This window comes from Lagenorhynchus albirostris, chromosome X (genome assembly GCF_949774975.1).
Source record: "Lagenorhynchus albirostris chromosome X, mLagAlb1.1, whole genome shotgun sequence".
Lineage (NCBI taxonomy): Eukaryota > Metazoa > Chordata > Mammalia > Artiodactyla > Delphinidae > Lagenorhynchus > Lagenorhynchus albirostris.
In genome coordinates, this window is record NC_083116.1 from 86,216,308 (window position 1) to 86,360,486 (window position 144,179).

The 144,179-nt window shown below is 44.1% G+C and overlaps 3 protein-coding genes and 2 long non-coding RNA genes across 20 annotated transcripts; 1 reads left to right on the top strand and 4 right to left on the bottom strand.

The window, feature by feature from the left end:
- The first annotated feature begins 6,242 nt into the window (after nucleotides 1-6,242).
- Nucleotides 6,243-38,697, top strand: KDM5C (lysine demethylase 5C). Of its 12 annotated transcripts, none has more exons than XM_060138806.1 (26): nucleotides 6,244-6,718; nucleotides 11,043-11,120; nucleotides 13,374-13,496; nucleotides 13,790-13,960; nucleotides 14,340-14,471; nucleotides 15,219-15,342; nucleotides 15,451-15,632; nucleotides 16,669-16,827; nucleotides 18,601-18,720; nucleotides 18,847-19,005; nucleotides 19,866-20,047; nucleotides 20,145-20,307; nucleotides 27,023-27,142; nucleotides 27,252-27,446; nucleotides 31,733-31,914; nucleotides 32,004-32,128; nucleotides 32,257-32,404; nucleotides 33,024-33,129; nucleotides 33,851-34,209; nucleotides 34,823-34,961; nucleotides 35,458-35,637; nucleotides 35,793-35,930; nucleotides 36,117-36,715; nucleotides 36,992-37,074; nucleotides 37,201-37,400; nucleotides 37,509-38,697. In XM_060138806.1, the coding sequence occupies exons 1-26, from the start codon at nucleotides 6,569-6,571 to the stop codon at nucleotides 37,866-37,868; spliced, it is 4,677 nt and encodes a 1,558-aa protein (XP_059994789.1). In that variant the 5' UTR covers nucleotides 6,244-6,568; the 3' UTR covers nucleotides 37,869-38,697. The 12 variants fall into 12 exon arrangements, with proteins under 12 accessions (XP_059994799.1, XP_059994789.1, XP_059994788.1 ...); XM_060138805.1 differs by having other exon boundaries at nucleotides 6,245-6,718; nucleotides 14,337-14,471; nucleotides 36,117-36,716; nucleotides 36,996-37,074; XM_060138810.1 differs by having other exon boundaries at nucleotides 6,245-6,718; nucleotides 14,337-14,471; nucleotides 36,117-36,716; nucleotides 36,996-37,065.
- On the bottom strand, nucleotides 38,626-74,384 carry LOC132514095 (uncharacterized). 2 transcript variants are annotated; one of them, XR_009538617.1, is made up of 3 exons: nucleotides 74,204-74,384; nucleotides 74,016-74,090; nucleotides 38,626-39,063 (listed from the first exon to the last, which is right to left on the bottom strand). It is a non-coding gene; the product is annotated as an uncharacterized LOC132514095 (long non-coding RNA). The 2 variants fall into 2 exon arrangements; XR_009538616.1 differs by lacking the exon at nucleotides 38,626-39,063 and adding an exon at nucleotides 52,989-53,131.
- A 4,593-nt stretch (nucleotides 74,385-78,977) lies between these two features.
- Nucleotides 78,978-86,163, bottom strand: TSPYL2 (TSPY like 2). 4 transcript variants are annotated; one of them, XM_060137777.1, is made up of 7 exons: nucleotides 85,205-86,163; nucleotides 83,862-83,939; nucleotides 83,623-83,680; nucleotides 83,390-83,535; nucleotides 83,166-83,263; nucleotides 81,999-82,849; nucleotides 78,978-79,688 (listed from the first exon to the last, which is right to left on the bottom strand). In XM_060137777.1, the coding sequence occupies exons 1-7, from the start codon at nucleotides 86,024-86,026 to the stop codon at nucleotides 79,519-79,521; spliced, it is 2,223 nt and encodes a 740-aa protein (XP_059993760.1). In that variant the 5' UTR covers nucleotides 86,027-86,163; the 3' UTR covers nucleotides 78,978-79,518. The 4 variants fall into 4 exon arrangements, with proteins under 4 accessions (XP_059993760.1, XP_059993758.1, XP_059993759.1 ...); XM_060137775.1 differs by having other exon boundaries at nucleotides 83,623-83,734; XM_060137776.1 differs by having other exon boundaries at nucleotides 81,999-82,837; nucleotides 83,623-83,734; nucleotides 85,205-86,162.
- Nucleotides 86,164-88,582: 2,419 nt separating this feature from the next.
- Nucleotides 88,583-91,339, bottom strand: GPR173 (G protein-coupled receptor 173). Its single transcript, XM_060138518.1, has one exon. The coding sequence runs from the start codon at nucleotides 91,336-91,338 to the stop codon at nucleotides 90,217-90,219; it is 1,122 nt and encodes a 373-aa protein (XP_059994501.1). The 5' UTR covers nucleotide 91,339; the 3' UTR covers nucleotides 88,583-90,216.
- Nucleotides 91,339-109,113, bottom strand: LOC132513894 (uncharacterized). The gene is made up of 3 exons (XR_009538567.1): nucleotides 108,984-109,113; nucleotides 108,408-108,564; nucleotides 91,339-91,435 (listed from the first exon to the last, which is right to left on the bottom strand). It is a non-coding gene; the product is annotated as an uncharacterized LOC132513894 (long non-coding RNA).
- Nucleotides 109,114-144,179: the final 35,066 nt, after the last annotated feature.

The following is a 144,179-nucleotide window of genomic DNA, read 5'->3' on the forward strand; positions in this document are numbered from 1 at the left end:
ACTGGCTCTTGGTTAGGGTCAGCAGGGTCCCCAGAAGCAGCAGTCAGTAAATATTTGGAGGGCCTTCTTAGAGTGTGGAATGGCCTCCAAGAGGGAGCAGTTTGGATGGCCCCACTCTTAAGCAGCTGGGATCAATGTCTTTGTTTTCTTCCTCATACGCACATTTAAGCAAAAGCAGCAGTTGGGGCCATCTAAGCATTTGGTCCAGAATCAAGTCCAGTCAGCAGTTTTTTTGTTTCTTCCCTGGTGGACCAAGCTGGACTGCCTTTGGTTGTTCCCACTTCTCCCACCTTCAGCTTGATGCTCGTTTTGTCTTCCCAAAGCTCAGCTTTTAGTACTCAGTCAGACTTGACTGTTGCCTTTGGCAAGTCACCTTCTCAGAGCCTGGTCTTTCACCTGTAGCATACGGATAATAGTCTTACAGGGCAGTTGTTAATAGATGGATGTGAAATGCCTACCTCCTGCCAGACACACAGTCAGCTGTTCTCGGCCACCTACAGAAACAAGTACAAACTCCTTTGCCTTGACGTTGGAAGTCCTCCACCACATGGCCCTGGCCAATCTCTGTAATCCTCTCATTTCTCGCCTACACTTTGGCCATCCACTCACCACTCCCTGAAAAGATCTGTGTGTAATTTCCAAACTCAGTATTTTACCTGTGCCTTCCCCGCTGCCAGATGTACTCCCCTAACATCCCTGATGAAGGTTTTCTCACTCTTATGAGCTGGCCTTAAAGGACCCATCCCTCACAAAGTGCCCTTGATCACATTCTCTGAGATCCCTCACATCATTATCTATCTTCCCCACTAGGCCATAGCTGGCACAGATATGACACTGGTCTGAATCACCTCTGTCCAGAGTATTGCCCAGCACAGTGCTTGGCACAGCACAGATGACACTAAAATGTTTGTTGATTTGAATGAATGAATAGTTCTTTCTAAGCTAAATCTTAAAGTATCTTGGCATTGGTTGATTTATTGATTGATGCAAGCTTTCAGGCCCCTCTGGAACCCCCTCATGCTTCTCTCAGCTCTCTCCTACCTTCTCCTCCTCCTCCCTTCCTTACTGCAGTCCCAGCACTGGGCCATCCCTGCTCGACCCTCCCCCTCTCCCTGGAGGCTCACCATCCAGGCTGTGGAGGGGTGTTGGGCTCCTCACCTCCCCATTTCCCTGAGGACCTGAAGACAAGGAGTTCACTGGCTGTCCTCAAACGTTCTACTGCCAATCTCTTTGGCAATGTGGATGAGGAGGGATGACACACAAGAAAGGACAAAGGTCCTAGAATCTCACGGAGTTCTTATCTTTATCTAGACCAGTGCTGTCCTGTTATAAGTCTTTCTGTGAATATGGAAATGTCCTATACCTGTGCTGTCCAGTATGGTAACCCCTAGCCACATGTGACTATTGAGCACTTGAAATGTGGCTGGTTGCAACTGAACTGAGGAACTGAATTTTTAAATTTAAATTTAAATAGCCACATGTGGGTACTGGCTACCATATTGGACAATGCAGGACAAGACTTTCAGAAGTAGACAGCCTAGGGGGATGATGTCAATACAATATAGTAATAAGTGCAGTCCCAGAAGGAAGCACAGCATGTGTGGGAGCACAAAGAAAGGGAAAACCCAACTTGGGGCAGGGGTCAGGTAAGCGTTTCTGGAACCGCTCCTTTAGCTGAGTCTTGAAGGGTGAGTAGGAATTAGCCCAGTAAAGGAGGGCATTTGTCAAAGGGAGCAGCATGTGCAAAAGCCTGGAGGTGTGCGAGTATGTAATGTTAGCAGAATAATGAGAAAGGAATGCGAGAGGGCAGCCCAGGTGGTGGGCATGGCACATCCCAAAGCAGAGGTGAGCAGCCCCCATATCCTCATTCCTCTGTTGCCAGCAGGTTTTCTCACCCAGGCTTCGCGCCTCCAGGGTCTCCATAGAAGCTGAAGAAAGACCAGGTGACACGTTGGGCTACGTAGTGTCTCTGTTGTAAAGCTATTATTTTTCCCTCCGTAATTAATGAGTATCTTGAGGGGAGATGCATTGGCATTATGTAACTGTCTTGTTACTCCTCAAACTTTCACTCACTAGTTTTAGCATTTACTGATGATTCTTGAGGTTGCCAAATGGTGACTGTCCAATGCCATCATTCTTTTGACATGGATTAGTTGGCTCTCCAGTGTAAAGGAGAGCTTTCCCTTCTCCTATGTTTATGTATTTATATTCTCATGGACCATGCTTGTCTATCATTTTCAGTGAGTTATAACACATTAATGTCATTCTTTATTTTGATGTTCAAAATGTCCCAGATTTGGCCAGCAAGAGGCCCTCCAAGCTGGCTCCTGTGTCCTTTTGGCAGGTCTCCATCTTTCCTTGAGCACTTCCTTGTTTTCTGGCACCACAAGATGCTCCAGTCTCATCTTGTACTTTCCCTGCCCCAGCCCTGGAGTCAACCATTTTTTCCAAGGAGACCTGGAAATGCCTGGTTGACAGTGGCATCTAGGAACCAAGATTTGGGCACTAAGTGTTATAAGCTACGTTTTCAGGGTTTGCTTTTTTATTTGGAAAAAGTTTGAGCATCTATTGATGATTTTCTAACTCCATCATTCTTTGAAGGAAGAGCTTTCCCTTTTCCCTCATTTTATTTATTTCTATCAGTGTGGAGTCACGGATTCTTATTTTAATGAGTTATAATCCACTACTATCATAATTCATTTGGAATTATCATTATTTTGAATATATCATTTTATTGTCATGCATATGTATTAAGCACATAATATGCATCCCTCTCTCTCTCTCTCTCTCTCTCTCTTTCTATGTATATATATATATATATTTATCTCCATAAATTCACATAGAGACCTTGATATCTTGAGGAGGCTCTTTTAATAATCTTGGCTAGAGTTAGTAAATGGCTCTCATGGGGAGCAGAAGATTAGAAAAAGGCATGGGGAGGAGGGGGTAAATTTCAGAGCTATTTAGGAGTTAGAACTCACAGCTCATACCTACTTCAGAATTGGAAGGGACCCTATTTTACAAATCAAGAAAGTGAGGCACAAAGTCACTGTACAGTTCATCCAGAAAACGTGGATGGATTGAGTGTGGTCGAGAGCACAGCTGAGCATTCCAATCACTGCTCCGTACCAGTTCCATGCCAGACCCTCTCTTCCAGGTGGGTGGGTGAGGCCAACCGAACCCCCAGTCCAGGGTGAGCTCCCTGGTGCGTCCCAGTTTTTAACCCTGCAGTGCCCAGACTCAGGCAGGTCTCCAGCAAGATCCAAGGATTGAGAAAGGATTCCATTTCCTGAGCACCTGTGGTTTGGAGGGGGGAGGGGGCACCATCTGAGATTTTTACAGGCAGAATTGTACAGCAGTCAGACAGACTTGGGTTTGAACTCTGCCACTTACTAGCCATGTGACTTGCTTAAGTTTATACTTCTCTGAACTTCGGTCTCCTCATCTGTAAAACAGGGATACCAATACCTATTTCATAGCACCTGGCCTTTGATGAATGGTAGTTATCATGATCTCTAATCTTCATAATTACCCTGTGAGGAAGGGTTTACATAGTCTCATTGGATAAATGAGAAAATCAAGGTTCATGGAGGTGAGGTACTTGGTAGATCTCAGTAGGTGAATGTCAGCTGCAAGAAAGCAGGGACCATGTCTGTCTTGGTCACCATTATATTCCCAGGGCCCAGAAGAGTGCCTGGTGCATAGTAGGAATTTGATAAATGTTTATGAATGAATGAATTGGATCTGACTGGCTTCAAAGACTCTATGCAATTTCCATTTGCCCTTCCAGGATGGTGCGGGTGGTGTCCCAGCTAAGGACCTCAGAGAAGGCTTTGGGAAGGCTAGGCTGAGCTGAGACCCCAAACCTGGTCTCCTGACTCCTAATTCATGCTCTTTGCCCTTCACTGAGCTGCCTCAAGATGGAAAGGCCAAACTTCCTTCAACCTAGGATTTGGCATATTCTTTTATCTTCTTTGTTCTCCTCACCCTTCTCCTGCCTAGTTCTATCACTGGTAGGAGCAAATGACAGGAAGGGCATTTGACCCCGAGGCAGCAACTTCCCGTGTAACAGTGGGCAAGTTGTTTAATCTGTCTGGAACTTGGTTCCTCATCTACAGAATGGGTAAATTGACCTACATCTTTCCCAAGACTGTTGCAAAGATTAAGGGAGATAATTGGTATGAAAGAGCTATGTGGGCTGTTAAATGCTTACACATGTGAGAGACTAGTGATTTTTTTTTTTTTTTTACTGTTATTAGCATCACCTCACCTAGCTTTCTGTTTCCTGTCCAGACAGTTGTTCAGTTGGGTCATTCACCTGTGTTTCAGGTGGAGAAGGGTTGAGGTTTCCCCTGACACCTAGAAAACTAGAAAGGAGTTGTCACTTACTATATGTATCACTTGGGACAAGTTTCCTCACAAGACAAGTAGGGATAAAGTTTCCAAACATTCAAGGCAATCTAAGGGTTCAGGTGGTAAAAAAGAAATCTGAAATCACTAGGCACAATGCCTGACACAAAGGAGATTCTTAATGGGTTTTGACACATTGTTTGTTGACTCTCAGAAGTAAAAATAACAGTTAACAGATACTGAGGGCCTTCTATATGCCAGGTACTGTACAACAATCCTGCAAGGTAGGGATTATCATCTCCATACAACATCATTCAGTTACATAAGTTGGGACTTACCCAAGGGCACATAATTAGAAAATGGCAGAGCTGGTGGGACTAGAAATCAGGACTCTCTGACTCCAGGGTGTGAGCTCCTACCAGTGTTCCCCACTCCCTCAGAGCGGATGCCCTTAGCTCAGTCGTGAAGTAGGCAGAATGATATACCTAACTGGGACATGGTATGTGATTAGAAAGTTAACTGAATGGAGGAATGACACTCTCCATCACCTTCAAACATATTCAAGCTTACAGCAGATGCTTAATATATCCAGGAAATGTTTGCAAAGAGTATGTATTATTTTTAGTCAATATATACTAAGGCTGCTCAAAAATATTCATTTTTCTTTTGTTTACTCAACATTAATGTACTGCTTACCATGCCAAGTGCTAAGGATGTATAAGGTCACAAGGTCCCTGCCCTTAAGGAATTCACAGTCTGATGGGGGAACACAAAATAAGCACGTTATCAGCATGTATGTAACTAATATGTGCACAGTAGGTGTTCAAACTACATGTGGTAGGCCCACAACTGATGAATAACTTAGAGCTCCTCAAATGCAGTAGACGTCTGACATATGGGCAAAGTACTGGTTTGATACTCAAAGTAGATGCAATAAACCTATTCAGAAACTGCTCACAAACATGCACACAATAGGAGCAGATGTACACATAGTAGGTACTCAAATGCAAGACAGGCTATACACAATAAATACAATCCATGTACACAAATATTTGATAAGTACACTGTAGGCTCACAAATGGGCAAACAGTAGGTGCTTCAAACGGTGGGCACTGGTAGGATACACTCAGGCTTATTTTGTAGGTGTACATGCCACAAATGTGGACACGATAAAAGTGCACACATAACAGGTGAAAGTGTTCATTCAAATGCTGACTGACAATGACTCTTTGGGGTTAAGAATGGAAGCCCCATCTCTGAGAGGTCTCTACACGCAAACTTGGACAAAATAAATATTTTCTTCCTCTCCTCGGGACCCAGGATTCAAAAAATCCGCAATCCCCGGGGAGGGAGCAGCATCCCGACTTCCTTCGTTCAAAGCCCCAGAGGTATCAGCGCCTAGAGCTGGGAGCTGTGTACTACTCTCCTAATCTGCGGGCCTGCAGAAGGGTGCCTTGCAATCAGGCACCCGAAGCCGCCTTCTGTGGCCCACACCGGAAAGACCCGGGAGAAAGAGAGCGTGTTGGGGCGGGGCTCGCGCCAGGGCTGAGGTCATCGAGGGGGTGCCAGTTCGGACCCACCACCCACCAACGCCAACTCCTCTTCCGGTCTGTCTCCATAACGCGCATGCGCAGCACTGGCCTTTAAACGTGCACCGCCGGTCCACCGGAAAGAGGATCCGGCAGTTAATTACACTTTGTTCCTCCGCCGCTGAGGCGGACTATTTGCTCTCAGTCTGGGAAGCACTTTTGAGTTTCTGCTTCCTGATAGGGAACCCACGCCTGCCGATTCAGCTCAGTCTCCACGGGATGAAGGCTCCCTAGGGCTTGGCCTCACGCACGTTATACGAGGCTCGGAGGGACACCCTGCGGAGGGATCTGGTTTGTTGTGGTGAAGGGAGGGGGGAGACGCTGACAAACCAAGATGGCGGCGGCGGCGATGAAGGCCGCGGTGGTTGGGAGGTAACTGTGGTGTTGAAGGCTGCGGTAGTTCCGAGGCAGCGGCAGAGTTTGGAAGGAACGGAGCAGGACGAAGAGGTGGTAGCAGTAACGTCAGCCTGAGCCTCTCAGAGCGCGGCAGCTACACGCCCCCTGGGCCCTCGGCGGGCGGCGGCCGCCCCGCTTAGGGCCTAGTCTCCGAGCAGTGCCTCGGCTTCGTACAGCGGCGTCCGCCATGAGTCCTTAAGGGCCGTCCGAGCCCTCCAGTCCTAGGGCCCACCATGGAGCCGGGGTCTGACGACTTCCTACCGCCGCCGGAGTGCCCGGTGTTCGAGCCTAGCTGGGCAGAGTTCCGAGACCCTCTCGGCTACATTGCGAAAATCAGGCCCATCGCCGAGAAGTCGGGCATTTGCAAGATCCGCCCACCCGCGGTAAGGCCCTGGGCTGGTGGTCGCCGGCGACCAGGCCGGGGATGATGAACTAGGGTAGCGGGCGGAGAAGTCTGGAGCGGAGGGCAGCTCGAGCTGTGGGGAGATGGGGTGGCTGGGACCGTTGTGGATGCGACGCGGGTCGGAGAAAGGGTGCTGGGGCCAGGGGTCCTTTCGTGGTGTGAGGGCCCTAAGTCGGAGACCCACCCCCACCCCCCAACTCCCACCCCGCCCTTCAGAACTACTCCTAGTAAGGTTCAAGACAGGGATGCCTAGTGGCCCCGGGGAGAGTTCCCAGAGAGGCACCCCGCACATCTCTTGGTTACCCCAAACCACCTAGGTCAAGGCTGCTCTAAATAAGGCTTTTCTCCCATTTACTGGCATCATTTCTCTTCAGGCAGGCAGTGTGGTGTAATGGAAAGATCACAGCTCTGAAGGGAGATAGATCTTAGTTCAGAACTCCACTCTGCAGCTTACCAGCTTTGTGACCTTGGACAAGTAACGTAATCTCTCTGAGCCTGTGAAATGGGTCCCATGAATGGTTATTTCGAGAATTGGATTAAACTAGGTAGCGTCTGTGTGTAGTAGGCACTAGATAAGTGGTAATTATTGTGACTGCAAAGGTGTTTGATGTGGTCATTGGTTTGCTCCTATGTGGGTTGACTCATATTTACTCACACCCTGCCAGGCCAGTCCATTTATGATAATATTCTGGGCTGGTAAGCCAGTCAGGAAATCAGTCTCACAGGCTCTATTTGGCTCCCCTGAGATGGGTTCAGGGAATTGTTCCCTTCTTTTCCTAGTCGAAGGCAATATCTGGGCCTTTCCTGCACATCACCGCCCAGGCTTGACTTCTGTGGAGAGTCTTGGACCAGTCAGTTTGGAGTGGGGTATATGAGTCCTTCCCAGAAGATTTCTACTCTGACCTGTCCCAGGATGTAGGAGGTCCCAGAGAATAGGATATTCTTGGACTCCCAGAAACAGAATGGACGGATGGAAGTCTGCCTCCTTTGGAACCCTTGATTCCCAGATGTCAGTGACAAAGGGCATATCTTTGCTCCTAGGCCTGGCTTCAGGCCAGGAGAAGTCCCCCAAGGGCTAGGATAGGCTGCCACCTTGCTAGCATGGAGGGGAAATGATGATATGCGTTGTTCAGTCACCACTTGGGATTCCAAGGGCAGGAATTGAGTTTGTCTGCAACAGGGTATTTTTGAGTAGGTGTCTCCTGGCTGAAACCAAATGGGAAACCCTGCTGCCACCTGAGGAGGGCACCATAGGCCTCCTTATTCAACTTGGTGCTTTCTGGTGTTCAGCCATACATCTAGGCTGGTTTCAGATGGATCCTCTGAGAGGTGTTGGGTAAGCTGATTTCTTCCTTGTTGGAGCTTGGCCACAGATCTCTGAGGTTTCCTTGTCCATGGTGAGGAAGTGGCAGTGGGTAGTGAGAGGTCGGGAAGGCCAGCAGAAAGGAGAGGCTGGAGTCCTGGACAGCATCAAGGAGGCACTCCCTGAAGTGGCCCGGCAGGCCTGTGGGAAAGAGGCATATCTGCCATAAGGGGTAGTTGAGGCTTGAATTTTCTATCCCATTTTTCTATCTTGGACTTCTTGGGGCAGCCTGGCCTTGTGTGGGTATTGTTACCCTTCTTTGGGGGACCAGGGGTGGGATAGGTGACATGTCCCTGGTGTGTGTGTGTGTGTGTGTGTGTGTGTGTGTGTGTGTGTGTGTGTCCTGCAGGGGGCCGTCCTTTGTTATGCTTCTCTTCTCTACCCCAACACTGTACTTCCCTCTAATCCAGGAGACCTGGCTCTCTCTGGTTTTTGTTCTGTTTTCCCCTCCTGTAGGGCTGCTCCTAGGCCTCCTTTAGGCAGCCAGGACTTCTGGCTGGAATTTAAAGCACTCACCCAAGTGGTGCTTGGGCCCAGAGTGAGAACCTTTGTATGGGTGGGTGCTTGGAAATTGAAGGTTTGCCTGAAGGGCCATTTGGATTCTGAATTGCTAGGCAGGTGACTGCTACTCTTGGGGAAGATGGGTGAGAGGAGAGTGTTGGTATACTGGAGTAGACGCAGGGGAGCTTGGAAGGGTCTTGCTTCCTGCATCAGGTAGCCAACCTTTTTATCACCATCATGACGTAGTGAGTATTTGGCACATGGGAGTATGGGACTGAAGGCAGGATGAGGGAGCTTGTAGGTCCCAGGGAGAGCCAGGCAGGGAGATTTGTTGAACCTCTCCCAGCTATCTGTTGCATGCACAGCTCCTGCTCTAGGATTTCAGTTCTGCCATTTCCTGTCAGGTTGCTTGATGTTGCGCTTATTCTTATCTAGAACTTGATTCAGCAGGAAAGAAAGGTGCCTGGAGTTTGGGGTTTGAGCACCTTTCTGCCTGGATTACCTGCGCTGAGGGGAGTGCCCTACTGATGGGAGGCAAGAGGGCATGGGGAGCTTGTCTGGATTGAGCCATATCATTTTAGTTTGAGGGTTTTTTGTCGTTGTTGGGCTTGTTTGTTTGTTTTTGCCCCAGCTTCACTGAGTCCCATGTGTTTGCTACCTGCTTTGGCGGGGGGAATATGTGTGCATGCAAGTATGAGTCCTCTGGCCCCTTTCTGTTTTTTTCTTTTTTAAAAAAAATTAATTATTTTATTTTTGACTGCATTGGGTCTTCGTTGCTACTCACGGGCTTTCTCTAGTTGTGGCAAGCAGGGGCTACTCTTCATTCCAGTGCACGGACTTCTTATTGCAGTGGCTTCTCTTGTTGCGGAGCATGGGCTCTAGGGCACGCGGGCTTCAGTAGTTGTGGCACGCGGGCTCAGTAGTTGTGGCTCGTGGGCTGTAGAGCACAGGCTCAGTAGTTGTGGTGCACGGTCTTAGTTGCGCTGCAGCATGTGGGATTTTCCCGGACCAGGGCTCTCGAACCCATTCCCCTGCATTGACAGGTGGATTCTTAACCACTGCGCCATCAGGGAAGTCCCGGGCCCCTTTTCTCAAAGTGTGTGTACAGAAGAGGCCAACAGCTTTTTTTCTCTTTTACCATCCTCCTCCCCCGCTTCCATATGTATGCACATGTGCGTGAACAGTCGTAGCCTGGTGTAGTGCAAAGAGCCTTGGACTGGAGGTCAGAAGACAGGGGTTCTAGTCTTGGCTCTACCACTAACTCAGCATGTGATTCTGGAGAAATCATATTTCTTCTCTGGGCCTCACTTTCTCCATTCATTAAATGAGGGCACTGGTCTAGGTTACTCGAGGTTCTTTTCACCACCCAAGCAGGAGCCAGGGTTCTGAGGAGGAAAGGACTGCGTGGGGTGTGGCGGGGGCGGGGGGGCAGGCGGGCATTGGGAAGAAGGCTTTTCACAGCTGCCCTTTGGGCAGGACACAACAAGCTCTGACTTGGCAGGACAGAGTCTCCCCCACTTTCATTATCTTTCCCTGACTTCCCTCCTTCTCCCCAAATCCTCCCAATTCTTTGCTACCACAGTCAGTGGTGCATCCCAGCACTTAGGACACCCCTCCCCGCTTCCTCCCCTGCCTCTTCCTGTACTGGGCAGGTGTTTGAGAGTGGACCCACAGGAAGCCTTTCTGACCAGGTGAGTATTGCAAATTCTTGCTCCTTGTTCCTTGCTCTTCCCTGCAGTGTCTATCTCAGGCCTTTTAAACTGAGAGAACAGACACTAAAGGCCCAAACCTTTAAATCCTGCCCAAATTGGAGATGAGCTACCCTGCATATGTATTGGGTAGTGAGGTCAGCCTTAGATGTCAAGTCTTAATGATGATTCTTTTGAATAACATTTTCATTTGAAAACCAGTTTAATTTTCATATCAGTCTTACGAGGAAGCCAGGGCAGGAGTTCATATTCCCACCTTACAGTTGAGAAAACAGGTTCAGAAAGGTAAAATCCCTTAGCTAGTAAGTAGTGGAGCTAAAACATGAACCCAGGTTTTCTGACTCCAGATCCTGTGTGCTTTCCAGTACTTCCAGACTGTGTGTCCTATGCCTAGGGGATGAGGAGTTAATATGGGCATAGGGAGAGTTTGAAGTCAGCTGTTTTGGGCCCCATCTCTCTATTTCTTAAAATCCTAGCACTGTACTGTTGCAGGGACTCTGAAGACATTTCCTAGGGTATGTGCACGGGGTATTGGATGTGGACTTGAGGGGCTTCTAAAGCCCTGTAGTGAGTTGTGTGTGTATGGGTTGGGTGTTTGCCAGGTTAAAAGGTCTGACGTGGCTAGAGGTCTGGGAAGGCATGAATGGGGTGCTGAGCTGCTTTTGGTGCCCCTCTGGTCTTGCACTATACTGGAATAACCCAACTCCCTTTTTTCCTCTGTACCCACTCAGGACTGGCAGCCACCCTTTGCTGTAGAAGTGGACAACTTCAGGTTTACTCCCCGAATCCAGAGGCTGAATGAACTAGAGGTAAGATGACTAGCAACTGGTGGTGGGGTTGGGAGAATGGATACCTGAGCTCTGATCCCACTTCCCTCCTACCTTCTCTGTCTAAGGTACTTTACCTAACTAGGCCTTTGTTCTCTCTTCTGTGAAATTGCCTGGAGGGCATGGAGGAAGCTTTAGAGCTCTGAATGTAACCTAGAGCAGGAGCATTTAGCATCCCAAATCTGATAGCCCCAAGGCTGGGGGTGGCCCTTTCCCACAAAGGTTTGCTACTTCTGAAGCTCCCCTGTCAACTAACCTACCCTGCTTGGGTCAACAAAAGAGAAACATGGGGCTGGTTGAGACCCTTTCTTGCTTGGCCAGCTGAATGTGTCCTCATCTATCCAATTCATCTACAACCCTGTGCTTCCTACCTTTCTTCCATGGTGCTTGGTAAGGTGGGAGGTGAGGTGGATGGGCAGGAACAACACAAGAACTAGTCTGTGAGGAAGCTGGAATGGTTACAAACTTGGACAGAGAGTCAGGCAGGTAGGCTTTTCCCTCTCCTTTATGTTCCATACAGGAAATCTAGGCCCTTTGCATGGGTAAGATGAGGTTCTCCACTAAGGACTTGAGAATGCCCCAGGGCAATGAGAGTAGATGCCCTCAAGCCAGTTCCAGAGGTAAAGTTCTGGAGTTTCCCATGGAAGGTGTAGGGTAGAGGTATGCTACCACTCCTCTCCCTCATTATTATGTATCCTCAAGCCTTACTAGATGTCTGGGGGTGTGGGGGTGACTATTAGGCCCAACCGAATACCCGTTACCTAAAAGCGTACTTGTCTTCTAGACCACAGTTCCTCAACCTTGGCACTATTGACATTTTGGGCCAGGTAATTTTTTGTCGTGGAGGGCTGTCCTGTGCATTGTAGGATGTCTGTCAGCATCCCTGGCCTCTACCCACATAGTACCCTCTCCCGGTTATGGCAACCAAAAATGTCTCTAGGCATTACTTAAATGTCCCCTGGAGGGCAAAATTGCCCCTCATTGAGAATCACTGTTCTAGAGTCGGTCTAGGTGCTGTGCTGGTCAGGGCAAAAATCATCTCTTGTATGGGGTACAAGGTCCTTAGAGAAATGGATCTGACCAGGTCTGCTGGGGTATAGCTAGGACAAGGTGTAGCCTACCATGGGACAGGGGCAGGTTTTCTAGAGAGATAGTGCTGGCTAATGAGGGGGAGGGACAGGGATGGGCCAAGGTTGGAAAGCTAAGGGGTTGAGGTGGAGGGAGTAGGGTTCCTGGCCCCTTAGGGATTCTCATAGCAAAGGAGCCATAGGATGTTCCTTTCCACAAATAGACCTTACTTTTCCTCATCTGTGAAAGAACTGTCCCTGTTTCCCCCAATGGGATCAGAGCAAGGTAATGAATGATAATGACTCACCCAGTTCTCCCTAGAACTAGGCCTTCTGATTAGGGTGAGGTGGTTATAGACTTGGGGCCTTGGGGAGCCCTTCTTGGGTCACTGAGATTTCGGGAAAGCATGGTACATGCCTTGTTCCTAGAATCTTTGGCCCACATTGGTTCCTGGGTAGGCCAGGTGGCAGTGCTGCTTTGGTACACCATCTCAGTTCTTTAGGCCATTCTATCTTTAGCATACACTCTCACCCTTCAGCTACCATGGAACAAATTTCATGGTGCATGTGAAGAGGTGAATGTTTTCTTTTGGAGCCTTCATTCTCTGAAACATGCCTAGAGCTTAGATTTAATTCCAAAGTTCCAGAGGGCATTCACTGTTCCTCTCATAAGTCTACCCTTCTGGGGTGAGTGGACTGGGCAGTTTTTTATTTCCCTCATAATCAGAAAACGGGTCCAGAGAATAGAACTGACTTACTCAAGACTATACAGCAGATTATTAGCAGAGGAAAAGCAAATACGTACGTTATTTGACACTCAGATCTCTTGGTACCTGCTGTGTGACTTGAGGAAGCAGGGACTCTCTGTAAAAGAAATGACAATACTTCTACAGCCCTGTCAGGGAGATTGAGAAAGAGTATATGTAAAGTTTTGGCTGTTATGACTCTACCTGCTCTGTTTTGGGACCTTGGGCTTCTCCTGTTGCCTGGAAGGTGGCAAAGATAAGAGAGGTGGGCGAGGTGCTACCTAGAGTTGGGGATCCAGTTCACTGGGAGAGGCCCTGGGTAGTGGGCTGCTCTGCATCCCTTCTCCTCCCCTAAGATTAGGCCAGAAGATAGGGGTCAGGTAGAGGGGGAGGCCGGCCTCTCTGAGCCATTTTTTCTCCAGGCCCAGACGAGAGTGAAACTGAACTACTTGGATCAGATTGCCAAATTCTGGGAAATCCAGGGCTCCTCCTTAAAGATTCCCAATGTAGAACGGCGGATCTTGGACCTCTACAGCCTCAGCAAAGTAAGAACAGGTTTTTCTCAAACCCCTCCCCACCCCACACCTTAATATCCTTGGTACTCTGGGGGCCACCTTGGTTTGGATATTGGATCTCTAGGCTACAGTGGAAGGGGCACAGCCTGGTAGCACACAAGCTGTCATCAGAACTTCTTGGCATCTCTTGGCTGCAATTTGAGTCTGAGTGGTGGAGGTAGGAGGGGGTAGCCTCCAGTGAAGTGAGGGGCTGGAGTTGTCCTCATTGTCCTTTCTGTACATACATACAGCACATCCACGTCCCTTTCTGCTTGTCCTTACAGATCGTGGTGGAGGAAGGTGGCTATGAAGCCATCTGCAAGGACCGTCGATGGGCTCGGGTGGCCCAACGCCTCAACTACCCACCAGGCAAAAACATTGGCTCCCTGCTACGCTCCCACTATGAACGCATCGTTTACCCCTATGAGATGTACCAGTCTGGAGCCAACCTGGTGGTAAGGATGCCAAGCCGGGGTGGGAGTAGGCTTTCCCCTGCCAGATGCAAATTTCCACACTTGTTCTTAATGGAACTGGTTCAGTGGAGTGGACTGGAGACCTGGAGAGGTCTGGGAAGAGATGGAGTTTGGTTTAGTTGGGGAGATGGTTGCGGGGAGGTGGTTGGAAGGAGGGATGGCATAAGCAGAGGCATGAGAAGAATTCCCAAAGTGTGTGCTGGTGTCAGTGGCCAGTTGAGCAGGGCCTGTTGGGTGGGTGGGTGGCGGGCGGTGTGAAACCACGGCTTTGGTTGCTATTGGGTGAGGGTAAAGGGAGGTCCTTGCTGTTGGGAGCTGGGGCCCCATGCCCTGACCCTTACCCCTCACCTGTCCCCAGCAGTGCAACACACGTCCATTTGATAATGAGGAGAAGGACAAGGAATACAAACCCCACAGTATCCCCCTTCGACAGTCTGTGCAGCCCTCCAAGTTCAACAGCTATGGCCGGCGAGCCAAGAGACTACAGCCTGATGTGAGTACTTCCCTTCTTCTAACTTGGAGCTTTGGTGGTGAAGAGTCCTCTCCCTTCCCTCTGACCAAGGTTCTCTTCCCTGTTCCACTCTCCCTTCTCTTGGTTCTCTGAGTTCTGAGCAGTAGTGTGCCTCTTTCTGGCTTCACTCTTGCTCTTCCTCTACTCTCAGCTGAGCTTCTGAGCTGGGTTTTGATCTGTTTGTATAATATCTTTCCTATGTCTGGTGTTCTTGCCTGCCTTGTTCCTTTCCTGACTCACTCTGCTCATAGGGGAAGAACTCTTCTTTTTCTCCTTATAACTATATCTTAGCCTCAGGAAGAAGCTTATGTGCCGGCATTCTTCTGGGCATTGGGGATACAACAGAGAACAAGATACACACTGTCCCTGGGCTCACCGAAGCATGTAATTTACCAGATCATATTAGTCACTGCCATTTATTGGTAGATTCAAATACTTAGATTTCTTTATATATGTTTTCCTCAAACCCCTTGTAACTGTGAGATAGGAGTTAATATTCTCATTTTACAGTTGGAAAAACTGAGATCCCATCTTAATTCCATTCCAAGAGAGGAATGAGGAGGGAGTTCACTTACCCTCAGTCTCCAAAAAGCAATCTGAATTCTTGCCTGGGCCCACCTATGCCTCCACCCTGGCATGAACTCATGTGGTAGAGTCCAGGCTGTTGTTCTTTTAGGATGGGGCAGTCTGCCCAAGATAGTCTTGATTCATTTCCTTCTTTCCTTCTAGCCGGAACCCACAGAGGAAGACATTGAAAAGAATCCTGAGCTGAAGAAGCTTCAGATCTATGGGGCAGGCCCCAAGATGATGGGCCTGGGCCTCATGGCCAAGGATAAGACTCTGCGGAAAAAAGGTGAGGCCTGACAGGCTGGGGCAGTGTGAAGAATGGCCTCACCAGGGGAGAGGAGCCTGGGCCGCGACTTTCAGACTTGTACTTTAGAGCCATTCTCCTCTCTCCCAGATAAGGAAGGGCCCGAGTGCCCCCCCACCATAGTGGTGAAGGAGGAGTCAGGCGGGGACGTGAAGGTGGAGTCACCCTCACCCAAGACCTTCCTGGAGAGCAAGGAGGAGCTGAGTCACAGCCCAGAGCCCTGCACCAAGATGACCATGAGGCTGCGGAGGAACCACAGCAATGCCCAGTTTGTAAGGACCTAGCCCTGCCTTCCTAATGCTCTGCTTCTCATCCCTTCAACGAGCATTTCCCCAGCATGGCACTGGACCAGGTGGCATTAAGCAGAAAAGTGGGCCTGGTGGGCCCTGCCCTCAGGTAGCTCACTTAATTGGGGAAACAAGGCCAACTCACATGGAACAAAGAACAAGAAAGGGTGATCAAGTGCTGTCAACATGAAGTGCTGGAAGGGTGCAGAGGAGGAGACTCCCTCTCCATTGCTTCAGGATAAAGGCTAAGCTCCTCATTACAATGCATGATCCAGTCCCTGCAGACCTCTAGCCTCATTCCCCAGCACTGCCCACCTTACTCCTTCTGCTATAGCCACACTGAACTACTTGTAGGTATGTTTGTTTTTTTCCTGAGATGTGCCATGCTTTCTTTCCCCATCCTTTGTACATGCTGTTTCTTCTGCCTGGAAGAGTTTTCGCCTGTGCTCTGCCCCATTGCCAAATTCCAGTTTGCCTTCAGGTCTCAGTTTCAAGTGTCACCGTTTCAGTGAAGTTCTTCTCAAGGCTGTTCCTCCTTATCTCCAGCTGATTCGAGTGCTTCCTCCTTTAGGTTTCCATAGTACCCTTTTATGGGCTGCTGTTGGCAGTTTCCACACTGCCCTTTAATTTTTATGAACTTGTGCCTCTGGAGTACTGTATGCCTTTAGAAGGCAGATGCCATGTCTCATTTATCGCTGTACTGAAGAGTCCAGCGTAATGTTGAACACATAAGTGTTCAGTAAGTATTGAATGAATAAAAATGGGGGATTCAGGACTGAATGATAAAGACTCTGCTGTCACAGCTCTACAGTTAGTTTATTTGGGGAGGTGGTACGTGCATGCAGTTAAATTCCAGGCCTAGCATGACTAACCTGTACAGGGCCATGAATGATCCAGCCAGCAGGCAAGGTGGGTTTCTAATGGAGATCTTTGTGGACTAGGGTGCAGTCTGGAGGAGTCTGATGTTTGAAAGGCTGGACAGGGCTTAGGTTGATGAACTGTTGCCTCCCTCCCCTGGCAGATTGAGTCATATGTATGCCGAATGTGTTCCCGAGGGGATGAGGACGACAAGCTCCTGCTGTGTGATGGCTGTGATGACAACTACCACATCTTCTGCTTGCTGCCTCCTTTGCCTGAGATTCCCAAGGGTGTCTGGCGGTGCCCAAAGTGTGTCATGGCGGTAAGGACTTCCCAGCCCCAGTCTATGTCTGCCTCATAGGCTATCCTTGCCTTCCTTCATCCGGTCTTATTGAAAGCAGCCTTCTAGCTCAGCCACAGTCTTATGTTTTGGGTCCCTGGGGTGGGGCTAGGTTGGGCAGAACTTTGGGAGAAAGAAAAGGAGGACACTCAGCCTGTGTTCTCTGGGAGCTCTCGGACCACCCCGGGAGGTGAGAGTCATGATTAGACAGATCATATGTGATGACATATAATCAAATGTTAAATTGTGTGTTAGAAATTCAGATGTAGAAGTTCAGAGGACAGGAAAGTGACTAAGGGTAGTAATCAGGGAAGGTGTCAGCAATGAGATTTGGAGGACAGGAATATGAAAAAAAATGTTCTTTTGATTTCCAAGTTTTTTATTCTTTGTTTCTTTTAGAAAGCTTGGAAAATAGACAAATTACCTATCATCTCACCACCTAGAGACAACCATTGTTAATAGTCTGGTATATTTTCTTCTCATCTTTTCGTTGTTGCCTATATATAACTATCTTTAACAAGTTTGGGATCTTACTGTATATTTTCATTTGTTACTTTATAATCATTTTTCTATATTATTAAATTTATTCATGGGTATGATTTTTTTTTTCCTTGTAGGGGGTCCATCATGTGGGTATAATATTTATTTAGGTATTTTCCTTCTGTTGTGATAATTAGATTGGTTTGCAGTGTTGTAGATTTTAACTACAAGAGGTGGGCAGGCTTTCTAGACTGGGGGATGGAGGAGTGCAGGAGTAAGGATACATGGGGATAGTGTACCTAGTGCAAGAGAGGCAGTGAGGAGAGCAGCTGTAGCAGCAGTGAGGGCTAAGAGGCCTGGGAAGTCTTTCAGTTCCATTTCATGAGCCTCCTACCTTGATCCAAATTCCGGGTGCTTGTCTACATCTCTCCCTCGGTTTCTGGAGAGTAGACGCTGACAGTTTCTTGCCCTGTCAACTGTGGTCACAGAGACCAGGTGTGCACGTGCACACACACTAGACACACACAAATGAGGAAAGAGACCAGGGCAGTGCATAATTGCCTTGGTAGTGGTGGGGATTCCTTTAGGGAGGAGTTTGGATACCAAAAGTATCATAGACAACAGACTGTCAGGTCTACTTGGCTCTCTTCTCTAAGTGGTTGTGGGCCAGTGGACCAGATTGACTTTTAGTTTTCAGACATGAGCAGAAGGTGTGTCTGACTGGGGTACATACATCTCTCATCTAAAACCACGAACATAGATACAAAGTGAGTTAGACACACGTCCTGTCTTCTGAGACAGGGTAAAGAACAGGAATAGTGTGGGGTTTGACACTAGGAGTTGGTGCCTTCGTTTCCCATCCTCCAAGCTACTAGAATATTCAGTGTCATTTTCCCAGGTCTGTAGTTCCAGTCTGGGCATAAAACTTCTCTAAGCATCCTGTATAAAGTCACATTTTATCTTGAGAGAAAAAATACTGGCAGAAGAGCATGGGGTAGCATATTTAAGTCAGAGCCCATGGTTTAGATAGTAAAGTCCTAAAGGAAGAGAAGAGCAAGAGCATGGTAGAAGTGCATGTGGGGAATGAAGAGACTAACTGTGCTCAAGTGCTAGGAGGAAAAGGTAGAGCTATGACGTGAGACCTGCCTCAGGGGCCTTCAGTACAGACCTAGGGCTGTTCTCCTTCTGACTCCTACCCCATATTCCAGCTCCGCTTTTGAGGATTCTCCACCTCTTTGCCTCTGCCTTGGTGACGTGTTCTCCTTTGGGTTTCAGGAGTGTAAGCGCCCCCCCGAAGCCTTTGGCTTTGAGCAGGCTACCCGGGAATACACTCTGCAGAGCTTTGGCGAGATGGCTGACTCCTTTAAAGCCGATTACTTCAACATGCCCGTACACGTAGGTGATGGAGGGCTGGGGTAGTGTCAGGGCTAGGGTCATAGGTGCCTGATGGTCAATAGCTCTCCTGGGTCAGTGGGGCCAGGATATGATGGGCCATGGTCATCTGCTACCCCTGTTCCTTAGATGGTGCCCACAGAACTCGTGGAGAAGGAATTCTGGCGGCTGGTGAATAGCATTGAGGAAGATGTGACTGTTGAGTATGGGGCTGACATCCATTCCAAAGAATTTGGTAGCGGTTTCCCCGTCAGTGACAGTAAGCGGCACCTAACCCCTGAGGAGGAGGTGAGTAGGTGATTCATGGTTATGTCAGCTGTGTGACTTAAGCAAGTCATTTAGTATCTGAAAGACTCAGTATCTCTATAGGATGGGGACTATTATGCCTACCTTATATGGTTGCTGTGAGATGTAGATGGGATGATATGTGTAAAGAACACAGCCTAATATCTGGCATGGCATCTCCAGCCATGATATTGGCTGTTTATTTTGTCTGTAGAATGGGGATAGTATCCATTTTACAAATTTTATAAGAATTAAATGAGAGGGCTTCCCTGGTGGCGCAGTGGTTGGGAGTCTGCCTGCCGATGCGGGGGACACGGGTTCGTGCCCCGGTCTGGGAGGATCCCACATGCTGCAGAGCGGCTGGGCCCGTGAGCCATGGCCGCTGGGCCTGTGCGTCCGGAGCCTGTGCTCCGCAACGGGAGAGGCCGCAGCGGTGAGAGGCCCACGTACCGCAAAAAAAAAAAAAAAAAAAAGACTTAAATGAGAAGGTATATGAAGTACCTGGCAGGGTGCCTGGCTCATTCATAAGAAGTGTTCAGGGACTGGGATTGTAAGTTCAGGAAATAATGAGGCCCTAGGCCTGTATCAAGGGAAGGGTGCATTTTGGTCCAGAGCAGGGGCTTTTAACTTGCAGATATTTTGGTGGGTGGGCACATCTATAAACCTCCCTAAAATTGAAGTAAAGTGAAGTGGATTGAAATTTTGTGTGTATGCATTTGACGGAGGCAGGGGGAAGAACACCTATATTATTTCTTAGATGTTTCAGAAAGGTCTATGACCTCGAAATTAAGGTTCCCTGGGCTAAAGATCTCCACTCCTTAGCAAAACTCTCATCCCTTTTCCACAAATACCTGACCTGACAGGAGTATGCTACTAGTGGTTGGAACCTGAATGTGATGCCGGTGCTGGAGCAGTCCGTACTGTGCCACATCAATGCAGATATCTCCGGCATGAAGGTGCCCTGGCTCTACGTGGGCATGGTCTTCTCAGCTTTTTGCTGGCATATTGAGGATCACTGGAGTTACTCCATTAACTACCTCCACTGGTGAGTGGGGTCCTGTTGAGCCAGGGAAGCAGTCAGGGTGGGCTCCTTCAGTACCATAGGTGTGTCCACTCTACATGTCTCCTTTCTGCTTGGCCAGGGGTGAGCCGAAGACCTGGTATGGGGTACCCTCACTTGCAGCAGAACATTTGGAAGAGGTGATGAAGAAGCTGACACCTGAGCTCTTTGATAGCCAGCCTGACCTTCTGCACCAACTTGTCACCCTCATGAATCCCAATACCCTCATGTCCCATGGTGTGCCGGTGAGTGTCCAGGAAATAGGGCAAGGTGTAGGAATGAGTTAGTGGTGTCCTTTGTGGTGGTGGTGGTGGTGGTGGTGGTCATTGTCTGGAATCTACCCCTGCCCCTTTCTCATTCCTATTCTGTCTTAATCAGGCTATAGGTTTGACAGAAATAATAGTGATTAGAGATACAATGTGATGGTGAGCCCTCTGGGCCTGATGTTTGAGGGCAACACCTTAGGGATGGCTTCCACCAGTGGAAAAGGGAAATAGAGGAAGGACTGGGCAAGACAAGTCTCCTTACTCTTAAGGGCACACATCATTTCCATTCACCTCTGGTTAGTCACAGCTTAGTCACATGGCCACATCTAGCTGTGAGGAAAACTGGACAATCTGATTTTTATTAAGGATGGTCATGTACCAGCTACAAATTGGAGGTCATGCTATTAAGAAAGAGGGTGAGAATGAATATAAGGGGACAACTAGCAGTCTCTGCTATCCTTTCCATATTGTGACCCTTCTTGGAGCAGTGGGTAGGTCTGTTTATTTATTTAACAGGTCAGAGTTCTATGGTGGTAATTAGTTTGCAATATATAAGTGTACCAAATCCACATGTTGTACACCAACATGTTATATGTCAACTATATCTCAGTAAAGCTGGGACAGGGTGGGGGGAAGTAACCTAAAAAAAAAAAAGGTGCCAATATCTTTCAGCATTTAAAAAAAAAAGCTGAACCCAGAGTCCTGACTTGTCCTGTTCTCCTTCTCTGTGGACTTCTCTCCCACTGTGGGTATACATCCTGGCTTACCTATAAGGGGCTTTATATTCCTGGGAATTTCTGACGTTGAATAGTGTCGGCCAGTTTTCTGGTGTGGATCTTAAAATAACCTGATCAACAGTCCTGTAGAAACAGGAATGAGTACATCTTCCACCTCTGCTTTCAGTCTTATTCATTCTGTGCTGCTACTCCTCCCCACTCCCTTCAACCCCATGCCCCCAAAACCATCCTTGGCTACCTTACTGCTTAGTCTAGTGCGTGGGACAGTAAGCAGTCAGTACATATTGAATTAATATCTCCTTGAAATCCCTGGTCATCTGTACAGTAGGTCAGTGGTTCTTGCCTGAATTTCTTCTTGCCTTCAGCTTGTTTTGCTATACTATATAACCTATGAGTAATACTTTTTATTATGCATTTTAGTGATACTTAACCAAGGTTTGAGATATCTAGGGAATTAGAGGAAACGCATTCCTTTTCCCTCTCTGCATCACCTCATTTAAGAATTACTGGGGAAAAAAAAAAAAGAATTACTGGACTCAAGATGTAGCAATGACCAAGGGCCCTTCAAGTTATGCTCTTCACAAGTAGACATTGGGTCTGACGTTTCCTCAGACTCCTTTCTTCCTGACCCACAGCATCAGTTCTTTCCCACAGTGTCAAGGAGAATTATAAGAGTAGAAGAGGATTCTCCTTAAGGATTCAGACAGCTAAGATTCATACATACATACATACATATATATACACACATATATATATTCATTCAATTCTAATCTCTTTTTATTTATTTATTTTTGCGGTACGCGGGCCTCTCACTGTTGTGGCCTCTCCCGTTGAGGAGCACAGGCTCTGGACGCGCAGGCTCAGCGGCCATGGCTCACGGGCCCAGCCGCTCCGCAGCATGTGGGATCTTCCCGGACTGGGGCACGAACCTGTGTCCCCTGCATCGGCAGGCGGACTCTCAACCACTGCACCACCAGGGAAGCCCTAATCTCTTCTTAAAAAACTTTTATCACAGACTTTTTTGCTTCCACCTTCACAGCATTTCTCCTGCTCATAGCTCCCCAGCTTCTCTGGCCAGCTGCTGTTTCACCACCCCACCCTCTGTCTGCCAGGCCCTTCCTATAGGTAGTTCCCAGCATCTCCAGGCTCTTTGGACTTGGCAGTATCCCCTCAATCCAGGACATCTGATTTTCATATTCACATGTCGGCAGGCTGCAGTTTAGCCAGCTGGAGGTCCCTCAGAGCTATCTTTGGCCGCACTCCCCCCCCCACCTCACCCATCTTCCCCTTTGGTGAGAGAGGGCCATTTCTTTTTATAGAGATATATAGTATAAGTATTTTTATTATAAAAGAAACATCCCCCCTTTCCAAAAAATGGCAGTAGAGAGGTCATCTCTATATCCTCCACATTTTGTTACATTTCCATCTTTTTTATGTAAGTTTTGACATGACAGTAATCAGTGTATGGATTTTATAATCTCTTTTGTTAAGTTTGATCATCTAGAATGGCATTGTCCAATTTGGTAGCCACTAGCCACATGTGGCTATTGAGCACTTGAAACATGGCTAGTCCCAGCTGAAATGTACTGAAAGTATAAAACATATGTTGGATTTCAAGACATTGTATGAAACAGAGAATGAGAAATATCTCAGTAGTACTTTTGTATACCAATTACACATTAAAATGATAATATTGTGGATATATTAAATAAAATACATTGAAGTTAATTTCACCTGTTTCTTTTTACTTTTTTAATGTGGCTACTGGAGAATTTAAAAAGTACATATGTGGCTGGCATTATATTACTATTGGACAATGCTGGTCTAGAATAATTTTTTACTTCCTCACCATGAACTATTTATAACCATCTTTTTTGAAAAACGGCTTTATTGCAGTATAATTTACATACCATAAAAATCACGCATTTTAAATGCACCATTCAGTGAATTTACAGGGTTGTGCTACCATCACCACAATCCAGTTTTAGAACATTTCCATCACCCCAAAAGGATCCCTTGTGCCCTTTTGCAGTCGCTCTTCATTCCAACCCCTAGTCCCAGGCAACCACTGATCTGCTAACTCTAAAAATTTGCTTTTTCTAGACAGTTCATATAAATGGAATAATATGTGGTCTTTTTTGTCTGGCTTTTCACTTAGCATAATATTTTTGAGGTTCATCTATGTTATAGCTTGCTTCAGAACTTCATTCCCTTTTGTGATGGAATAATATTATATTGTATGGATATACTACATTTTGTTTGTCCATTCACCAGTTGATGGACTTTTGGGTCATTTTTTAATAGCTGCAGAATGTGAGGAGAGCTTTCTAAAAAAAACTGCATAGGAAACAGTAAAGTGACATTGCCAAAATGAGGGTGCATTAGGTTCTATTTCTGGCTCTGCTACTTGAGGCTTCTGTGGGACTCAGTTTTCACATCTGTAAAATTAAGGCTGGGACTAGATCATTCAGCAAATACTGCTAGAACTCCCTCTGTGTGCAGGACCTCTGGTCAGCACCCTGAAAGCAAATAAACTAATCCCTGCCTTTAGTCATGTGCAGTTGAGTAGAGGACAAAGGTGAGTAAACAACTGGAATAAAATATTAGAGGTGCTACAAAAGGACAACAGACTGGGTCATTAGGAAGTAGGGGCGGCGGGGGGAGGTCAGGAAAGCATTTGTAGAAGTGGTGAAGGAAGAGTAAGAGTTTGCCTATTGGGGCCGTGGCTTTATCATGTAGTTATGGGGATTCAAGTGAGGGGTTCTCAACAGGGACATTACATAATCAGGTTTGCATTTTGGTTGGGGAAGACAATTCTAGTGGTTGGTAATGGGGGCCAGTGCAGTAGTACAAGCAGTAAATACTGATGTTGCCTCTAAGTAGGGAAAGATTTGAGAAGAAAATGTACTGGAGGTGGGAACTGATACATGGCCTGAATAAATGTGCAGATTCAGTATTGTTAGGATGCTGATTCTCTCCTCATTAGTCTAGTACCCTAGCAGATGAATTGTTGGGTTGAAGGCTATAAACATTTTAGGTTTTTGGTTATGTGTCAGCGATTTTGCTTTCCAGAGAGAAGTTATTGGTCCCCATAACAGCACTGTACTTATTTCACTGTGTCTTCATCAGCATGGAATGTTCATTTTAAAAAACTTTGCAAGACTTCTTGGTAAAGACAGCTAATTAAACGTACACATGGCTACTTCCATTCCTTACTGAAACTTCACAAAATGCCACAAAGTGATTTTTTTTTTAAGGTTAAAAAAAAAATCACAGAGATGGGGAAAACAAGAAAAGAGACAATGATAAACAAAATTCTTGAAACTAGGAAACAAATAAGAAAACTGAATCTTAAGCCAGTTCTGGAATATCTGAGAACCAATCTGATTTATACCTCAGTACCCCCCAAGGGTTCAGTAGTTGGTTGCAGCAGACATTCCAGGGAGTAAAGACCAGGGAGTAAAGACAAATGGGGTAAAAATAAAGATTGGTTCATATTTATATAAGAAGCTATGGGAGGGACTTCCCTGGTGGCACAGTGGTTAAGAATCCACCTGCCAGTGCAGGGGACATGGGTTCAAGCCCTGGTCTGGGAAGATCCCACATGCTGCGGAGCAACTAAGCCCGTGTGCCACAACTGCTGAGCCCGTGTGCCACAACTACTGAGCCCGCATGCCACAACTACTGAAGCCTACGCCCCTAAAGCCTGTGCTCCACAACAAGAGAAGCCACCGCAATAAGAAGCCCAAGCACCGCAACAAAGAGTAGCCCACGCGCAGCAACGAAGACCCAAAGCAGCCAAAAATAAATAAATAAATAAATAAATATTTTTAAAAAGCAGCAGCTATGGGATCCTCACCCACACTGGGCAGCTGGAAACGTGACCCTCCCTCACTCTAGCAAAAGACTGTGAGATTTACTTTCAAAGAGGTTGAAATAGATCTCTGGATTGAGGTCTTCTAGGTACAGTTGAGAGTAGAAGTATAGTGAAACTAGTAGGATTCACTGTATACCTACTGAATGCTGAGGTTCCCAGCCATCTTCCTCCACTTGGCTCTTAGAACAATAGCAAGCCAGACCTTTTTCCTTCAGGCAAAAAAATAGGAGTTTTCTCTGGGGAATCTGACTGGCCCAAAAGGAAAGACCTAGAGTTTCCCAAACTAAGTGGTTTCACTCTACAGTGGCTCACAGTTGACAAACTTCACCTCTGTACTCAGAACTTTCATTTAGCCTTTTCATTTCTTACTCTTGAATATAACTAGATAGCCACAGATTAACAGACAACTGAGAAAATTCTAGAATAAACAAAGTAGAACCAAATAGTAAAAAAGCAGCTTGGACAAACAGAGGCTAGGCAGGGAGAAGTAAACTTCAAAAAGAAAAGGAAAAGAAACCTTATTAATACCTTCAGAGATGAGCATATATTGCAAACATAAAATAAGAACAGGATGCTATTTTAAAAGAACATGCTGAGAACGAAAATTAAGATAGCAAAAGTGGAAGACGAAAAAAAAATAAAAAGCTTAGAAGATAAACAGTTAAGGAGATCTCCCAGAAAATAGAATAGAAAGATAAAGATGGAAAAAGGTAGAAAAAGTTAGAGAATTTGTTCTGGGGGTTCAATATTCAAATAATTCTCTCTGAAAAGAGAATAAATGAAAACTGAAAGGATCAAATTGTTAAGAAATTGTTCAAGAAAATTTCCCTGAACTGAATGACAGTTTCCAGAATCAGAGGGCCTACCCAGTACATGAATGCAAATAGATCCACACCAAGGTATACCTGGTGAATTTTCATATCAAACAGTGGGACCAGAAGACTCCTACAAGCTTTCTGAGAGAGAAAACAGGTTTCATTCAAAACATTAGGAGTCAGAACAGCTTTAGACTTCAAAAGCAACACTGGAATCTAGAAGACTAGAGCCATGCCTTCAAAATTGTTTTCTTTTTTTTTTTTTCCGAAATGATTTTCAACTTAGAATTTTATGGGCAGTCAGATTATCAAGGTTGAGAGTAGAATAGAGGCATTTTTTTAAAAAGTTCTTCCCACCATTTCTCAGGAAGCTGTTGGACGATGTGCTTAAGCACAGCAAAGGAACAAACCAAGAAAGAGGAAGACATGGGATCTAGGAAACAGGAGATCTGTCGTGGGAGAGTGACAATCCAGGGAGGGCAGCTGGTCCCAATTGAAACAGATCATAAGGCTCCATGAGAGACTGCTACAGAAAGGTGAAAAGTGATAGGAGAGAGGAAAGTTGGACACTTGTCCAAAAGGTTGGGATTAAATTACTAATACATACACAGAAAAGTAAGCTAATTGAGACATAGGAGGCTATTTTTAATATAGTCTAGAAGCATGTTATTTAGGGAAGCCCCGGGTCTGCTGACTTTATAACAAATCTTATAGAACCACTTGGTTCTTGAAACTGCTTACATGACTGGTAACAAAAATTAATGAAAAAACATGTCCAGCTTAATGAAAAGTGATGTTTTGAATTTTTAAAAAATTATTAGGGGGCCTCCCTGGTGGCGCAGTGGTTGAGAGTCTGCCTGCTGATGCAGGGGACACGGGTTCGTGCCCCGGTCCGGGAAGATCCCACATGCCGCGGAGCGGCTAGGCCCGTGAGCCATGGCCACTGAGCCTGCGCGTCCGGAGCCTGTGCTCCGCAACGGGAGAGGCCACAACAGTGAGAGGCCTGCGTACCGCAAAAAAAAAAAAAAAAAAAAATTATTAAGGAAGTTGAAATATTTTGGTATATGTACATTTCCTGCTTTTGACTCAAATTTTCCTGTCATCACAAATCAAAACCTTGAGAGCAGAGACCAATGGTCCTTTCTTTCGGAGTTGGAGGGTCTGGGAATCTGTTGTCAGACTGTGTTCCCTGAGACTTTCCTTCTTCTCCTTAAGAACCCTGGACTTAGATCTCTGTCTCAATGACCTTGGCTTTTCTTCCTCAGGTTGTCCGCACAAACCAGTGTGCAGGAGAATTTGTCATTACCTTCCCTCGTGCTTACCACAGTGGCTTTAACCAAGGCTACAACTTTGCTGAGGCTGTCAACTTTTGCACTGCTGACTGGGTGAGTCTGGAGTGTGATGGGATGGCAGGGAGAAGCAGGAGGGTTGTGGGGAGGCTGAGGCACCATCGCCTCCAGACTTGGCCATACTCAACCTTGAACCTGTCCACAGCTGCCAGCTGGGCGCCAGTGCATTGAGCACTACCGCCGGCTCCGAAGATACTGTGTCTTCTCCCATGAGGAACTCATCTGCAAGATGGCTGCCTGTCCAGAGAAGCTGGACCTGAACCTGGCAGCAGCTGTGCATAAGGAGATGTTCATCATGGTTCAGGAGGAGCGGCGTCTACGAAAGGCCCTGCTAGAGAAGGTGGGTGGTGGGGAGAGTGCCCTGGATTGGGTGCCCTAGTCTGGCAGAGGTGGGGGGAGGAAGAAGTAGAAGATGTAGCCACTTCTCTTAGGGAGTAGTGAAAAGAACTAGACACATCTGGATTGGAAACTAGAATTCCGTTCTCTACCATTTACTAATAACTGTTAGTAAGTTAATTTACTTTACTGAGCATCAGTATCCCCATCTGAAAAAAAATGGGGATGATAATAGTGCTTTTTTTTGGGATAGTTGAGTGGATTTAAGATGTTTGTTAAGTAAGTGACCCATAGCAGGTGCTGTTATTGCTAATGATGTTATTGCATCATTATTTAAATAACCCAAGACCAACTGACATATGAAACCCCCACTTGCTGGTAAGCTGGATAACCTTTTCAAGTTAGTTAACCTCTCATAGTCTCACTTTCCCACTCTGTAAAATGGGAATAAATACCTCACTTGCAGGGTGGTTGTAAAGCTTGAGTAAGGTGATTTATGTCAAAGCATCTATTGCTGCACTTGCAGTGTAGCAGATGCTATTATTGGTAATATTAGTACATGAAGAAAATGATAGAAATATGGAACATTTCTTAAGAAATGCCATTTTATTACACTCATATAGTTCAGTAGCTCAAACTAGGTTAATATTACTGAGTAGAAGGCGGTCTTCCTTTAATAGATTTCTCATAACATGTCAGTTTGGTTTGTAGATGAGTGGCACCGCTATTCATGTAGTTTAGCTGCCTTCTTTTTTTTTTTTTTTAATGTGGTACGTGGGCCTCTCACTGTTGTGGCCTCTCCCATTGCGGAGCACAGGCTCCAGACGTGCAGGCTCAGTGGCCATGGCTCACGGGCCTAGCCGCTCCGCGGCATGTGGGATCCTCCCAGACCGGGGCATGAACCCGTGTTCCCTGCATCGGCAGGCGGACTCTCAACCGCTGCGCCACCAGGGAAGCCCCAGCTGCCTTTTTAAAGCTCCAAACTTGTCCAGTTAGGGAGTTGACTTAGTGAGAGTCCTCCATAGGATTACAAAGGAATGCTGGTCCTGAGGAATCCCTTGCTGGATCCCTTTTCTTAAAATAAGAAAAGTTAGGGTAATACTTTCTTATTTTAAAGCTCATTTATAACTTTCCTATGAGCATGGGTTGTAAGGAGAATTGCAGCTATGGTAAGTGTTGGAAGTCTGGGGCCTGTCAGTCTGTGGTATTAGTTGGTGAGCTCCTGGGCTTTTCTAGGCATCATTTGCTCTCTTTGTTCAGTACTGTTATTGGATGATCACTCTGGGGCTGTGCTACACTACAGAAGGAGTCAAAGCAAGGTGGGAAAAGATGTTTCCATCCTAACACTCAGAATTCTTTACACTTGGCCCTTACCTAAGGAGAAGGGTTCTGGACCCCATAAATTCTGTAAAAGATTGTGTGTGTGTGTGTTTGAGTCCTTTTCTGGGGAGAGGGCTCATAGCTTGCATCCAGTTCTCAAAGGAGTCCATGATCCAAGAATACCTAGGGGCTTCATCCTTTTAGCAGCATTCTCTGGCTTCAGAATCAAAATAGGCTGCAGACAGATTCTCACTTTGGGCAAGTTACTCTCTTTAGTTTCCTCCTTAGCAAAATGAGACAGGCCTGTGAAATAGGTATCCTTATCTGAAGATTAGAGCCAATATCAGTAAATATTTGTTGGGCACCTATTCTTTTTTCCCCTCCTATAGTCATCATGTTGTACATTGGATCCCCCAAACTTATTTATCTTCTAACTGGAAGTTTGTATCCTTTGAGCAGCGTCTCCATATTTTCCCTACCTCCCTAGCCCTTGGCCACCACCATGCTACTGTTTCTTTCTTTTTTTTTTCTTTCTGGCTGCATTGCAAGCTGGCTTGCAGGATCTCAGTTCCCTGACCAGGGACTGAACCCAGGCCTTGGCAGTGAAAGCCCGGAATCCTAACCACTAGGCCACCAGGGAACTCCCACTACTCTGTTTCTATGAGTTTGGCTTTTTTAGATTCCATATATAAGTGATATCCTATAATACTTGTCTTTTTTGTCTGATTTGTTTGACTTAGTATAATGTCCTCAAGGTCCATCCATGTTGTTACAAATAGCAGGATTTATGTCTTATGGCTGAATAATATTCCATTTTATATGTGTATGTATGAATACACACACACACACACACACACACACACACACACACACACACACACATCCCACATATTTATCCATTCATCCACTAATGGACTCCTAGGTTATTTCCATATTTTGGCTATTGTGAATAATGCTGCAGTCAACATGGGAGTGCAGATATCTCCTTGAGATCCTGGTTTCATTTCCTTTGGATATATACCCAGAAGAGGGATTTCTGGATCATATGGTAGTTCTATTTTTAATTTTTTGAGGAACCTTCATACTGTTTTCCAAAGTGACTGCACCAATTCGCATTCCCACCGCAGTGCACAAAGGTTCCTTTGTCTCCACATTCTCTCCAACACTTGTTATCTCTTGTCTTTTTGATAATAAGCCATTCTGACAGGTGTGAGGTGATAATTATGGTTTTGATTTGCATTCCCTGATGATTAGTGATGTTGCACATCTTTTCATGTACCTATTGGCCATTTGTATGTCTTCTTTGGAAAAACGTCTATTCAGGTCCTTTGCCCAATTTTTATTCGGATTGTTTGGTTTTTTGCTGTTGAGTTGTATGATTCCTTTATATATTTTGGATATTAACCCTTTAGCAGATAGACAGTTTGCGAATATTCTCTCCCGTTCCATGGGTTGCCTTTTGATTTTGTTGATAGTTTCTTTTGCTGTGCAGATGCTTTTTAGTTCGATGTAGTCCCACTTATTTATTTTTGCTTTTGTTGCTTGTGCTTTTTAGGTATCATGTACAAGAAATCATTGCTAAGACCAATGTCCAGGAACATTTTCCCTATATTTTCTTCTAGGAGTTTTATGGTTTCAGGTCTTATGTTTAAGTCTTTAATCCATTTCAAGTTAATTTTTGTGAGTGATATAAGATAAAGGTCCAGTTTCATTCTTCCGCATATGATTATCCAGTTTTCCCAGGACCAGTTATCAAAGAGACTATCCTTTCCCCATTGAGTATTCTTGGCTTCTTTGCCAAATATTAGTTAACTATATATACGAGAGTTTATTTGGGGGCTTAATTCTGTCCATTGGTCTGTTTTTATGCCATTACCATACTGTTTTGATTACTACAGCCTTGTAATATAGTTTGAAATCAGGAAACTTCATACCCCCAGCTTTGTTTTTCTTCCTCAAGATTACTTTGGCTGTTCAGGGCCTTTTGTAGTTCCACTATTCTAAGTGCTAAGATACTTTTCTAGGTCCTTAGTCACTTTACCTTTGTTAATCCTCATAACGACCCAATGAGGATAGTACTATTGTCTCCATTTTACAAAGCAGGGAAACTGAAACCCAGAGAGGTTTAAATAATTTACTCAATATCAACGCAGCTAGGTTTGTAATGTGCAGTGGACTCATCTTATGAGCAGGATTTGTAATGTGCAGAGCGCATTTGTGGCGGAGCGGGATTTGTAATGTACAATGGACTTACGCAGAAGTTAGGTTGGTATAGAAGACAAAAACGTTAGAATCAAAATTTCCCTCTAAAATCCCTAAAATTGCCCATAATGTATAGCATTGTATTGTCTTTCAATTACTCCAAGATAGCTGGCTTTTCCTCCATTTTTGGAAGGGATTGCTTTTTCTTCATCTAATCAACAGATAAAGTCATTGGCTTAGGTTTGGAGGCCATGTTTTTTGGGGGGGAAAAATTGTATCTTTAAACACTGAACAGAAGCACGTAGAGTTTATTTCTCTAAGTTATAGATGTGTGTGCAGTGTGCTGATAAAGCAGCCAGCACAGTGCCTGGAACACAGTGGGCGCTGAGTGCCTGGAAGCTAGCATTATTCCCCAGTACATGGCACTTCTCTTGGCCACTTCCACATATTGCCATCTCTCTGGTGCCTTGGTCCACCACTTTCCTCACCTTCTCTCACCCCGAAGGTCCTTTCTGCTGATCTGAATCTTACCTGATTTTTCTCCCTCTCAGCCCACACTGATCTTACCCTGCTTCATGTGATTCCCCCAGCTTTGAGAGTTTGGACTTCACAAAGGCAGTGTGCTCTGTGGAGTTTTGTCTCCCCCACAGCTCTTAGCACAGATTTGAGTCTAATGTGGGGCTCAGTGAGTCTACTGTGGGGCTCAGTGGTGGCTGAGTTAGGGGTTTCTGCAGCCCTCTTCTTGTTCTATATAATGAACACCCCCAGGGCATCACGGAAGCTGAGCGAGAGGCTTTTGAGCTGCTCCCGGATGATGAGCGCCAGTGCATCAAGTGCAAGACCACGTGCTTTCTATCAGCCCTAGCCTGCTATGACTGCCCAGACGGCCTTGTCTGCCTTTCCCACATCAATGACCTCTGCAAGTGCTCCAGTAGCCGGCAGTACCTGCGGTGAGCAGGGGGCCTACCTGGAGGAAGTGGGCTGAGGAGGGGGATGCAGAACTGGGCCAGATGTGCTCTTCCCTGCCCTCTTCCTCCAGATATCGGTACACCTTGGATGAGCTCCCTGCCATGCTCCATAAGCTGAAGGTCCGGGCTGAGTCCTTTGACACCTGGGCCAACAAAGTGCGAGTGGCCCTGGAGGTGGAGGATGGGCGGAAGCGCAGTGAGTGATGGGGGGACGGAGGGACTCCACAGGCAAGTTCTATTCCCTTTTCTTCTGTACTCCCCCACCCGCTTCCTCTGCCTTTACTCAATACTGCCTACTCCTTGCTGCTCTCATTCTCTCTCCAGGCCTTGAAGAGCTGAGGGCCCTAGAGTCTGAGGCCCGTGAGCGGAGATTTCCTAACAGTGAGCTGCTGCAGCGACTAAAGAACTGCCTGAGCGAGGCAGAGGCTTGCGTGTCCCGGGCTCTGGGGCTGGTCAGCGGCCAGGAAGCTGGGTATGGAAGCATGAGGCGTTGGGCACAGGTAGCCTGCTGAGGAGCCAGCACCTTGGGAGAAGGACTATGGCGGGGGGAGGGGTGGACTCTGAGTACCATTAGGCAGATGACATCAGCAGGAAGCTGACAAGCACTGCAGTTGGAGGCGTTGGGGAGGGCAAGGAGACCAGGCAACTAGAATGGAGGGGAGCGCCCCAGTGCTAAGAAAGCGAGGAATGTTTCTTTTTATCAGTACCTGAAGGTACTGATTTCAGAGAGGCCGAGGGATTTTGTGGGCAGGGAGGTGTTGTGGGAGGTTTAGGGACAAGAAAAGGACACAGAAGCATAAACTGATCATAGAGTTCACAGTAGAAGATGGATTAAAATTGTCCAGCTTCTGTTACCATCAATTTCTAAGCTTCCCCCACCAAATATATATTCCTCTCTTCTAATTCTTTCCCCCCATCATATGAACTTGCATGTATCTTAAAACCCTCCCTCTAACCTGGGCATTTGTGGGGAACTGTGAAGTATGAGAGGTCAAGGTGGGCAGGGATGAGGAAAGGTGTTGGGCCTTAGCACAGAGATGGAGGGAGGGGACTGGGTTTGGACTTGAAACCCTACATGTGAAACTCCATAGCCCCTACAGGGTGGCTGGTCTACAGATGACCCTGGCTGAGCTCCGAGCCTTTCTGGACCAGATGAACAACCTGCCTTGTGCCATGCACCAGATTGGGGATGTCAAGGTGAGGAAGGGTGGACTTGAAGTGCTGCTGAGGGATCGGGGTGGGGGGTTGGGGGACCTGAGCAGTAGGCCATTCTTGGCTTCTTTCAAAAGTTGCAAGTATTTGGGCAAGACAGGATGCACATTGAGAATAACAGGAGGTAAGAGGCAACGGGTTTTTAGCAAATTGCCTCTTAGAAATGGGATTTGAGGGGCAGGTGACAAGGGTACAGGTACAGGATGCATAGTCAAGGGAAGGTTTCCTGGTGGAGGTAGAAGAGGAGAAAGGAAGTAACAAGGATGTTTGTGGGCCTGGAAAGCTGAGTCAAGTTCAGGAAGGTAGAGGAGTGGGATGGAGAGGGCAGTGGACACCAGTATGAGTGTAGAGATTGTGAGAAGGCCAAGCATAGCAGAGCATTTTTAGGACAGAGGGTCTCCTGATGCTATACATCAAAATCCTCTGGGGACTTAAATAAAGCACAGGCTCCTGACCAACCCCTATTAAGAATCTCAAGGAGTGGACCCAGAGATCTGCATTTTAACAGATGCCACAGGGTATTCTATCGGGCAGTGAGTGTTGGGAACCACTGCTTAGGGCCTGGCAAAGGAAGAGAGCCCAGCCCGTGCTAGGCTCTCCTCGCAATTACTGGAGGGTAAGAAGGTAGGTAGGGCAGGGGTACGTAGTGGTGGAACTTCTGTGTGAGCCCTGCTGAGGATTTTGTTCTTTATCTGTGTCCTGGTAGGGTATTCTGGAACAGGTGGAAGCCTACCAGGTTGAAGCCCGTGAGGCCCTGGCCTCATTGCCCTCCAGTCCGGGGCTCCTGCAGTCCCTGCTGGAGAGAGGGCGGCAGCTGGGGGTGGAGGTACCTGAGGCCCAGCAGCTCCAGCGGCAGGTGGAACAGGCGCGATGGCTGGATGAGATGAAACGCACACTGGCCCCCTCAGCCCGAAGGGGCACCCTGGCTGTCATGCGGGGACTGTTGGTCGCGGGTGCCAGTGTAGCCCCTAGCCCTGCTGTGGACAAGGCCCGAGCTGAACTGCAGGAGCTACTGACCATTGCTGAACGCTGGGAGGAGAAGGCCCATCTCTGCCTGGAGGCCAGGTGGGTCTAGCTTCTTCCCCTCCCTGCTCTACCGCAACCTTCAAAGTTTAGCAGAGAAGCTGAAGATGATTCCCATGGGTGGCCTTGGGCACCAGACTCCTGTGTTGGTGTATTGACTATCCTCGCCTTTTTTGTTTCCTATCTTTTTTTTTTTTTTTAAACTCCATAGTACACGTAGAGGCAGAGATAGTCTTACGGAGAAGCAGAGATGGACAGATACAGAGCTATATAGAGGACTAGCTCCACAGGCTGACGTGTGCACACACTCACAAGCACAAGTACCAAAAGGCAGATGGACAGGTGTCAGTAGAAAGACACCATGCATGGGACAATCTGACAAAGTGCAGCACCAGGTTAATACTGCAGGTTGTGTGTGTAGGCACTGCCAACAGGCTGACAGACTGGTGGACAAGCAGAGGCATGGAGGTATGGCAGAAGTTGGGTGCGTGCAATCTGGAGCAAGCAGGGACTGACAGCCATGCGTAGGCAAAATACAAGCAAATAGGCCCAAGCAGCAGCCCCAGGGGCTCATATCGCTGTATCTGGAAGTCAGGCTGGGCTTCTGGTTAGGCAGACCACCCCACACTGAGGCCTCTCTTTTCCCTACCTTTAGGCAGAAGCATCCACCAGCCACGCTTGAGGCCATAATTCATGAGGCAGAAAACATCCCTGTTCACCTGCCCAACATCCAGGCTCTCAAGGAGGCTCTTGCTAAGGCCCGGGCCTGGATTGCTGATGTGGACGAGATCCAAGTGAGGACCCTGTTGCACACCCCCCCCCACCCCCGCCCCGTTTACCCGACACCTTCAGTCCAGCTGGGAGAGATGGCATACATTGCCTTGCGCTGGGTTGAGTTGGGTTGGCTAGAGAGAGGAAGGGGTCACAGCACATCGTGAGGAGGCAAAACGTGCTTGGTGAGCATTGTGAAGAAGGGTTGCAAGGCTGGCCTGAGGGAAGATAGGATGCTGGTTAGGATGAGAATGGTGGGGGGCAGGGAGGATAGAAGAGGCAAACCACAACAAAATAACTAGTCTGGTGGTCCTGGGGACTGACTGGATATCCAGAGGCTGAGCCAATGGATGTAGGAGTTGTAAGAGAGAGCCAGGTGGGTGTGCCTTCCTTAGGATGATCCCTGTTTTTTCTGCCTCAAGACTGATTCCAGTCTGTCTTCCCAGCTCAGGGCCAGGCACAGAGTAGCATCATAGATGTTGGCAAGTTGAACTGAGCTTTCTCTTGCCCCTGTCCCAGAATGGTGATCACTACCCCTGCCTGGATGACTTGGAGGGCCTGGTGGCTGTTGGCCGGGACCTACCTGTGGGGTTGGAGGAGCTGAGACAGCTAGAGCTGCAGGTACTGACGGCGCACTCCTGGAGGGAGAAGGCCTCCAAGACCTTTCTCAAGAAGAATTCTTGCTACACTCTGCTGGAGGTGAGGCCTAGGACCCTGACCCACAGCCTCTCCTGCCTCTGGCCCAGCTGTTGAGACAGCTCATATGAGTGGGGCTTTGGGGGTGCTGGGCAGGGGAGGGAGGGGGTGGGAGTGAGGGGAAGCCTGGACATTCCTCCTTTGTCTGCTTGCCTCAGGTGCTCTGCCCATGTGCAGACGCCGGCTCAGACAGCACCAAGCGCAGCCGGTGGATGGAGAAGGAGCTGGGGTTGTACAAATCTGACACAGAGTTGCTGGGGCTGTCTGCGCAGGACCTCAGGGACCCAGGCTCTGTGGTAAGGAGCTTGGGCCCAGATGGGGAGAAGAGCCTGGTGACAATAGTGTCTGAGCCAGGTGGCCATGAGCAGCAGACTGCTTGCTCCCTGGGCCTCAGTTCTCCTGGTTTGGGAGTGGGGTATTCATGGTGCCAGAGAAGGAGGGTTGGGGTGCTGACCTCTCCTCCCCTGTCCTGGGCACGGCAGATCGTGGCCTTCAAGGAGGGGGAACAGAAGGAGAAGGAGGGAATTCTGCAGCTGCGTCGCACCAACTCCGCCAAGCCCAGTCCACTGGCATCATCGACCACAGCTTCCTCTGCAACCTCCATCTGTGTGTGTGGGCAGGTGCCAGCTGGGGTGGGAGCTCTGCAGTGTGACCTGTGTCAGGACTGGTTCCATGGGCGATGTGTGTCGGTACCCCGCCTCCTCAGTTCCCCAAGGCCCAGTCCCACCTCATCCCCACTGCTGGCCTGGTGGGAGTGGGACACCAAATTCTTGTGTCCGCTGTGCATGCGCTCACGGCGCCCACGCCTGGAGACCATCCTGGCACTGCTGGTAGCGCTGCAGAGACTGCCTGTGCGGCTGCCTGAGGGTGAGGCCCTGCAGTGCCTCACAGAGAGGGCCATCAGCTGGCAAGGCCGTGCCAGGCAGGCTCTGGCCTCTGAGGATGTGACTGCTGTGTTGGGACGGCTGGCCGAGCTTCGCCAGCGGCTGCAGGCTGAACCCAGGCCCGAGGAGCCCCCTACCTACCCTTCAGCCCCTGCCTCTGACCCTGTCAGAGAAGGCAGTGGCAAGGATATGCCTAAGGTGAGCTGCACAGCCCAGCTCTTTCGCCCTCAAATTCCTGTCTCCTAGCCCTCACCCTTACTTAGGCTCCAGCCCTGTCCCTGCTCTATGACTTTTGGTCTCCTTTGGCCTGGCCTCCCTGCCCCGTTCTGCCTCCTCTCCAGATCCCTGCAATGCTCCATGCCGGCAGCCTGTGTCTGCCCTCCTCCCGGAGGTGGAGGGTCCCAAGTCTGAGGTTGTGGGGGAGCAATCGGGCCTGGTTCTTCAGTTACCGCTACCTGTCCTTGCTCTCTTCGGCAGGTGCAGGGGTTGCTGGAGAATGGAGACAGCATGACCAGTCCCGAGAAGGTAGCCCCGGGGGAGGGCTCAGGTAAGAGAGGTAGGTTTAGGTGTGGGTAGGCTGTTTATTGGATTTCACCAGAGTGACCCACGTGGTCCTCGGCTCTGTCGTGGGGGGTACGACCGGGAGCAGCCTCTAACCCAGCTTGTCCCCGCAACCCCTCAGACCTGGAGCTGCTGTCCTCGCTGTTGCCACAGTTGACTGGCCCTGTGTTGGAGCTGCCTGAGGCAACCCGGGCCCCCCTGGAGGAGCTCATGTTGGAGGGGGATCTGCTTGAGGTGACCCTGGATGAGAACCACAGCATCTGGCAGCTGCTGCAGGCTGGGCAGCCTCCAAACCTGGAGCGGATCCGCACACTTCTGGAGGTGAGGAGAGGAGGGATCATGGGCAGGGATGGGAGGTCAGGCCAAGCAGGCAGGGAGCCCAGGCCTGACCACTGTCCCGCACTTCTCTTTGCCCGTTGGTGATCACAGCTGGAGAAGGCAGAGCGCCATGGGAGCCGAGCACGGGGCCGGGCGCTGGAGAGGCGGCGGCGGCGGAAGGTGGATCGGGGTGGGGAGGGCGATGACCCAGCCCGAGAGGAGCTAGAGCCAAAGAGGGTACGGAGCTCAGGGCCAGAGGCCGAGGAGGCCCAGGAGGAGGAGGAGCTGGAGGAGGAGACTGGGGGTGAGGGCCCACCCCTGCCCACCACTGACAGCCCCGGCACCCAGGAGAACCAGAATGGCTTGGAGCCGGCGCTAGGGGCCAGTTCAGGCTCCTTGGCCCCTTTCTCCACTTTGACTCCCCGGCTGCACGTGCCCTGCCCGCAGCAGCCGCCTCAGCAACAATTGTGACAGTGGCTGAGCCTAGCACAGACCCCAACAGAGACCCCTTGGCCTCAAGGATCCTCTTTCTGACCATCAGGCCTGCTTCTTGGGAGGTGGGCGAGTAGGGGGGATGGCCACCCCCCCACCCCAGCCCATCCCCGAGTCCCTTGACTTTTATATTCTGACTCCAAGGTATTGTTCAGACCTCAGCTCCTGGGGGCCGGCCCCTGGAGTCCCCCTCCCTGGTAGCCTCTAACCAGCATTCCCAGACACCTGAGGCAGATAGACAGATGGGCAGGTGGGCAGGGGGGTGGCTGGGGCTGGGCCGGCACCATTCCAGAGACACGGCCAGTGCATATGCAAACTGGGGGAATCTCCTCTCCCTTCTCTCCCCAGTTGTGGCCCTCGCCAGGCCATGCTACACTAACCTCACCTCTCCCTTTCACTCCTTCTCCTCCTTCCCCCCTTCTCCTGCCTCCCTCCTCCCTTTGCCTCCTTCTCCTCCCTTCCCCTGACTGTTCCACCCAGGAGGAGGAAACTTCACATAGCTGTGCTCACAGTTTTTTATTTTAAATGAATTTGGCTGGGGAGCTGAGCAGGGCTCCCTGTGATTTGAAGAAAGCTTTTGGTGCTTGTCCTCACTACCACCTTGATCTTCCCTCCATGTCCTGCCCTGTCTCCTTTCCTCCTCCTGGGTTCATGTTGTAATAAAAGAAGATTGTTGGTGTGTAATTAATTTGTTCAAAAGAAAAAAAAAGCAAAACAAGAAACTTGGTTCCAACTGAAGCCTATTTTAATTTTATTTTATTATTTTCCTCTTGTTAGAAATAAAACCCTTAGCAACATTTTTTGGAAACATGTTTCTGAAGTGCATTTCTCTGTGGTGGGGGAGAACAGTGTCAGATACTATTTTAGGCTTTGTGGGCCAAGAGGAAAAACCAAGTGGATAACCAGTGTTCCTAAGGCCATATACTGAGTACTTTATCCTTTCTCCTTTCCTTTTTTTTTTTTTTTTTTTTTTTGCGGTACGCGGGCCTCTCACTGTTGTGGCCTCTCCCGTTGTGCTGTTGTGGAGCACAGGCTCCAGACGCGCAGGCTCAGCGGCCATGGCTCACGGGCCCAGCCGCTCCACGGCATGTGGGATCTTCCCGGACCAAGGCACGAACCCGTGTCCCCTGCATCGGCAGGCGGACTCTCAACCACTGCGCCACCAGGGAAGCCCCTAGAGGAACAGAATTTTAAGGATGAATTTCTGAATTGGTTCTGGGGTTTCTGGAATTGGCTTTCTAATCTGATTAGATTTTAGAGACACTAATGACTATCCCAGTAGTAAAGAGAGCACGGATATTCCATGGCATGAACTGCTTATAGAGATACACAAAATATTACCAGTGGATACTCATAATCAACCACTCATAAGAAGCAAGGATCTGGGTGACTCTGTATTTTTGAACATGTTTCTTAAATTAATGACTATAATGAGCTTGGCTGGTTGCTCCTAATGTTGCTCTACAAAGTGGGGAAAGTAAAGACCAGCTCAAGGATTTGAATTCCCAGCACAAGAGCCACATAAATGACCTGAAAGCTTCTAGGTGTGCCCTGGAGACCCTTATCTCCTGTAGTTGCAGGGCTGAGATTGCTGAAAATCAAACCCAGAATCTCATCCTGCAACTGGCTGAATTTCAACACAAGTTGAATTCCTGGCCTTACAGGGTGTGTCCCCTGTTAAAGTGAGAGAGCATGGATGGGGAACGAATAGGATCCTGAAAGTTGGAATGGTGAGCCCACGTCTCCTTGAGGAACACTGCCAGAAGTTCATACTGTTAATCTTTCTCTCAGCCTTCCCCAAAGGGACCTACAGCCTTTTACCAGGGTAACCGTGCATTGAGTAAAAGGAAATAATCAGATCTTTGGGGGACTACTGGACACTGGCTCTGAACTGACACTGTTTCCAGGAGACCACTCTGGTCTGCCAGTCAGAGTAGGAGCTTATGGAGGTCAGGGGATCAATGGAGTTTTAGCTCAGCTCTGTCTCACAGTGGGCCTCGTGGGTTCCCAAACCCGTCTTATGATTCTTTCCCCAGTCACAGAATGCATACTTGGAGTAGATCTACTCAGCAGCTGGCAGAATCCCTACATTGTTTCCCTGACCTGTGGAGTGAGGGCTATTATGGTGGGAAATTGTAAATGGAAGCCACTAGAACTGCCTCTACCTAGGAAAATAGTAAACTAAATGCAGTACTGCATTCCTGAGGGATTGCAGAGATTAGTTTCACCTTCAAGGACTTGAAAGATGCAGGGGTGGTGATTCCCATCATATCCCTATTCAACTCTATTTGGCCTGTGTGGAAGACAGATGGATCTTGGAGAATTGACAGTGGATTATTGCAGGCTTAACCAGGTGGTGACTCCGACTGCAGCTGCTGTACCTGATGTGGTTTCACTGAGCAAATTAACACATCCCTCGGTACCTGGTATGCAGTTATTCACCTAGCAAATGCTTCTTCTCCATCCCTGTCCATAAGGCCCACCAGAGGCACTTTGCTTTCAGCCAGCAAAGCCAGAAATACACCTTCACTGTCCTACAGTTGTATAACAACTCTCCAGCGCTATGTCATAATTTAGTTTGCACGTAGCTTTATCACCTTTCCTTTCCATGTGGTATCACACTGGTCCATCACACTGATGACATTATGCTGACTGGATCTAGTGAGCAAGAAGTAGCAACTACTCTAGACTTACTGGTAAGGCATTTACACATCAGAAGGTAGGATATAAATCTGACAAAATTTAGCAGCCTTCTATGTCAGTGAAATTTCTAGGGGTCCAGTGGCATGGGGCATGTTGAGATAACCCTTCTAAGGTGAAGAGTAAATTGTTGTAGCCGGACGTCCTACAACTAAAAATGAGCCACAGTGCCTAGTGGGCCTCTTTGGATTTGGGCTGCAACATAGTCACTTGGGTGTGTTACTCTGGCCCATTTACCAAGTGACCCAAAAATCTTCTAGTTTTGAGTGGGGCCCAGAACAAGAGAAGGCTCTGCAACAGAGCTAGGCTTCTGTGCAAGCTGCTCTGTCACCTGGGCCATGCCATCCAGCAGGTCCAATTGTGCTTGAAGTGTCAGTGACAGATAGGGATGCTGTTTGGAGCCTTTGGCAGGCTCCTATAAGTGAATCGCAGCCCAGGCCTTTAGGATTTTGGAGCAAGATCCTACCATCATCCACAGATAACTACTCTCTTTTTGAGAAACAGCTCTTGGCCTGCTACTGGGCCTTAGTAGAGAATGAACACTTGACCATGGGCCACCAAGTTACCATGTGACCTGAGCTTCCCATCATGAACTAGGCATATGTGACCCACCAGTCATAAAGTTGGGCGTGCACAGCAACACTCCATCACCAAATGGAATTAGTATATACAATATATGATTGGGTCCGGGCAGGTCCTGAAGGCACAAGTAAGTTACATGAAGAAGTGGCCCAAATGTCCACGGCCCCCACTCCTACACTGCCTTCTCTCCCCCTACACTGCCTTCTCTCCTGCACCTATGGCCTCATGGGGAGTTCCCTACAATCAGTTGACAGGAAGAAAAGTCTCAGGGCCTGGTTTATAGGTGGTTCTGCACAACATGCAGACACCACCCTAAAGAGGACAGTTACAGCACTACAGCCCCTCTCTGGAACATTCCTGAAGGACAGTGGTGAAGGAGATTCCTCCCAGTGGGCAGAACTTTGGGCAGTACTCCTGGTTGTTCACTTTTCTTGGAAGAAGAAATGGCCACACGTGATTACATATCGATTCATGGGCTGTGGCCAATGGTTTGGCTGCATGGTCAGGCACTTAGAAAGAACATGATTGGAAAATTGGTGACAAAGAAATTTGGGGAAGAGGTATGTGGATAGACCTCTCTGAATGGGCAAAAACCATGAAGATATTTGTATCCCATGTGAATGCTCCCTAAAGCGTGACCTTAACAGAGGAGGATTTTAATAATCAAGTGGATAGGATGACCCATTCTGTGGACACCAGTCAGCCTCTTTCCCCAGCTACCCCTGTCTCATCGCCCAATGGGCTCATGAACAAAGTGGCCATGGTGGCAGCAATGGGGGTTGTGCAGGGGCTCCGCAACATGAACTTCCATTCATTAAAGCTGACCTGGCTACGGCCACCACCGAATAACCCATCTGCCAGCAGCAGAGACCAACACTGAGCCCCCTCTACGGCACCATTCCCCAGGGTGATCAGCCTGGTGGCAGGTTGGTTACACTGGACCACTCCCATCACGGAAGGGGAAGCATTTTGTCTTTACTGGAATAGACACTCTGGATAAGGGTTTGCCTTCCTTACACTTAATGCTTCTCCTAAAACCACTACCCATGGACTTACAGAATGCTTTCTTTTATGTACCATGATGGTGTTCCACACAGCACTGATTCTGATAAAGGAACTCACCAAAAGTGCAGCAATGGGACCATGCTTATGGAATTCACTGGTGTTACCATGTTCCTTACCATCCCAAAGCCGCTGGCCTGATGAATAGTTGAATGGCCTTTAGAAGAGTCAGTTACAGGGTCAGTTACGTGGCAATGCCTTGCAGGGCTAGAGCAGTATGTGGCGTTGTTTCTCCCATAGTCAGGATTCATGGGTCCAGGAATCGGGTAGAAACAGGAGTGGCACCACTCAAATTATCCCTGGTGACTCACTAGCAAAATGTTTGCTTCCCGTTCCCATGACCTTATGCTCTGTTGGCCTAGAGGGCTTAGTCCCAAAGGGAGGAATGCTTCCACAAGGACACACAACAATGATTCCACTGAACTGGGAGTTAAGACCAGCTGCCCCACCACTTTGGGCTCCTCATGCCTCTGAATCAATAGGCAAAGAAGGGAGTTACTTTGCTGGTTGGGGTGACTCATCTCGACTACCAAGGGAAAACTGGGCTGCTACTCCATAACAGAGGTAAGAAAGACCATGTCTGCAACACAGGAGATGCCCTAGGTATCTCTTAGTATTATATATCCTGTGATTAAACTAAATGAAAAACTACAACAACCCAATCCAGGCAGGATTAGTAATGGTCCAGATCCTTCAGGAATGAAGGACTGCGTCACTCCATTGGGTAAAGAACTACGACCAGCTGAGGTGCTTGCTAAAGGCAAAGGAAATACGGAATGGGTAGTGGAAGAAGGTGGTTATAAATACCAGCCATGACAATATGGTCATTTACAGAAATGAGGACAACTTTCATGACTAGTGTCTCTTTATTTTGATATATATATATATATATATAATCTTTGTTTTCTTCCCTTTCTTATCCCCTTATCATGTAAAATAAGATGTATTCACTTTATATCATAATATTTAAGTATTGTTAACTTTACATCATAGTATTTAAGTTATGGGATGTCAAAGAGAAGAGTAAACATCATACAAGGACTTTACCTCCTCTTCTGGGGAAGGGGTTAGTGCATTTTTGGTTGTATGCAGGGTAGTTGTATCATGTTAGGTGGAAGGATAACCTTTTTATTATCTTCATTTGGAGATTAAGTGTGATTTAAGGAGATGCCTATGAGTGTCAAGTTGACAGGGGGTGAAGTTGTGATGGTTAATTCTATGTATCAACTTGACTGGGCCACACACTGCCAGCTATTTGGCCAAACATTATCCTGGGTGTTCCTGTGAGGGTGCTCTGGGATGAGATTAACATTTGAATTGGTAGACTGAATAAAGCAGATTGCCCTCCCCAATGTGTGTGGGCCTCATCCAATCTGTTGAAGGTCTGAATAGAACAAAAAGCCAGACTTTCCCCAGATTAAGGGAGAATTCTTTCTGCCTGACTGCCTTTGAACTGGGACATCAAGATTTTTCTTGCCTTTGGAGTCGAAATGAAACATTGGCTCTTCCTGGGCCTTTGGATGGGAACTACACCATCAATTCTCCTAGGACTCCTGCTTGCCCACTCACCCTACAGATCTTGGGGCTTGTCAGCCTCCATAATTGTGTGACCCAATTCCTGTAATAAATACCTCTGTCTCTCTCTCTGTCTCCCTGTCTCTCTCTCTGCACCCCCCCCCCCACATTCTATTGGTTTTGTTTCTCTGGAGAACCCTAATACAGATTTGGAAACAAATATTTTTATAAATTAAATCTATTTATATGTTAGGTTCTCAAAAATGATATTTAATATTAGGATGCATGAAGAGTACTTAAAATGAACTTCACTGACATTTAAAAAATCCACATGTGGTAAATGAAATATTAATTTTTGGTTAACTTCATAATGAAAATTCTAAAACTTTTAAATATTCAAAATAACTATTACTTATACTCACATATGAACATATTTTGAATAACAGCGTTTTTGAAGTGATAAGGGCCTATAACAGCCCATTCTGACTTAATTAAATAATCCCATTATTATGTTTTCATATTTTTTTCTAAAAGTAAATGATAACCCAGAATGAAATTCCATCAAAAATCAGCATTTGGTTCATTGTTAACATCAAAATCCAGTAATACAAAGAGATGGGGAAAAAGAGAAATTGGGGAGAGAGAGTGACAGAGAGAAAGTAGAGAGAGAGAAATAAAGAATAAGAGAAGGGACGGAGGAAGGAAGAAAGGAAGGAAAGAAGGTAGGGAGAGAGGGGAAAGAGAGAATGGGAGATAACAACAGAGAAAATAAACAAAATTAATGATGTTCCTTATAGCAGCACCTACTAATAGATGCTGATGATTCTGATAAGATATAACTTCCATAACTTCTGTATTACTAGAAAAAAATTAAAACCCTAGATTGAATCTAATAAAAATTTAAATATTACACTTATGCACACAAAACAAATTATCTTGATGAGCAGGAGCAAAGTAAAAATCATATTAAGTGGAATGATTCCCAGAGAAGGTCAGAGGAGTGTTGCATAGTGCAGCCTGCACAGAGCCGCTCTCTGATGGTGGAAGCTACGCATGGAGTCTTTCCTGGCAGCATAATAATCATGGGATCTAGAAGTTCACAGAGAAAACCACGCGAGTACTGTTCAAATATAGTTTCAAAATATTTTAAAACCGGTTTAAAAAACCAGTTGTAAATGTTAGAGATATTTTTAAAACACTTGTCATTATTTTTAAAGTTACAGCTATCAATAACTCCCACCCGTGGAACTGATTTGCAGCACTGTAGGGTTCCTGGACACATGTGCTGGGAAAATCCACTTTAAAGAGTGAAGGCTTGTATTTTTGCCCTTGGAAGCTTCTCATTTGAAGAGACATACGTTTAGTTTTTTGCCTTTTCTTTTTGGGTTTAATGCTGTGATGAACACCCTCACATATGTCCCCTTATATATGTGTGTATTTCCCTAAGATTTATTATACTCAGGGGCAGAACTGTTGGGTCATACAGTCTATGCATATTTCATTTGGCAAGGTACTGCCAGACAGCCTTCAGAATGGCTGCCCAAGTCCACACTCCCACCAGCCACACAGGTGGGTTTATAGGTCCTTAGAGCCTCACCAGCACTTGGCATTATCCTGCTTTCTAATTTTGTCAGTCTCATAAATGTAAAGTTATATCTCACGGTTATTTTAACTTCTCAGATTTCCAATGATCTTGAAAACCTCATCATATATGCTGTTGGTTTTTCAAATTTCTTCTTCTGCAAACTGTCTGTTCTATGCTTTGCCCAACTGGTGGTGGTGGTCTCTTTTTTGTTGATCCACAGGAAGCCTTTGGATACTCTAGATATTAAATCCCTTGTTGATTTAGACATTGCAAATACCTTCTCCCAATTTGTAGGTTATCTCTTACCTTTGTCCATAGTGTCTTTCATCAAGCACAAATCCTTAATTTTGATGTAATCGAATCAATCAACTCTTTACCATATGCATTATAGTCTTGCAGTTTTATCTAATAAGTCATTCCAAGCCCCTAGGTCACAAAGATATCCTCCTACAATTTCTCTTATTAACATTAGAGTTTTATCTTTCACATTTAGGTCCTCTATCTAGAGTCCATTTTTTTACATGGTGTGAGGCAGGGGTCTGGTTTTATTTTTCTCCAAGTCAAGAGTCAGTTTTTTCAACACCATCAACTGAAGCAACTGTCTTTTCTCCATTGACCTGTTATACACTAGGTTCCTTTATAGTCACAGGTCTGTATCTATGCTGTTCTATTGGTCTACTTTTCTATTTTTGTGCCAATGCCACACTGTTTATATTACTAAATTCAAAGAAATAAGAAAGAAATGATAATGATAAGGCAGAAATAAACGACATAGAGAACAACAGACAATAGTGAAAATTGACCAAACCAAAACTGGTCTTTGAAAAGACTCATAAGGGAGACAGACCTCTGACAAGAGTGATCAAGAAAAAAAGGGGGAAGGGGGAGAAAAATGCAAAAGCAAAATGCAGAATTAAGTTCTTTTAAAAGACGAATTATGAATGATATGCCAATGAATTTGAAAATCTGGATGAAAAGGATACATTCTTAGAAAAATATAACATGCTAAAATAGGCACAAAAGAAAGGTCTTGAATAGTCCAGTGAGTATTAAGGAAACTGAAATGGTAGTCAAGGAACTCTCCTCCTTCAAAACCCTAGTTGATTTTATAGGTGAGCTGTAGAAAACTTTCAAGTTTCCAATCTTATGCATAATAACAAAAGAGTGAAACCTATCCATTTAATTTTTTGAGCTTAGTGCAACCTAGATTGCAAAACCAGATAAGGAGAACCAAAGAAAAGAAAATTCTAGGGCTGTTTCATTTATGAAATGAAAATCCCCAATAAAATGTTAGCCAACAGACATTAACAGTATATTCAAAGGTATAGATTATAACCAGGTAGAGTTTACCCCAGGAATATAAGGATGTTATGGTTCAATATCAAAAGTCACTATATAAATGGTCTAAAGGATAAAAGTCATAAGATTAGTTCAATTGATGCAGAAAAGATCATTTGATATATTCCTTTTACGTTGAAATTAGTGCATTATCTTGATTTTTGAGAACTGGGTAGGTGGGTTCCATTAGTAGTGAATCCCATTTCAGGAGAGTAAAAGGTACATTGGGTCTGATGAGTTGAGACTTACTGCTCTCAGGTGACACTGAGGCATATCGAGGACCAACAGGACAGTCTAGTTTCCCTATGGATGGTACAGCCTGGAAAGTGACAGTTCAAGTTATTTGTTGTCGATGGTGGGTGAAGACAGAGTTTTGGGGAATTGGAGTGTCCGGAAACAGAGAAACAAAGAGATGCTCAGATCAATCTCAGAGGAGTCTGAGCTGGATTCATGGAGAAGATGATGGTGGGTTTAGAACTCTGAGATGAAAGGGGTGACATATTCATTAATGTGGTGTGGGTCTCGAACGTGGTGGCAGACCTGTTGGCTCTTAGGAATAAATTGCCTTTCTTACCAGGAGGACAGGGCTATTGCATAGACTCTGAGTTGGTATTAAGATGCCATGTTTGAGTGGATAACAACAAGGTCCTACTGTATAGCACAGGGAAGTATATTCAATATCCTGTGATAAACCATAATGGAAAAGAATATTAAAAGAATATACACACACACACACACACACATAACTGAATTACTTTGCTGTACAGCAGAAATTAAAACACTGTAAATTAACTATAGTTTTTTTTAAAAAGATGCCATGTTTGAGGAGGACGTTGATGACAGGCTCTTTGGGACAGGAAGGTGGTAGCATATGCTGTGTAATTTTGATTTTAATGGGAATGTCCTAATCAGCTGCTCCCCCTTGTTAAGGTCAGCTTTGACTGGGACATCTGTAAGAGCCCAACCCAGAAAGTTGGCTACTGTGGATCAGATCAGGCTGTTACAGAGGGCATTATACTCCAACTGGCCTACAGCACATTACTATGCTTCATTTGTAAGTAGTATTTCTACCTGATATGTTAGTAGACACACAGGGGTTAGGCAGGAAGGTATATTGTATATAACACAGTAATAGGGAGCCATTTCCTAAGATTAGGGATAATTGGCTTTATCTCAATTTCAATCCCAGCAAACAACAGACCTAACGAGGCAAACTGAGCATGGGGAGACTAGGTAGAGCAGGTGGCCTTAGTATTGAGGGGGGAAATGCCCATTTGCCAGTCAATGGAGACGGGGATGCTAGGATTGGGGGATAAAACGAAACAGTGTGGCTAGGAGTGATGTGAGTAGACTCAGTGTAACCCCCATGATTCTTTTCCAGGCTGAGGATGGCTGAGGTTTACTCAAGCACTCATTTTCCCAACTGCCAGCTTTTTGTTTCTTGTTTTTAAAACTATAGAGGAAATTTCTTTTGCTTCTTCTGCTCTTCTAGGGACATGACTTTAGTCTCCTGTTTTCTCTGCTTGTTTTTGAGTTTTATTGTGAAATGGGCTGGTGTGCCAAGGGCTGTATTGGAATCCTCCAGGAACGTTGGGTAGGAGTCTACAGATAAAACTTTGGAGAGATGACCACTCAGAGGGGCCTTCAAAATCCTCCGCCTTGGGAAATTTTCTGTAGCAACCCTTTATTATAATAATCTTCATGTGATTTGACTTTGCACCTATTGGTGTTGGACAGATTTATAAGGCCCAGCTGCTTTATTCAATATTCAATTCATTCAATATTCATATTCAATATTCAGGTGCAGAAGGTAGAGGAAACTGTACTCCACATTATCTTTGACCACTAGAATGGATGTCTTTTTATTTATTTATCCATGCATTCCATTTTCTCTTCATTCTCTACTCCCATTTCCAACCCTCTGCCTCCATAGGTAGATATTCTAATGTGTTCACTGTGATTCTCTTCGATTCTATGTGTTCTGTCAGGTGTAAATATTATTGGGTTTGAAAACTGTGTTTCTTCGAAAACTTTAACTGCATTCAACATATAGAAAAGTTTCTAAAACTTACTTATACAGTTTAACGAAGAATAATAAAACATCCATATACCCACCAACCAGGTTCGGAACTAGAACTTTACAGTATTTTAGAAGCCGCCTGTGTATCCCTTCACATACCTCCTTCCCCTGCCCCAGAGGAAACCATTATCCTGACTTTTGTGTTACTCATTCCTTTGCTTTTCATTACAGTTTACCTAAATAATATATATTATTTTGTTTTGAAAACCGGAGTGGCAAACACACACCTAGCTGGTTACTGAAGTTACTGTTAGGTGAAGATACCCAGGAGGGGATAAGCTGAACAGTCTCTCAGTCATAGTCCGGCTCCAGCTTCCCTAAGAGTTTAAGAGCCGAGTCTAGGGAGGTCATTGGGGTGAGGTCACATGTGAGTCCAGGGAAACACACATGGCTCACCACAGTCAGGGCACCAGAGAGCTGTTGTGCAGACCAGAAAAATTAGTTGTCTGGTAACAATATGGTTTGATGGGGAGTGGGCCCCTCTGACTTCTCTACTTCTCATCTCCCCATGACCTGCTCCTCCCGCAAGAGTAGAAGACAGCAGATAACTTCTGTTGGGTGGAATGTATGTGCATGCCCGATCCAGGCTGTGCAGTACTTGGAGGGAGGGGGTGCAGGAGCTTCGGCAGCATGTGGTCAAATTTGCAAAGTCCAGATATTCTGAGTCAGGCTCACCTGGGCATTCTGTCCTCAGGTTGACAGAGGACAGATGGGGCTGTTTCCTCCTTAGTGAAGAGCAGATGCTAAAGGATGAATGCCATAGAGAGTAGGTGACCTAAGACAAAGGAATACATGCTTCCTGTTTCTTTCTTTCTTTCTCCCTTGCTTGTTTTGTTTACTCCCTATTATCCAGACTCCCGTTCCACCACAAATCCTACCTCATAGGCATACCTTTTTTTTTTTTTTTTTTTTTTTTTTTTGCGGTACGGAGGCCTCTCACTGTTGTGGCCTCTCCCATTGCGGAGCACAGGCTCCGGAGGCGCAGGCTCAGTGGCCATGGCTCACGGGCCCAGCCGCTCCGCGGCATGTGGGATCCTGCCGGACCGGGGCACGGACCCGTGTCCCCTGCATCGGCAGGCGGACTCTCAACCACTGCGCCACCAGGGCAGCCCATAGGCATCTCTTTGAATGTGTTTAACTTGTATCCTTTTGTTCAAGTTCTTTTATATTTGGTGTATATGTGCATGTATTTGTAACTTATGTGAATAGTGTTTTGTTTTATGGCTTATTATTTTTCGCCCAGTGCTATGTGTTGAAGATCACCAGTGATGCTCTGTGTACATCTAACTCACTGATCTAACTGCTGAAAGGCCAACTATGGAGCACATCCCTCACTATTTCCCTGTGCATCCCCTGGTGATGGACACCCAGAATGCCCCCAACTCCCCACTGTTGCAAACCACACCATAACAAACATTCTCCTACATGACCTGTTATGGATCTGTGTGAGAATTTCTTTAGAGGGCACATGGGGATATTGAATTGGACTACGTACTGCCACATTCATCTCTGGGATGGCTGCCCAAGTCCCTTCTACCACTAGAAGTGCATGAGGGTCCCTATGCCTCACATTCCCATTATAGGACTTGGCATGATTGAGTTTTCTAAAATTTTGCCCATCTATGAGATCTAAAGTGAAATCTCACTGTAACTTTATTTTGTACTTTTCTGATAACTAATGCATTTAAGCATATTTTCTTTTTTTAAAATAAATTTATTTATTTTATTTATTTATGTTTGGCTGTGTTGGGTCTTCGTTGCTGCACGCAGGCTTTCTCTAGTTGCGGCGAGTGGGGGCTCTCCGTTGCAGCACATGGGCTTCTCACTGCGGTGGCTTCTCTTGTTGCAGAGCACCAGCTCTAGGCGCACGGGCTTCAGTAGTTGTGGCTCGAGGGCTCTAGAACGCAGGTTCAATAGTTGTGGTGCACGGGCTTAGTTGCTCCGCGGCATGTGGGATCTTGCCGGACCACGGCTCAAATCCGTGTCCCCTGCGTTGGCAGGTGGATTCTTAACCACTGCGCCACCAGGGAAGCCCGAGCATCTTTTCTTATGCCCGTTAGTTTTTTCAGTTTTCTGCTTCAGGAAATCGCTTGTTCATATCCTTTGTAGGCCTGTTCTGCAAAAAAGCCTGCTGAGACTTTTAAAGGAATTATGAGGAATGTACAGATTGGTTTGGGGAGAATGGACATCTTAACAACACTGAGTTTTCTAACCCATGAACGAGGTGTATCTTTCCATTTATTTTGTTCTTCTTTCGGCAATACTGGTGTACAGGTCTTTCTGTCAGATATATTCCTAATTCATATTTTTAGATGTTATTATAGCTGGAATTTAAAAACTTTCTATGTCCAATTGTTCATTGCTATATACAGTTGGCATATACAATTGTTTTGTGTATATTGATCTTGTATCTTGCAACTTGGGGAACTACTTATTAGTTCTAGTAGTTTGCTGTTGTTTGGTAGATTCACTTGGATTTTCTACAGTCATGTCATCTTCTATAAAAATATAGTTTTTTATAACTATAAAAATATAGTTTTACTTCCTCCTTTCCCATCTGGATGGCTTGCCTTTTCTTTTCTTTTCTTGATGTCTTGCATTTTCTTTTCTTGTCTGACTGCACTGGCAAGAACCTCCAGTACAATGCTGAAGTGGTGAAAGAAGTGGTGAAAGCAGACATCCCTGTGTTGTCTCTGATGTTGGGGGGGTGAAACTTTCAGTCTTTCACCACTAAATATAGTGTTAGCTGTGGGTTTTTTGTAAATGCCCTATATCAGGTCGAGAGGTTCCCTTACATTCCTAGTTTACCAAGAGGTTTTCTTTTTAAATCAGGAATGGATATTAGATTTTGTCAAATGTTTTTCTGCATTTATTGCAATAATCATATGGGGTTTGGAGGGAGGTTGTTAACATGGTGAACTGCGTTGACTTATTTTCTAATGTTACGCCAATGCTGCATTCCTGAGATAAACTCCACTTGGTTGTGATATCTTTTTAAATACATTGTTGGATTTGATTTGATAAAATCTTGTTTAAAATTTTTGCATCTCTTGAACTTTCACTTTTGACTCTTTCCTCAAATATGCCTCCCCACCAAGCACTTCTTTTCAGTATGACTCACTCCTCCTGTTCATATCCTCTAGATTGTGTCTGAGATAGTTACTGAGGCTGGGAATTTTTCCAAACTCAGAGAAGGCCCAGGAGAATTTAGAACAAAGACTGAAAGCATTTCTGATGTGGTCAGTCCTACCTCTGAGAGTGTGAATCAACTCCTGGGAGCAGACTTGCCCCTCAACAGAGTCATGTCCCCAGCCTGAAGAGCCATCACACCCTTTAAAGCCTCTCAGTACCTGACAGGTTAGTTCCAAAGAGAAAAGCACTATTAAATGCTCAGGAAATCCCTTACCCTAGATTAACCCTCACTGTCACTGCTCCCCCATATGGTATTGTTCTGCTCCAATGAGGAAGTAGCCAATGTGGGTCACCTCTCAAGAGGGGTCTACCCTTAAACCCTGCTTCCCGTTTTCCCACTGAAGAACCCTAACCCATTCTGACTACCTAATGAACTTGATATCCCACAGCCTAAAGTACCCAAATAACGCCTCTAAATTCCCGACTTTGTGTTTTTCGTTAATGGCTTTTATTTCTAAGATATTAGGAGAACACACAGGGCAAGATATACTCTGTGCTTTCCTCATTGCACCATAGAAGTTCTTCTTCTCCCTTCAATTCCCTCAGCACAAAAGTAATAATGGTAATAATAGCAAATGCATATATAGTGCTTACTATCTGCCAGACACTATTCTAAACACGTTAGATATATTTACTCATTAAATACCCTCAATAACTCTGTGAAGTAAGTACTATTATTATCCCCATTTTTACAGAAGATGAAACTAAAGAATATAGAGGTGAAATGACTTGCCCAGTATGAAACGGCAGATCTAGGATTTGAACCCAGGCAGTCTGGCTCTAGAGTATACTGCACTACCATGCTATCAAGTGACAACTGTGGCACTGACCCACGCTTGCACACTAATGGAGCCCCCCTCAATATCATACAAACTCTCTCTAGGGCTTCAGAATAGGTTATGTCTCTGTGATGCCTTTGGCCAAATCTGGTAGCCAGTGAGTGTTTCTCACTGCCACTGACACCCAAATACACATATTTGGAAACAAAAACTAGGCAAGGAAAAGAACACTTTTTTGAAAGACACTATTATTTAATGTCCTCAGAGTGACAAGAAAAAATATTGTATTCATGAAGCAAGATCAGGAAGCTATACAAAGGGACATTCAGAGAACAACAATGATAAAAAGCCCTTAGAATCAAGCAACAATCAAAGAAGGATCTTCAAAGCAGCCAGAGAAAAAGAACACCTGAAAGAAAAAAGACAATTAGACTGACAGCAGACTTTTCAACAGTAATAGTGGAAACCAGAAGACAGCGCCATAATATTTTATAAGTGTTAAGAGAAAAAAAAAGGTAATTCAGAACTGAGTACATAGCAAACCTATCTTTCAAAGAAGAATAAAGTGAAATAAAGGCATTTACAGATAAATAGATTCAGACAGTTTCCTGTAAAGAGATCTGCCCTAAAGGATCTTCTAAAGTATATATTTCAAGGAAGAAAATTATCCCCAAAAAGGAGGTCTGAGGTTTAAGAAGGAAGGTGAACAAATAAAATAGTAAACAAGCATTTAAACACTGCACAAAATAATAATATTGTTAATGTCCATCTAGTGTATATGTTAATATCCTCCTTAGAAAAGAAAATTATAAAATCCTTGTATTGTTTGGGTGGGGGATTACGATAATGTTTAACTTTAGACTTTAGGTTGAATATGTATGGTAAATTTTCTAGACTAACCGCTAAAAAGATCTCTGGAGGGACTAATCAAGAAAAAAAGAGAAAAGGCACAAATAAATAATATGAACAATGTAAAAGATACAGCAGAAATGACAAAAGAAGAAGATACGATTAATTTGAAAACTTAGATGAACTGGACCAACTAATTTATTTACTGGATGAGCCCACTAATAACCTTGACCAGACAAACATGGTAGATGACAAAAGGTGCAAAAATCCTAAACAATTTATTAGTAAACCAAATGAATAAAAAAAGATTTAGTGTAAGATGAAAATGTTGGGTTTACTCCAGAAATGCAAGAGCCAATTAACATTAGAAAGCTTCCATAACGAGGTAGCCCTATGACACTGAGGGGCCAGCTCAGTCCTCTTTGTTAGCCTTAGAGAGAGGGGGAAGCTAAAGGTAGGTCCCCTGGGGATGGGGGGGCAGTCTCTTGAGGGGGCAGGTGGGGGAGGAGTCTGGGGCCTGTGAAGGCTCCCACCTCGCATATATACCCTGCTACAAGAACACACATGATAACTCTGAGGTAGGTACAGAACTTCATTTTACAAATGTTCTAAGGCTAAAAAAGGTTAGGAAACTTGACCAAGGTCCCAATGCTAGTAAGTAGTTGAGCTATAATCCAAAATCAGGTTGGTCTGGATCTTCAGCTCATGTTCTTAACCACTAGGCAGGCCACTGTCCCTTTAATATTGATAGTAGTAGGTGTTCAATAAATGGTAGCCAGGTGCCAGGTAACTCACATATGCTCTAACACCCACAACAACTATCCAAGGTAGGTATTCAACTCATTTTACTGATGAGGAAACTGACACTTAGAGAGGACAGGTGACATGGCTAAGGTCACACAACCAAGACATGAGGGCTCCATACCTTGAAACTGGGCTTACCAGACTCCACAACCAACTTGTCCTAGATTATTACAGGTATGAATGAATCCCAGAGGAGGTGAACCCTAATGTCTGAGGACAAGACAGACAGGCCCTGCCCATTTCCTGAAAGATGAATAGTCTTTATGCCACAGCTGGTATCAGGAGTCAGAAAAACTCCTCTCCACAATGAGATCTCCACACAAGGAGCTGAGGGAGACTCCATAACCTCCAGGACAGTGGGAATGACCCCAACTCCAGGGGAGGTACAAAGGAAGCAGGTAACATAGACACCATCATCTAGATAAGGAAGCCAGGAACACTGGAAGCTGGTATGAACAAGTTTGTGGACAGTTGTGTCCAACCAACTTTTCATTACCTTTCTGAAGAGTTAACAGATTAGCATGTCAAGGGAGGCCACAAACTCCTCATGTCAGAATTTTGGTATGTGCCAGAGTCTCCTAGAATGATCTTGTAGAAAGAAAGGTGAACAGTGAATGCAGTTAGGTTGGTGTACACCATGCTGCTTCCCATCTTTGGGCCTTTGCCCATGCTGTACCCTTTGCCTGGACTGCCCTCCTCTCCCTTGTTAGTCACCTAGAAGATTCCTACTCATCTTTTTAGAGTCAGTTCATATACCATCTCTTCCAAGAAACCTTCCTCGGTCCCCTGAGCTGGGTCATGTGTTCCATAGGGGCTCTCACAGTCTCTCGTACCCATCACTATTACTGCATTGACCACAATGCCCTGAAATGATGGTTCTGTGTCTGACAACACACTTTGTTCATCTCTGTGTCCTCGGTGCGGAACCGGAGGCCTGATACATAGTAGGTGTTCAGTCAACTTTGCTCAAGTGAACTTATAACTAGCTGGCTGGTTAAACCCAGTGTGATAATGATTAATGAACTGATGTTGGCCCGGGAGGGGGGGGTCTCTAGGGGTGTGCCACAGGGACCTGTGTGTATTGATGGCATTCTGATGAAATTAGTGGGTTACACAAAAACCAGGGGAGTAGGCCACACATTAAACAGAATTAGTATCCAAACAGTCATGGACAAACAGAAACACTGGAGCCATGCTGGCTCCCAAAGGGGTTAGGGAGAAAGTCAGGACTAAAACCTCACAATCTGTTGTAGCCTTTACAATGGAAAAAAGTTTTTCTGAGCTGAAACTTACTTCCGTGAAGTGTCCACCATTATGACAGCACTTACTATGTACCAGGCTTTATACCAGCTCCTGTACAATTCCCCCACAACCCAAGTACCACAGAAAAAGTCTAATGGGGGTGATCTGCTTGGCCTGGGGACCAAGAAACAGTTTCTCACAGGCAGGAGAAAAGAGGATCCTAGCTGGGACCAGAAGGCCTAATGAGAGCTGGGGCTTTGGTTTTCACTAAGTAACAGGCAGGCATGACAACACAGCAGTTTGAGGGCTGTTTGAAAAAGAGGCAGGTCCACCTTTAGGAGCCCAGGATACAGAGCGAGTCATACATGGGGCTTTGTTACCACCCTACCAACTCTGAACTTGCTTCTCAAAAGAACCCAGGAGCTACCCTCACTGCTTCTTTACAGCCCTCACCCTTCTGAACAATGACACCCAAGCTCCTTTGCATGCCATGAAAGGCGTTCATGCCTAGCCTAGTTCTCAATGCATTTCTCCCTCTATCCTCCACATTAATTCATTCATCAATTCATTCAGTTTATTCCACAAATATTTATTGAGTGTCTACTAAATATTACTATGCACTGTTCTTGGCACTAGAGATACAACAATGAACAAAACAAGAGTCCTTGCTTTGTGGAGCTTACAGTCTATTGTGGAGAGACAAACACTAATCACAATAAATAAATAAAGTATATCAGGTGGTGATCAGTGCTTTGTAGGAAAACACAACACATAAAGTAGGATAAGGGGATAGAAAGTGCTGGTGAATGGGGCTATTTTAGATATGTTTGTCAGGGAATGCTTCTCTAGGAAGGTGACATTTGAGCCTACTGGAAGTGGGTGGGCAAGTCATCAGATTATCTGGGAAGAAGAATGTTCTAGACAGTGAGACTAGCAAGTACAAAGGCTCTGAAGAGGGGGGATACATGACATGTTTAAGGAACAGCAAGGAGGCCAGTGTGGCTGGAGAACAGTGAGTGATGGGGAAAGTGATAGGAGGCAAGGTCAGAGAGATGATGGGGACAAGACTGTGTAAAGAACTTTGGGCCACAGTGAGGGCTTTGGCTTTTATTCTGAGGGAGCCGGGAGCCATGGGAGAATTTTGAGCAAAGGAGGGACATGATCTGATATGGATTTTAAAAAGAATTTCAGCGAGTTCCCTGTGGTTAAGACTCCACACTTCCAATGCAGGAGGCACATGTTCGATCCCTGGTTGGGGAACTAAGATCCCACATGCCATGTGGCGCAGCCAAAAAATTAAAAAGTTTTTTAAAAAAAGAATTTCAGAGAAGAACTAGTAATGGTATTAGAACACCAGGCACAGGAAAAAAAAACAGACAACTACTAGGAAAACAAAAAGGTATACAACAGAGGATATGTAATCAGACTGTACTATGTTGTTTGGATGTGAACAATATTTACAATGCCATACTTAGACAAACAGCGATTACTGGCTGAAAAAAAATTGTATAACATGTTTAAAGAAATAATAAATGCAACCACAAAGATGAGCAAGCAACAAGAGACTATTAGGGATGACTAGGAAGATTAGAAAGTGAAATATATGAAGTTTGTACAAATGAAAAATACAATTCTTGAAATAAAAAACTCGGTGGACAGATTAAACAGCAGATCAGACAGAGCTGAAGAGAGAATCAATAAGCTGAAAGATATATCTGAAGAAATTGCCTAGAATGAAGTGCAGGAAGACAAGAAGATAGAAAATATCAATGAAATGTTACGAGATATGGAAGATAGAATGAGGCGGTCCAAAATATGACCAACTGAATTCTGAGAAAGAAAATATAGAAAGAATGGAAGAAAGGCAATATTTGAAGAGATAATGGCTGAGAATTTTCCAGAAATTATGAAAAACATGAATCCAGAGGCATAAAGCACATTTCTAAAGTAGAATAATAAAAAAGAAATACATACCTAAACATTGATAGAATGAAACTGCAGAACCCCCTGAATATACCCCTCCCCTCCAAGAAAAAGAGAGAGAGAAAAGTAGTCAGAATATAAGAAAACAAAAACACCTACAAAAAACAGAAATTAGACTGATAGTGGACTTCTAATATTACCTATAACAATCTACCTTTTAAGAATGAGAATAAATACATTTACATATAACAGAGACTAGGAGAATTTAACACCAACAGATATGTACTAAAAGAGTATCTAAACATCATAATCATAATGAAGGAAAATGATCCCAGAACAATGTTCTGAGATGCAAGAATGTATGCATGTAAATCCAAACACATACCATCTATATAAATTAATACTAATGATGATATATTAGTGAGGTCAGGGGAAGAAGGAACAAACTAACACACTCAAAAAAATAACATGTGGTCAAGATAGGAATGACTAGAGTTGAAGGTTCTAAGGTTCCTGCACTCTTTAAGAGGGAGGTTAAAATACTGTTTAACTTTAAACCTTGTAAGTTAAACATGCATGGTAAAGTTTCAAGGATAACCACAGAAAGAAAGGAAAAAGAATAGGTAAATTCCAAACAGTAGGGAGGAAAAAAAATGATTAAGAAAGCAAACAAACAAATTTCAAAACTAAAAAGCAGGCAAAAAAAAAGAGAAAAATGAAGCATCGAAAAGGTGGTGGTAGGAAATAGAAATAAAAAAGTATGATGGGGGCTTCCCTGGTGGTGCAGTGGTTGAGAGTCTGCTTGCCGATGCAAGGGACATGGGTTCGTGCCCCGGTCCAGGAAGATCCCACATGCCGCAGAGCGGCTGGGCCCGTAAGCCATGGCTGCTGAGCCTGCGCGTCCGGAGCCTGTGCTCCGCAACGGGAGAGGCCACAACAGTGAGAGGCCCGTGTATCGCAAAAAAAAAAAAAAAAAAAAAGTATGATGGTAGAAACAAGTCCAAATATATCACAATAAGTGTAAACAGACTAAACTTGACCATTAAAAGACAGAGATTATTATATTAGATGTTTTAAAAGGTCCAACTATATGCCATTTCCAAGAGATATGATTAAAGCATAAAGGCATGAAAACGTTGAAAAGTAAAAGGATGGAAAATTATATACCACACAAATCCTAAGAAGAAGAAAAGTTTGTGTTGCTATATTCATGTAAGATAAAATAGACTTCAAGGAAAAAATGCATTATCAGAAATAGAGAGGGTCATTACATGTTTACCAGGAATATATAACAATTCTCATTTTGAATATTCCTAATAAAATACCCTCAAAATAAGTAAAAGAAAAAAAAAGAACTACAAGGAGAAATAGACAAATCCACCATCATAACTGCATATTAACATACCTTATAATTATTGGTATATTACAACCAAAAAATCAGTTTAGATATAGAAAATGTGAACAATACGATTAACAAATTTGATAACAGACTTATGTGGAACTCTGTATTCAACAGTTAGAGAACATACATTCTTATAAATCACATAGGAAACATTAAAAAATATTGATCACCTATTAAGCCATAAAACAAGTCTCAATAAATTTCAGAATTTTTATCACACAGATCACATACTCTGACCATAATGCAATTAAAGATAGAGTTCAATAACATAAAGATAAACTTTAAAATCTCTAAACATTTAGAAACACACTTCTATATAACTTGCAGGTCAAAGAAGTAACCATGATGGAAATGCTGAAATACTTGGAACTGAACAGTAATGAAATATGACATGGCTGAACTTGTAGAAAAGCAGTAGTTAGAGGGAAAGTTACGTCCTTAAATGTGCAAAGTAGAAAACAAGAAAGACTGAAAATTAATAAGGCTGGTGTCCAATTTAAGAAATTAGAAAAATAACAACAAAATAAATCCAAAAAATGTGGAAGGAAGGAGATCAAAAAAGATAAGAGCAGAAATTAAAGAAATAGAAAACAAAGACAAAATAGAGAGGAGCAACAAAGCCAAAAGTTGGTTCTTTGAAAAGACTAGTAAAATAGACAAACCTCTGGTGAGATTGATCAAGAAAAAAAGTGAGAAGGCACAAATAACCAATATCAGCAATGAAAAAGGAGACATAACTACAGATTGTATACAGCAGAGAATAAAAAAATAAGGAAACTATGCCAATAAACTTGAGAAGGCGGACAAAATGCACCAATTCCTAGAAAACTATAACTTACCAAAACTGACTCAAGAAGAAAAAGAAATGCTGACTAGTCCTCTAACTACTAAAGGAATTGAAGCAGTAGTTAAAACTCTTCCTACTAAAAAACAAACAAAGGAACAAAAAACATCAGGAGGGAGAATTTTCCAATTGATATGTGGATGACAGGTAGGTGAAGAAATATTAATCCCCTTAGGCCTGGAAGTGTCCACGTAGGCCTTAAGGCAGTGGAGACCCTAGGCAGGCCACTTCTCTCTATGGGCAGCCTCCTGTGGAGATCCTTAGAGGGTGGCCCTTAGTGAAATGGGGTCTGACAAATCCCTCTGCAGTCCCTGCAGGTGGTGAACACGAATGAGTAACATCCAGCACTCAGTTACTGCTCTGTAGTAAATGTGCTAAGCAGGGCCGAAGAGGAGCTCTAAGACTTGGACAGCCTCTTCAGTAGCCAGCTTCTGTAGTCTTCTGCTCACTGAGGACAAGGGGCCTGCGGAGCTGCTGGAGGAGTCTGTGTTCCAGTTGCCAAGAAACACCACACGACCCAAGTTGTGACTGGATGGGGTAGGGTTGGGTGCAGGGAGGCCAAGCAGGGGCTTTTGGAGAGTGTAGCTCCAGGTAGAAGCCCTGAAACTCTGTCTTCGCGAATATCAGATACTTCTATCCATTTGCAGCTGATGAGCCCTTTTAATGGTGTCCAAGCTAGCTGCAGGGTGATGGTTCTAACAATGATGCATGTTCTGCAAATAAGAGCTTTATCATTATTTTGAAATAGTTAATATGAAAGAGTTCAATTGGATTTGAAATCTAATCATATTATCACAAGATATTTTTAACAATATATTTGTCAGTGAAATAAAAAGAAAAGCTGTTAGATATAACTTCACTTTTTAAACATTTTTGAACAATTTAAAAGTTGGTTTGAAATACTTTATCACCTAATTGTACAAAGAAAGATTTGTATTGATGGTGACCATTAAGAATTTGAAGAATACATCATTAAAAAGTCTTGATCAGGATTTTTCTGTAGCCATTTTAAGCATAAAACCTGATATAAAATAAACATGTTATGGAAGCAGATTTTAAGTTTCTCATTCAAAATTTTGAAAATATTTTATTTAGAAGTTTAATATTCACTTAATATTAAAAAGAAAAGACCAAGGTGGTTTTACAGGAGAATTCTACCAAACAGATCATTCCAAAGTCATATAGCATCTTCCAGAATATTGTAAATGAGGAAACATTGACTCATTCTATGATACCAGCAGAACTTGATGCCAAAAGCAAATAAGGATAGCATGAGAAAGGAAAATTAAAGACCAATTTATGGACACAGATACAGAAATCCTAAACAAAATATTAGCAAACTGAATCTAGTATTGTAGAAAAAGGAAAAGATCATGACTAAGTTATGTTTATACCAGAAATGCAAAGGTAGTCTAACATAAGGAAAATCTATAAATGTCATTTACCACATCATCAGATTATTGGAGGGAAAAAAACATAATCATCCTAAGAAACAGAAAATGTATCTGATAAAAAATTCAACACCCTTTCATGATTTAAAAACAATAACAAAAACTTCTTAGCATGGAGGAACAGGATGGAACTTGCTTAATCTGATAAAAACTGTAGGAATCTACAGCAAATATTGTTCTTACTAGAGAAAAGTTAGTGGTGTTTCCTCTAAAATATCCAACAAGACAAGGATGCCCACTACATCTTTTCTATTCATCACTGTACTGGAGGCCCTGGCCATCTCAGTAAGACAAGAAAAATAAATTAAAAGCATAAAGATTGGAAAGGAAAAAACAAAACTCTCATTATTAATAGCTGATATGGTTGTCAACATAGAAAACACAAAAGAATATGTAGACAACTTAAAAGGAAGCAGGGTTCCTTGAGAAATGGTCGATTCTGGGGTTGGGACTGGGGCAGGAAGATAAAAGATGAGTAGGGAGTATCTTGTAGTGCTGACAAGTAAGGAAGTACTTAAAAACAAAAGGATGGGGCCATGTCAACGGGACACAGAAGCCAACCTAAAAGAGCCCCCAGTGACCAAAGCTGGAACAATTTGAGCCACAAGACAAATAACAGTATTGGATTTATATCTCAAATTATTAAACAAATATGGCATGAGTTCATACTGATATAAACAAGTAACTGAATAAATAAGTAAGTAAATAAAGGAGAAGAAACAAATCTTTTTTACAGAAGAATTCCAAATAATATATGTAATTACATTCCCTTCCAGAGGTGAAGCTTAATTCCTTCCCTTCTTGAGGGTGGGCTAGATTCTTTCAAAGAACAGAGAATGAAAAGGGAAAAAAAATACCAACTTTACAGTGGAGAAACCTGGCAAACACTACCTTAACTAAGTGGTGAAGGTCAACATCACCAGGGATGTCATAGGGATTTCACATACCCCTGATATGATGTGATGAAAAGGGCACTTCAACTCTGTGGTATTCCTTCCAAGAACAACCCCAGTCTAATTATGAGGAAAACTTCAGACAAATCCAAATTGAGGGACATTCTATAGTACATCTCAAAACTGTTAAGCTTATAAAAAACAAGGAGACTAAGAAAATGTCATAGACCATAAGACACTAAAGAGACATGACAACTTAAATGCAATGTGGTATTTGGAATTGGCTCCTAGAACAGAAAAAGGACATTAGTGGGAAAACTGATACATCTATATACAGTCTGAAGTTTAGTTAATAGTAATATACCAATGTTGTTTTCTTAGTTTTGACAAAAATATCACAGTGAAGAGTACACAGGAACTCTCCATACTGTCTCTATTTACTTTTCTATAACTAAAATTATTCTAAAATTAAAAGTTTGCTTAAAGGTAATGAAAGTTTATAAAGCAAGGTGAATGGCTATAATAACAATATAAAAAATTAACTTCATTTCTATATACCTGCAAAAGAGATAAAACACATTAAATAACAAGATCTCATTCATAATAGCAGTAAAAGCCATAAATACCAAGGAAAAAAATCTAACACAAGATATGCAAGACCTTATACAGAAAATTATAAAGTTCTACCAAAAGACATTCAATAATTTATTTAAAATGAAAGGATACATCATGTTTATAGCTAGGAAGACTCAACATCATAAACATATCAATTCTCTTCAAACTGATCTACAGATTTATTCCAATTCCAATATTTCTGTAGAACACGACAAGCTTATTCTGAAATGTGCTTGAAATAACAAAGGGCCAAGAATATATGATACTCCTGAAGAAAAATATGATGGGAAGATTTTGCTCTATCAAATATCAAGATTCTTTACGAAGCTAAAGTAATTAAAGGTAGTGTGGTACTGATTCAGGGGCAAAAAGTTGGCCAGTAGCAGAGATCCCAGAAACAGACCTACACAGATGTGAAACTTTGATGTATGATAGAAGTGGCACTTCAGATAATTAGGCTATCTGTGGGGAAAATAACACAACTGGGTTCCTATCTCATAATTTACACTACACAAAAATCAATTCCAGTTAGATTAAGGACTTAAAAGTTAAAGGTAAACCTTTAAACTTTTATTAGAAGAAAATAAAGAATATCTTCATGACCATAGGTTAGGGAAGACAACACACAAAAAGTGCTGGCTACAGAGAAAAAACTGAATTGTTCAACTCATTTAAAATTAGGAATTTCTGCTCATGCAAAGACACTATAAAGAAAAAAAAGGCCACAAACTGAGAGAAGATATTCACATATAACTGACAAATGAGGAGTATGCAAATAATTAAATAACTTCTGTAAATCAATAAAAATTATAAAAATATCAATTTTTAAAATGGACAAAAGATATTAACAGTCATTGCACAGAAGAAGAAACATGTGTGGCCAATAAACGTGAAAAGATGCTCAATTATATTAGTAATTTGAAAAATGCTAATTAAGTCCACAAAGACTCACTATAATGACAAAAAATTAAAAGTGGCACAATATCAAGTATTAATAAGGTGTATATGAATCAATGGGACCTCTTACAAATTGCTGAAAGGTGTGTAAATTGGTACCAAGAGTTTAAAATACATTTTGGCATAATCCCATCAAGCTGAATGTTTACATGTCTTATTAACCAGCAATTCCATACATAGGTATATACCTTAGAAAAATGGGTGTCCATGTGTACAAGGAGACATGTACAAGAATGTTCACAATAGCACTTTTTATAAGAGCAAAAAGCTAGAAATGACCCAAATGTCCCTCAACAGGTAGATGGGTGAATAATTTAAGGTCACCCAATGAAATATCATATGGCATTGAGAATGAACAAGCTACAGCTACATGCAAAACAGGTGAATCTTGGAAACACGATGATGAATGAAAAAAGTAAGTCACAGAAGACCACATACAGTATGATACTATTTTTTTCAGAGCTCACAACCAAGCCAAAACCACAATGTATTGGTTAAGCATCTCCACAAATATGAAAAAAAATCAAAAAGAGCAAGGGAATGTTAAACACAAGACTTAGGAGAGTGGTAATTTCTGGCAGGAGGGGTGGGAAATGGGACTGAAAATGACACAGGGATAGATGCTATCATTAATGCTGTTCTTGGGCGGGGTTGGAGTTCCTGGGTTTTCATTATCTCTATAACTTATGTACATAATGTATATATTCTTTTATTATACGTGTAAGATATTTTATATGAACAAACAGGGAATGGGAGAAGAGTAGGAAGAAGTGAAGAATGACAACTCTTTTGAAGAGTTTTGTTGTTAGAGGAATAGAGAAATAAAGCCATATTTGCAAGGGGATGTGGGATGAAGAGAGTTTTACATTTTTTAAAGATGGGAGCAACAGGAGATCAATGGAATGGCAGAGTGAGGACTTTGGTGAGCCAGCTATCCCTCTAAGACAATGAAAATAAGGGCAAACAAACTAAAATCAATCAGTTCAAAACTCTGGCAATTAACAAAGGCATAGAATGAAGTGAAAATCATTGATCCAAGAGAAACGACTGAATCTTGGCAAGACAGCAGGTTCTGTGCCTTTTTTGTGTGTGACATTTTAACTTGTGGCTATTCCCATCCTCCCTCCCTCTCCAGCTTAGTGGTTCAGTAGCCAAAAGCTAAATAAATTCCAGAAAACAGGGAGATGCCTTGGTCAGGAATTTAAAAGGAAATCCTAGAGAATGAGACAACTATAGAGAACTCTGAAAAGTTCTGACATATTCCTGGGACTCTAAAGGGCTGTGCACAAGAAAGAGCTGAAAAAGGAGAGGGCCCAAGTCATTACTTATGGCTGACTGTGAGGCCCTGTGCAAGCAGAAAGTGAGAACTCAGGCTGGCCTATAATCTGGCTGAAGTTTGAAGGCATGCCTTCTCACACAGACCCCCTTGGCAGAGGGTAGAAGACATATAGACAAGGTATTTAAGGACATCTGACCAATCACTGGCTGACCACCAAATTATACTTACCAGGTGTGACCCCTAGGAATCCAGGCTTAAAAATAAAAACAAGATCTTTTTTAAAAAAAAAGTTAGCAGAGAACTCAGAGGCCACATAATGCAGGGAATATAGAATCCACAGAATTAGTCAAGAAAAGTTGCCAAACAAATAAATGACAACAAGAACAATAACAACAACCACACAACACACACACACACACACACACACACACACACACACACACACACACACACACACACACACACACACCAGAACAACAAACCTTGAGGGTGGAAGAGTCTGATACTAGAGTTGTTAGAGGAGAATATCTAAAATGTCCAATTTTTTTTTTTTTTTTTTTTTTTTTTTTTTTTGTGGTACACGGGCCTCTCACTGTTGTGGCCTCTCCCGTTGCGGAGCACAGGCTCCGGACGCGCAGGCTCAGCGGCCATGGCTCATGGGCCTAGCTGCTCCGCGGCATGTAGGATCTTCCAGGACCGGGGCACGAACCCGCGTCCCCTGCATCGGCAGGCAGACTTTCAACCACTGCGCCACCAGGGAAGCCCTAAAATGTCCAATTTTTAACAAGAAATTATGAGACATACAAAGAAACAGTAAAGTATGTTACATATACAGGGGAAAAAGCAGCCAAAAGAACATGTACCTGAAGGGGCCAATGTTTGGGACTTAGACAAAGACTTTATACTAGCTATTATAAATATTTTTGAAGAACTAAAGGAAACAATATCTAAAGAATTGAAGGAAAGTGTGAGAACAATGTCTCACCAAATAGAGAATATCAATAAAGAGATAGAAATCATTTAAAAAATCAAATAGAAAATCTGGAGTTGAAAGTTATAATAACTGAAATAAAAATTTCACTTAGAGGGGCTCACCATCATATTTGAGCTGGCAGAAGAGAGAAAAGGTAAATTTGATGATAGGTCAAATAGAGATTATCCATTTCTTAAAAGCAGAAAGAAGAAAGAATGAAAAAAAAAAAGAAACAGTCTCAAACACCTGTGGGACACCATCAAATGTACCAACATATACATAATGGGAATCTTGGAAGGACAAGAGGATGAGAAAGGGGCCAAAACATCACAAATTTGATGAAAGATATTAATCTATACATTTAAGAAGCTCAAGTAGAATAAACTGATCAAAGACAAGAAAATCTTGAATGTAGCAAGAGAAAGATGACTTATTGAATATAAGGGATACTCAATATAAGGGATACTCAATTGAATATAAGGGATACTCAATATAAGGGATACTCAATTGAATATAAGGGATACTCAATATAAGGGATACTCAATAATTGAATATAAGGGATACTCAATAAGTGTATAAGGGATATACTCAATAATGAATGTAGCAAGAGAAAGATGACTTATTGAATATAAGGGATACTCAATAATATAAGGGATACTCAATAAGGGATACTCAATAAATATAAGCTGATTTATCATCAGAAACCATGGGGGCCAGAAGACAGTGTAATGATATCTTCAAAATGTTGAAAGAAAGAGATGGAGACTCCTTTATCCAGCTAAACTGTCCTTCAAACATAAAAGAAAAGTTAAGATAAACAAAAACTGAAAGAATTTGTTGCTAGCAGACCTATCCTACAAGAAATACTAATTTCAGGCTGAAGTTAAAGGACACTAAATGGTAACTTGAAGGTAACTACACAGGTATTATAAGAGAAAGTACTTTTGTTTGTAATACTTTTATTCTCCTATCTGTTTTAAAAGATAACTACATAAAGCAATAATAATAAAACTGCGTTGGTAGGCTTATAATGTATAAAGAGGTAATTTGTATGATAATAATACTATGAAGCAAAGGAGAGGGAACAGAGATATATTAGAGCAAAGTTGTTATATACTATTGAAATTAAGTTAGAATTAACCCAAAGTGGATTTTCTCAAGTTAAGATGTTAGTTGTAATCCCTAGGGCAACCACTAAGAACTTAACTCAAAAATATATAGTTAACAAGGAAATTTAAAAGTTATACTAGAAAATATCTACTTGATACATAAGAAGAGAGGAATCGAAGAACAAAGAAACAGAAAAGACATAAGACATACACAAAGCAAGTATCAATCCTTCACAAACTCTTCCAAAAAATATAGGAGGAAACACTTCCCAATTCATTTTATACAACCTGTATTATCCCGATACCAAAATCAAAGACATCACAAGAAAACTACAGACCAATATCCCTTATGAATATAGATGTAAAAATCCTCAACAAAATACTAGCAAACCAAGTCCAGCAACATATATAAAGTATTATATAACATGACCAACTAGGATTTATTTCAGGAACGCAAAGTTAGTTTACTACCTGAAAATTCATCAATGTAATATACCATATTAATAGAACAAACATAAACTCCACATGATCACCTCAGTAGATGCAGACAAAGCATTTGACAAAATCCAACACCCATTCATAGCAAAAACACTCAGAGAACTAGGAGTAGAAGGGAACTTCCTCAATTTGATAAAGGGTATCTATGTAAAACCCACAGCTAACAACATGCTTAATGGAGAAAGACTCAATACTTTCCCCCTAAGATCAGGAACAAGACAAGGATGTCTGCGCTCATTACTTCTAGTCAATACTGTAGGTCTAGCCAGGATAACTGGTCAAGAAAAATAAATACAAGGCATCCAAATTGGAAAATAAAAGTAAAACTATCTCTATTTGTAGATGACACGATTTTATACATAGAAAATCCTAAGGAAACCACTAAAAACTATTTGAACTAATAAACAAGTTCAGAAATGTGACAGGACAGAAATCAATAAACGGAAATCAACTGTATTTCTACACACTAGCACTTAACAATCAGCAAGTGAAAGTAAGAAAACAACTCCATTTATAATAGTAGCAAAAAGAATAAAATACCTAGGAATAAATTTAACAAAATAAGTGCAAGACTTGTACGCTGAAAACTACAAAACACTTCTGAAAGAAAGAAGATCTAAATGGAAAGATTTCCCATGATCATGGATCAGATGACTTAATATCGTTAAATGGCAATACTTCCCAAATTGATATATAGATTCAACACAATCCCTATAAAAATTTCGGCTGATTTTCTGCAGAAATTGACAAGATGATCCTAAAACTCATATGGAAATGAAAAGGACTTAGAACAGTCAAAAAAAATCTTGAAAAAGAATTACAAAGTTGGAGGAATCCCATTTCCTGATTTCAAAATTTACTACACAGTTAATTTAATCAGGACAGTGTGCTCTGGCATAGTGACAAACATATCGATTAGTGGAATAGAATTGAGAGTCCAAAAATTAACTGTTACATTTATGATTTATGGTCAACTGATTTTTCACAAGGTTGTCAAGACAATTCAATGAGGGAAAGAATACTCTTTTCAACAAAATGTGCTGGAACAACTAGATATCCACAAGTAGAAGAATGAAATTTGGACTCCCTACCTCACAGCATGTACAAAAATTAACTCAAAATGGATCACTGGCCTAAATTTAAGAGCTAAAACCATGCAATTCCTGGAAGAAAAAGGAATAAATCTTTGTGACCTTGGTTTATGGAGTGGTTTCTTGGATACGACACAAAAAGCTCAAATGATAAAAGAAAAAAACACATAAATTGAACTTCATCAAAATTAAAAACTTTTGTGCATCAAAGGACACCACGAGGAAAGTGAAAAAACAGGGACTTCCCTGGTGGTCCAGTGGTTAAAACTTTGTCTTCCAATGCAGGGGGTGCAGGTTAGATCCCTGGTCGGGGAGCTAAGATCCCACATGCCTTGTGGCCAAAAAACCAAATAAATAAATAAATAAATAAAACAGAAGCAATATTGTAACACATTCAATAAAGACTTTAAAAATGGTTCACATCAAAAAAAAAACTTAAAAAAAGTGAAAAAATAACCCACAGAATGGAAGGAAAGATGTACAATTCATATATCTGCTAAGAGACTTGTATCTAAAATATATAAAGAATCCTTACAATCTAACAATAAAAAGACAAATAATCTAATTTTAAAAGGGCTAAGGATTTTAATAGACATTTCTCAAAAAAAGATATACAAATAGCCAATAAACACAGGAAAAGATGTTCAACATCGTTAATTATTAGGGAAATGCAAATAAAAACCACAATGAGACACCACTTCATACCCATTAGGATGGCTATAATAAAAAAGACAGACAATAAGAAGTGTTGGTGAGGATATGGAGAAATTGAAACCCTCAAACATTGCTGGTGTGAATGTAAAATGGTGCAGCCACTTTTGCAAACGGTTTGGTAGTTCCTCAAAAAGTTAAACATAGAGTTGCCATATGACCAAGCAATCCCACTCCTAGGTATCTACCCAAGAGAAAAGAAAACATACATTCACACAAAAACTTGTACACAAATGTCCTGAGCAACATTATTTAAAATAGCCAAACGTGAAAACAACTGGAATATCTATCAACTGACTAATGAATAAACAAAATGTAGTATATTCACACAATGGAATATTATTTGGCAATAAAAGCAAATGTCACATGCAACAACATGGATGGACCTCAAAACCAGTACGCTAAGTGGAAGAAGCCACTCATAAAGGCCAATATATTGTATGATCCAATTTATATAAGATGTCTAGACTAGACAAATCAATAGAGACAGAAAGTGCATTAGTGGCTGCCTACAGTTGTGGGGAGGGGAGTCATGGGGAGTAACTGCTAATGAGTATGGAGCTTCTCTTAGGGGGGAATAAAAATGTTCTAAAATTGATTGTGGTGATGGCTGCACAACACTGTGAATATACTAAAGACCACTGAATAGTACCCTTTTAAAGGGTGAATTTTATGGTGTGTGAAATATATCTCAATAAAGCTGTAACAAAAAGATGGAAGCAACAATAGGATGTCTGTGTGCTAATGGGAATGAATTTGTAGAGAGGGGGAAATTGAGGTAGAAGAGAGAGGGGGATATTGCTGAAGCAATGTACTCAAGTAGGTAAGAGGATGGGATCTAGTGCCAAAGTGGAAGGACAGGATTTTGATGACAGCAGGGACAGTTTTTCCATAATAACAGAAAAGAAGGCAGAGTATATGAGTACAGATGCTGCTTGGTGGTTGGATGTGGTAGTGGGAATCAGTGGAGGTTTTCTTTTGATGGTTTAAAATTTTCAGTCAAGTATGCAGCCTGAGCCTAGGATGGGAGAGGAGGTGTTGGAGATTTGAGGAGAGAGAAGGTATGAAATAGTTATCTAGAAGGATAGGACAGTGAATGGCCTAAGAAAGTACAGTGGAGCTGGCAGAGGTGGATTTAAGCAGGGCTGGGGTTTTGCCTGATAAGTATGCTAAAGTGACAGAGGGCAAGGGAAGTGAGGATGTATGCAAGGGAATGATTATTATGATGGACCACGGAATCTAAGCTGATTGAAGGAAGGACATGGGAACATGGAGGAAGTAGAGGGTAATGAAAACGTTCAGTTCCAGTGGCATTGAAGGATTGTTGGAACTGGGGTGCTAGAGGGAGTGAGCTAGAAGGATAAGTACTGGTTGGAGAGCAGGATGCCTGAAACTGAGATTATGGAGGAGACGCAGTCACAGATACTGATAAGAAGGGTAAGACTATCAGGGTGCGTGGCTGAGGTGGGGCTGAAAGGCAAGAGCACTGTAGAAGAGCAGACAGAACTGAGAGACAAGACCACTGGAAGGGTCATCTACGAGGATATTAAAATCACCAAGAAGTAGGACTGGAGTAGTGTTATAGAGTGACAGTAAGCTAGTAGCTAAATCCTTCTAGGAATGAGGCGTGACTGGGGCAGGTATGTGTGTATGTCTGTACCTGACTACAACACACAGGTAGGTGATGGTATAGTCTGATGAGTTGAGATTTAAAACAAAGTGGTTGATATTTATATAATCTTAATGTATCTCTCTACAAATTACTTATTAATTACAAAGGAAAAAGAGTAACTACAATGGAGAAACCTGGAGACACTAACTTAAACAAATAGTCAATGTGAACAAAACCAGTATTGGGATAAACTGACATCATGTGCCTCCTGATATAAAGCACTGAAGACACATCTCTTCTGTGGTATTCTTGCCAAAATTACATAACTTAACTGTAATCACAAGGAAACATCAGACAAACCCAAGTTCTATAAAATAGCTGGCCAGGACTCTTCAAAAGTATCAAAGTCATGAAAGACAAAGAAAGACTAAAGAACTGTCCCAGATTAAAAGTGCCTAAGGAGATATGACAACTAAACACAATGTGGGATCCTGAATTAGATCCTAGAATAGAAAAATTATATTAGTGGAAAAACTGATGAAATTCAAATAGGTTCTGTACTTTCATTAAGAGTATTGTACCAATGCTAATTTCCTAATTTTGATAATTGAACTGTACTTGTATAATTTCTTAACATTTGGGGAATGTAAGTGAAGGATATATGGGAATTCTTTGTACTATTTTTATAACTTTTTAAAAGTCTGAAATTATTAAAAATAAAAAATTTTAATTCTAAAAAACCAGAGCGTTTAAGGAGGAGGGAGAGAAAATGTCTAGGAAGGACATATAGAGTGAGGACACCTACCCCCATGTCCTGGCCTCCTGGCAGGAGGGGTATGAGGAGGCTGCTGGGGGAGCAGAGTGCTCAGGGGAAAGCCAGATTTCTATTCAAGCAGTGGTTCTCAGTGGGGGATTGAATAGACAGTCAAGGGGTGTTTCGGAGACATTTTTGACTGTCAAAATAATTGGAGATTATAGTGACATTTAGTGGGCATTGACCAGGGATGCTCAGCATTCTGCAGTGCACAAGACAGCTCCACACAGCAAAGAATCGTACTGCATCCCATATGACTTTAGAATGTTCCACCAGACAATCATGTAGGTGAAAAACGTGTTCATTCATTCATTCAACAAACATTTATTGAGAGAGCCTACCGTGTCCAAGCACTGTTTTAGGTAATAGGGATACATCAAGGCACAAAAAAGACAACCATCTCTGCCCTTCTGGAGTTTACAATCTAGTGGGAGAGTCAAACAATAAACAACAAACATAATAAAGATATGTAAGAGAGTGAGGAGCACTATGGAAAAAACAGATAAGGGTACGTGCTAGGGGATAGTTGCAATTTTAAACAGGATGGTTGGGGTAGGCCTCATTGAGAAAGTGACATCTGAGTAGAGGCCCGAAGGAGGTGAGGGCATGAGCTTTGTGGATATTGGTGGGGGGCAAGCATTCTAGGTACAAGGGATGGCCTAGTACAAGCCCCTGAGGTGGATGTGTGCCTAATATGTTCAAGTAGCCTAGAGGAGGTCAGGATGGGTGAAAGAGAGGGAGCAAATGGGGACAGTGGTAGGAGATGAGGTCAGAGAGGTTATGGGAGCCAGATCATGGATTTTAATATATAATGACTTTTACAGTAATTCAACAACCATATAAATTGAGGGAAGATTGCACTTTGTTTTGTTTAGAACCTTATGAAGAACTGTTCATCATCTAGGAAAATTGCATCACCCTATCCATGGTTTCTGAGTCACAGTGTAGCTGTCACACTCCCAGGTACAAGCATCGTATGTGCAAGACCATTTCATTATGTCTTCTAGTGGAATTATATCCCAGCCTTTACATATTGAAATACATATTGTTTTATTATAAATTATTTTTCCTTTACTTCTCCCTTATATTGAATTAGACATTTTATTGGTTTGGGGGGGAATTATGTGTGTAGACAGATTCTATTATCTATGCACTTTAATTCAGAACAGTGAAAGAGATGTTTCAAAACATACATCATAAAAATGGAGTGTTGTGTTCAAAAGGTATGAGAACCACTAAGGCATGGCAAGAAAACAATGGGACTATTCAGAAATCAGGGAGAGAATGAAGGGGATTTTGCTGATGACTGAAGGTGAGTTCCAGAGGCCTGGTCAATTCCAGGGCTGTATGGGAATGTAACTAGGAGACCCCTGGTCTCTGATCTTCTTGTGGAGACTAACACGATACAGGATAAGGGCCTGATCCACTTTTTCATCTAAGCTGCTCCCCACCCTGGCGGAGGGTGTCTCACCTGTTTAACACAGGAGGGTGGGGAACAAAGAGGGTTGTCTCCTCAATGAGGCCAGAAGCAGCCTAAGGCCAGCTCCATTTGTTTACCCCCAGAACAGACAAGAACCCCAGACTAAGCTCATAGGCACTCTCAGGCCAAGCTCATTGCTATAAACAATGCACCTCTAACCTGTTTAGGGATGGGAAAGAGGCAGAAAAAGGAAAAGCAATAACAGAGAAAGACAGAAGCATTCAGAAAGAAGAACAAGTTGAGGTGGGGGTAGGGTCAGAGACAGGGAGAAAATAAAGCCAAAGGCCAAGAGAGACTATATTCTTTTCAATTATAACTGTCATTATTTATTGAAACTTTTCAAGGGGCCAGGCACTGGGCAAAGTGATGCACTGTATTGTCTCAGGTGGAGATTATTAGACTCCCATTTGACAGATGGGGAAACTGAGGCCCAGCTGGGTGAGGCTCAAGGTCTTACGGCTAGTTTTAACTGGTTGGGTCAGGATTCAGCCTTATAGGCCTGGGCGGTCTACTATATCTCAGAGAGGGAGCCAGACAGAAAGATAGAGACAAACAGAAAGATGGAGATAGAGACAGAGGAAGGGGGAACGGGGTGGGCAGAGAGTGAGAGACAGACGGAGACTTACAGACACGCAAGCAGACGATCACGTGAGCTGCAGACCTGCACAGTACACCGTTTCCCAAGAGACAGGAATTGGGGGAGCGCGGAGGGTGGGCATGGGCGGTGGGCTCCGCAGGGTACTCACCTGGTTGCCGTCTGGGGGCCGCAGGAGCACTCGCCCTCCCCTTGCTACCCGCACGATACTCCGCAACCCGCTGACCTAGGGTTGAGAGGCCGCCCAGGTAAAAGCTCGCTCAGGTCCCACCCCTCACGCGCTCCAGCCCGGCATCTTTCCCACCGCGTCCTCCACCCCACGTCTTTACAGCGTCTCACCGGGAACCTCGGGCCGTCGGTGCAGCCGCTGCCTCGCGCGAGTAGATTCCAGGGACCGGCAGCTGGATCTCGCGAACGCACTGGACGCGTCCCTCCCGCTTGCTGGAGCGCTAGCGGGGTCGCAGGCCGCCACCGCTACCGACGGCTCCAGACTCCCATTGGAGGAGTGCCCTCCTGTCTTCCCTGGGATTGGCTGGAGATGGACACACTTTATTTTTACCCCCCAAGCCAGGATCCAGGCCGAAGAAAACCCGCCCCTTTGGGGGTCTTTGATTGGTTTATAAGCTAAGCCCACCCTCTAATAGGATTGGCCAGGAGGAGGATCTTCATCGCTTTTTGCCAGTCCATTCGACAGGTCTTCGGGCGGTTAGTTGGGAGCACGCAGGCGCGAACCCCAAAGTGAGGCCTGGCGCGAGTCACAAGACAATCGGAGGCGCGCGGCTTCTTGACGTCTTATTCTCCGTAAGCCACCTTGTGTGAGCCACCGCTCCGCTAAGAGACACGACTCTGCCCTCAGTTTTCCATAGCTTACCCCCACCTGCAGGGATTTCTGAGCCAGGTTTCTCTCGCTCAAAGTGAACGTAGTTCCTAGTTTTATCCCTGGAGGATGAGGTGGTTATAGAGGTCTGGCCAGTCACCCACCAGCCCCTGCTACTTACTGATTAAGACATTGGTCGAGTGACAGCCTCGCTTGGAGCCTCAGTTTAACCATCTGTGAAATGGGAAGATAATTTAAAAAAATCTTCCCTGAAAATGCCATTCATTCAATGGAGGATTCAATGAGAGAACATAAATTAATTGCCTGGAGCATAAATAATTAAGGTCTCCCCTCCCAATTCTTGCCTTTGCCGTTGTTTCAGACTTAGGGAACTATGGCCCAGAGAGGCAAACTGTTTGGCTTGAGGTCACACAGCAATAAGACCCAGCATAAAACCTAGGCTTCTGTCCTCCAAACGAAAGGGGTTTAAGAAGAAAGGAGATACAGGAAGGCCCTTCCTATTACCAGGGTTTCTTAATTTGGGTTCACAGATCTCCCTCCAATCCAGTCCAGGGACAGGGTTTAGAGGGGTCCATGAATTTGGATGGGAAAAAAATTACATCTTTGTTTTCACTCTCCTCTAATTGAAATTTAGCATCTTTTCAGTAAAGAATGTAACTGACCATAGTATAATAGTGATAGTACCTGTGACTCTGTTACTAATAGAAATCACAGAGATTTTTATATCATATTATAGATGTTGTACATTTCTTGAAATATCATGTAATCTCATCTCTATCTCAAAATCATGATTGTCATTAGACTCTCCATTAGATCTCACAAGGATCATATATATTACTATAACATATTTGCTTTTCCATATTTTAGTAACTATTTTTCAATATAGTCAATATTTTGTGGCTCTAGGTATCTTATTTTATGCATTCAAAAGATACTGTTTTCTGAGAAAAGATGCATAGGCTTCACCAGATCACCAAACAGGTCCATGGCACACAAAAAATGTTAAGAACACTTGTCTTCAACTCTGGGCTCCAGGGGGACAAAGACTTGGTCTATTCATGTTTCCTTGTTGTAGTCCTATCACCGAGTTTCTATCAGGCACACAGCAGGTGCTCAGTAATGTTTACTGAATGAAAAATAGGATGCTTCCTAATGAAAAACAGGATCCTCCACACCCCCAACTGAGGGAGCCACTGATGGCCTTTTTGATCACCAAAGAAAGAGGGATCTAGTTTCCTGAATCTAGTTTTGTCCCTGCCAATCTGCTTTTATTCACAGAAGTGGGTGGTACTTTTAAGGTCTGGCCCCAGGAAGTCCTTGGAACCTTACCCTCAGGAGCAGGGCCCTCTGCTCCAAGGGAGTTGGGTGAGTTGTGAAGGATACAAGGACAAGTAGCTTCAGCATGGGAAAGGCCCTGGGGCACATTGGGCCTATGACTCCTCATTCTCCTCCTGGTTTCTGTTTGGGGTCCCAGCAAAAGGGCCTGTCTTCACTGGTCTTCAGCAAAGACTGTATTTTGGAGTTGGATGAGACCTTAAAGACCTTCTAGGAGAGTCTTCCCTTTTGGAGGACCAGACTAGGCAGGACCTGAATGAAGCCACACCACACAGTGAGGAGTGAGGGCACAGGGAAAAGATGTCACCCTAGGCAAAGAACATTTTCTCCTCCCATGCCTCAGTCCAGGACATGAGCATCCTGGCCAGCTATATTAGAATCCCATAATTGGGTCCTAACAGTGTCCCTGAAGTCAGAGGCCCTCTCTAACAGGGTGGGTGAAGAGGGGCCTCAAATGCCAGGATGAGAGGCTAGGGATTTGATTAGAGAAACAGAGAGGAATCAGGTAAGAGCATGATGAAGGCCAGGCTTCAGAGGTCTGCTTCAAGGCTAGACTCCATCTTGGGATCTTAGGCTGGTTGCTTCTCCTGGGCTGATCCCCCAGCATGATTAGCCTATTTGCAGATGGGAAAACTGAGACCCTCTGTAGAGGGTGAGGAAGTCACGTTGTGAGCCAGAGTATATTGAGGCAAGGATACCCAGGCCGTCTCTCTCTTGAACTGACAGGGATCCTCTTGCCAGGCTGACCTCTTCCTGGCCCACTCCAGGTCCTTTGCCCCTCCTGCTTACCCTGCCCCTCCAATTCATCACATACTCATTGGGACTGGCTCCAGATACTGCACATAGGTGTCTCTTCCCCCTGCACAAGATGCCTTGACTCAGCATCCTGCACTCTCAGCTCTGGCCCTGGGGCAAGATGTTCTCCTTTCTGAGCCAGAGTCTCCTCTATCCACTTCTGACTGTGGTCCCAGGTCAGAACTAGAGGCATCCAAGCTTCCATGCTCTCCCCAAAACATTTATCAGAATCTGGAGTATGTCCAAGATCTGGTATTCCAACCATTTCACAGAGGAGGTCCCACAGCAACCTGGCAGTCATCCCTGACTTCTCTCAATCCCTCTCTTCCTATATCTAAAGCCTGTTGATTCCAGCATCTTAAAATCACAGAATACACACATTTCTCATACAGGAGAATTCCAATTAATTTATGTAGATACTTCCTCCCCCTTGAGGAGTTGGAGGATAACTCCCCACTCCCTAAGCACGGGCTACACTTAGTGGCTTCCTTCCAAAGAGTACAGTATGGAAGGTGGGGGAATGGAGTAATTTTACAGTGGAGAAACCTGACATATACTACCTAAGCCAGGTGATCAGGTTAACATCAACAGTGATAAGGCATATCGATAGCGTGTACCCTTGATAGGATATGAAGAGAATGGTACTTTATTTCTGTGGTCTTCCTTTCCCAAACCCATAACCCCAGTCTAATCATGAGGAAAACATCAGACAAATCCCAGTTGAGGGACATTCTGCAAAATACCTGACTAGTAGTCCTCAAATGTTGATGACTCCAGGTCATCAAAAACAAGAAAAGTGTGAGAAACTGTCACAGCCAAGAGAAGTCTATGGCAACATGATGATTAAATGTAATGTTGTGTCCTGGATGGCATCCTGGAACAGAAAAAGGAAATTTGGTAAAAACTAAGGAAATCTGAACAAAATATGGAATTTAGTTAATAATAATGTATTGATATTTGTTGTGACACATGTATCATACTAGAAGTCCAATGCGCTATCCATTGCGCCACGGAGCCACCTACATGTATCATACTACATGTAAGATGTTAACAATAGGGGAAACTGGCTTTAGGGTATACGGACACTCTCTGTATTATCTTTGCGATAATTCTGTAAATCTAAAACTTCTAAAAGAAAAAATTTATTTTAAAAACCTTCCATTATTGCCCCCATCACGCCACTCTCACCTTAGGTATAGCGTCAGCTTCCTCACTGCTCTCCCTCCCTCCAATCCATGCTCCGGGCAGCCAGCAGAGGGCATTCTGTAAAACGCAAATCTGACCCAGTCTGAAGACTTCCAGCAAAGTAAGGGCGTTGGATGGAAAGTTCGGGAGGTATATTACAGAAGACATACCTGGATATCTGTGTAAATTATCGTTATGATCCAGAAAGAATCTGGGAGGTTTTTCTGGTGTCCGTGGAAATAAAGTTACTGTATCCAAAATTTAAAGCCACTGGGCCTTTCAGACGCCCAACTCCCGCCCCCCCGCCCCCCCCCCCCCCCCCCCCGGTCACACAGCTACATAGTAATTTTCCTTTGCTTTTCTTTTATCTCTATGCAAACTCCCCAGCCTGGGCTGTCTTTTCTTGCCTTCTCTCCCAGGTCCAGCTCCAGGGATCCTACACCCCCTTCCTAAGACGAGAGAGCACTCCGGCATTATTGGATTGTTAAGTCCCGACCGGTATCATTTTTATTTTACTACATGCGAGCAAGAAAAATGGATTCCTCTGGTTCCCCCACACTCAGCTCATACTAGGCCCGAGGAAAGGTTTGACGCACGATAAATAAAAAGATGAATCACTGAATAAATGGATGTTCTAGGGCCCAGGGCGTTCCTGTGCGCGTGCGCGGAGGGGAAGGCGTGGGATGCTGTTTGCTACCTGCCTGGGTCTGCTGCGGCCGCCCGGAGAGGGAGGGGCTTCCTCGGCCTCGCCCTGCCATTGGCCAGGATAGTCCGCATTGGCCTGATGCAACATTTCTGCGGTCCCGCGGAGCTCGCCCCCAGCCAGCCACCCCCACCCCCAGCAACTACCATCTTGCAAGCCACTGCGTAGGCGAGGCGACTACTTGCGGGCCTGTGGGAAGGGAGACTGGCTGCTGGGGACCGCGCACCGAATGGGACAAAAGACTCGAAGCAGCACTCTGAATTTGCTCAGAATTTTATTAGGATTACCAGGGTTCACAGGGAACGAGGCGGGACTTCTGGGGGAGGGGGACCAGAATACCGCAATGGCGAAGCGGCCTTGCATAGACACCGAGGCGGGCTAGCGGGCACAGCGGGGAAGGGCGAGGGATGGAGGGGAAGAGACGGGAGAACAGGGTGGCGGCAGAGACCCCCAAGGCCACAGCGGCCCTCCCCGCTTTGGGATCAAGGGTGTCCACTCCACACAGCACGAGGAGGGGGATAGAGGGGCCCTGACCAAGGCATCACAATAAATACGTTTAGCAGCACACAGAAGCCTGCGGGAGAGGAGGGCCAAAAGGAAGGGGGAATCCCCCTTTCCCTCCGCCCAAAATAAGAACTCTGCAATTACTAAACCATAAAAATAATCTTTAAACCCGTGTACGAAGTCAGTCATCCCCCAGAAGTGCAATATGGGGCCGCTCGGCCCTAGCTGATAGGGAGGGCAAATGGGGCAGGGGGAGAGGGATACAGAGAGGCAGCCCCCGCAAAGGTAAGACATTTATCCCGTTTTGCCCCTCTTCCCCAGGTTGGCCCAAGGGTTTGGGACTTGAAGCACCTCCTCCATGTCGGAGTCTTCTGAGTCTTCCCCTCCTTCTGAGTCTTCTTCGATTCCTTCCTCCTCCTCGCTTTCTTCCTCATCATCACTGTCCTCACCTTCTTGTTCACTGCCTGTACAGGGGAGAGAGAAGTAAGGAGGGAAAAATGGAGGAGGATGGTTAGGTAGACAGGTAGATGTCACTCTTAACAGGGAACAGAGTCCATAGTCAGGGCTTTTGAGGGGCGGGACCATTCGCCAAAAGCCTCTGCTTGGAACAAGCAGCCAAGTCTGTGTGAACTCAAGTCCAGAAAGTAAGGGCAAGTGGGAGGGAAGCAGGAAGGCAGAGTGGGATGCCTCTGTCCTATCAAAATTGATACATCTCTAAAAGTAGCTTTTTCACCCCCTGTATGCAACGTGTGTCTCTTCCTGAGCTCTGACCTCAGCTAAATAGAACTTCTGTTCATCCAGAGGCAGCTCCCTCTCTCTTTCTCCCCAGTCTGATCCAAATAGGCCTCAGTCTGTCTTCTTCAGCCCAATTCCCCACCCCGGCTCCCACCCTAGGGTTGTACAGATAATTCTGCCTCCCCTTCTCTGAAAGAAGAGATGCCACCGAGTAGGAGGGTATGGGGCCAGCAATTCTCTCCGTTTCCCTACCTAGAAATATGTCTAGATTGTGTCTACTCGCTCATTCAATTCCTCCTTCCTCAGTGCCCTCAATGGAAGTTTGCCAGGGATTCCATGGCCAAAACCCCCAGGAGTGGTTGGTCTTCCTGCACCTTCCACCTACCCCAGGGGGCTGCCTCTCCTCCATCTGCCTGCCTACAGCCAGGCTCAAACATATCCCTTGTCCGCCTTCTGCCATCCCCTTCCTAGCCAAGGTTTGACTCTACTGCCTTAACCCCTGTTCATTTCCTTCCCATTCCTACTGTGGTCTGGCTCTACCCCCACCAATCCATTGAAACTACTCTTTCCAAGGCCACAGATGATCTATTCAGCCCCCAATCCAATGGACACATCCCAGTCCTCATTTTACTTGACCTTTCAGGAGCACTGGACACCGGTGACAATCCCCTCCTTCTCAGAATGTTCCACGACCTAGTGCTCCTCCTAACTCTACCCTCTCAGAGCCTCAGTTTCCCCATCTATAAAAGGATTAGTAGTACCTACCTCATAAGAGTTGCTGTGAGGATTAAATTAGTCAAAGCAAGAAAACCACTTAGAATAGTGCCTGGCAACATAGTAAATACTTCATTAATGTTAATTGGACCCAATTAATGTTAACTGGCTCCAGAATCCAGAGGTAGGATTCTGCTCTGGCTTATCTCCTTTCTTTACAATTTCTGACTTCCCAGGCATATCACCAACCACTTGCCTCTAAGCCACCCGTACCTTATGCCCAACAAGCCCTTCCAACTCCATGTTCCTCCCTGCATCCCATCAATCCCACCACGACGCCCTTCCCCATCCCAGGAAATGGTGCCTCCTTTGGCCAGTCATCCAGGCCAGAACCAAACCTAGCAGTCACCTTAAATACTGCCTTCTCCCTCAACCCCCCATATGCAACCCTTCTTCAGCATTTCCCAAAATGTATTCTTTGGTGGACAGTGAACAATGGCCTTTGTGATCAAGATGTTTGGGAAATGCTGACTTCCACAATGTTTAAATAGGTTTCTTAGAGCAGGACTTATCAGAGCCTTTAAGGTGCCAACATACATGTGACTCTACATAAGGATATTATTGTATGCAGTATTTCCCCAACATATTTGACCACTGAACCTTTTTGTGAGCAGCTTTGGAACCAGTGAAGGGTCCTCAGATGACAATTTGGGAAACCCTGCCCAACATACTATGCATTTTCACCCTTCCAGGTTCTTTTTCATTTGATCCCTTCCACCAGGAATGCCCCATAATGCTCCTTAATGTGAAGACAGCCTCCAATTCAAATGTCACTTCTTTTCTCTAGTTCTCTCCTTCTTGATTCTGGAGATAGAATTAGCTCCTCCCTCCTCTGGACTCACTGAGCACACTGTTCACTTCACCCCCAGCCCCCCAAACAAGCCTGGGAGTTCCCAGAAGGCCAGGGCTGGGTACAGAGTGTGCTGAATTGCAACATGTTTGACATTTTTTTCCCTCTCTCTGTGTGAGAACCTGTCTTACTTAGTATATCACCCACTGCCTCCTATCTCTTCTCTCTGCTTCATTTGTCTTGTGCTCTGTTACAACCTATCTACCCATCACCAAGAATTGAAATTTGTTTTGGTTTTGTTACATTTGTGAGCTAAATGTTCCCTGACCTTGCTCTGTTTAAAAACTTACTCAGAATGCTTTTTTCTTTTCTCTACAAGAGCAGATTGTGCTCATGCCTTGATACTCTGACCATGGGCAGATTTTCTCTGAGAGAAGAGAAAGGAGGTAAGACAAGAGGTGAGGGTCTAGCTCACCTTCCTCACTGCCCTCCTCTTCTTCTTCCACTGATGATTCTTCTACGGAGATGTTCTCTACCTCGTCCTCATAGTCATCCTGGTTGGCGCTGTTATGGTGATCCTTGTCAGAGTCTTCAAGGTCATTCTCATAGTCTTCAATGTCTCTGTCGTCATCATCGCTGCCTTCATTGTCACCTTCATTGCCATCATCATCACTACCTTCATTGTCACCTTCGTTGCCATCGTTATCTTCAATATCACTGCCGTCATTGTCTCCATTGTCACTGTCGCTGCTGTCCTGGTTGCTGCCGTTGCTGCTGTGATTGCCACTTTTGGGGTTCTCATCATCACCATTGGTGTTCTCGTCACCATCGGCGTTCTCATCGTTATCATCAGTGTTCTCTTCGTTGTCATCAGGGTTCTCTTCATTGTCATCAGTGTTGTTGTCTTCAGGGTTCTCATTGTTGTCATCGGGGTTCTCATTGTTGTCATCAGGATTCTCATTGTTGTCATCGGTACTCTCATTGTTGTCAGTGGTCTCGTTGTCATCAGCACTCTCATTGTTATCAGTGGTTTCGTTGTCATTGGGGCTCTCATTGTCAGTGGTCTCACTGTCAATGCTCCCATTGTGGTCAGGGCACTCGCTGTCACAGAGGCTCTCGCTGATGTCAGTTATCTCGTTGTCAGTGGTCTCGAAGCAGTCAGTGGTCTCCATGAAGTCAGAGATCTTGATGTCATGAATGGTCTCATTGTCGGTGATACCATCACTGTCTGAAGTCTCTCCAGTAATGTCTTCCATGATGTGACAGTCATCGGAGTCTTCCACGATCACCACCTCATATTCATCCCTGTTTTTACTGTGGGGAAGCCTGGGGTTGAGTATAGGGTTGGTGGGAGGTGGTGTACCCAGAGCAGACACTGAAAGGTGGTAAGCAACTGGGGAGGCAGTAGGCTACAGGGGTTCCCAGGGACGAGGCTAGGTGGGGAGAGTCCTATTTCTGCCCCTGACTACATAACCTCAGGCCGATCACACCCCATTTCTGGGCATCACTCCCCACTTGTAAAACATAGTGGACTGGATTATCTCAAAGGTCCCTTTTGGCTCTACAAATACTGTGTGACACTAGCCTAGTCTTTGCCCCACCCCTAACAAACCACCTCTCAGCCACCAACCCCCACCATCACCTTTCTTCCTTTTCTTGCTTCTTTCTGCTTGCCCTGTAGCCCCCTTCTCCCATCATGTAGTAACGCACAGGGTTAACCCACAGGTCATTCTTGATAATCTGTTGAAAGAGACAGGGGAAGGGAGAACAAAGCTGAGTACATGTCACAGAGCCTACTCCCAATACCCCACGCACCCAGGGGCAAGCTAGCAAGGCCTTCCCTGGCAATGCCAGGAGGGGCCCCACCTCAGCAATCCTGTCAGCCTCTGGGAGGCTATGGTTTGAGAACCAGCTGAAGAAGCTGTGGCTGGCATCCTGGTTCCTGTGCCTGTGGGCCTGAGGTTCCTGGCCCCGGTGCCAGCGAATTGGGGTGGAGTGAGACACCAGCCGGCCTGGGGGGGAAAGGAGGCTATGGAGAGGGCACTGGACAAGGATAGATGGGGCAGGGGGCATGAATTTGCTCTGGGACTGCCTCTTACCCGAGCGGCTGCGCTGGAACTCCTTGACGATCACCATATTTGTGAAGTAGGGGTTTGTCTGGAAGTACAGCTTCATTTTATAGCCCATGGAGATATGTCTGAGATCCTGTACCTGCTCAGGGTGGGGGTAATGGTGGAATTCCCACCACACTGTGACCCCTCCCACCCAACCTCCCCTCACCTCCAAGGACCAGATTCCTTGCCCGGTCCTGGTAGAAAAGATATCTCTTTGGCCTGACCTGCAGATTGGTCAAGTAGCGGAAAATGTCTTCATCACGTTGGTTGATCAAGATTGAAATTTTGGGGTGGTTGAGGAACTGATGGAGGGAGCAGTTTAGGTCAAGGAGTGACTGTTCAATGAGAAGGAGGGAAGGAAGGCCAGTCAGGGCTAGGCAGGGCTGAACAAAAGAGAGGCTGGAGAAGGAGAATTCCTTTTGTGGTCAATGGGACATGACCCATACTTTTATTCCCATGATACTGTCTGTGTGGTAAGAGCCTATGTTTATAAAATGTCAAACCTCTGTATTAAGTGGCCTTGCCATGGTTCATATTTGCCGTGTGTTTGGGTGCTGGGAGTCTATGTCCAAGTGATGTTGTGTCTCTGGGTGCTGAGGGCTTGTGTTCACAAGACATTGTGTGTCTGGGGGCTGAAGGCCCATGTGCAAATGGTGCTATATCTGGTTGCTGAGGGCCTGTCATCACACGATGTTATATATATTTGGGTGTTATGGGTCTGTGTCCACATGATGTTGTGTATCTGAGTCTGAGGGTTTGTGTCCAGGTGATGTTATGGTCTATGTACTGAGGACCTGTGGCCACATAATACTGTGCCTGGGTACTGAGCGCCTGTGATCATGTGATACTGAGAATGCCAAGGGTCTGTGTCCATATAATTCTATTAGGATGTTAAATCCATGTGTTCCTAACATGTTGCATGGTCCCCTAGAGATAAGCTTATCACCAATAGTGAATTCTTGTTATTTTTCCCTTTCCTTCATTTAACTCCTTTCTCTCCATTCCTAGCTACTCCTTCTCCTGATCCTTCAGGGCTCCAGTCCCTTTCTAGCCCCATCCTCTCCAGCCAGGATTGGGGTTTGCCTAGTATCTAAGCAGAGACCTAGGCTTGCACAGCCATGTGTGACTTGGGCACCCTTTCTGGGCCATTTCTCTGCTGTGTGCCCTTCTCCTCCCTCTTCACTGTCTCTGAGTCAGTTTATCTTCTGTGTGACCCTCCCCTCCTCCTTTCACCATCTCTGGTCCAATTTTTCTGCTGTGTGCCCCTCTACTATCCTCCCCCTTTCACCGTCTGTGATCCATTTTCTTTTATGCTATGCTCCTCCTCTCCCCCTTTCCCATCTGTGGTCCAATTTTTATGCTGTGTTGCCCCCTCCCCCCTTCGCCATCTCCAGTCCAGCTTCTCTGATGTTTTGCCACACTCCTTCCATCCCTCCTCCACCAGACCTCGTCATTCTTCCAATAGGGGCCCGCCCCCACACCCTTTCACCCAGCCTGTCCCTCCCCCCCACCGCCCCCCATTTCTGGTCATGGGCTCCTGGCCCATGAATATAGATGACAAGGATACTGCTTTGACCCAGAAGCCTGGGATATGCTGGATGATGAGATCTCTGCGCTCCAGGAAGGGTCTTCGCATCTGGATGAACTTGCGCTTGAGACGGAGGAAGGCCTTGCCCGCCTTGATATTCACCGCCTCCAGGTCCAGCTGAATGTTTTCCAGCGCCTGCAGGATGCACTCTATCTTCTCGGCATTCTTCTCTCGGCTTTCCCTCTTCACCTTCCTGGGCTTCCTCTTCCTCCTCCTCCTCCTCTTCCTCACACTTTCCATTTCATCCTCGTCGTCGTCTTCCACGATGATGATGGTCTCTTCCCTCCCCCTTGGACCGGCTAACCTCTGGTACCCCCGCCCCCCTGCGCTACAGGTTTCTAGGGCCTTCTCTCCTGCAAAGCTGCTGGGCTCCGTCACCTGGAAGTCAATCTCCAGGCTTCCCCCAGAAACCTCCGAGGGAGAAAGCGTTTCCAGGCTCTCCGTGGGAGGGGGCGTCCCCCCGTACCCTGACTCGATCGCGGGCTCCCAGCCGGGACCCCCAGCCCCCAGGGTGAAGTACGCGCGGATTCCCCCCTCCTCCAGAATGACATAGGGCGGCGGCGGGGGCAGAGCGGGGCCCAGTCCCACCCCCCTCATGTCAGCCAGCACCTGTGCCGCCTCGGTTTCCTCCCGGAGCCTCGGGCGCTGCTGAGGTGGAGGCAGGGGCAGGCGCAAGAGAGGTGGAGGTGGCGGCGGCGGCGGCGGCGGCGGCGGCGGCGGCGGCGGCAGCTCGCTCTGAGGGGTCTCAGAGCTACTGAGGCGGCGGGCCTTGGCCGGAGGCCCCTCATCCGGGCCGTCCATGGTGACCGCGTTCGCACAGCTCAGGGGCTCGCGCTCACCCCTTCGCTCTCAGCCAGGCCGCCGCTGCCTGTCACACCTGAAGCAGAGCCGCGCCTCACGCGACGAGCTCTGCTCTCAGCCTCGCTCTGGCGCTCCCTCCCACAGCGCCTGCCCTACTCCCTCCGCGCCAAGCGCCAGACCCCGCCCCCTCGCTGACGCCAGGGGCCATCCCGCCTCTCCATTGGCTGCCAGCCGCCGCGGCTGCTCTCGCGGCCCCCCGCCCCCTGCCCGCTCGCACGCAATCTGCTTGCCAACACCGCACCTCATCACTTTCCCATTGGCTATCCTCGGGCCCGCCAATCACCGGGCCACCTCCCTTAGCGACCTTAGAGACGGTGCAGGACTATTGGCCTCGGGGAGAGCTGAAGGGAAGAAGACCCTCTACCTCACTCTGCCGACGTCTTATCCAATGGGATAAGTATCAGTGGTTCTGAAGACCCAAACGCAAAACAAAAAACAAGCGCAAGCAGTGAGCAGGATGTGCTCAGATAGACTCGAGAGCCTCGCTGTCGTTCTCCCCCTCCTCTCCCCTCCCCGTCAGCAACTACGCACTTCTTAAATCTGCCCCTGCCCCAGCCCTGGCTTTCGCCCCTGCGGCGGCGAACTCGGAGGCGGCTCTTCGCGGCTCAGGGGGCACTCAAGGAGCCTGGGGTTTAGAAATCGAGGGTCTTTTGTTTGGGGCCAGGTTTTGACGTGGCGTTTCCCATTTCTGCAAAATAGCTCTAGCAATAATAATCGCACCAAAAAAAGTAACTTCCTCTGCGTCATGAAAATGATTGTGATTCAGTTCATCTGCTAGATCTTTCTAGGACTTTCTATGTGTTCATCGACTCCATACTTCTCCTTCCCATCCTTTCCATTTCCTCAGTGTATGCTGTTTTAAATTCTATTTTAGATTTTGGGGAGCCAGCTGGATGGTCTCTCGTGAGGCATGGTGGTGGGGTTCTGGCTTAGGTGTGGGATTCGCGTCAAGGATCTGCTCCTCACTTAAACCCTAACCAAATCACTACCTCTCTCTGAGCTTGTTTCCTCTCCTCTAAATAAGGAGTCCCTAAAAAGACATGTAGGAAACTGCCCATTGCAGGCTTGTGGTAGCAGAGGATTGGAGGCAACCTAGAGACCCATCACCCAGGGGAATGAATAAGAAAAATGTGATACATGTATAAGATGGACCATGTTATAGAATGAATTAGGTCTACATACGGCAACATGGCTGGATCTCTCAAAAACAGAATGTTGAGTGAAGAAAGAAACAGAACAAGATTTATAGTACAATACTGTTTATGTAAATTAAAACACATAACAATACCATACATTTTCACAGATACACATATATGTAAATAAACACATGAACGGTGGATTGGAAGGACGGTACGTTAAATACACGAGAGTGGGTGCCTATGTGGAAGGGGACATGGGATCAGGGATGGGTGATGAAGGGGACAAAACAAAACGAAATAAAAAATATAAGGGCCTCATATGAACCAATGATGATACAGTGTGCCAAGAACTGAGGAGTATGGTCAACTCAATTCTGTGCATCTGAGAGAGTAAAGTAATTGAATGCCCAGGGAACAGGCTGGCTGGGGAGACTCCCAGGCTTTTTTTTTTTCCCCTGTGACATCCCTCCCTCTGAATTTAATCAAAGCTTACCAAAATCCGAGCTGTATACAGTGGACCCTTCCGAAGGGCTCCTATCCCAGACTGAGCAGTCCCTCCAGAAGCCATTATTTTGTGTGTTGGGGGGCGGGCATTACCTAACCCCAATAGTTCCCCTCAAGTTTGATCCCCAATTCCCAGTCAACATTCTCCATGGTGGTCCACTTTCAGGAACACCTTATCTGGCTTTTTGAGAGGAGACTGATACAGGAGTTGGGAGTGGTACCTGGGGGCTCCAGGCTTTGGAAAGAGATGGGGTACTCAAGTATCCTGTCGCCCATGTTCAGAGCCTGGGCCAAGGGAGGAAGATCTTATGAGATGGGAGTCTACCCTCTTGCTACATACATACGTACCGTTTTCAAGTTCCATCTCTCCGACCACTCTACTTCTTGCTGCAGGCACATACTCTATTTTGTCCCCTCTCAATTAGGTGCATATGTGTACATGTGTGCACTGTATATGTCTCCACATACAGGCATTTGGTCACATGTGTGCCCCAGGCAGGAGTGCCCCCCAACAAAGTCACGCAGATACACTGTCTCACTTGACCATACCTCCCCACATGTAGTCACACAGACAGGACACACACACACACACACACACACACACACACACACACACACACACAAAGAGAAAACATCCAATATAGCATTGTTCATTTGTTTTCCATTTACAAAATCCAATGGTGAATCCACGCAGTTAGAAAAAGGAAATGGAGGCAAATCCTCCTGAATGTACCCTATCTACCCCCACCCCTGTGGTGCCCCAACCCACCCCCTGAAAGGCACCCCCATCACTATCACTGAGAGAACAGGTACCCCCCACCCCCAGCCTCTCAGCCACTCTGGCCTGCCTTTCCAAGGCCACTCCATAGCCAGGCTCATTAGTGTCTCTCCTGCCTAGAGTGCCTTCTCCATCCCTCTTGGGTCAAGGTTTGCCCAGTTCTGGAGCTGTCTTGGAGTAGGGAGGGAGTGTAGGACAAGGGCTTCTGTAGGGAAGGGAAAGGAGGTGGATAAATACAGATCTCCTGCTCTCCCAGGAGATGAGAGGGGGACAGAGAACTTGGGCAAGACCAGGCAAAGAATGCCAGTTTGGCTCACCAGTCCATGAGACTTGATGGGAGCCCAGAGTGGACTCTGCCCTGGGAAGGAGGCTTGGGATCTCCCACCTGGGGATTCTGGCTGCAGTCTGCTCCACTTGGGGTGGAAGTAATGGTGGAGGGAGGAAGAGGGGAAGGGCTGTTCAGTGCAAGGAAGTTGGGGGCTGAGGGCCCAGAAGGCCAAGGGTTACCACAGAGGGGCTTGAGGCTCCTGAGGCTTGAGGGGGACAAAAAGAGGTCAGAGAGGAATGGACTCAAGTCCACAGTGCCCTGGACTTTATACCACTATGACTTACCAAGTCCCTCAAAGAATTTTCATCTTCAGGAGAGTATCATGAACTCAGGAGACAATTCTGGGGTTGAATTCCACTCTGACCCCAGCCTTTGGGATCCAGCCATTCTGGAGAGTTTGACTTTCTCCCTACACTTCCATGGGGTGGGGGGCTGCTCCTGCCTGTATGGCACCCACATCAACCCCAGTGGGGTTGGAGTGGATTTCCATCCTCAAGAAGAAGAGTTGGGGCACGGGGATCCAGTTGGCAGCTTGAGAGAATGCAGCCAAGCTGGGGTCTCTTCAGCTCAAGGCGTGTACTCACATCCTGCTCTTCACCTAACCTGGGCCCATCCCAGAAGCCCTTCTCCCTCCCCTCCTGGCTTCTCAAACAGATGCTCAAGAAACACTTGGGAGGTCTGGACATGGCGGGGATGGAGAAAAGACCGGGCTTGGGACCAGGGTTAGCCTAAAACAACATTGCACACAACATAGCAATTAAACATTCCTTGCTCCCTGGGAACCCAGCAGCCCCTTCGGTCCCTCTTGTCAGCAGATCAATTTCTCTCTAAACATCCAGGCCTTGCTAAAGGACTTGGAAGGGGAGGGTACGTGGGAGCAGAGGGGACAATAAGGACTCTGGAAGTCTATTTTACAGGACAAATTTCCCCCTTCTGGACAATGTCAGAGGAGAGACATTAAAGCAAGAAAGCCTGTCTCCTCAGCTGTGAGTAGAAAAACCTGCATTTTCAGTTTTTTTTTCTGAATTGTCACTTCTGTGTGTGTGTGTGTGAGAGAGAGAGAGAGAGAGAGAGAGAGAGAGAGAGAGAGAGAGAGAGAGTGAGAGAGAGAGAGAGAGAGAGAGAGAGAGATTGTAGAAGTGGAGAAGGAGGTGGCGGAGACGGGCCCCACAGAACTAGAAATGCCTCTTTCCTAGTCCTCCACCCAGTCCCCAACCCTGGGGAGGTGCTGACAAAGGTACCTAGATTCCAGGTGGTTCGAGGGGCTGGGGCTGGAGCTCAGAAAGAAAGGCTCCTGTTATGGAGCCCCACCTCTCCCCTTCTGTTGGCCCCATCATGGTGGCCCTGACTTTCTCCCTGCCTGTCTGCCTACCAGCCTGCTTCACATGACACAGTAGGGTTCTCTAGGCGCCGGGGCATCTCCTGTGCCCCAGCAGGGGGCATGAGTCCTCAGGCACTTCTTGAGGTCCTTGTTGAGCAGGAAGCAGACGATCGGGTTGACGGCAGCCTGGGCGAAGCTCATCCAAACAGCGGTGGCCAGGTAACGGTGGGGCACGGCACAGGCTTTCACAAACACTCGCCAGTAGCAGGCCACAATGTAGGGTGACCAGAGTAGCAGGAAGAGCAGTGTGATTGCGTAGAACATACGGCCCAGCTGCTTTTCACCCTTGACCTCGTCCATGCCCAGCAGCCGCCGGCTGGCTGCATGCCCATTCTGCCGGATACCCAGCAGGGTTGGTGGCATGGGCCCACGGCCAAAGCCAGCGATCCAGTTGGCAGCAGCCTGGCCGGTGGCCCCAGGACCATGGAATGTCCAGTTCTGGCTGATGGCTGGCACCATCTGCACGGGCTTCATCTTGCGGTGACGATACTCGAAGAGGAGCAGCTTGCCATAGACAGCATGTGTGGCTGCCATGAGCACAGCCAACATAAGCATGAAGCCCAGCGTGTCATTGGCCTTGAAGTAGCGATGCTCAAAGATGCACTGGTCCTCCTCACGGATGAACTTGTAGGTGCCCACGTCGAAGACAGGTGGGAAGGCCATGGCCACAGACAGGGTCCAGGCCATGCAGATGACAGCTGTGCATGTCCAGAGTGTCATGCGCTTGGCGTAGAAGCGGTGGTGGGCGATGGCCATGTAGCGTGTGACGCTGATGCAGAACAGCATGAAGGCCGCATGGAAGCAAAAGAGCACAGCCATAAAGGCCACAATCTTGCAGCTGAGCGCACTGAAGGTCCATGAGGAGCCGTGGCGCACAGAAGCCAGCACAAAGGGGAAGCAGACGGCAGAGCGTATGCCATCAGCCAGGCACAGGTCCAACAGAAAGTAGTAAGGAGCCTTGTGCAGGGCACGCTCCTTGAGCACCAGCAGGGACAAGATGGCATTGCCCGCCAGGCTCACGCACATGATCAGTCCCAGCAGCACCAGCTTCACGTAAGCCGATGCTGATGGTGGAGACAGTGCGCCGCTCACCTCCTCGGGCTCTCCAGTGGCGTTGGCCATACTGAGGGGCAGGGGCTGCTCCCAACCCTATGGGGTCAGCCAGTCCGGTGCTCGATGGGCCCCGGGGGACTCCATCAGTTGTCCTGCTGGGCTGCACCTGCAAATGAGGACACAGACACAGAGAGACAGAGATATGAGGGCAGGAAAGAGACAGAGAGAAAACACACACAGGGGCACAGAGAGAGCGAGAAAGGAGAGAACAAAGAGATAGAAAATGGACACAAATTGAGACAGAAATGGAGGGGATGAGAAAGAGTGAGAAGAGACAGGGAGAGAGACAGAACCAGAGAGACAGGAAGTGGGGGAAAGAAGGAGGGCGTAGGGAGGGAGGGAGAGAAACACAAGAAAAAGAGACAGTGAGAAACAGGTGGAAAGGAAAAGTGAGGAAGAAACAGAAAGGGCAGTGTTAGTATGTCTAGGTGGCCTCCCCACTTATTCCCCGGCTGGTGTCAGGCCCTGCCCCTGGCCCACTGCTGCTCCTTCTCCCTCCTTGCTGGGTGAGGAGGTGCTTCGTCTCTCTGGATGTCCTCGGTTATCTGTTTCCTCCACTGGTGGGTCTGTGGGATGGGGATGTTGATGCAGCTCTTCTCTCCCTTTGCAAAGCCCAAAGTTTGTGTTCTTCAAACTTTTTAAACTGCCACCCATAGTAAGAAATACATTTTACATCACAGCCTGGTACACATACAAGCATGTGTACATAGAGCTGAACCAAAAGTTTCACAAAACAGTACAGATCCTATGTATAATGTACCTAGTTTCTATTCTGTTTCACAGATTTTTTGGTTAATGCTGGTAGCCACTCATTAAATAGGTTTCTTTATTCATAACCAAGCATGTGCTTAGCATGCTCGTGGAACAATGGGAAGACCAGTGTGGCTGGAACAGGGTGGCAAGAGAGACAGTGGAAGGTGAATTCACAGAGGGGTCTGGGGCCAGATCGTGCAGGGCTGTGGGCCATGACAAGGACTTGGGTTTTTACTTTAAGTGAGGTGGAGAGTATATGTGAATATAAAGACTTAGGTATGCTTGTGTGTATTCATTTGTTGAAAAACTATTTATTGAGCATATACTGCATGCCAGGCACTGGTGATACAGCTGTGAAATAAACTGACAAAGATCCCTGCCGTTGTGAAGCTGATATTCTAGACAATAAAGAAGATACATAGGTGAAGTATACTAGGTCAAATGATGATAGGTTCCTAAAAATAAAAATAAAGGATGGAAGGGGGATAGGAAGTGCTAAGGGTGGGAGAAGTGCAGTTTTAGATGAGGTGGACAGGGAAGGCTTCATGGAGGAGGTGTCATCTGAGCAAAGACATGAAGGAGGTGAGAGAGTGAGCCATGTGGTCATCTGGGGGAAGAGAAGTCCAGGCAGAGGGAACAGCTAGAGAAAAGGCCCTGAGGTGAGACTGCATGTGGTACATTTGAGGAAGAGCAAGGAAGAGGGTGGAACACAGTGAGTGAGGGGAAAGTGGTAAGAGGTGAGGTCAGAAAGGTGGTGAGGCCAGATCACATAGGCCATGGTGAGGACTGTGACTTTTACTCTGAGTGAGATGGGAGCTGTGGGACGGTTTTGAACAGAGGCGAGATGTGATATGACTCAGGATTGAATGGGATCCTGCTTGCTGCGGTGAGGAGCACAGATCATGTGAGGCAAAGGTGGAAGTAGGGAGACTACTTAGGAGGCTCTTGCAGTAATCCAGGTAAGGAATAACAGCACCCCCGTGCCTCTTGCCCTGCTTTGCTTCTCTTCCTAGAATTTCTCTCTTCTAATGTACTATATAATTTACTTTTAAAATAGTTGTTTTAATTAATTAATTAATATTGATATATAGTTCATGTATGGTATTATATAAGTTACAGATGGACAACACAGTGATTCACAATTTTAAAGGTTATACTCCATTTATAGTTATTATAAAATATTTACTTTAAATTTTTGGTTTATTGCCTGCCTCTCCCTATTAGAAGGAAAGCTCCACAAGGGTAGGGATTATCGACTCACACACTCTCCTCTAGAAGAGCAGTGCACAGCCCATGGTAGGCCCTCAGTCAAAAGCTGTCAAATCAATTGGTTGAGGGACTAGAGGGGCTGGTGGCTCAGGGAGGGCTGCCTGGAGGCTTCCAGGTGGGATTTGCTGAGAGAGCTGTCTGGGCAGTGAGTGAATGGGACAGCACAGGCAAAACCTGGGGGGAAGCAGGAGAGCTCCTAGTGTGTGCGGGCTGGGTGTGGGGTGTGACAAGGTAGCAGGGCAGTTCCCTGAGGAGAGGCAGCAAGGCAGAAGCTGGAGAAGCTCAGAACTCCTGCTGGGACTGGGATGGGCTTGAAGTTGGGGGAAGTGGGGCTTGAGTGGATGTCTTTCTACCTCCTCCCTCCCAGGAAAACGGCTCCCCTCTGCACTGTTTCCCAGTTCAACCCAACATGGCCTGCCACAGCCATCTGGGGCCAGACTTTGATGGTACCCCAAAGTCTCAGAGCTGGTGCCAGTGGGCCAAGAGAAGGTGCTAGGGCAGGGGCTTGAGAGAAGCGGAGTTGGTGGGCCCCTTCGGCCCCTCAAGGCCTCATAGCTCCCACACAACTGTGGACCAGCCGATAGCTGGGTGTGTGTAAATATGCACACACACACACACACACACATACACACACGCACTTCTTAGCCTTCAGGAGAGGCAGGGAGGAAGTGATAGAGACAGAGACTGAATGTAAGACAGAGTCAGAGAGACACATGAGTGACAAAGAAGGAGAGAGGAGCAGAGAGAGAGAGACAGACAGACAGACAGACAGATGGAGACATAGGAGGGAGGGAGGGAAGGGGTGGGACAAATACACAGAGAAAGGAGAGAGCCTTACACAGAGAAGAGGAGATAGAAATAGAGACAGAAAGAGGAAGAAGAGATAAAGTGAGAAAAAAGAGAGAGACACACACACAGAAACAGAGAAAGTGCAAGAGACAGACAAGGGAGAGAAATAGAGACAGAAAGGGGAAAAATAGAGAGAAAAAATAGAGACAGAAAAAATAGAGACAGAGGGAGAGAGGGAAGGAGGGAGGGAGACAGAGACAGAGAGATAGAAGGAAAGGGATAATGCCAGGAAATAAAGAGAGAAAGATATAGAGAAATAGACAGGGACGGGGAATGAGAGACAGATAAAGAGGGGACGGACACAGAGGCAGAGACAGAGACAGAGAGAGGCAGAAATAAAGATGGAGACAGAGAGGGAGACACAGAGAGACACACTAAGACCAAGAAGGTGGATAATGTGTAGCCAAGTCCCAGTGAAAACAAAAACAAACACTAAAACAAAACAAACAAAACAAAAACCCATAAAATAATAGAAGCAAACAAACAAAACTCTGGTGTTGCCTGGAAAGCTGGGGTGATTATATAAAAAGTGAGGAGAGTGTTCTTCTAAGCATAGACTGGCAGCCACAGCCTGGGACCATCCAAAACTAAGGGTGCATGTGCATACACATAACATGTACACACCTGCTCGTGCTCAGATGCCCTTAGAGATACACAGACACCTACACACACACTCACAAACACATAGGCTACTCCTATAGAGACCCATAGACAGCAACCAGCTCACACACAGGGGCACTGGTGTGCACACACGGCACTCACACACACACACACACACACACACGGTATATCGTGTATGCGTCCTCATTCACACAGGCACAGTGTACCCTGCTTAAACACCAGTGCTTTGTCCTCAACAAAGGCATTACTGCCCCCTAGGGGACATTTTGGAAATTTATAGGAGCATTTTTGGTGGCCACAGTGCTGGGTGTGTCCTTCTAACATTTGGGGTCCTGGGCGAGGATGCTGGCCATTCAGTGACCTGCGGAGCAGTCCCACACAGCCAACATATGTCCCTCAACCCACAGGATTTTGGACTTGGAATGAACTGAACCTAGAATCTAACTCTATTTCACAGTTAAACACAGTTGTTCCTTTGATTTAATATACCCTGAATTATCCAGGAATGTGGCTGCCATGTAAGTCTAGAGACTGTACTTTGTTTTGTAGAGCACTTTCCTTGAGCTGTTCAGTATTTCAGAAACTCTCACCCCTAGGCCTTTGCCTGTCATTTGCCTGCACTTCGTACAAGGGGCAGCTTCTGATTTTTCCCCTTCTCCTAAATCCACGTTTACTCATCATAAGATGTTACAAGCTTCTAATTCACTGAATCTCCTGGGGAGTGTCATGCCCAAGCATTTCCATATTGAAATGCAAATTATTTTCTTATAAGTCACTTTTATTTCTTATTTATTTATATTAGAGTTAATATAATGTGGCTATTGTATAACATACTATATGAATTTTCTTTTGAAATTATATATGCAGAGAGATTGTATTATCTAAGAACTTCATGTCCAAATAGTAAAGGGGTGTTACAAAATATGTTACATAAAAGAGGGTGTTGGGTATGAGAGAGCTGAGAATTGCTAATATGCAGACACACTCAGACACACACACACGTGCAGTGGCCCACAAACCCACAATTATAACTCCCTTAACATACAAACTTTCAAATTGTGACAGATACACACACACAAACCTACTCATTGTCACTCACATGTAGACTCATATATACCCTTTGTCCCAGTGTACCTGATGATTCAAATCCTCTCACGTATTTAAACTCTTGCAACACAGTTGCAAGAAAACAGTGGCATACCTATGTCATCACATATACAAACATGGTTACACATGTTAACACTCAGTCACTTACATATGCCAGCATGCTCACATGCACTTGAACCCTGCCACACATATGTATATACAGACTGCCCCTCAGATACCCACAGAAAAAACAGACAAGTAAAAAACTGCTCACATATCACACATGTACATACTCTAACACACTCTAACATACAGAGACCAACTGATCCGAAACCTCTCACATAGATTAGGCACACTCACCAACACAGATGTGTACACTCTAGCACAGGTATACACAGATGCCCATACATGTACACGCTCACTCATGCAGAGAAGTAGACCAGCTCCAACACAGACACACACACACACCCCTTAGAAATATGCAAGCACAAGCAAACACAAAGAAAAAAGCCAGATATAGTGTATACAGATACACTCTCACACACAGACGTCTATACACACACAAACTTGCTCACAAACCAGATACTTACTTGACATATACAGCCTGCAACAGGTATACACCCAGAGACAAACCCGTGCAAGTGCACAGAGCAGCCAACTCCAGAACGCACAGGTGGAAACATTGGCAGAGCTGTCTGGGGCTGGAGCAAGAGGGGGCTTGAGGGGACCATGTGAGAAGGGAGGTTGTAAATGTCTGGATTGCTTCCTGTCGAAACATCCCAGATAGTCAGATTTATTACTTTGGTTGCCACTGGTTGTTCATCATCAGTGAGGTTTTTTGGCTTTGCCCATATATGTACAATGTTTGTTTTTCTTTTAATTTGATCTCATTCTTATTTTTCCACAATTTTTTCTATGAAAATAGAAGGGCTGTATGATTGTAGCAGTTATTACTATTATATAGAATTAGGTGTTCCTAAAGAGAATATAACAATTTTGTTAATTTCCTTGATTGTTGCTTCTTTATTAAAAAAGTTTTCTTCTAGAACATTTCATAATTAATTTCATAATTAATTATTATCTTTTGTTTTTAGGTAAAATATTTGTCAGTAAATGAGTGCAGCCTGACTATAGTTGAATTGAATTGATTCATTAAAGGGAACTCTAGGCCTTTCTGGGTTTGTCTCAGAGTGCTGCTTAAAAATGCAGAAGACCTAAAACTTGAATTTTGGAAAAAATCAGTTTTCAGAAGTCACAAAGGGTCACACAAAGGGTCAGTCTGCTGACCCCTTCAATACTTTATATTCACGTAGATTTAATTCTTAAGATATTTCTTTCCCCATCAAATTGGACTTTTTGATTAAAGCTGGAAAATCAAGAGACTCATAAGACAAACACAGTAGTCTCCCCTCCAAAATAATCCAGGATGTTCCTAATTTAAGCAATTTAATGAGGATTGTCTCAAATTTGAGTTCAGCTGCCCAGTTAGCCCTCTTTTCCTCAACCTAAATGTCCAATTTGTGTGCAAAAGTTATCAACAGAAACCTTCGCAGTAGGCTATGTTGGTCAACTGACCACAAAACACTCTATCACACAGAGAAAGATTTGGACTTTTTGAAGCATCTGGAAGAACAAATTAAGAAACTGGGCTCTTTTTTGAGATGAGTTAGAACATTCTTAGATGGAGTTCAACCAGCTAGTAACAGGGTTATACAATTAACAAGTAAAGCTAAGATGCCCGCCCAGTAGAATCTCATATGTTAGCAGTCTGCCAGGAAAATGTCCACACTGTATTTGAGACCAACAAGGTAGAAGAAATGGGACAGGGGCCACTTTCAATTATTTCTGTTAGGAGATACACTGGTGACAGGTCAAAGGACATCGAGATAACACTAACCCAGAAGATTGCTGAATCAAAGGGGTTTTCATTTTCTATTGATGTATCTCAGGATGTTGATTAACTGTGCTTGGTTTATAGTACTAGTCAGAAAGCCTGAAGAGAAATGCCAGAAGCACCAAAATAAACTAAGGTTGAAATACTCAAAGTGATACATAAATATTTTGAAATATTGTGGAAACTCTGCATAAATCTGTGGACTGACGCTGCTGTTGTGATGGCAGGAAGTTTACAGCTGGAATTTGTTCTGAAAATGCTGAGAGTCATCCACTGAGGAGCCTTAACCTATAAAAGTTTGCCTGAAGGTCTAACTTCCACAGTAAATGATGCCAGGTGAATTTAATTAGATCCAAGGCACTACCCACCCACTTGTCAGCTTTCTGTGAAGCACTGGAATCAGTACACCCTTCTCTATTGTTTTAAGCCTAAGTGTGTAGAGTTTATAATGGATTTATGAGCTAAAAGAAAAATTTCAGCATTCCTCTGTGAATGACTCTCACTTTGCAGATTTGATGCTTACTGGCTTCAACACATGGCTCTTTGAGCACATGAATAAAATTACATCAAAAATTTTCGACACTCAAAGATACATGAAAGTATACCAACAAGGTTTATGGATTTGAAGCCAAACTTCAACTTAGAAGAAATCAGGTCAAGTACAGTTCCTTGGGTGATGTTTAGTTAGCATTATAAGTTAAATACTAAAGAAGATTTACTAGGATGAATAGAACAAGGTCTACTTAGGGGAAAACTTCATCATTATTTTTAAATACTCAAAATGAAAATTTTCTGTTGGATCCAAAATTCATGAGCATTTGTTACAAGAAATTTCAAGATCACATTTGACTGAAAGAAAAGAAAGAGGTGTTAGATTTAAAGAAGGATCTCACCTTTGAAGTACAAAATTCAAAGACTAAGAATTATAGATTATTGATGAGAAAAGAGTTTTAATAAATTAAAAAATACCCTTTGACCATTTGCTGCCACTTAGGCAAATGGTTTCCTGTTGATGGTGACTACCAAGAGACAGAAGAGAGCATGTAGCTATTCTGAGCATAAAAGCTGGGTCTCTGCCTGGGCATAGCAAGAACAAGTGAGTTATAAAAGGGAGGTGAAAAAGGGAGGCACGAACAAGCAGTTGTTCCATTTGTTAAGAAAGGTTGGTATGGTGTGAAAGCACCAGCCATATTCAACACAAGAAACTGCACCTGATGCTTCAGAGAAACCAAAATGATACCTGATGACCCCAAAGCTCATGCTTTTGAGGTGAGTTTTGCTGACCTGCACAACCATGCTGCTACATTCATACATTCAAGCTAATTATGAGGACATTAGGGCAAACTATGCCTAAACAACCTCCATGGAATGGGTCTTACCTTCAACAACATGCCTTCCAAGATCAAGAAGAGGCAGGCCACAATAGAAGTTTATATCCGTGTCAGTACCAATGGTTATTTGCTTCATTTGTTCTGTTTGGGTTTTTACCAAGAAACACAACAACTTGGCATAAGGGATCTACGCTCGGCACCAAGTGATTTACCAAATCATGATGAAAATGACCATAAAATAAACCAAGACAGTCATGACCAAAGATGCAGAAGAAGTGGGCACGAATGTTGACCACTACAGATTTGCACGAGTGAATTAAAAAGTTATGTTTACAGAAGTGAGCTCAAGTGTACTATGAAAATATTTGGAAAAGATTTCATTTGAAAGTTGCATACAAATTCAATATTAAATAACTCTCCTAAAACTTGGCATTTTAATTTTTCTTACCACAATTTTTATAATATAAAGAAAATGTAAGGAATTTCTTTTCACCAAACCCCAGTAGCCCTACATCCTCTTAAGTTTACTACAGTGTGCCATACAAATATTTCACCTTCTCTGTGTGCCTGACACATTCACAGCTAGTCGTATTGCGTGGACACTTGCACACATGAACAGATACACAGCACACAGGCATAGGTGTACATGGAGATTCAAATTTACACACACATCCAGACTTACCCCAGCTGATAGGTGCAGTCAGATGCTCACACACACACCTCCTCCTCCACACAGAAAGAGGCATGTGTGTAGGTGCCCCCTTACCAGCAAATCATGCAAAGATTTATATAACACACACATATAACCACACTTCTATAGAAATACAGGCCTAGGCACCGATACATTTGCCATTCACATGGGCACGTGCACACACATACACCTACAGACCAAATCGTATGGACCTATATGCTTTCAGACACAGTCATGTATGCACAGATGTAAGAACTTGACATTCAGTCACAGGGCAAGTGCAGCTCACATCCTACAGATCCAGGCCCTTCCCCACCCCAGGTTCTTACACTAAGAGATTAAAACCTACCATCTTATATGTACCCTGCCCTGGCACACATACATATACACACAGTACAGACTTGCTCGCCCATACAGACACATGGCTCAGGCTCACTGAGGCAGGCATGGCTCAGGCTACACACAGAGGCAGGCAGGCAGGTGAAGCAATGCAGGCTCACACATACACACCCATATAGCTACTGCTGCTTATAAACACAGACAGACACACTCATTCACACCTACACATACATTCACATGACACAGATACACACATCCTAGTACATGGCCATATAGGCCTAAATCCTCTACACACACACGCATCCACCTACATCATCACATATAAACCTGAACACCAACCTTCTTACATTTACAGACACTCACAACATGCACACATTTACATCCTGACCACTATAAACCCGTTTACATATTCAGATAAAAACGCACTGCGCACTACCACAGATACAGGTATATGCACTCATACACTCAGATGTGTGTATGCTGGGAAGCATACACACAGGGCCAAACCTCTTCCATCAACCTCCTAGACCCACATTTCCATCCTCATACACCCATGGTTTTATATACACACTGGGACACATATAAGTACAAACCCACTTTTATGTATAAACACACCCTCACATACACCCACAATCTGCTCATTCTCTCACACATACATGTGGATACTGATAATGTGGCAAATACACACATAGAAACTACCCCGTTCACACTTGCAGATAGACACATACTGTCACTTACACATAGGCGTATGTGACAATTATAGTACTGGGTAACTCCTTATGTGGCACAGAGGACTCAATATGTACCAGGCACAGTCCAAAGCACTTTTTGAATATTAACTCATCCAATTCTCACTCTATGAGATAGGTAGTATTATTACCCCTACTTTACAAATAAGAAACTAGGGCTTAGTTGAGGTTAGGTGACTTGTCCAAAGCCACACAGCTAATAAAGGCATGTAAACCCAGAGCCTGGCTCAAGACCTTACAGATCCAACTTACTCACATGTAGAAACACACTCACCTCATACACATATACAGATACACACTACTTTAGCACAAGCACATGCACACACAAGCCATGTACTGACAGGCTCAGGTACAAACAGTTACACACATACACATACACAAACATGGACATGCTCACATTTACAGACACTCCAGCAGAGGTATATCTTGCCCCAGGAAAGATATACACATTCATACACACACCCACAATCATGCACCCCACCAATACACACCCACACTACTAAACACACAAAACACCCACATATACCACCTACACACCATCTAAATAAATCCACACTCACATACAGATGCACCCACATTCTCAGATACTCTCCCCAACCAGATATACCCAAATGCTCTCACACACACTACCCACATATATTCACATGCACACACATCACCCAGATATACCCTATCTCCCTCCCATACACCATCCAGAGAGAACCGCACACATCCTACTTAGATATACCCACTCCCACACTCCCCAGCCCAGGTGGGTACACATTCTCTTTCTCACACACACTATTCAGATGCACCCACTCTCACACACACACCCAATACTGATACACACTCTCTCACACACATCCCATCTAGACACACCCATCCTCATACACACATACCTCAAATACACCTACACTCACAGGCACTCCACCCAGGTACAGCCACACTTTAAGCAAACTTCCAACTCAGTACACCCACACTCTCACATACAACATTCAGATACACCCAAACTCACACACACTCCCAACCCAGAGCCCTCATACCCAACCCAGGCAAACCTACAGTCTTTTTCACATGTGGTATCAAGATACGCCTACAATGACGCACACACCATTCAAACACACTACACTTACACCCCACCCAGATACTCACACTCACCCAATTCAAATACATTCACATGAACAGATACCCACATACACATAATCCAGAGACACCCACTCACAAACAAATCCTATCCATATATGCCCACACTTCTCATGTTCTTTCTTTGTCTCTCTGTCTCTGCCTCTCTCACACATACACACACACACAGAGCCCACTCACACAGCCCCAGCCAGATACATCCACACTCTCATACATACACACAACATCCAGATTCATCCCATGTGGACCACTGAGATACATTCACACCCATATGCATCATCTAGATACACTCCACTACCATCTAGATACACTTGCAAATTCACACACACACATCCCATCCAGATAATCCAACTTTCATACATGCCATCCAGGTGCACTTCCCCAGACACTCCACTGCCCAAACACATCCAATGTTCTCATCCTCTCCACACCACCCAGATGCCTCCACATTCCAAACACACACTTCCCACCCAGTAATGTCCCCCAAACTCTCGTTCTCACACCTCATCCAGTTATACACACACTCACACACATACCCAAGTACATATATACCCAGATATGCACCCAAAGCTCTAACAACACACCATTCAGATATACCTTAATACATACTCCACCACCCAAATACACCTGTGCTCTCACCCACCCACCATCCAGATGCACTCACATTCAAACACACTCCACCCAAAATACACCCACACACTGTCTCACAAACAGCCCAGATGTACCACATTCTCTCACACATCATCCAGATACACCCAGCCACACACCAAAACACTCACATTCACTCCCTGACCCAATAAAACCCAAACACTTCTACCCCATCCAGACACACCTACACACTTCTCCCACTGGATACATTCATGCTCTCACACTCCCACCACACTCAGAAACACCTACGCACTCTCTTATACATACACACAATCCAGCTCCCCCCTCTCTCTTAATCACCATCATCCAGAATACCCACTCCACGCACACCATGCAGGTATACCCATGCTTTCTCACACACCACACACACCTCACTCACATATACCCCCCACAGCATCCACAGATACTCCCAATTATATACACACTCACATATACCCCACCCTCACCCAGATGTGCCCAAATTCTCTCTCTTACACACACACACACACACACAGACACACACACCATCTAGATAAACTCCATCACACACTTATATTGCCTAGATACACGTGTTCTCTCACCCACCTACACACCATCCAGATACACCCACACTTGAATGCCCCCACCCCAATACACCATACTCCTTCATACACTCACTCTACCCAGAAATACCCACACTTCCTCTTATACACGTAACATAGATAGGTCCACACTGTAAAACATACATCATCTAGATAACCCCCGACTCTCTCTTGCGCCATCCAGATACACGCATACCTACATACCCCTCAAATATATATATCCTCACACATATTCCCACACAGCCACACCCAAAATGTTACTTATACCATCCTCCACCGAAATAGGCCAATGGTCTCATAGTGCCTCACAAATACACCATTCACACACACCCACATCCACACTCATCCCTCTCAAATACACCCAAATGTCTCACACTCAAACCCTACCCAGATACGCCCAGGCTCTCTCTTACATACACACAATCCAGATCCCTTCTCTCTCTCTCTCTCTCTCTCTCTTTTTCTCTCTCAACAAATATAGCACCCACTCCACACACACACCCCACTTTACCTGAATATACCTTCACTTTTCACTTATACATACACATTTAGATCTAGATTTCTCCCTGGATAGCACAACTTGGGTGTTGTGTGTGAAAACCATTTACCAACCCTTGATACCATACAATGCCATTTTGTCCTGGGCATCTGATGGTGGGGGGAGGATGGGAAATGAGGTCTTTGTGTTTCAAGAAATCCTTTTCTAAAGAGGTCACAGTCCCCCTTCCCTAGTAGGATATCAGTCATTTTTGGTTCTTACTTCTTGAGTGTGAATGATGACAGGAATTCTCCTGAGACCCTCACAGAAGCCCAGCACATGGTCAAGGCCAGAGAAACCCCAGAAGGGGGTCATGGATTGCTCAAGTGTTTTGGCTTCCATCATCTAGGATGTCTACACAATTAGAGCCAGACATAGTCTAGCAGGGTACCTGACTTTCAGACAGGCACATAAATACACGCTGGAGTACATATAGCATCACACAGACTCATAAGTACCCCCCCTTATCACCCTCTCAATGATAAGGCCTATCTGCACAAGCCCAAGGCCAAATCTTTCTCCCTCTCTCACATACATACCATGAGACAGGCACATGCACAAATACCTACACTCATCCCTACAACAGGCACACCCACAGCAGTGCACACTCACACTGCACTTGGTCCCACATATGCACATCCATTTATTCTCAAACACAGACATATATGCATAGCATATACTCACATGACATAATGCCCATGAAGGACATACTTTCACTCACAAACACAGGCGTACACACAGGCATATTTACATATGTCCACAGACAGGCAGACTCTGTATCACACCCAGTGAGACAATGAACAAACACGACACACAGAGGTGAGCTCCCAAATGTATACACATACAGCCCCAGACATGACCACATAAGCATATTCACACATACTCACACCAGGATGTACTCACACAAATGAACACCCAGATGTGCACATGCTTGTCAATTAGATGGTGTACTCATACATGGACATTCTAACACACATAGACTTATACACACAACTGGGCATGTACACCTATAAGCGTATTCACATGAACTTAGGCTTGTACCTCATTCATTTCTGCATGCACAGAATCAGACATGGAGACACAAATGTACTTACAAAACACAATTACGCACACCATTTATGTTGACACATGTTCATACACCCATGAGAAAATATGCAAACAAAAGAAGACTCATGCACACATGGAAGAATAGTCACATATTCTCACACACTTGTACATCTGCACAAGAAGAATTGCTAACACTCATTACAGACACACACATGCAAAGACAACCTCACACACACACACTCAAACGCACTTATAGGCCAAGAGTGGTGTGTATGTACATTCACTTACACGGTTCTACAACATATGCTCCAGAACAACAATGGTAGATAAATACAAATACACATATGCAAATAATTAGAACTATACAAATTGGTACAGTTCAGACACCACCTGTACATTCAGACAGACACACACCCAGGCATATTTACACACACATACACTTAGATGTGTGTGAATACACAGGTAAATATACAGACATGTTCACTCAAGTGCACACACAGCTAGATGTTCACACATACTAGCATATACACACACATTCACTCAGTCACTCACAGGCATTTCCACACACACATTCACATTCACTCAGAAATTCAAACAAAATACATAATGAGACAGGTGCATCCAAGTATTATGAGTTGTAGTTACTCATGCACACACCACACTGAGTGAGTGTGAGTGCACACTCACACTAAGAGATGCACTCACACCACGCTCAGAGATGTACGCTCAGAGGTACAACAGTGTACCCAGAAACACAACTAGACATATACATGAATGCAGCCATTTACCTATGCACACAGCTTTTTGTGCATATATTTAAAGGTGTATAGCCCCCCAGCCATACCCATATATATAATCAAATGTGCACACATAGGCAAACCACAAGGCATACTTTCATGCACAAAACATGTGCATTCACACACTCTCCCCTACCCACACAATTAGTTATCCTTATACTAGTGTGACCATCTACACTAACATTTCCCTAATCAGATGTAGACCCATGGGTCTGTCTACAGACAATATGTATTCAAACATGCACACACAGACGTAGACATAATTCAAAATGCTGGAGAATCCACAAAGACATTCACACACAGGCCTACTCATACATATACACGACAGGCACACCCACACAGAAGCATGTGTATCCACACTTACCCTCCCATACATGCATGGCCATACACACATACACATGCCCTTACACTTACAAACACACCATTTAGATGCACTTGTATTCATATGCACACAGGGGCATACACAAATATACACAATCAGATATATCTGGGCAATCACCTAATAGGACATGTACACCCAGGCATTCTGAAACCCTCACACTCATACACATACAACCAGACATGTACACTCAAAGACAAATGTATACCACATACATATATTTAGCCAGACATTCAACAGGCCTATTGGCTCAGAGAAACACACCCTCACTGAGGCTCAGGATCCAACATGCCCATTTGCTCACCCACACAGACATGCAAAGTCATACCCACTCCCTTGTACACACACCATCCTACCCAGACACCCACACACTTTCACACCATCATGTGACCTGCTAACACACACAGACTCATACACATTCATAGTGCCCATGAAGAGACAGACACACACAGCTATATGTTTTCAGTTGCACATATACACCCACGCTCAGGCCTAGATGCCTCTGGACCACAGGTGGGGTTCTCTCCCTTCTGCACCTAATGCTTCTTCAGAAAAGTCTACTCCATAAGCCTACTCTATATATCCCACCCCTCCCTGCCCCCACAGAGGAGGTCTTCTGGGCCTCAGTGTTTCCCCTCTTTCTAATGCTCCCCTGGCCTTGAGGACTCTCCTCCGGCCACTGACCCCTCACTCAGTGTTCTACCACATCTCACACCCAGAAACCAGCCAGCAGACCCAACTGTCCCTCCAGCCTAGGCTCTATGTTAGTGACTCCCCGGGACCCGTCCCCCACAGCTCTGGCTGCTGCATGGGCCACACCCGAAGCCCCGTGATCTCAGAAGCTTCAGCCCTGTCCCCACGCCCTGCCAACCACTGACCACAGGCCAAACTCTTGCCAAGTCTCCCCTCAACAGGGAGATGCATATATCACCAGAGTCAGCAATGCTGCAGGCTGCAAGCCAGGCCTCTGCTAGATCACGGGGGCTAGAGCCTCTGTGTGTGTGTGTGCACAGACAGGGGAAAGTGCAGGAAAGGAGCCTGGAGGAGGGTGGGGGCAGGAGGCTCTGCCCACAGCCACCACTTATTCCTCCTTACAAATGAGGAGTAACAACACAGAGTTGCTCCTGCCTCCCCTTCCCCTCCTCCATTTACCTACCTGCTGCCCTCCCCAGATCTCAGCCAAGACCCTGGAGAAGAGGGGCCAGTCCTTCCCCCAAATAATTAATGACAATATTAATCATGAACAATCAGCAACAATATTGACCATGAGCTTTGCTGACATTGCTTCAGGGCCACTTCTATACACATCCTTTACTTACATGCACCAACTCATTTAGTCACTACACACAGCCATGAAGGAAGGGTTACCAGTCTCTTTGACAGATGAGAAAACTAAGGTTCAATAAGTAGCACACTTTCACTAAAGTTGCAGAGCCAGTAGTTGAGGGAGGTGTCCCTGAAGAATCCATGTTCTCCATATACCAGGCTTTCCTGCTTCTTCAGACAGAGGGACCACAAGGCCATAATATCTGGGGAATCCCAGACACAACATGGGAGTCCGAAACAGACTGAGAGCCTTGGATGAAGGCTGGGGCCCACACTGTGGGGACAACCATGTTGTGTCTGGCCCCTGCAGGATGTTGTGTGGCATGGTCCTTGCCTCCACCAAGGCATCAAGCAGACTAGGGCCTGGAAGTGCTCCCCACCCCCACCTCACCTTCCTTTTAGCCCTACAGTGGCTTCCTCCCCCTTGCTGGAAATCACAGCAGTATCTTCCCTGGTGAGTGAGCAAAAGTCAGTGCTACTTGTGGGCAGAGACAGGGGAAGGAAGGAAGGAAAGAAGGAAGGAAGGAAAGAAGGAAACAAGGAGTGGGGGGTGGTCTGGGCTGGGAGCAGCTTCTCTGTCACGTCTACTCACCTGCCAGCTCACACACTCAGGCAGACACACATACACCCTGCATGCTGGCCAAGGAAGCTGTCGGAGAGTGGAGGAGGAGGGAGAGGGAGAGGAGGCAGCTGCAGGAGGCTGAGCCTGCCCAGGGTGCAGGCATCATGAGGGGAGCACAGCCGGGCTCCAGGCATGCCTTCCACAGACAGCACACAAGGAAATATTAACACAGCCTCGTGCTCAAATGCGACCATAATGATAAAAACAGACCTTGTACGGGGAAACAGGTGGTGGTTCCCTTCCTCACGGGACATTTGGGATTGAGGAAGATGGGGATGGCTAGAGGACTCTCCAGGCTTGAGTGCCCAAGTAGCCCTTGTGATGGAGTAGAAAGAGAGAGAGACTAACAGAACCAGAGAGAGACAGAGAGCATGGCAGTGATGGAGACTCTGGAATATGTGTGGGGAGACAGAAGTCCCAGCCCCCCATCCTCGGTGGAGGGACGCTGACTACTTACCTTGGCTCTCTCAGCAGGGCTGTCTTGGAATCGAGGGAGGGGGCTCAAGCTGTCTCACTCAGGATAAATCACAGCCCAGGCCACATTGTGGGACCCTCCGTGAGCTGGCAGCCAGTGACATTCCTGCTTCTGTTGCCGTGGATACAGCCGGGCTGGTCTAAATCGCAGACATCAGGGGAAGCAGGCACTGAAGGAGTGCACTGGGCAGGGCTGGGGGTGTTGGGGAACACCAGGTGGGCAGCACACAGCCTTGGGGTGCCCAGCTAGCTGGCAGGTGGGGGTCCAGGCAGGTGCTTCCCCAACTACACACTCCCACCCCCATCTTCACGCCACCGCCAAGCTGGGAGGGGGGCCAGCACTGGCCCCTGCTACCCGTCTGCCCACCTGGCTGCCGGTCCCCCCTTCCCCCTCCCCGTCTGCCCGCTGGCCGCCGCCTTTTGTCCTCAGAAGACACGGTCCCCGCGGGGCCTCTGCCAAGCCTCCAGCAGATGCTCAGGGTCTGGGGCTCCTCCCTGGGAGCGCTCGGGCCATGGCCTGGGAGAGCCCCAGGTTGTGGGAGCTCTCATCCAGGCTCACCTCGATCCCCAGGCCTGTCGGGGATGGGGAAGAGGTGCAGGTCCACAGCCAGAGGCAGCAGCAGAGGTGGAGTTGGGGAGGGGATGGACGCCAGAAAGAGGGGGTGGGGTGGAGAGAGAGGCTGGCCTGATAGCTGTGTCCCGGGTTTTAGATCCGGGTTGAGGAGGGTGGCTCAGAGCATCCGAGGGGGGGGGTCCTGATGCAAAACGGGGGCACCGTGGGCCTGCCGGAGGGACCCTCCAGGCCTGGGAAGCACCCCAGCTTACACAAATTTAGGTCCCAAGATGCTGGGGACACCCAGCCTGGATAAGGCATCGGCGGGGAGCCCAGGGCACTAAGCTGGACCCCATCTGGGCTGTCCGTCCCCCCTCTCCTCGATTTGCACGGTCCCTGCCTCAGGGGCGGGCGGAGGAGGGAGGGAGGCAGGGAGGGAGAGGGAGGGAGGGAAGGAGGGAGGCTGAGCAGGCAGGGAGACTCCCAGCCGCCAGCCTGGTCCTCCCTGGGGCGGAGCGGGGCGGGGCGGGGCGGGGCGGGGCGGGGAAGGGGGGCTGGTGAGGCCGGGGAGGACCCGGCTGGCTGGCAGGCCGACTGGGTGGGGACGCTGGCGTGGCGGCTGTGCTGCCAGGACAATAGCTGCCTGGGGAATTCAGACTCAAGCCTTTCTGAGATGCTGGAGAGAGGCATGCGTGGAGGTGGGGAGAAGTGCATGGGCTACAAGTGCAGAGGAGGCAGGGGTGGGGGGATCTACGGTTGGGGTCAGAGCAGAAAGGTCCTGTGGAAGTTTCTCAAAAGCTTTCGCTTGGGAGGGATCCTTAAAGCTCTGAGAGGTAGGATAGACAACCTTATTTAGAATGGGTTCTATGGGCATTTTCCCAGCAAGGCCTGTAGGTGGGAGGGGGTGGGGGCGGGGGCGTGGCAGGGAGCGCTGCCCATCTCTGAACAGCCCTTCTCAGGACGTCATCTCCCGTGCCACCCCTACTTTCTCTGGGCCAGTAGACAGATACGCACCCATAGTTATGGCCACGTTCCAGGACAGCAGAATGGGCCAGGGAAGGAGAAGCCTTGTAGGCAGAGGTTCGAAGGCAAGGAAGAAATACTTCTGTCCTGAATAGATTAAATTGGGACCAAATGATGCCATAGTGGTTCCCCTAATTTATAGCATTTAAGAATTCCAGTTCCCTTGATATAAGCAATTTTCTTCTATTTTCTTTCTTCCCTCATTCATTAGTTCACTCATTTATTAAGCATGGCTGTATGCTAGGTCCAGTGGTGGGCACTGACAATGTAGGTGAATCAGACTTGCTCTCTGCCCTTAGGAAACCCTTGCTCCACTGCCAAGCTGTGGTCCTGCAATCCACCTGCATCTGAACCCCCATAGAGTTTGTGAAACCCAGGCCTACCTCCCAGAAATACTAATTTAGGAGGTTTGAGATGAAGCTCCAAAACCTGTATTTTGACACGGCCCTCAGGTGGTTATTGTTATGTTTGGGCATCATGCTTTGGAGAGGGAAGAAAACCCATGAGTCAAATATAAATTCACAATGGAAATTAGAAAATATTTTGAACTGAGTGATAATGAAAATATTATATCTGAAATTCTGTTGGATGCTGCTAAGGCTATGCTTAGAGAGAAATTATAGCCTTAAATATATATTATTCTTTAAAAAGGCTGAAAATCCATCTCAAGAAGTTAGACAAAGCAAATTAAAGAAAGTAGAAGGAGAGAAATAACAGAGATAAGAGAGAAATCAATGAAACAGAAAACAGAACCACAACAGAGTATTGACAAAGCTAAAAGTTGATTCTTTGAAAAAAACTAGAAAAATGATAAATCCCTGAGACTGAGCCAGAAAAAAAAAATAGAAGGCACATAACTAGTATCAGGAACAAAAGGGGGCACTACAATATGGGTTGGATATACATTAAAAAATACAATAAGGCAGTATTATGAAGAACTTTATACTAATAAATTTGAAAATTTTGATAAGATGGGGACATTCCTAGAAAAATACAATTTACTAAAACTTGCACAAGAAAAATTTTTTATCTGAATAATCCTATAACTATTAAATCATTGAATTTATAATTTAAAAAGCTTTCCACAAAGAAACCTCCAGACCCAGAAACTGCCAATGGTGAATTTTACAAAATAAGGAAAGAAACCCCATCACTTTTCTAATTTTACACAGAATTTTCCGGGGAATTGAAGAAAAATCATATGATCATTTCAATAGATGAAAAAAAAAAAGCATCATGACAAAAAACTTAGCAAACGTAAGTTTGCTAAGAATATAAGGGAAGTTCCTTAATTTAATGTACATTATCTACAAAAAATCTATAGCAAATATCATACCTAATGTGGAAACGTTGAATGCTTTCCCTCTAACATAGGGAATGAGGCAAAGATGCCCGCTATAACCACTTCTATTCAAATTGTACTGGAGGTCCTGGCCAGCACACTAAAGCAAGAAAATAAATAAAAGACATAAAGATTAGAAAGGAAGATATAAACATACAATGTCATTTAGTAGTCAAGAAAATATGAAATAAAACCACACTCACTAGAATGACTAAAAAGAGAAAGATAATACTGGATGTGAGAATGTGGAGTGACTGAAATTCTCATACAATCCTGATGAGATATAGCTGATATAATCACTTTGGAACCTGGTTAGCAATATTTACTAAGGGTGACCATATACACACCCCATAACCCAGTGATCCTACTCCTAGGTATATGCCCAACACAAATGCTAATATATGTTTACGAAAAGGCATATACAGTAACGTTCATTTCATAAAAGCTATTTGTAATAGCTTTTTGTAATAAATAGCTACAACTATTTGTAATAGTTAAACTGGAAACAACCCAATGTCATTAACAGAAGAATCATAAATAAATTGTAGTATATTCACAGGATTCGATATTACACATCAATGAGAAGAAATGCCTCACAACTGCATACAACAATATGGATGGATTCTGTAAACATTATGCTGAGGAGCATAAACCAGACACAAAAGAGCACATACCCTTTTGGTTCCATTTATACAAAGGTCTAAAACAGGTGAAACTAATCTATGGTGATAGAAGTCAGAATCTTGATTGCCTTTGGGCCCTGAGTAGGAGGCCCAAGGAGACTTTCTCAGGTGCTGGGAATGTTCTGTTTCTTGATTTTGGTGCTGATTACATGGGTGGTTACTTAGTAACAATTCATTGAGAGCTGTACATTTATGCCTATTGTACTTTTCTTTATATGTGTTATGCTTCAATTTTTAAAAGTTTTTAAAAATGAAAAAGTAGAACAAGCAGTCAGAATGTTTCACATAATGGGAGGCAAAAGTGGGATTTGGGAGCTGTGGGAGCTGGAAGATGTCAAGGCCAGTGTGGGGAGAGGTGGTGATACCCAGGATAAGTGTGGAAGAAGTGGAAGTGAGTTGGAAGAAGTTTAAGAGGCAACATAGTATGGTGGCTAAAAGCACTGACTTTGGCTCCAGGCTGCTGGGGTTTGAATCTGTGTCTCTTAACTTCCTTGCACCTCAAGTTCCTTATCTGTTAAATGAGGTAGTAATACTGCTTACAACATAGGGTTGTGAAGATAAATGAGGTAATATTTGTAAAGTGTTCATAATAAAGTCAAGACATAAAATTAATACCATGAGCATCTTGATTAAATAAAAAATGGTGCCTAGGTAAGTGAAACAGCCTGTACAAAGGCTTGAAGGTCCCAGAAGGCAAGATGCATTTGGAGCATGGCAGAAGCAATTTGTTGTGGCCTGGGTGAAGGATACTCCTCTGACATAGGCCAGACCCTGAATGCCAGGCTAAGGCTCTCAGACTTTCTCTTGAACACAGAGATATTGACCTGGGCTCCTGCTATCTTGATTTGCCCTTAGTTGGCCTCCAACTCATGTCCTTCTAAGGCCTCGGGAGAAAGGATTGTTCTGTTGAGGTCGTTGGAGATGACAGGGAACCGCGATGAGGAAAGAAGGGCTTGCAAAAGAGGGTGGGAGACGCCAGCTGGACTCAAGCCCCCCACCCTACCCTCCACCCTGAAGCAACCTTCCTCCCTTAGGAGGGGAAAGAAAGAGTTCTTCAAAAAAGGCATGTCTCTATGAGATAAGCACATAGCATCCAATAGGCAGAGCTGTAGGTGGAGAAGACAGGGGAAGCTGCGTAATACACTTCTAGCCACAGTCCCCCATTTTTAATCAACTCCAACATTCCAGGAATGGGAGAACCCTGGTTGCCTTCTGCCTGTACCATTCTGTTTACATCCCCTGAGCAGGTGAGGAGATAAGCACATTTTAGAAGATTTTAAAAGTTCCTTATTTCCTCCTGTTTCTTTCTCTGAAATTACAGTACTGCACCACCAGGTGGGCAAAAGCACCTTAGTGGGTTCCTGTGGTCTGCTTAACAAGTCCAGGCTGCATTGGATTGGGAGAAAGAGTGCCATGTTTTACCATTCAATTATGATTTGAAAAATTTAACATTTTAAAGTGTGAAATGTAATATACAGATAAAAATGTGCATGAGATGTATACATACAGACTAACAAATAGTTATAAAGTGAACACCCATGTAACTAACCACTGCTCAGCTCAAGAAATAGAATATTAACAGTATCCAGAAGCCCCTAGCATTAATGAGTCTTTTGTTTTAAAAAACAAAAAACACATACTTATCATAAGGAATGTTCTACTTGGTGTCTAAACAGTTGGGAGTGGTTTGGTACATTTCTCACCCATGTTTAACTGTCCTAGTTACTGAATCTAAACAAGGCTTTTACCCCAGCCTTGAATAAAAATGCTTCTTTCCAACTTATTCTGGAATTTTTCTTAGTTGGGGCCCCCTTTCATTCTCTCAACAAACTTTAACTTTTTTATTATGAACATTTCAAACATACAAACAGGGAGTAGTATCATAAATACAGACACACACAACCACGATTGGATAATGAATAAGATGCTGCCATATTTGTTTAATCTATTCCATTTTTTCTTTCATTGAAGTACTTAAAAGCAAATCTCAGACACTGAATCATACCCATATATACTTTAGTATGCATTTCTAAAAAAGGACTTAATTTAATAAAACCACTATTCCATTATTACACTTAATTCCTTGGTAATGTCTAATAATAAATAAGCAAGTCCATAATTACCCAATTGTTTTTATAATCAAATGACTTTTTACAGTGGGTTTGTTCTAATCAGAACACACTGCATTATTTGATATGTCTCTTGATGGTCCCTTAATCTAGAGCAGGTCCTCTCTTCGCGCTTTTTGTGTCATGCCCTTGACTTATTGCAGTTGTGCTGTAGAAGGACTCATCTTCTCAATTTGTCTGTTTGCTCCCTTGTAGTGTCATTTAACATGTTCTCTACTCCCCATTTTTCCTGGAGATAGAAGTTAGCTCTGAGAACTCTATTGCATCCGGGTTATTATTATTATTATTACTAAGAACACTTCAAAGGCGGTGCTGTGAGATTCCTATTTCATCATACCAGGAGTCATATAATATCTGGTGGTCCTGCTTTTAATGATGTTAAGATTCATCAGTGGGTTAAGGTGGTAATAGCCTGATACCTCCATGGAAAATTTCCCCATCAGCCTTTCATTTAATGATTTCATCTATTGATGATAGTTGCCTGGATCAGTTATTTCATTAGGACTTGCAGAGTGGTCATTTTTCTAAAATTCTATCACTTTTCTACATTTATTAACTGGCGTTTTTATATAAGTAAAAACGTTCCTTCATCAACTCAGGCTATTGGGTTACCCAAAATACAGTGAATACAGGAAAAACAAGATATAGATGTAATTCTGTCATTATAAATGCCAATTTTAGAGCAAGGAATTGATGCCCTACGGTTCTAGTGGTTCAAATGAGGTTTTTGGTTAAACTTCTTTTTTGCTTCTTCTTATTTTTAGTGTCATTATGAACTCATGGGTTTGTTGTTGTTGTTTTATTTTGGCTGCTCCAGGTCTTAGTTGCGGCACGTGGGATCTTTGTTGCGGGATCTTTAGTTGTGGCATGCGGACTTCTTAGTTGCGGCATGCGAACTCTTAGTTGTGGCATGCATGTGCGATCTAGTTCCCCAAGCAGGGATCGAACCCGGGCCCCCTGCATTGGGAGCGCATAGTCTTACCCACTGGACCACCAGGGAAGTCCCAAACACATGGTTTTTATTTTTTAAAAGTATATTTAGTGTTTCGATCCATTGCAATTATTATTCTATTTGATGTTCAAATTGTCCCTCATTTGGCCATTGGGAACCCCTTCAAGTTTGCTCCTGTACCTTTTTGACATGAGACTAGTAAAACTTTGATAGTTTTCATGGTTTCTAGTATGAAAAGATGTTCCAGGCTCATAGTAGACATTTACTGCTCCAGATCTAAAATCAGCCATTTCTCCAAGGAGTCCTGGTTCTTTTTAGTTGGGATATATTTGGACAAGATAAGGGTGCTAGGTGTGTGTATTGATAGTGGGTGTCACTGCTTCTTGGTATTTTCAGTGAACAGAGCAAGAAAATTTTTTCGTTGAGAGAAACAAAAAAGTCATTGGATCATATTGATATTTCCAATTCAAAATGAATATTCCAAGTTGTTTATGCAATTTTAAAATTTTATACTTCAAAAGTGGCACTTTTATATGGAAAACCTTGGTTCCTAACAGCATTTATATAATGGCTTCTTTGCAGTAAAGTAACAAAACCAATATTTCTACCAGCAATTAGACTCCTGAAAGAAGTCTAAGATTTCTTAGCAGCTCTATTTGTCCTTGGAATATATTCCATTAAGGGCATGCGTTCAAAACACGGTGTTGTAAATTTGCTGGAAATAATATTTTATCTTTGGAAGCTATGTCATGAATGTGATATAGCTAGGTTTTTTCAGTCCCGTTTGTTTTCAATTTTGGGGGATTGTTTTTAAAATTTTTCGTCGAATTTTTGAATATGTAAAACATTTTTATGTTTTCAGTATATAGGCTAAACTATATAACTTCCATCCTGTCCTTACACCCTGTTATGCTCTCTCCCTCATAGGTCACTTTTTAAAAATGAGTTTTTGGTTTATCCTTCCAGTGTTGCTCTTTAAAACTATAAGTATCTACCTATATGCTTATATATGTATATCTATATATACTTATATATCATACTTATACTTTGCATTCCCCCCTTTCTTATGCAAAGGTAGAGACTGGATATACTGTTTTACACCTTATGCAAGTTTCTATTGAGTGCTTATTGTGTTCCCAGCACTGTGCTGAGGTACTTAGGCAAGAGTGATCCCACTTATCACCATGTTCTAGTGTATTTTTTCGGTATTACAGTTAATTAGAACTGCTGCTCTTATCTCTGTCTCTCAGGAGACAGTGCTCCTGGGTATCACCTCAGTGCGACTTATTTATCTCCCACTATCTCGCAACAAACACTGACAATGACAAACACTTGTCCCTCAGCATGTCAAAAGAATAAACATATTTTTAATTACACAAGTGATGCAACATGCACACTGTGATATGCTCAAACTACACAGAAGTGTATGGAATAACAAGCCATGGTTTGCCCTCACTCTCGCCCCATCCCACTGCACTTGGCTGAAACAATTATTCCTACTGTGGTTGCCAAATGGTGATTTTCTAATCCTATTATTCCTTCTACATTTATTAGTTCACATTGTACAATAAGGAAGAGTTCTCTCTCTTTTCCTTCCTTCCTTCCTTCATTTATTCATTCATTTAGTTTTGTCATATGGATTTGTGGATTCTTATTTTATCCAATAAGTTATAAACTGCTACATTCATTATTTATTTTGTTGCCCAAATTGTCCCAGAATTTGACAAGGGGAGTCCTTTCAAGCTTGCTGTTTTGTCCTTTTGATATGTCGATCGTCCTTTGAGCATTCCCTTACTTTCTGGAACATCAAGGTGTTTCAGGCTCATCTTGTGCTTTTCCTGCACCAGCTCTGGAATCAACCATTTCTCCAAGAATCCAGCCTTGGTTCCTTTTGGTAGAGATACCAAAATAGGGGCATGAAGTGTGCTCATTGCTGCAATTAGGAGTCACTGAATTATAGTCCATCTCAGTGGGCAGAGCTGGTGTGTATGTATATATTCCTAAGCACATACACACACATTATCTATCTATCTATCTATCTATCCATCTATCTATCATCTATCAACCATCTATCTATATCTATCTATCTATGAAATCTCTGTATCAACTTAAAATCATGAATTCATACTGGTACTCCAACTCTTATCTCAAACCACAAGATTCATTCTAGCCTTCCCCCCTTTCCATATTTCTAACTCCCTTCTCTGACAGTGAGAAATCTGGTTCTCATTATCCATAATATATTTACTTATTTGTTCAATCCTAGGATATGCATATAGTTGTTTCAGAACTGCCAACCCACTACTGTGAAAAATAAAGCTACTAACTAGGGTTTAATATTTGTTTACAGTTTTTATTTTGTTTTTCCCCTTCAGTGTAGTTGTTATTCATTTGAAATAGACTCATTTGTTTCCATTTGTATTTCATTTTGTTTCTCCCCCATCCTTTTTGATTGATTGACTATGTAGAACATTAATATGAATTTTAAAAATTGAAGTATAGTCAATTTACACTGTTGTGTTAGTTTCAAGTATACAGCAAAGTGATTCAGTTATACATATATACATATACCTATTCTTTTTCAGATTCTTTTTTATTATAGGTTATTACAAGATACTGAGTATAGTTCCCTGTGCTATACAGTAGGTCCTTTTTGTTTATCTATTTTATATACAGTAGTGTGTATCTGTTAATCCCAAACTCCCAATCAACCCCTCCCCCATTCCCCATTTGGTAACCATATATTTGTTTTCTATGTCTGTGACTCTATTTCTGTTTTGTAAATAAGTTCATTTGTAGAATTTTATAGATTCCACATATAAGTGATATCACATGATATTTGTTTTTCTCTTTCTGACTTACTTCACTTAGTATGTTAATCTCTAGGTCCATCCATGTTGCTGCAAATGGCATTATTTCATTCTTTTTTATGGCTGAGTAATATTCTGCTGTATATATATCACATCTTCCTTATCCATTCATCTGTCGATGGACATTTAGGTTGCTTCCATGTCTTAGCTATTGTGAATAGTGCTGCTATGAACACTGGGGTGCATTTTCAAATTAGAGTTTTCATCTCTTCCGGATATATGCCCAGGTGTGGGATTGTAGGATTATATGGTAGCTCTATTTTTAGTTTTTTAAGGAACCTCCATACTGTTCTCCATAGTGGCTGCACCAGTTTACAGTCCCATCAACAGTGTAGAAGGGTAACATGATTTTAAAAGTCAAAGCCATACAAAGTATTATATCCAGAGAAGTGTCACTCCCCTATCCCCTGTACCCCATTCCCATCCTCCCATCCTTTTCACCCTATTCCTGCTCATCCCCTGTAGGTAATAAATCCCACTAGTTTCTGATTTACACTTAGTGTATTTCTTTTTGCACAAATGAACAATACATTTTTTTCATTTCTACTTCTTTCTTACATAAAAGATAGCATACTATTGATACTCTATTGCACTTTGGTTTTCTTTGGCACTACTTGCTTTACAAAATATATCCTGAAAATGTATGTACTTATAAAAACATTTTAACGGTTAAATATAATATACATACAGAAAAGTTCAGAAAACATATATCCACTTCTTAAGAATAATTATAATTCAAACACCTGTATAAACACCACACAGGTTAAGAAACAGAACATTGCTAACACCCTAGAAGTCTTCTGCGTGACTTTTGCTAATCATAGCTCCCCCTCTCTCACCCTGAATTTTATGCTATTTACTTCCTTGCTTTTCTTTATGGTTAATCATCTTAGTTTAGTTTTGCTTTTATTCAAGTATAACACATATACCAAAGTGCACAAAAATTATGGACAACTTGATGAGTTTTCACAAACCAAACATACCAGATTCAAGAAACAGATCATGACCAGTACCCCAGAAGGCCCACCTGTGCCCCCTCCTAATCACTTTCTACCTCAGGGTAGCCACTATTTTGATTTCTAAGGATGTGGTTTGGTTTTGCACTTTATATAAATGGAAAACTAATAGAGTATATGCTTCTTTTATTTAATTATGCTTGTGCAATTTCTCCACTCTGTTGACTGAACAGATAGTTCATTTTTATGGCCGAATGGCATCCTATTGTATGAATATGTCACAATTTCAAAAATCTGTTTCATTGGCACTGTTGGAAACTTGAGTTGTATACACATAGCTTGTAAAAGAGGGAAAAAAATAACCTGAAGATCATAGCCCTGCAGGTGAGACAGACAGATGAGGCAGAGAGTTGCAGCATAAGCTCTCCATGAGAGTTATACATGTGGGGTTATGGATAGATGGACTTTGAGATGTTGAGGAAAGTTTTGAAGGACGAGAAGACATAATGTCCTTAAGAGGATATAGGGAGAGAGGGGGGGAGGGAGGGAGGGAGGGAGGGAGAGAGAGAGAGAGAGAGAGATTCTAGGCAGGGGAGATCTAGGAACTGGTACCATTTTGGTTAGGCTGGGTCAGAGCGCACTGCATTTAGAGGTGGAGGGGAGAAATGAGGTTGTAGGGTAGATTGGTAAGGCAAAGAACATGTCACAAAAATCCTAGGGTGCTAGATTAAGAACATGAGACTTTATCCCTTAGGGGACTGGGATGCTACTGAAAATTTTTTTCTCCTCCTCCTTAATTTCCTCCTTTATTTTTTAAGCAGGGGCATTATATGACCTATTTTGCAGTTTAGAAGGATTCAACCAGCAGTGGGCAGGGAAGATGGATTGGAGGGTTAAGAGCAGGAGGCAGGGAGACTTGTGAGGAAGCCATAGCAACATTCATATTGGTGGTTATGCCTGAAAGCCCTGGAATTGGGCTTCCAAATTTTCTCCAGCCCAGTTCTCTCTTCTGATCTCCAGTCTCTCATATCCAGCTTTCTACTCAATATCCCCATTTGAATGTCTAATAGGCATTCTCAAACTCAACACAACCAAAACTGAACTCCTGACCTTACCCCTAAAACCAGCTCCTCCTGCAGTCTTTCTCATATCATGTTCCATCCTTACGGTTGCTCAGGCCTCATTCTTAGAGTTTTTCTTCACTCCTCCCTCTCTTTCACACCCCACATCCTGAAGTCTACTAATCTATTTGTTTGTACTTCCTAGATTTCATATAAATAGAATCACACAATATGTTTTCTTTTTTTGTCCAGCTACTTTCACTCAGCATAATTAGTTTGAGATTCCCCCTTGCGGTTGTGTGTGTCAATAGATCATTCCTTTTAGTGCTGAGTAGTATTCCACTGTATTTATATACCAGAATTTCTTTTTTTTTTTAACATCTTTATTGGGGTATAATTGCTTTACAATGGTGTGTTAGTTTCAGCTTTATAACAAAGTGAATCAGTTATACATATACATATGTTCCCATATATCTTCCCTCTTGCATCTCCCTCCCTCCCACCCTCCCTATCCCACCCCTCTAGGTGGTCACAAAGCACCAAGCCGATCTCCCTGTGCTATGCAGCTGCTTCCCTCTAGCTATCTATTTTACGTTTGGTAGTGTATATAATAGAACTACCATACGACCCAGCAATCCCACTACTGGGCATATAACCAGCTTTTAGTTTTATTGATCTTTGCTATCGTTTCCTTCATTTCTTTTTCATTTATTTCTGATCTGATTTTTATGATTTCTTTCCTTCTGCTAACTTTGGGGTATTTTTGTTCTTCTTTCTCTAATTGCTTGAGGTGCAAGGTTAGGTTGTTTATTCGAGATGTTTCCTGTTTCTTAGGGTGGGCTTGTATTGCTATAAACTTCCCTCTTAGAACTGCTTTTGCTGCATCCCATAGGTTTTGGGTTATCATGTCTCCATTGTCATTTGTTTCTAGGTATTTTTTGATTTCCTCTTTGATTTCTTCAGTGATCACTTCATTATTAAGTAGTGTATTGTTTAGCCTCCATGTGTTTGTAATTTTTACAGATCATTTCCTGTAATTGATATCTAGTCTCATGGCGTTGTGGTCGGAAAAGATACTTGATACGATTTCAATTTTCTTAAATTTACCAAGGCTTGATTTGTGACCCAAGATATGATCTATCCTGGAGAATGTTCCATGAGCACTTGAGAAAAATGTGTATTCTGTTGTTTTTGGATTGAGTGTCCTGTAAATATCAATTAATTCCATCTTGTTTAATGTATCATTTAAAGCTTGTGTTTCCTTATTTATTTTCATTTTGGATGAGCTGTCCATTGGTGGAAGTGGGGTGTTAACGTCCCCTACTATGAATGTGTTACTGTCGATTTCCCCTTTTATGGCTGTTAGTATTTGCCTTATGTATTGAGGTGCTCCTATGTTGAGTGCATAAATATTTACAATTGTTATATCTTCTTCTTGTATCGATCCCTTGATCATTATGTAGTGTCCATCTTTGTCTCTTCTAATAGTTTTTATTTTAAAGTCTATTTTATCTGATATGAGAATTGCTACTCCAGTTTTCTTTTGGTTTCCATTTGCATGGAATATCTTTTTCCATCCCCTTACTTTCAGTCTGTATGTGTCTCTAGGTCTGCAGTGGGTCTCTTGTAGACAGCAAATATATGGGTCTTGTTTTTGTATCCATTCAGCCAATCTGTGTCTTTTGGTGGGAGCATTTAGTCCATTTACATTTAAGGTAATTATCGATATGTATGTTCCTATTCCCATTTTCTAAATTGTTTTGGGTTCGTTATTGTAGGTCTTTTCCTTCTCTTGTGTTTCTTGCCTAGAGAAGTTCTTTTAGCATTTGTTGTAAAGCTGCTTTGGTGGTGCTGAACTCTCTCAGGTTTTGCTTGTCTGTAAAGGTTTTAATTTCTCCATCCAATCTGAATGAGATCCTCGCTGGGTAGAGTAATCTTGGTTGCAGGTTTTTCTCCTTCATCACTTTCAGTATGTCCTGCCACTCCTTTCTGTCTTGCAGAGTTTCTGCTGAGAGATCAGCTCTTAACTTTATGGGGATTCCCTTGTGTGTTATTTGTTGTTTTTCCCTTGCTGCTTTTAATATGTTTTCTTTGTATTTAATTTTTGACAGTTTGATTAATATGTGTCTTGGCGTATTTCTCCTTGGATTTATCCTGTATGGGACTCTCTGTGCTTCGTGCACTTGATTAACTATTTCTTTTCCCATATTAGGGAAGTTTTCAACTATAATCTCTTCAAATATTTTCTCAGTCCCTTTCTTTTTCTCTTCTTCTTCTGGAACCCCTATAATTCGAATGTTGGTGCGTTTAATGTTGTCCCAGAGGTCTCTGAGACTGTCCTCAGTTCTTTTCATTCTTTTTTCTTTATTCTGCTGTGCAGTAGTTATTTCCACTATTTTATCTTCCAGGTCACTTATCCGTTCTTCTGCCTCAGTTATTCTGCTATTGATCCCTTCTAGAGCATTTTTAATTTCATTTATTGTGTTGTTCATCATTGTTTGTATCATCTTTAGTTCTTCTAGGTCCTTGTTAAATGTTTATTGCATTTTGTCTATTCTATTTCCAAGATTTTGGATCATCTTTACTATCATTATTCTGAATTCTTTTTCAGGTAGACTGCCTATTTCCTCTTCATTTGTTAGGTCTGATGCTTTTTTATCTTGCTCCTTCATCTGCTGTGTGTTTTTCTGTCTTCTCATTTTGCTTATCTTACTGTGTTTGGGGTCTCCTTTTTGCAGGCTGCAGGTTCGTAGTTCCCATTGTTTTTGGTGTCTGTCCCGAGTGGCTAAGTTTGATTCAGTGGGTTGTGTATGCTTCCTGGTGGAGGGGACTAGTGTCTGTGTTCTGGTGGATGAGGCTGGATCTTTTCTCTCTGGTGGGCAGGTCCACGTCTGGTGGTGTGTTTTGGGGTGTCTGTGGACTTATTATGATTTTAGGCAGCCTCTCTGCTAATGAGTGGGGTTGTGTTCCTGTTTTGCCAGTTGTTTGGCATAGGGTGTCCAGCACTGTAGCTTGCTGGTCATTGAGTGAAGCTGGGTGCTGGTGTTGAGATGGAGATCTCTGGGAGATTTTCGCCATTTGATATTATGTGGAGCTGGGAGGTCTCTTGCGGACCAGTGTCCTGAAGTTGGCTCTCCCACCTCAGAGGCACAGCACTGACTCCTGGCTGGAGCACCAAGAGCCTTTCATCCACACGGCTCAGAATAAAAGGGAGAAAAAGTAGAGAGAAAGAATTAGTAGAAGTAGGAAGAAAGAAAGAAAGAAAGGAGGGGAGGAAGGAAGGAAGGAAGAAAGAAAGAAGAAAAGCAGGAAGGAAGGAAAGAAGAAAAGAAAGAAAGACGATAAAGTAAAATACAATAAAGTTATTAAATTAAAAAATAATTATTAAGAAAAAATTTTAAAAAAAACGGACGGATAGAACCTTAGGACAAATGGTGGAAGCAAAGCTATACAGACAAAATCTCACACAGAAGCATACACATACACACTCACAAAAAGAGGAAAAGGGGAAAAAATCATAAATCTTGCTCTCAAAGTCCACCTCCTCAATTTGGGGTGATTCGTTGTCTATTCAAGTATTCCACAGATGCAGGGTACATCAAGTGGATTGTGGAGCTTTAATCCGCTGCTTCTGAGGCTGCTGGGAGAGATTTCCCTTTCTCTTCTTTGTTTTCACAGCTCCCAGGGGCTCAGGTTTGGATTCGGCCCCACCTCTGCGTGTAGGTCGCTGGAGGGCGTCTGTTTTTTGCTCAGACAGGACGGGGTTAAAGGAGCCACTGATTCGGGGGCTTACCAGAAATTCTTGATCCATTCACCCGTTGATGGATATTTGGTTTGTTTCCAGTTTTTTGTCTATTATAAATAAAGCTGCTATGAACATTTATGCACACATTTTTGTACGGACATATGCTTTCATTTCTCTTGGGTAAATACATAGGAGTGGGAAGTCTAGATCGTATAGTAGGTGTATGTTTAACTTTGTAAGAAGCTGCTAAACTCTTTTCGAAAGTAGCTGTACCATTTCATTCCCACTAGCAGTGTGTGAGAGTTCCAGTTCCTTCACATCCTTGCCAAAACTTGATATGGTCAGTCTTTTAAATTTTAGCCATTTTAATAAGTGTGCAGTAGTACCTAATCATGGTTTTAATTTGCATTTCCCAAATGACCAATGTTATTGAACATGTTTTCATGTGCTTATTTGTCATCTGTATATTTTCTTCAGTGAAGTGTCTGCTCAGATCTTTTGTCCATTTAAAAAATTGGGTTGTTTGATTTCTTATTATTGAGTTTACAGAGTTCTTTACATATTCTGGATACAAGTCCTTTATTAGATACATATTTTGCAAAAATTTTCCTTCCAGTTTGTGGCTTGCCTTTTTATTTTCACAGTAGTTTCTTTTTGAAGAAAATATTTCTAGTTTTGATAAAGTCCATGTTATCAATGCTTTTTTTTTACATTACATAATTTTAATTTTATCTTTCCAATAAATTTGTAAGGTGGTTGGTTATGGTCTTAAGTAAGTCGCTTCTGTGAACTTCAGAATCCTCACCTTTAAAATGGAGATAATATTTCACAGGGTTGTTGTGAGGCTAGAACAAAGTAATATGTAAAGTACTTTGTACAGAATACTCAATAAATGGTAGCCAGTTTTTACTATTATTATTATTGTTATTACAAATAGAGGAAACAATCACTTAGGGAAAGTAACCAGCCCAAGGGCATTCAGTGAATAGACTTTATTGAGTACCTGAATAGGGCTGTGAGTATAAAAATGCGTAAGATCCCATCTCTGCCTTCTATCTAGGAACTCACACTCACTCTTAGTAAGAAAGCAAACAAAATCTAGAACCAAATGCTCTTTTCACTCCATTCTGATGCAAATCTAGAAAGGAAGAGGTAAAATTAGACCCATGTCAACTGTTTCTTAGATGAAAAACCTTCATATGCACTAAATTTCGTTCACTGTGCTTAAGGGTACTCTAACTCAGTGTGCCATCCCCAAGCTGCCTCCCCTCCATAATCAGGAAATCCTTATATACAAACTACTATAATATATATAAGATAGACATCTAATAAGGATACTGTATAGCACAGGGAACTCTACTCAATACTCTGTAATGACATATAGGGGGAAAGACTCTAAAAAAAGTGGATATATGTATATGTATAACTGATTCACTTTTCTGTGCACCTGAAACTAGCACAACATTGTAAATCAACTATATTCCAATTTAAAAAAGAAAAACAAAAAAAGAAATAAGACCATTTCAACTCCCCTCATTTTAGAGATAAGAAAGAAAAAAAAGTTCCCTTTCCCTAATTTTTTCCTAAGTACTCTTTAAAAGAATATTTGCAAATGGTTCTGAAGAACCTAGGGGCAGGACAGGAATAAAGACGCAGATGTAGAGAATGGACTTGAGGTCACGGGGAGGGGGAAGGGTAAGCTGAGACCAAGTGAGAGCGTGGAACGGACAAATATACACTACCAAATGTAAAATAGATAGCTAGTGGGAAGCAGCTGCACAGCAGGGAGATCAGCTGGGTGCCCTGTGACCACCTAGAGGGGTGGGATAGGGAGGATGGGAGGGAGACGCAAGAGGGAGGAGATATGGGGATATATGTATATGCATAGCTGATTCACTTTGTTATAAAGCAGAAACTAACACACCATTGTCAAGCAATTATACTCCAATAAAGATGTTAAAAAAAACTATTTGCACAGTCTTTTAAATATAGCACAACGGTATTTTGTGTTAAAGCAATTGTTTAAAGATATTCTTAATGTTTTGTATAGCTATGTTTTTGCTAATTATATGTAGAAAACTAAAAATTACTGATAAGCCATGAAATTAACATAATTTTAGATGTAACTTTAAAGAGACAAATGATCACTACTTTTTAAAATATCAAAAAGAGGGCTTCCCTGGTGGTGCAGTGGTTGAGAGTCCGCCTGCCGATGCAGGGGACACGGGTTCGTGCCCCGGTCTGGGAAGATCCCACATGCCGCGGAGCGGCTGGGCCCGTGAGCCTTGGCCACTGAGCCTGCGCGTCCGGAGCCTGTGCTCCACAACGGGAGAGGCCACAACAGTGAGATGCCTGTGTACCGCAAAAAAATAAAAATAAAAATGTAGCAAGACAAAATAAAGTCATAAAACAATGAAAGTAAAACATAATCAGGGAATCCTTAACAGTGGTATTTTTCTCCTTTGAATGGAGAATTCATACCATTGCTTTGGTGTATTGTTGTACAGTTAACTAAAAACACCTTCACCTATGCTAACTAAACTAATCTAACTAGCTAACTTAATCTTCCCCAAATCCTGTGAGGTATGAATTACTAAAATCATTTTAGAGAGGAGGAAATTGAGACACAGCTATAAGTGTCATAATCTAGATTAGAACAAGATCAAAAAGCCTCATCCTAGTTTAATTACTCATTTAAAGCTTGCTCACTAAGCTACACTGAACCTATATTAAAATATTTTTGCACTCTCACCTAGATTGCCTTCTATTTTCTCTGAGTCTGTGATACTCCAATTCTCCTAGGGGTCTAGTACTGAACCTTGCATTTGAAGGATTCCCTCAGGCAATACGTTTATTCAATAACCCATGCAACATAATATAATATCACCTTTTCAAGTATGGCTATGACTTTTACATAGACTAGATCCATAAAGGGAGATGGAGAATGATACTTTGCATTTGTTTAGCAGTCTTTCAAAGTGCTTTCATATATATTATTCATAGAAGGAGAATGGAATTTGAATTTAAGAGTAGAAAGGATGTTAGAGATTCTCAAATCCAGTGTTTCCTAACCTTCCTCAGGTCACTTGCCCATTTGAGAATCTGACAAAAACTACAGACCTCATACCCAGAAAGATACACGTGCAAATTTGCATAGTTTGAAGGGATTCTTGGAACACTACCAGGTTAAGAACTGTCTAATTTGCAACTCACATTTTATTTTATTTATTTTTATATTTATTTATTTATTTACTTGGCTGTGCCGGGTCTTATTTGCGACGGGCTCTTAGTTGTGGCATGTGGGATCTAGTTCCCTGACCAGGGATCGAACCCAGGCCCCCTGCAATGGGAGTGAGGAGTCTTAACCACTGGACCACCAGGGAAGTCCCTGCAACTCACATTTTACAAACGAGGAAGCTGCTATTTATCATGACAGCATCCCTATGAGGAGGCAAAGTAAATATTATTACCCACATTTTCCAGATGTGGAAACTAAGGTCCAGAGAAGTTTCAAGACTTGCCCAAAGTCTTAAAGCTAGGTTGCAGCAGTAGCAGAACCCAGGACTCTGGACAGTCTAGTTTTGTTTTTGTTTTTTTATAAATTTATTTATTTTATTTTTGACTGTGTTGGGTCTTCATTGTGGTGCATGGGCTTCTCACTGCGGTGGCTTCTCTTGTTGTGGAGCATGGGCTCTAGGCATGCGGGCTTCAATAGTTGTGGCACGTGGGCTCAGTAGTTGTGGCTCACGGGCTCTAGAGCACAGGCTCAGTAGTTGTGGCACACGGGCTTAGTTGCTCCGTGGCATGTGGGATCTTCCCGGACCAGGGCTCAAACCTGTGTCCCCTGCATTGGCAGGCGGATTCTTAATCACTGTGCCACCAGGGAAGCCCTTGTTTTTGTTTTTAATTTAATTATATTTAACATACAATATTATATCAGTTCCATGTGCTCTAGTTCTTATTCTTCTAGATCACATTGACTGCATACTGCACTACAATGAAATTTCTTCACCGTAAGAAAGCCTTCTACAGCCAATAGTTTATTTTACCCTCCACAACACAAACAACTCTCGATCTCTGGTGAAAAAGATCCAAGTACAAAAACTGTTCTATTCACAATAATAACTAATTTCTTAGAGATTTCCAAAAGATTTTTTTTTTTTTTTTTTTTTGCGGTACGCGGGCCTGTCACTGTTGTGGCCTCTCCCATTGCGGAGCACAGGCTCCGGACGCGCAGGCTCAGCGGCCATAGCCGCTCCGCGGCATGCGGGATCTTCCCGGGCCGGGGCACGAACCCGTGTCCCCTGCATCGGCAGGTGGACTCTCAACCACTGCGCCACCGGGGAAGCCCCCAAAAGGTTTTAGTCATCACTGGCACATTAAATATTGGAATCTGGTAATTAGAATTGTAAACAACTCTGTAACTTCTACATTGGTCAACTAAATACCAATCTGGTCAAATTCTCCTTTTAGCACATTTGTTCTCCTTCTTACTTCAGGGAGTTTAGAAACAATAGCAAAACTCTCCAAGTGGATTTTATTGCACTTAAAACTACAATGACCACAAACTGGACGTGATAATTTGTAAAGGCTGGGCGCTGAGCTCCCGTTCGCCCCGCCGCCAGAGGGAGCTGAGAGCGAGCGGAGGAAGCAGAACCCTCGAGGAGGCCTGGGCGTCGCCGGAGATCCAAGTGTGGGGGACGTGTCTATCAATGCTTTTATATCCATGCTTTTTGAGTGCTAATTAGGAAATATTTGCCCACCCAAAGGTGACTAAGATTTCCTTCTAAGTTTTCTTTAATACATTTTTGTAGTTTTCAGTTTTACATTTAGGTCTATGACCCACCTTGCATTAACTTTTGTACATGTTGTGAGGTAATGGTCAAAGTTCAATTTTTTTTGCATATGACTATTCAATTATTGAAAATATTATTTTTTCCCTCATTGAACTGCATTTACACCTTTGTTGAAAATCAATTAGCCATATATGTATGGGCCTATTTCTTGACTTTCTTCTTTTTCACTGCTCTTTACTCCGATACCACATCGTCTTGATTACTGTAGCTTGAAATCAGGTAGTATAAGTCCTCTAACTTTGTTCTTTTTTTTTTAACCAGGAACTTGATCTCCTTTTTAATTTATTTTTTCCTCCTGTTTCAGTTTCAAATAATTCAAAGAATTATAGGACTAGAGGCTTTAAATAAGCTACAATCAGCAATAGAATAGCCAACTATTTTGGCTATTCTAGATCCTCTGCATTTCCATATAAATTTTAGAATTGGCTTGTCAATTTATACATCTTAGCAATATTGAATCTTCCAGTGTGTGAGCATAGGGTATCTTTCCATTTATTTAGATCTTTTATTGCTCTTAGTAATGTTTTGTAATTTTCAGTGTACAGGCCTTGCACATCTTTTGTCAAATTTATCCTTAAGCATATATCGTGAGGCTATTATAAATGATGTTTTAATTTCAAATTCTAATTGTTAATTGCTAGCATATAGAGATGTAGTTGATTTTGAATATTGACCTTTTATCCTGCAACATTGCTAGACTATTTCATAGTTTTTTGGTATATTTCTTAGGATTTTCTATAGACAATGATGTTATATGTGAAAGGATAGATTTACTTCTTTACTTACAATCTGGGTTTCTTTTATTTCTTTTTCTTACCACACTGCAAGGGCTAGAACCTCCAGTAGAATGTTGAATAGAAGTGGGGTTGGATATTCTTGCCTTCTTGCTGATCTTAAAGAGAAAGCATTCAGTCTTTCCTCCATAGAGTATGATGTTAGCTGCAGGTTTTTCGAAGATGCTCAACATCATTAATCATCAGGGAAATGCAAATGAAAACCACAAGGAAATATCACCTCACACCTGTTAGGATGTCTATTATAAAAAAAAATACAAGAGGTAATGCATGCTGGTGAGGATGTGGAAAAAGGGGAACACTTGTACACTTGATGGGAATGTGAACTGGTGCAGCCACTATGGAGCTTCCTCAATAAATTAAAAATAGAACTGCCATATGATTCAGTAATCCTACTTTTGGGTATGCATCCAGAGGAAATGAAATCACTATCTCAAAGAGTTAATCTGTATGCCCATGTTCATCGCAGCTTTATTTACAACAGCCAAGGTATGGAAACAACCTAAGTGTCTGTCAACAGATGCATGGATAAAGAAAATGTGGTGTGTGTGTGTGTGTGTGCGCACACATACACACACAATGGAATATTAGTCAGCCTTAAAAAAGAAGGAAATTCTGCCATTTGTGACAACATGGATGAACTTGGAAGGCATTATGCATGGTATCACTTATATGTGGAATCTAAAAAAAAGTTGAACTCAGAAATAGAGAGTAGTATGGTGATTGCCAGGGGCTGGAGGGAGGGGAAAATAGGGAGGGGCTGGTAAAATGGTACAAAGTTTCAGTTATATGATGAATAAGGTCTGAGGATCTAGTCACATGGTGACTATAGTTGATAATACTACATTGTATAATTTAAATCTGCTAAGAGAGTGGAACTTAAATGTTCTCATCAAAAAAAAAAAAAACAAAACCAAACAAACAAAAGAAAGTTTATATGTGAGGTGATGGATGTAATGGTGGGAATACTTTCATAATGTACACATATCAAATTATCATGTTGTACACTTTAAATATATCACAATTTCATTTGCTAATTATACCTCAATAAAGCTGAAAAATTTTCTATTCCCCTTTTTGATTTCTTTTTTTTAATTAATTAATTTTTTGGCTGCGTTGGGTATTCATTACTGCATGCAGGCTTTCTCTAATTGCGGCAAACGGGGGCTGCTCTTCGTTGCGGTATGTGGGCTTCTCATTGCGGTGGCTTCTCTTGTTGCAGAGCACAGGCTCTAGGCACGCGGGCTTCAGTAGTTGCAGCACGTGGGCTCAGTAGTTGTGGGGCACGGGCTTAGTTGCTCCATGGCATGTGGGTTCTTCCCAGACCAGGGATCAAACCCGTGTCCTCTGCACTGGCAGGCAGATTCTTAGCAACTGCACCACCAGGGAAGTCCCTTGATTTCTTCTTTGACGCAATACTTATATGTGTTATTTAGTTTCAAAATATTTGCATATTTTTCAAATACCTTTAAAAATTTATCTCTAATTTTATTCCATTTTGTTGAGAGAAAATACTTTGTCTGATTTGATTCTTTTAAGTTTATGGAGATTTGATTTATGGTCCACAGAATATGGTTGTATTAGTTTTCTGAGGCTGCCATAACAAGTTACCACAAACTTGATGTCTTAAAACAATAGAAATTTATTCTCTCACATTCTGGAGGGAAGAAGTCTGAAATCAAGGTGTAGGCAGTGTTGGTTCTTCCAAAGTCTCCTTTTGGAGACTTTGAGGGAGAATCTGTTCCATGTCTCTCCTCACCATCTTCTGCTAGCTGCTGGTAATCCTTGGCATTCCCTGGCATGTAGATGCATCATTCTAATCTCTGCCTCTCTCTTCACATTGCCTTCTTCTCTGTGTCTCAAATCTTCCTCCGCCTTTCTTTTATAAGGATGCCTGTCATTGGATTTAGAGTTTACACTAAATTCATCATGATCTCATCTTGAGATCTTCAACTTAACTACATCTTCAAAAACCCTCTTTTCCAGAGGGCAGACAGCAGAAGCAAGAAGAACTACAATCCTGCAGTCTGGGGAACAAAAACCACATTCACAGAAAGATAGACAAGATGAAAAGGCAGAAGGCTATGTACCAGATGAAGGAACAAGATAAAACCCCAGAAAAACAACGAAATGAAGTGGAGATAGGCAACCTTCCAGAAAAAGAATTCAGAATAATGATAGTGAAGATGATCCAGGACCTCGGAAAAAGAAAGGAGGCAAAGATCGAGAAGATGCAAGAAATGTTTCACAAAGATCTAGAAGAATTAAAGAACAAACAAACAGAGATGAACAATACTATAACTGAAATGAAAACTACACTAGAAGGAATCAATAGCAGAATAACTGAGGCAGAAGAACAGATAAGTGACCTGGAAGACAGAATGGTGGAATTCCCTGCTGCAGGACAGAATAAAGAAAAAAAAATGAAAAGAAATGAAGACAGCAGAAGAGACCTCTGGGACAACATTAAATGCAACAACATTCGCATTATAGGGGTCCCAGAAGGAGAAGAGAGAGAGAACGGAGCAGAGAAAATATTTGAAGAGATTATAGTCGAAAACTTCCCTAACATGGGAAAGGAAATAGCCACCAAAGTCCAGGAAGAACAGTGAGTCCCATACAGGATAAACCCAAGGAGAAACACGCCAAGACACATAGTAATCAAATTGGCAAAAATTAAAAACAAAGAAAAATTATTGAAAGCAGCAAGGGAAAAAGGACAAATAACATACAAGGGAACTCCCATAAGGTTAACAGCTGATTTCTCAGCAGAAACTCTACAAGCCAGAAGGGAGTGGCATGATATACTTAAAGTGATTAAAGGGAAGAACCTACAACCAAGATTACTCTGCTAGGCAAGGATCTCATTCAGATTCGATGGAGAAATCAAAAGCTTTACAGACAAGCAAAAGCTAAGAGAATTCAGCACCACCAAACCAGCTCTACAACAAATGCTAAAGGAACTCCCCTTTAGGGAGTCATAGGAAATGACTGGTCATAAAATGGTCATAGGAACATACATATTGATAATTACCCTAAACGTGAATGGATTAAATGCTCCAACCAAAAGACACAGGCCTGCTGAATGGATACAAAACAAGACCCATATATATGCTATCTACAAGACACCCACTTCAGATCTAGGGACACATTCAGACTGAAAGTGAGGGGATGGAAAAAGATATTCCATGCAAATGGAAATCAAAAGAAAGCTGGAGTAGCAATTCTCATATCAGACAAAATAGACTTTAAAATAAAGAATGTTACAGGAGACAAGGAAGGACACTACATAATGATCAGGGGATCAATCCAAGAAGAAGATATAGCAATTATAAATATATATGCACCCAACCTAGGAGCACCTCAATACATAAGGCAACTGCTAACAGCGCTAAAAGAGAAAATCAACAGTAACACAATAATAGTGGGGGACTATAACACCCCATTTACACCAATGGACAGATCATCCAAACAAGATAAATAAGGAAACAGAAGCTTTAAATGACACAATAGACCAGATAGATTTAATTGATATTTATGGGACATTCCATCCAAAAACAGCAGATTACACTTTCTTCTCAAGTGTGCATGGAACATTCTCCAGGATAGATCACATTTTGGGTCACAAATCAAGCCTCAGTAAATTTAAGAAAATTGAAATCATATCAAGCATCTTTTCTGACCACAACGTTATGAGATTAGAAATGAATTACGGGGAAAAAACGTAAAAAACACAAACACATGGAGGCTAAACACTATGTTACTAAATAACCAAGAGATCACTGAAGAAATCAAAGAGGAAATCAAAAAATACCTAGAGACAAATAACAATGAAAACACGCGATCCAAAACCTATGGGATGCAGCAAAAGCAGTTCTAAGAGGGAAGTTTATAGCTATACAAGCCTACCTCAAGAAATAAGAAAAATCGCAAATTCATGCAGTTTTGATTGCATTTCCCTGATGGCTAATGATGTTAAGCATCCTTTCATGTGCTTATTGGTCATTGTATATTTTCTTTGGAGAAAGGTCTATTCATATCTATGCCCATTTTAAAATTGGGCTATTTGTCTTTTAACTATTGAGTTGTAAGTATTCTCTCTACAATCTAGATATCAGGCATATGATTTACAAAAAACTGTCTCCCATTCTATGGATTGCTTTTTCACTTTCTGATGGTGTCCCTTGCAGCATAAAAGATTTTCATTTTGATGAAGTCTAATTTATCTGTGTTTTTCTTTCGTTACTTGTGCTTTTGTTGTCATACCTAAAGAACCTATTTTACAATCATGTAGTTTTATGTCCATATTTTCTTATAAGATTTTTATAGTTTTAGCTCTTAACTTAGATATTTGATCCATTAGGAGTTAATTTTTGTATATAGTGCAAGATAGGCATGCAGCTTCATTCTTTTGCATATGGATATCCAGTTGTTCCAGCACCATCTGTTGAAAAGAATATTCTTTGCCATTGAATCCTCTTGGCACTCTTGCCCAAACTCAATTGGCCAGAAATGTGAGTGTTTATTTCTGGACTTTCAATTCTATTCCATTGATCTATATGTCAATCCTTATACCAGAACCATGCTGTCTTGATTACTGTAGCTTTGCAGTAAGTTTTGATATCAGGAAGTGCGACTCCTTCAACTTTGTTCTTCTTTTACAAATTGTTTTGGCTATTCTGGGTCCCTTGCAACTTTGTATGAATTTTCGGACCAGTTTGTCAATTTCTGCAAAAAATGCAGTTAGAGTTTTGAAAGGAATTACATTGAAATAGATCGATTTGGTGAGTATTGCCTTCTTAACAAGCATTAAGTCTTTTGATCTATTAAGTCTTTCTGTTTATTTAGGTCTTCTTAGATTTTTCAGTGATATTTTGTAGTTTTCAGTGCACAGTTTTGCACTTCTTTTGTTAAATTGACCTATAAGTATTTTATTGTTTTTGATGCTATTGTAAATTGAACTGTTTCTTTAATTTCATTTTAGGTTGTTCATTGCTAGTGTATAGAAATACAAATTATTTTTGTGTATTGATCTTTTATCCTACAAACTTTCTGAAGTCATTTCTAAACTCTAATAGTTTTCAGTGGATTCCTTAGGACTTTCTATATACTAGATCACATCATCTGCAAATAGAAATAGTTTTACCTCTTTTCCAATCTGGATGGATTTTATTTCTTTTTCTTGCCTAATTGCCCTGGCTAGAGCCTCCAGTCAGTTTAGCTTGTTGCTCTCATAGGGCTACCAGCCTCCTCTTAATTGCTTACAGCAAAATCTCCATTGTTTTTGAGGGTCCTTAAGTTTGAACTTCTCCACATTCTACTTGAAATAAAGTCAGTTCCTTTGGGGTTAATTTTGGAGCTCCCTCTTCTTAAGGACTGCCTATCTCCCTGGGCAAAATCTCTGAGCCACTCCTCCAGGCACTGGGTGAGGGTGGTAACTTCTGCTTTTCTCAACTGAAACTTCTTCTTATGAGTAAGCTGGGGCAAGGGCTATAGATGCTCTAGTATTTTTGGCCTGCTGTGTCTAGGGTAAAGTTTCCACTCTATGAATGGGGGCTGGATGGAGGAACGGAGCCTCCAGCCTCTCAGAAACATTCACTAGGAATTTAGCGTCTGCAATTTGGAGTAGGAGGGGATGAGAAATGTTGGTGTCCTGCCCCTTTCAGTGAGATACTGTATCCCTCAATTGGGAGCTCAATGGAGAAGGAGCCTCATCTTTTTTGGCACATTTTCTCACAGTGGAGCTTGCATCTAGCTGAACTGGGAGTTGGGGGATAGAGTGGGTCATGGTTCAAGTGCGACAAACTTTAAATTTTCTGAGATTTTTTTTTTTTTTTTTTTGTGGTACGCGGGCCTCTCACTGTTGTGGCCTCTCCCGTTGTGGAGCACAGGCTCCGGACGCACAGGCTCAGCGGCCATGGCTCACGGGCCCAGCCGCTCTGCGGCATGTGGGATCTTCCCGTACCGGGGCACGAACCCGTGACCCCTGCATCGGCAGGCAGACTCTCAACCACTGCGCCACCAGGGAAGCCCAATTTTCTGAGATTTAATAGAATTTCTTGAATAAATGTTTATTTGTTTTATACCCTTAGTACAATATCTGAAGACTTTAAACACTTTGGTGTTTAAAAAATAATTTTCACTAGTTGTTTCACTGGTGAACAGATCCACAGAGCACCTTATATTGCCATTCTGGAGGTAGAATCCGCTGAGCAGTCCATCCTCTTACATTTAACTTATTTGTGTTTTTATATTCAAATTTGGTTTCTTTTAGCCAATATATAGTTGTCTTGCACTTTCACCCAAGCCTACAATTGTTGTCTTTTAATGGAAGCATTTAGACTCTTTCTATTTAATTTTATGATTGTTATGTTTGGGTTTACATAGTCCATATCATTATTTTTTTTCTATTTGTCACATCTGTTCTTTGTTCCCAGTATCCTCTTTTTATGCCTTGTTTTGGAGTAATGTAGTATTTTTATGATTCTATTTTATGATTTTTTAGCTTATTTGCTGTACTTTTACTTTTTAGTAGTTTATTCAGGGTTTATAGTTTATAGTATACAACCACAATGTATCACAATATACTCTTAAGTAGTATTATACCACTTTGAATACAGTGTAATAATTTTACAACTGTATAATTCCATTTCACTTCTTGCAGCGTTTTTGCTTTTGTTGGCATACATTTTACTTTTTCTTATGTTATAAATGACAAAATATATGGGGTGTTTTTGCCTTAAACTGTCAATTTTTAAAAAATTAATTTATTTTTAATTTTTGGCTGCATTGGGTCTTTGTTGCTGTGTGCGGGCTTTCTCTAGTTGCGGTGAGCAGGGGCTAGTCTTCGTTGCAGTGTGCGGGCTTCTCACTGCAGTGTCTTCTCTTGTTGCAGAACACAGGCTCTAGGCGCACAGGCTTCTGTAGTTGTGGCTTGCGGGTTCTAGAGTACAGACTCAGTAGTTGTGGTGCACGGGCTTAGTTACTCTGCGGCATGTGGGATCTTCCCAGACCAGAGCTCAAACCTGTGTCCCCAGCATTGGCAGACAGATTCTTAACCACTGCACCACCAGGGAAGTCCAAACTGTCAATTTTTAAAGTTGTTTTAAAAATGAGAAAATGGGTGATTGATATTTACACGCTTATTTATCATTTCTGGTGCTTTTTCATTCTTTGTTTGAGTCTTATTTTCCATCTGATATCATCTTCATTCTATCTGAAGGACTTTTTAAAACTTTTTTTTGTGTGCAGGTTTGCTGATGAATTCTTTGAGCATTTGTATCTCTAAAAAAGTCATTATTGGGGCTTCCCTGGTGGTGCAGTGGTTGAGAGTCCGCCTGCCGATGCAGGGGACACGGGTTCGTGCCCCGGTCCGGCAAGATCCCACATGCCGCGGAGCGGCTCGGCCCATGAGCCATGGCCGCTGAGCCTGTGTGTCCGGAGCCTGTGCTCCACAACGGGGAGGCCACAACAGTGAGAGGCCCGCGTACCGCATTAAAAAAAAAAGTCATTATTTTGTCTTCATTAGTGAACATTATTTTATCTTGGGTTTCAAATTCAGCGTGACAATTCTTTTCTTTCATTACATTAATGATGTTACTCCACTGGTTTTTTTTCGTTTTGTTTTGTTTTGTTTTTGCAGTACGCGGGCCTCTCACTGTTGTGGCCTCTCCCGTTGCGGAGCACAGGCTCCGGACGCGCAGGCTCAGTGGCCATGGCTCACGGGCCCAGCCGCTCCGCGGCATGTGGGATCTTCCCGTACCGGGGCACGAACCCATGTCCCCTGCATTGGCAGGCGGACTCTCAACCACTGCACCACCAGGGAAGCCCCCTCCACTGTTTTTTGGTTCCCACTGCTTCTGAAGAGAAATGTGCTGTTATATTTTATCTTTGTTCCACCTTACATAATGAGTCTTTTTTTCCTCTGGATGCTCTTAAGATTTTCTTTTTTATACCTTTTAAACATTTTGATTATAGTGTGCCTTGGTGAAGTTTTATGTTTCTTATGCTTGGGATTCATTGAGCTTCTTGGATGCGGGTATACGGTTTGCACTAAATTTGGAAAATTTTCAGCTATTAGTTTTGTAAATATTTTTGTGTTCACCTTCTTTCAGCAACTTCTAATATATAGGCTATTTAAAGTTGTCATACATTTCACTGTTCCTCCATTCCTTTTTAAGGAAGCTTTCTCTTGCGCTTCATTTTGGATTTTTCTTGTTGTTGTTTTGGGGGCTTTTTTGTTTTTAAAATTTCTTGGCTGCACCGTGCAGCATGCAGAATCTTAGTTCTCCGACCAGGGATTGAACCCCTGCCCACTGCATTGGAAGCTCGGAGTCTTAACCGCTGGACTGCCAGGGAAGTCCCCATTTTGGATGTCTTTAAAATCTCTTTATGTTTCAAGTTCACTAGTCTTTTCTTCTGAAATGTCTAATCTGCTGTTAATTTCATCCAGTGTATTTTTTTTTTTGTCTAAGACCATGTGTTACTCATCTCTGGAAGTTCAATTTGAGTCTTTTAAAAATAATGTCACAAGAGTCATGTACCAAAATGTTCATTGCAGCTCTATTTACAATAGCCAGGATATGGAAGCAACCTAAGCGTCCATCAACAGATGAATGGATAAAGAAGATGTGGCAATATATACAATGGAATATTACTCAGCCATAAAAAGAAATGAAATTGAGTTGTTTGTAGTGAGGTGGATGGATCTAGAGTCTGTCATACAGAGTGAAGTAAGTCAGAAAGAGAAAAACAAATACCGTATGCTAACACATATATATCGAATCTAAAAAAAAAAAGGTCATGAAGAACCTAGGGGTAAGACGGGAATAAAGACACAGACCTACTAGAGAATGGACTTGAGGATATGGGGAGGGGTAAGGGTAAGCTCTGACAAAGTGAGAGAGTGGCATGGACATATATACACTACCAACATAAAATAGATAGCTACTGGGAACCAGCCGTATAGCACAGGGAGATCAGCTCGGTGGTTTGTGACCACCTAGAGGGGTGGGATAGGGAGGGTGGGAGGGAGGGAGACGAAAGAAGGAGGAGATATGGGAACATATGTATATGTATAGCTGATTCACTTTGCTATAAAGCAGAAACTAACACACCATTGTAAAGCAATTATACTCCAATAAACATGTATAAAAAAATAAAAAATAATGTCATGTCTTCTATTAGCATACTTAATTTTTCCTCTATTTTCTTCAACATGTAGAATACTTTTATAATAGCTGTTTTAATGTCCTTCTCAGGTAACTTTATCACCTGTGTTATTTCTGAGTCTGTTTTATATTGATTAATTTTTCTCTTCATTACTGATTGCATATTCTGCCTCTGTGCATGACTAATAACTTTTTACTGATGCCAGACATTGTGAATTTTATCTTCTTAGGTTACGAATTTTATAATAACAGTAGTAATAATTCGTTTAAGTGATTTTGAGCTTCGTACTGGGACACAGATGAGTTACTCGGAAACAGCTTTATCCTTTTCAGGCTTGCTTTCAAGCATTATTAAGAGGGGACCAGAACAGTCTTTAGTCTAGGGTGAATTTTCCTGACTACCAGGGTAATACCTAGCTGAGAAATCCACCCAATACCCTGAATAGTTTGAGGTTTTTTCACCTCTGGCAGGTGAGAAGATAAACTATTTCCACCCCGCTGAGATCTCTGAAGTCATCCACCCATTCCTTTTTGGTGGTTCTTTTTCCAGCCAGAATTCAGCAGGAGACTCCCAAGGGAACCCTCTGCAGCTCTCCAAGCTCTCTCTCTCTTTCTCTCTCTCTGCAGTCCTCCCCCATCCATCCAGCTCCCTTTTCTCTGGTCCTGTGCTCTAGGAATTCTAGCTGCCTTGGCCTCCCGGAATGCTGAACTCTGTTTCCTCAGCTCTGGGAGAATGCTGGCCTCTGTCTGGGTTCCCTTTCCCTGAACTGAAGCCGGGAAAGCCTCTCCAGGAAGTAAACTTGGAGAAATCGTAGTGCACACCACATTTTTCCCCATCTCTCAGGTATCAACATCCTGCATGCCTGTTGTACCACATCCGAAAACTGTCACTTCCAATTTTCTAGTTATTTAAAGTGGGAGGATAAATCCAGACCCTGTTACTCCATCATGGCCAAAACCAATTCTTAGTTCAGTCTTAATTAGTCCTTGAATGCTCTGTTCAGAGGATCAGTTATCTTTCTCATATGACGTGTGTGCGTGCTGTGATGAAGAGGTTGAGGGAGACTCCTGAGGTTCTGTCAGTGTAAAGATGTAACTGCTGTTGCTATCCTGACAATTACCACTGTTGATGATGATGAGAAGGCATCATGTGTAAAGCATGTGGCAGCCGAGCATGAGTTAAAGAGCACCTGCTATACTAGAGGCGGAAGAGAATGTTGTTTTACGTCAGGACAGAGTCAGAGAGCACAGTGTGTGAATCCAGGCTTTGCCATGAACTAGTGGAGAGACCCTGGGCAAGCTGTCTAACTCTTTGATACCTCAGTCTCCTTGCCCATTGTTCTATTAGCAGAATCAGGGGTGAATGTGGCCTGTTGCAGCCATGCAAAGGAGGGAGTGCCAGGAAGGAGGTTGTGAAGGGTCAGCTGGGGCAAGGGGCAGAGGATTCCTAGAACGTGGGGCCTCAGAATGCCTTGCCCAGCAGCAGGCAGAGGTGGGTTCAGCCTTGGACATGATCCTGCAGGTGACTAAGAGGTCTCTGGAGGACAAGACCCACAGGATGGATTCTCCAGCCCACAGGACATGCACAGAGAGGAGTGGTCACTGAGACTGAGAGTACTCCGAATATCTGGTCTTTCCAATTCATGCGGTGGGGACCACATTTCTTTCCGGGATTATGCAGATGCGGTCTTGATTGGCTTTGACTGTGTTTCTGATGTCAGTGGCTACTGCTGTCACTGACATTGATGGGGAATAAGGCACAGACAGGGGTAATGGGCAGGAGCTCTGTGACCAGACAGACCTGGGTATGAGTATGGTGTTTCCCCCTCTGGTGAGCTTGAGTAAGTTAGTGAGCTGATGTACAGTACATCAGTTTATTCATCTGTAAAATAGTGATTAATAATAATAACCACCTCCCAAGGATGTTAGAAGGAGTTAACTGATGGTTAAAATAGAGCATCTCTGGAAACAATAATAATGACAAAAACATTAATAATACTGGCTAATATTTATCTCACATTTATTCTGTGCCAGGCCCTGCGAAAACTCTTATTGGGATCATCTCACTTACACCTCGTGAAAGCTTGTGAGGATTGATACTATTACACAGTGGAGAAGATGGAGGAACAGAGAGAGAAAGGGAATGAACCAGTCACACAGCTGATATGAAGAGGACAAGCTGAGATCGACACTCAGGAAAATGCCAGAACCAGTGCCAGTGTTCGGGCTGGGCCGTGGAGAGATCTATTCCAGATGGGGCTCTGCTGGGGCTGAAAAGTAGAAGAAGGAATCAGAGTGGGCTGCTGTGGGCAGTGAGTACTGGGAAGATACACCGAGTGGACGAAGGGGTTGAAGGGCAGTGATGATGCCTACCGACGCGGGGGATTGGAGTGTCGACTGAGGACCCTAGGAACGGAGGAGAAAGAGGACGGTATGGGAATCAGAGGGAACATCACTGGCTGAGAACAAGGACCCTTCTGGATGTTAATGTTAACTCCTGAATTTGTTCGTTCATTCATTCACTCATTCATTACTTCACAAACCATTTCCTGAGCTCCTGCTGTCTTCTAAAAGGGCTCCAAAAAGGAGCGCTCAGACTCAATCCTGCTCCCAGACATATTGTTCTACATGACTTACACAGAGATAGACTGAACCACAATTTTTGTGAATTTAATTTCTATCATTAAAAAAAAGAAGAAGAATATGACAAGAACCCAGACTTCCGGCTTCTCTGGGAAAATCACAACCCCTGCCCATGCAGGGGTCTCATTCCTGCACAAAGATAGTAGGCGATAGCAGCATTGTGGATGCCCCCTCAGACAGGGTAAGGGTCTGGGGTCTGCGCCAGCCCCATCTTCTCTATCATACCCACACGCTGGCCTCTGCCTGGGTTCCCGCTCCCTGCACTGATGCCTGGAAATCCTCTCCAGAAGTAGGCTGGGGGAAAGTGTAGTGCTCACCTCATTTTCCCCCTTTTCTCAGGTATCAGCATCCTGCATGCCTGTTGTAGTGCATCTGAAGACCGTCACTTCCAAAGTTTTAGTTACTTAAAGTGGGAGGATAAATCCAAACCTGCTCATTCATCGTGGGCAGAACCAATTCCTAAGTCAGTCTTAATTAGTCCTTGAATGCTGTGTTCAGAGGATCGGTTCTCTTACTCGTCTGACATGTGTGTGTGTCCTGTGATGAAGAGGTTGAGGGATGCTCCCAAGGAGTTTACATCAGTGTAAAGATGTAACAACTGTTGATATCCTGACAATTACCACTATTTATGATGCTGAGGAGGTTGTTGTGAGGGTCTGGGGTCTGCACCAGCCCCATCTTCTCTATCGTACCCACACCGGAAGCCGATTGGCAGGGAACATTTACCATACCCATGTGCTGCCCTTCCCTACCCTCACATGAGCTGCGCTCCCTAATGCACAATAACTGCCTGGCCCTGGGGCATGTAAATTTGAGAACCCTGTTGCTGGAGACCCTCCAGATGCCCTCACACAAAAATGCTCTGTGGTACAGGTATTGTTTTCACCACATGACTTTGCTTTAGACAGAGTTATTCAAATAATACGTGAATAAGTGGCTGCTGTGAAAGATTCCATTAGTACATCAGTACATGGACTACACAGGTCATCACATTCCTCCACATTCTCTGCTTCCTGGGCCTACCAGTGGGGCTAGTTATAGGTGCTTCCTTGCTCCTTTCAAAAAATATTTCTCTGTATTTAAACCACACACACACACACACACACACACACACACACACACACAGCAGGCCCCACTATGAGCATCTCCCATTTGCTTCCCCTCCCACCTAATATTAACAGCATGTCCTGAAGAAGATCCCTCTGATCAGTACACACTGGTCCCCTCATGCTGTTCCATGGCCAGTGTGTGCTCCATGGTGTAACATGAACCACTCACCGTTTGTTTACAACCCAACCATCATCGACTCTTAATGGACATAAAGAGGTTTTACACAATTGTTTGCTACTATCTTCCTTCTACACACAACTCTGTGAATGTGTGTGTTGATTATACATTTTTAAAGTGGAGCTGCTGGGTCAAAACTCAGTCATTCACCAATCATCCACTGAGCACCTACTATGTGCTGGGCACTGGGGAGACTGGCCGTACTAGACAAAAAAAAAGTCTCTGCCCTCACCGACCTAGCATTGTAAGGATTTTTCACTTTGATACATGCTGCCACGATGCTGTCCATCAGTGGTGCAGGAGAAGTAAAGCTTGTTTACTGGCTCCTCACATCACTCTTGGGGCAGACGCTCTGCTGCAGTGAACAGGATGCTTAGACCTTTGCTCCCTTCAAGATCTTCAGGGTCTGGCGATGAAGACTGTTCGTTTGGATGTGTTGGGGGGTAAGGAAGGAGGGAGGGAAGGGAAGGAACAGTTCACAAATAACGTGGTGGAGGGAGGTAGGAATCCTAGAGTCCACCACTTAGTTGTGTAGGAGGGACGCTGAGCCTGGTTAGAAATGCAAATTCTCGGGCCCCACCAAGGACCCACTGAATCAGAAACTCGGGGATGGGGGGTAGCAATCAGTGTTTTAACAAGCCCTCCAGGTGACTGCGATGCATGCTACAGTTTCACATTCACATTAGACCCACCAGGATAACCACAGGACTGAAGCGAGAAACAGCACCCCCTCCCCCACCGCCCCGGGGTATCACCTCCTGGGGGTGTCCGGTTCACCCCTTCATTTCTACCTGGTCACATTCAGGCGGGGATGGCAACGGGGCGAGAGATTGGCTCCGGGATTGCGGGGCCAGAAAGCGTTCTGGGCGCTGATTGGTCGCCGCGAGATGGCCGGAATAAGCTCTTCCGGTGCGCAAAGCGGAGCCGGAAGTCCCGCTATTCCCTCCCCCTCCCCGCGCAAGGCGGTAGCCGAGTTGGAGTTCAGGGCGAGAGCGTGTTCGTGTGCGCGCTGGCGTTTTCAGAACGTACATTTCTCTGAGTGGGCCCACTCCAGAACTGGCTGTCCCGACGGGCATAGCTAGAAAGGGCGAGGATTCCGCTAGGGTACATGTACGGGGTAACAGAACGGTGACAGAGCCCATGGTCTTTATCTCATGTAGTCAGTGTCCTTGGGACCCCTGGGAGATGTCCCCTTTCCTAACGGAACCGAAGGCACGGTAGTCCTTTCCACCGATTACAGTCAAGGACAGAGGCCTGCCCCTCACCAGGCCTTCTGATCCCAGTCTGGAGCTTTACCCCTCCTGCCCGTTGGGAGACTGTGGCTGGCTTGCCCCACTAGGCCTATCCTGTATTACCCAGGGAGGCACAAGCAATCACAAGGCCCAGCACAGAGAAAACTTCTTGTAATGCTCCCTGTTACAGTGGTGTCACTGCATGGAGGTAACTTTCCAAGTAGGAAGACTTTTTCCCAAATCCAAGACTCCAGAGAATTGCGAGGGTTTCATCCTAACTTTGTCCTCCCTCCCTTTGGGCACCGGCCAGCAATGGTCCGCGGGCATCTACATCCGCTGTTCCCCGATCCCACCACCAAGGGGCGCGCGAAATGAAACGGTTCTGTCGTGGAACGTACCACTGAGGGGTAGAGGGAAGTCCTTCGAGTCGGGAAGGAACCATTCGGGAGGGGGCGTCCG

Bases quoted from the DNA above. Each gene is read 5' to 3' on its own strand.
- KDM5C (XM_060138804.1), top strand. From the start codon at position 6,569: ATGGAGCCGGGGTCTGACGACTTCCTACCGCCGCCGGAGTGCCCGGTG. The intron at 6,719-11,042 runs GTAAGGCCCTGG...GTACCCACTCAG, and splicing joins GCAAGATCCGCCCACCCGCG to GACTGGCAGCCACCCTTTGC. The intron at 35,638-35,792 runs GTGAGGCCTAGG...TGCTTGCCTCAG, and splicing joins CTTGCTACACTCTGCTGGAG to GTGCTCTGCCCATGTGCAGA.
- TSPYL2 (XM_060137775.1), bottom strand. From the start codon at position 86,026: ATGGACGGCCCGGATGAGGGGCCTCCGGCCAAGGCCCGCCGCCTCAGT. The intron at 83,264-83,389 runs GTGGGGCCCCTC...CTCTTTCAACAG, and splicing joins AGGCTGACAGGATTGCTGAG to ATTATCAAGAATGACCTGTG. The intron at 79,689-81,998 runs GTGAGCTAGACC...TCCCCTGTACAG, and splicing joins AGAGGAGGGCAGTGAGGAAG to GCAGTGAACAAGAAGGTGAG.
- GPR173 (XM_060138518.1), bottom strand. From the start codon at position 91,338: ATGGCCAACGCCACTGGAGAGCCCGAGGAGGTGAGCGGCGCACTGTCT.